The sequence below is a fragment of the Oncorhynchus kisutch genome, linkage group LG29, assembly GCF_002021735.2.
Source record: "Oncorhynchus kisutch isolate 150728-3 linkage group LG29, Okis_V2, whole genome shotgun sequence".
NCBI lineage: Eukaryota > Metazoa > Chordata > Actinopteri > Salmoniformes > Salmonidae > Oncorhynchus > Oncorhynchus kisutch.
Genome location: NC_034202.2, coordinates 19,014,488 through 19,158,666, shown reverse-complemented (window position 1 = coordinate 19,158,666; position 144,179 = coordinate 19,014,488). Strand labels below are relative to the sequence as shown.

The window sequence follows — 144,179 nt, the reverse complement described above, 5'->3', positions numbered from 1 at the left end:
ATGGAGGGCAGCTCTCAGCATGTCTCCCACATAGTCTGTAATATGGAGGGCAGCTCTCAGCATGTCTCCCACATAGTCTGTAATATGGAGGGCAGCTCTCAGCATGTCTCCCACATAGTCTGTAATATGGAGGGCAGCTCTCAGCATGTCTCCCACATAGTCTGTAATATGGAGGGCAGCTCTCAGCATGTCTCCCACATAGTCTGTAATATGGAGGGCAGCTCTCAGCATGTCTCCCACATAGTCTGTAATATGGAGGGCAGCTCTCAGCATGTCTCCCACATAGTCTGTAATATGGAGGGCAGCTCTCAGCATGTCTCCCACATAGTCTGTAATATGGAGGGCAGCTCTCAGCATGTCTCCCACATAGTCTGTAATATGGAGGGCAGCTCTCAGCATGTCTCCCACATAGTCTGTAATATGGAGGGCAGCTCTCAGCATGTCTCCCACATAGTCTGTAATATGGAGGGCAGCTCTCAGCATGTCTCCCACATAGTCTGTAATATGGAGGGCAGCTCTCAGCATGTCTCCCACATAGTCTGTAATATGGAGGGCAGCTCTCAGCATGTCTCCCACATAGTCTGTAATATGGAGGGCAGCTCTCAGCATGTCTCCCACATAGTCTGTAATATGGAGGGCAGCTCTCAGCATGTCTCCCACATAGTCTGTAATATGGAGGGCAGCTCTCAGCATGTCTCCCACATAGTCTGTAATATGGAGGGCAGCTCTCAGCATGTCTCCCACATAGTCTGTAATATGGAGGGCAGCTCTCAGCATGTCTCCCACATAGTCTGTAATATGGAGGGCAGCTCTCAGCATGTCTCCCACATAGTCTGTAATATGGAGGGCAGCTCTCAGCATGTCTCCCACATAGTCTGTAATATGGAGGGCAGCTCTCAGCATGTCTCCCACATAGTCTCCAATATGGAGGGCAGCTCTCAGCATGTCTCCCACATAGTCTGTAATATGGAGGGCAGCTCTCAGCATGTCTCCCACATAGTCTGTAATATGGAGGGCAGCTCTCAGCATGTCTCCCACATAGTCTGTAATATGGAGGGCAGCTCTCAGCATGTCTCCCACATAGTCTGTAATATGGAGGGCAGCTCTCAGCATGTCTCCCACATAGTCTGTAATATGGAGGGCAGCTCTCAGCATGTCTCCCACATAGTCTGTAATATGGAGGGCAGCTCTCAGCATGTCTCCCACATAGTCTGTAATATGGAGGGCAGCTCTCAGCATGTCTCCCACATAGTCTGTAATATGGAGGGCAGCTCTCAGCATGTCTCCCACATAGTCTGTAATATGGAGGGCAGCTCTCAGCATGTCTCCCACATAGTCTGTAATATGGAGGGCAGCTCTCAGCATGTCTCCCACATAGTCTGTAATATGGAGGGCAGCTCTCAGCATGTCTCCCACATAGTCTGTAATATGGAGGGCAGCTCTCAGCATGTCTCCCACATAGTCTGTAATATGGAGGGCAGCTCTCAGCATGTCTCCCACATAGTCTGTAATATGGAGGGCAGCTCTCAGCATGTCTCCCACATAGTCTGTAATATGGAGGGCAGCTCTCAGCATGTCTCCCACATAGTCTGTAATATGGAGGGCAGCTCTCAGCATGTCTCCCACATAGTCTGTAATATGGAGGGCAGCTCTCAGCATGTCTCCCACATAGTCTGTAATATGGAGGGCAGCTCTCAGCATGTCTCCCACATAGTCTGTAATATGGAGGGCAGCTCTCAGCATGTCTCCCACATAGTCTGTAATATGGAGGGCAGCTCTCAGCATGTCTCCCACATAGTCTGTAATATGGAGGGCAGCTCTCAGCATGTCTCCCACATAGTCTGTAATATGGAGGGCAGCTCTCAGCATGTCTCCCACATAGTCTGTAATATGGAGGGCAGCTCTCAGCATGTCTCCCACATAGTCTGTAATATGGAGGGCAGCTCTCAGCATGTCTCCCACATAGTCTGTAATATGGAGGGCAGCTCTCAGCATGTCTCCCACATAGTCTGTAATATGGAGGGCAGCTCTCAGCATGTCTCCCACATAGTCTGTAATATGGAGGGCAGCTCTCAGCATGTCTCCCACATAGTCTGTAATATGGAGGGCAGCTCTCAGCATGTCTCCCACATAGTCTGTAATATGGAGGGCAGCTCTCAGCATGTCTCCCACATAGTCTGTAATATGGAGGGCAGCTCTCAGCATGTCTCCCACATAGTCTGTAATATGGAGGGCAGCTCTCAGCATGTCTCCCACATAGTCTGTAATATGGAGGGCAGCTCTCAGCATGTCTCCCACATAGTCTGTAATATGGAGGGCAGCTCTCAGCATGTCTCCCACATAGTCTGTAATATGGAGGGCAGCTCTCAGCATGTCTCCCACAGTCTGTAATATGGAGGGCAGCTCTCAGCATGTCTCCCACATAGTCTGTAATATGGAGGGCAGCTCTCAGCATGTCTCCCACATAGTCTGTAATATGGAGGGCAGCTCTCAGCATGTCTCCCACATAGTCTGTAATATGGAGGGCAGCTCTCAGCATGTCTCCCACATAGTCTGTAATATGGAGGGCAGCTCTCAGCATGTCTCCCACATAGTCTGTAATATGGAGGGCAGCTCTCAGCATGTCTCCCACATAGTCTGTAATATGGAGGGCAGCTCTCAGCATGTCTCCCACATAGTCTGTAATATGGAGGGCAGCTCTCAGCATGTCTCCCACATAGTCTGTAATATGGAGGGCAGCTCTCAGCATGTCTCCCACATAGTCTGTAATATGGAGGGCAGCTCTCAGCATGTCTCCCACATAGTCTGTAATATGGAGGGCAGCTCTCAGCATGTCTCCCACATAGTCTGTAATATGGAGGGCAGCTCTCAGCATGTCTCCCACATAGTCTGTAATATGGAGGGCAGCTCTCAGCATGTCTCCCACATAGTCTGTAATATGGAGGGCAGCTCTCAGCATGTCTCCCACATAGTCTGTAATATGGAGGGCAGCTCTCAGCATGTCTCCCACATAGTCTGTAATATGGAGGGCAGCTCTCAGCATGTCTCCCACATAGTCTGTAATATGGAGGGCAGCTCTCAGCATGTCTCCCACATAGTCTGTAATATGGAGGGCAGCTCTCAGCATGTCTCCCACATAGTCTGTAATATGGAGGGCAGCTCTCAGCATGTCTCCCACATAGTCTGTAATATGGAGGGCAGCTCTCAGCATGTCTCCCACATAGTCTGTAATATGGAGGGCAGCTCTCAGCATGTCTCCCACATAGTCTGTAATATGGAGGGCAGCTCTCAGCATGTCTCCCACATAGTCTGTAATATGGAGGGCAGCTCTCAGCATGTCTCCCACATAGTCTGTAATATGGAGGGCAGCTCTCAGCATGTCTCCCACATAGTCTGTAATATGGAGGGCAGCTCTCAGCATGTCTCCCACATAGTCTGTAATATGGAGGGCAGCTCTCAGCATGTCTCCCACATAGTCTGTAATATGGAGGGCAGCTCTCAGCATGTCTCCCACATAGTCTGTAATATGGAGGGCAGCTCTCAGCATGTCTCCCACATAGTCTGTAATATGGAGGGCAGCTCTCAGCATGTCTCCCACATAGTCTGTAATATGGAGGGCAGCTCTCAGCATGTCTCCCACATAGTCTGTAATATGGAGGGCAGCTCTCAGCATGTCTCCCACATAGTCTGTAATATGGAGGGCAGCTCTCAGCATGTCTCCCACATAGTCTGTAATATGGAGGGCAGCTCTCAGCATGTCTCCCACATAGTCTGTAATATGGAGGGCAGCTCTCAGCATGTCTCCCACATAGTCTGTAATATGGAGGGCAGCTCTCAGCATGTCTCCCACATAGTCTGTAATATGGAGGGCAGCTCTCAGCATGTCTCCCACATAGTCTGTAATATGGAGGGCAGCTCTCAGCATGTCTCCCACATAGTCTGTAATATGGAGGGCAGCTCTCAGCATGTCTCCCACATAGTCTGTAATATGGAGGGCAGCTCTCAGCATGTCTCCCACATAGTCTGTAATATGGAGGGCAGCTCTCAGCATGTCTCCCACATAGTCTGTAATATGGAGGGCAGCTCTCAGCATGTCTCCCACATAGTCTGTAATATGGAGGGCAGCTCTCAGCATGTCTCCCACATAGTCTGTAATATGGAGGGCAGCTCTCAGCATGTCTCCCACATAGTCTGTAATATGGAGGGCAGCTCTCAGCATGTCTCCCACATAGTCTGTAATATGGAGGGCAGCTCTCAGCATGTCTCCCACATAGTCTGTAATATGGAGGGCAGCTCTCAGCATGTCTCCCACATAGTCTGTAATATGGAGGGCAGCTCTCAGCATGTCTCCCACATAGTCTGTAATATGGAGGGCAGCTCTCAGCATGTCTCCCACATAGTCTGTAATATGGAGGGCAGCTCTCAGCATGTCTCCCACATAGTCTGTAATATGGAGGGCAGCTCTCAGCATGTCTCCCACATAGTCTGTAATATGGAGGGCAGCTCTCAGCATGTCTCCCACATAGTCTGTAATATGGAGGGCAGCTCTCAGCATGTCTCCCACATAGTCTGTAATATGGAGGGCAGCTCTCAGCATGTCTCCCACATAGTCTGTAATATGGAGGGCAGCTCTCAGCATGTCTCCCACATAGTCTGTAATATGGAGGGCAGCTCTCAGCATGTCTCCCACATAGTCTGTAATATGGAGGGCAGCTCTCAGCATGTCTCCCACATAGTCTGTAATATGGAGGGCAGCTCTCAGCATGTCTCCCACATAGTCTGTAATATGGAGGGCAGCTCTCAGCATGTCTCCCACATAGTCTGTAATATGGAGGGCAGCTCTCAGCATGTCTCCCACATAGTCTGTAATATGGAGGGCAGCTCTCAGCATGTCTCCCACATAGTCTGTAATATGGAGGGCAGCTCTCAGCATGTCTCCCACATAGTCTGTAATATGGAGGGCAGCTCTCAGCATGTCTCCCACATAGTCTGTAATATGGAGGGCAGCTCTCAGCATGTCTCCCACATAGTCTGTAATATGGAGGGCAGCTCTCAGCATGTCTCCCACATAGTCTGTAATATGGAGGGCAGCTCTCAGCATGTCTCCCACATAGTCTGTAATATGGAGGGCAGCTCTCAGCATGTCTCCCACATAGTCTGTAATATGGAGGGCAGCTCTCAGCATGTCTCCCACATAGTCTGTAATATGGAGGGCAGCTCTCAGCATGTCTCCCACATAGTCTGTAATATGGAGGGCAGCTCTCAGCATGTCTCCCACATAGTCTGTAATATGGAGGGCAGCTCTCAGCATGTCTCCCACATAGTCTGTAATATGGAGGGCAGCTCTCAGCATGTCTCCCACATAGTCTGTAATATGGAGGGCAGCTCTCAGCATGTCTCCCACATAGTCTGTAATATGGAGGGCAGCTCTCAGCATGTCTCCCACATAGTCTGTAATATGGAGGGCAGCTCTCAGCATGTCTCCCACATAGTCTGTAATATGGAGGGCAGCTCTCAGCATGTCTCCCACATAGTCTGTAATATGGAGGGCAGCTCTCAGCATGTCTCCCACATAGTCTGTAATATGGAGGGCAGCTCTCAGCATGTCTCCCACATAGTCTGTAATATGGAGGGCAGCTCTCAGCATGTCTCCCACATAGTCTGTAATATGGAGGGCAGCTCTCAGCATGTCTCCCACATAGTCTGTAATATGGAGGGCAGCTCTCAGCATGTCTCCCACATAGTCTGTAATATGGAGGGCAGCTCTCAGCATGTCTCCCACATAGTCTGTAATATGGAGGGCAGCTCTCAGCATGTCTCCCACATAGTCTGTAATATGGAGGGCAGCTCTCAGCATGTCTCCCACATAGTCTGTAATATGGAGGGCAGCTCTCAGCATGTCTCCCACATAGTCTGTAATATGGAGGGCAGCTCTCAGCATGTCTCCCACATAGTCTGTAATATGGAGGGCAGCTCTCAGCATGTCTCCCACATAGTCTGTAATATGGAGGGCAGCTCTCAGCATGTCTCCCACATAGTCTGTAATATGGAGGGCAGCTCTCAGCATGTCTCCCACATAGTCTGTAATATGGAGGGCAGCTCTCAGCATGTCTCCCACATAGTCTGTAATATGGAGGGCAGCTCTCAGCATGTCTCCCACATAGTCTGTAATATGGAGGGCAGCTCTCAGCATGTCTCCCACATAGTCTGTAATATGGAGGGCAGCTCTCAGCATGTCTCCCACATAGTCTGTAATATGGAGGGCAGCTCTCAGCATGTCTCCCACATAGTCTGTAATATGGAGGGCAGCTCTCAGCATGTCTCCCACATAGTCTGTAATATGGAGGGCAGCTCTCAGCATGTCTCCCACATAGTCTGTAATATGGAGGGCAGCTCTCAGCATGTCTCCCACATAGTCTGTAATATGGAGGGCAGCTCTCAGCATGTCTCCCACATAGTCTGTAATATGGAGGGCAGCTCTCAGCATGTCTCCCACATAGTCTGTAATATGGAGGGCAGCTCTCAGCATGTCTCCCACATAGTCTGTAATATGGAGGGCAGCTCTCAGCATGTCTCCCACATAGTCTGTAATATGGAGGGCAGCTCTCAGCATGTCTCCCACATAGTCTGTAATATGGAGGGCAGCTCTCAGCATGTCTCCCACATAGTCTGTAATATGGAGGGCAGCTCTCAGCATGTCTCCCACATAGTCTGTAATATGGAGGGCAGCTCTCAGCATGTCTCCCACATAGTCTGTAATATGGAGGGCAGCTCTCAGCATGTCTCCCACATAGTCTGTAATATGGAGGGCAGCTCTCAGCATGTCTCCCACATAGTCTGTAATATGGAGGGCAGCTCTCAGCATGTCTCCCACATAGTCTGTAATATGGAGGGCAGCTCTCAGCATGTCTCCCACATAGTCTGTAATATGGAGGGCAGCTCTCAGCATGTCTCCCACATAGTCTGTAATATGGAGGGCAGCTCTCAGCATGTCTCCCACATAGTCTGTAATATGGAGGGCAGCTCTCAGCATGTCTCCCACATAGTCTGTAATATGGAGGGCAGCTCTCAGCATGTCTCCCACATAGTCTGTAATATGGAGGGCAGCTCTCAGCATGTCTCCCACATAGTCTGTAATATGGAGGGCAGCTCTCAGCATGTCTCCCACATAGTCTGTAATATGGAGGGCAGCTCTCAGCATGTCTCCCACATAGTCTGTAATATGGAGGGCAGCTCTCAGCATGTCTCCCACATAGTCTGTAATATGGAGGGCAGCTCTCAGCATGTCTCCCACATAGTCTGTAATATGGAGGGCAGCTCTCAGCATGTCTCCCACATAGTCTGTAATATGGAGGGCAGCTCTCAGCATGTCTCCCACATAGTCTGTAATATGGAGGGCAGCTCTCAGCATGTCTCCCACATAGTCTGTAATATGGAGGGCAGCTCTCAGCATGTCTCCCACATAGTCTGTAATATGGAGGGCAGCTCTCAGCATGTCTCCCACATAGTCTGTAATATGGAGGGCAGCTCTCAGCATGTCTCCCACATAGTCTGTAATATGGAGGGCAGCTCTCAGCATGTCTCCCACATAGTCTGTAATATGGAGGGCAGCTCTCAGCATGTCTCCCACATAGTCTGTAATATGGAGGGCAGCTCTCAGCATGTCTCCCACATAGTCTGTAATATGGAGGGCAGCTCTCAGCATGTCTCCCACATAGTCTGTAATATGGAGGGCAGCTCTCAGCATGTCTCCCACATAGTCTGTAATATGGAGGGCAGCTCTCAGCATGTCTCCCACATAGTCTGTAATATGGAGGGCAGCTCTCAGCATGTCTCCCACATAGTCTGTAATATGGAGGGCAGCTCTCAGCATGTCTCCCACATAGTCTGTAATATGGAGGGCAGCTCTCAGCATGTCTCCCACATAGTCTGTAATATGGAGGGCAGCTCTCAGCATGTCTCCCACATAGTCTGTAATATGGAGGGCAGCTCTCAGCATGTCTCCCACATAGTCTGTAATATGGAGGGCAGCTCTCAGCATGTCTCCCACATAGTCTGTAATATGGAGGGCAGCTCTCAGCATGTCTCCCACATAGTCTGTAATATGGAGGGCAGCTCTCAGCATGTCTCCCACATAGTCTGTAATATGGAGGGCAGCTCTCAGCATGTCTCCCACATAGTCTGTAATATGGAGGGCAGCTCTCAGCATGTCTCCCACATAGTCTGTAATATGGAGGGCAGCTCTCAGCATGTCTCCCACATAGTCTGTAATATGGAGGGCAGCTCTCAGCATGTCTCCCACATAGTCTGTAATATGGAGGGCAGCTCTCAGCATGTCTCCCACATAGTCTGTAATATGGAGGGCAGCTCTCAGCATGTCTCCCACATAGTCTGTAATATGGAGGGCAGCTCTCAGCATGTCTCCCACATAGTCTGTAATATGGAGGGCAGCTCTCAGCATGTCTCCCACATAGTCTGTAATATGGAGGGCAGCTCTCAGCATGTCTCCCACATAGTCTGTAATATGGAGGGCAGCTCTCAGCATGTCTCCCACATAGTCTGTAATATGGAGGGCAGCTCTCAGCATGTCTCCCACATAGTCTCCAATATGGAGGGCAGCTCTCAGCATGTCTCCCACATAGTCTGTAATATGGAGGGCAGCTCTCAGCATGTCTCCCACATAGTCTGTAATATGGAGGGCAGCTCTCAGCATGTCTCCCACATAGTCTGTAATATGGAGGGCAGCTCTCAGCATGTCTCCCACATAGTCTGTAATATGGAGGGCAGCTCTCAGCATGTCTCCCACATAGTCTGTAATATGGAGGGCAGCTCTCAGCATGTCTCCCACATAGTCTGTAATATGGAGGGCAGCTCTCAGCATGTCTCCCACATAGTCTGTAATATGGAGGGCAGCTCTCAGCATGTCTCCCACATAGTCTGTAATATGGAGGGCAGCTCTCAGCATGTCTCCCACATAGTCTGTAATATGGAGGGCAGCTCTCAGCATGTCTCCCACATAGTCTGTAATATGGAGGGCAGCTCTCAGCATGTCTCCCACATAGTCTGTAATATGGAGGGCAGCTCTCAGCATGTCTCCCACATAGTCTGTAATATGGAGGGCAGCTCTCAGCATGTCTCCCACATAGTCTGTAATATGGAGGGCAGCTCTCAGCATGTCTCCCACATAGTCTGTAATATGGAGGGCAGCTCTCAGCATGTCTCCCACATAGTCTGTAATATGGAGGGCAGCTCTCAGCATGTCTCCCACATAGTCTGTAATATGGAGGGCAGCTCTCAGCATGTCTCCCACATAGTCTGTAATATGGAGGGCAGCTCTCAGCATGTCTCCCACATAGTCTGTAATATGGAGGGCAGCTCTCAGCATGTCTCCCACATAGTCTGTAATATGGAGGGCAGCTCTCAGCATGTCTCCCACATAGTCTGTAATATGGAGGGCAGCTCTCAGCATGTCTCCCACATAGTCTGTAATATGGAGGGCAGCTCTCAGCATGTCTCCCACATAGTCTGTAATATGGAGGGCAGCTCTCAGCATGTCTCCCACATAGTCTGTAATATGGAGGGCAGCTCTCAGCATGTCTCCCACATAGTCTGTAATATGGAGGGCAGCTCTCAGCATGTCTCCCACATAGTCTGTAATATGGAGGGCAGCTCTCAGCATGTCTCCCACATAGTCTGTAATATGGAGGGCAGCTCTCAGCATGTCTCCCACATAGTCTGTAATATGGAGGGCAGCTCTCAGCATGTCTCCCACATAGTCTGTAATATGGAGGGCAGCTCTCAGCATGTCTCCCACATAGTCTGTAATATGGAGGGCAGCTCTCAGCATGTCTCCCACATAGTCTGTAATATGGAGGGCAGCTCTCAGCATGTCTCCCACATAGTCTGTAATATGGAGGGCAGCTCTCAGCATGTCTCCCACATAGTCTGTAATATGGAGGGCAGCTCTCAGCATGTCTCCCACATAGTCTGTAATATGGAGGGCAGCTCTCAGCATGTCTCCCACATAGTCTGTAATATGGAGGGCAGCTCTCAGCATGTCTCCCACATAGTCTGTAATATGGAGGGCAGCTCTCAGCATGTCTCCCACATAGTCTGTAATATGGAGGGCAGCTCTCAGCATGTCTCCCACATAGTCTGTAATATGGAGGGCAGCTCTCAGCATGTCTCCCACATAGTCTGTAATATGGAGGGCAGCTCTCAGCATGTCTCCCACATAGTCTGTAATATGGAGGGCAGCTCTCAGCATGTCTCCCACATAGTCTGTAATATGGAGGGCAGCTCTCAGCATGTCTCCCACATAGTCTGTAATATGGAGGGCAGCTCTCAGCATGTCTCCCACATAGTCTCCAATATGGAGGGCAGCTCTCAGCATGTCTCCCACATAGTCTGTAATATGGAGGGCAGCTCTCAGCATGTCTCCCACATAGTCTGTAATATGGAGGGCAGCTCTCAGCATGTCTCCCACATAGTCTGTAATATGGAGGGCAGCTCTCAGCATGTCTCCCACATAGTCTGTAATATGGAGGGCAGCTCTCAGCATGTCTCCCACATAGTCTGTAATATGGAGGGCAGCTCTCAGCATGTCTCCCACATAGTCTGTAATATGGAGGGCAGCTCTCAGCATGTCTCCCACATAGTCTCCAATATGGAGGGCAGCTCTCAGCATGTCTCCCACATAGTCTGTAATATGGAGGGCAGCTCTCAGCATGTCTCCCACATAGTCTGTAATATGGAGGGCAGCTCTCAGCATGTCTCCCACATAGTCTGTAATATGGAGGGCAGCTCTCAGCATGTCTCCCACATAGTCTGTAATATGGAGGGCAGCTCTCAGCATGTCTCCCACATAGTCTGTAATATGGAGGGCAGCTCTCAGCATGTCTCCCACATAGTCTGTAATATGGAGGGCAGCTCTCAGCATGTCTCCCACATAGTCTGTAATATGGAGGGCAGCTCTCAGCATGTCTCCCACATAGTCTGTAATATGGAGGGCAGCTCTCAGCATGTCTCCCACATAGTCTGTAATATGGAGGGCAGCTCTCAGCATGTCTCCCACATAGTCTGTAATATGGAGGGCAGCTCTCAGCATGTCTCCCACATAGTCTGTAATATGGAGGGCAGCTCTCAGCATGTCTCCCACATAGTCTGTAATATGGAGGGCAGCTCTCAGCATGTCTCCCACATAGTCTGTAATATGGAGGGCAGCTCTCAGCATGTCTCCCACATAGTCTGTAATATGGAGGGCAGCTCTCAGCATGTCTCCCACATAGTCTGTAATATGGAGGGCAGCTCTCAGCATGTCTCCCACATAGTCTGTAATATGGAGGGCAGCTCTCAGCATGTCTCCCACATAGTCTGTAATATGGAGGGCAGCTCTCAGCATGTCTCCCACATAGTCTGTAATATGGAGGGCAGCTCTCAGCATGTCTCCCACATAGTCTGTAATATGGAGGGCAGCTCTCAGCATGTCTCCCACATAGTCTGTAATATGGAGGGCAGCTCTCAGCATGTCTCCCACATAGTCTGTAATATGGAGGGCAGCTCTCAGCATGTCTCCCACATAGTCTGTAATATGGAGGGCAGCTCTCAGCATGTCTCCCACATAGTCTGTAATATGGAGGGCAGCTCTCAGCATGTCTCCCACATAGTCTGTAATATGGAGGGCAGCTCTCAGCATGTCTCCCACATAGTCTGTAATATGGAGGGCAGCTCTCAGCATGTCTCCCACATAGTCTGTAATATGGAGGGCAGCTCTCAGCATGTCTCCCACATAGTCTGTAATATGGAGGGCAGCTCTCAGCATGTCTCCCACATAGTCTGTAATATGGAGGGCAGCTCTCAGCATGTCTCCCACATAGTCTGTAATATGGAGGGCAGCTCTCAGCATGTCTCCCACATAGTCTGTAATATGGAGGGCAGCTCTCAGCATGTCTCCCACATAGTCTGTAATATGGAGGGCAGCTCTCAGCATGTCTCCCACATAGTCTGTAATATGGAGGGCAGCTCTCAGCATGTCTCCCACATAGTCTGTAATATGGAGGGCAGCTCTCAGCATGTCTCCCACATAGTCTGTAATATGGAGGGCAGCTCTCAGCATGTCTCCCACATAGTCTGTAATATGGAGGGCAGCTCTCAGCATGTCTCCCACATAGTCTGTAATATGGAGGGCAGCTCTCAGCATGTCTCCCACATAGTCTGTAATATGGAGGGCAGCTCTCAGCATGTCTCCCACATAGTCTGTAATATGGAGGGCAGCTCTCAGCATGTCTCCCACATAGTCTGTAATATGGAGGGCAGCTCTCAGCATGTCTCCCACATAGTCTCCAATATGGAGGGCAGCTCTCAGCATGTCTCCCACATAGTCTGTAATATGGAGGGCAGCTCTCAGCATGTCTCCCACATAGTCTGTAATATGGAGGGCAGCTCTCAGCATGTCTCCCACATAGTCTGTAATATGGAGGGCAGCTCTCAGCATGTCTCCCACATAGTCTGTAATATGGAGGGCAGCTCTCAGCATGTCTCCCACATAGTCTGTAATATGGAGGGCAGCTCTCAGCATGTCTCCCACATAGTCTGTAATATGGAGGGCAGCTCTCAGCATGTCTCCCACATAGTCTGTAATATGGAGGGCAGCTCTCAGCATGTCTCCCACATAGTCTGTAATATGGAGGGCAGCTCTCAGCATGTCTCCCACATAGTCTGTAATATGGAGGGCAGCTCTCAGCATGTCTCCCACATAGTCTGTAATATGGAGGGCAGCTCTCAGCATGTCTCCCACATAGTCTCCAATATGGAGGGCAGCTCTCAGCATGTCTCCCACATAGTCTGTAATATGGAGGGCAGCTCTCAGCATGTCTCCCACATAGTCTGTAATATGGAGGGCAGCTCTCAGCATGTCTCCCACATAGTCTGTAATATGGAGGGCAGCTCTCAGCATGTCTCCCACATAGTCTGTAATATGGAGGGCAGCTCTCAGCATGTCTCCCACATAGTCTGTAATATGGAGGGCAGCTCTCAGCATGTCTCCCACATAGTCTGTAATATGGAGGGCAGCTCTCAGCATGTCTCCCACATAGTCTGTAATATGGAGGGCAGCTCTCAGCATGTCTCCCACATAGTCTGTAATATGGAGGGCAGCTCTCAGCATGTCTCCCACATAGTCTGTAATATGGAGGGCAGCTCTCAGCATGTCTCCCACATAGTCTGTAATATGGAGGGCAGCTCTCAGCATGTCTCCCACATAGTCTGTAATATGGAGGGCAGCTCTCAGCATGTCTCCCACATAGTCTGTAATATGGAGGGCAGCTCTCAGCATGTCTCCCACATAGTCTGTAATATGGAGGGCAGCTCTCAGCATGTCTCCCACATAGTCTGTAATATGGAGGGCAGCTCTCAGCATGTCTCCCACATAGTCTCCAATATGGAGGGCAGCTCTCAGCATGTCTCCCACATAGTCTGTAATATGGAGGGCAGCTCTCAGCATGTCTCCCACATAGTCTGTAATATGGAGGGCAGCTCTCAGCATGTCTCCCACATAGTCTGTAATATGGAGGGCAGCTCTCAGCATGTCTCCCACATAGTCTGTAATATGGAGGGCAGCTCTCAGCATGTCTCCCACATAGTCTGTAATATGGAGGGCAGCTCTCAGCATGTCTCCCACATAGTCTGTAATATGGAGGGCAGCTCTCAGCATGTCTCCCACATAGTCTGTAATATGGAGGGCAGCTCTCAGCATGTCTCCCACATAGTCTGTAATATGGAGGGCAGCTCTCAGCATGTCTCCCACATAGTCTCCATATGGAGGGCAGCTCTCAGCATGTCTCCCACATAGTCTCCAATATGGAGGGCAGCTCTCAGCATGTCTCCCACATAGTCTGTAATATGGAGGGCAGCTCTCAGCATGTCTCCCACATAGTCTGTAATATGGAGGGCAGCTCTCAGCATGTCTCCCACATAGTCTGTAATATGGAGGGCAGCTCTCAGCATGTCTCCCACATAGTCTGTAATATGGAGGGCAGCTCTCAGCATGTCTCCCACATAGTCTGTAATATGGAGGGCAGCTCTCAGCATGTCTCCCACATAGTCTCCAATATGGAGGGCAGCTCTCAGCATGTCTCCCACATAGTCTGTAATATGGAGGGCAGCTCTCAGCATGTCTCCCACATAGTCTGTAATATGGAGGGCAGCTCTCAGCATGTCTCCCACATAGTCTGTAATATGGAGGGCAGCTCTCAGCATGTCTCCCACATAGTCTGTAATATGGAGGGCAGCTCTCAGCATGTCTCCCACATAGTCTCCAATATGGAGGGCAGCTCTCAGCATGTCTCCCACATCTCTCCAATATGGAGGGCAGCTCTCAGCATGTCTCCCACATAGTCTGTAATATGGAGGGCAGCTCTCAGCATGTCTCCCACATAGTCTGTAATATGGAGGGCAGCTCTCAGCATGTCTCCCACATAGTCTGTAATATGGAGGGCAGCTCTCAGCATGTCTCCCACATAGTCTGTAATATGGAGGGCAGCTCTCAGCATGTCTCCCACATAGTCTGTAATATGGAGGGCAGCTCTCAGCATGTCTCCCACATAGTCTCCAATATGGAGGGCAGCTCTCAGCATGTCTCCCACATAGTCTGTAATATGGAGGGCAGCTCTCAGCATGTCTCCCACATAGTCTGTAATATGGAGGGCAGCTCTCAGCATGTCTCCCACATAGTCTGTAATATGGAGGGCAGCTCTCAGCATGTCTCCCACATAGTCTGTAATATGGAGGGCAGCTCTCAGCATGTCTCCCACATAGTCTGTAATATGGAGGGCAGCTCTCAGCATGTCTCCCACATAGTCTGTAATATGGAGGGCAGCTCTCAGCATGTCTCCCACATAGTCTGTAATATGGAGGGCAGCTCTCAGCATGTCTCCCACATAGTCTGTAATATGGAGGGCAGCTCTCAGCATGTCTCCCACATAGTCTGTAATATGGAGGGCAGCTCTCAGCATGTCTCCCACATAGTCTGTAATATGGAGGGCAGCTCTCAGCATGTCTCCCACATAGTCTGTAATATGGAGGGCAGCTCTCAGCATGTCTCCCACATAGTCTGTAATATGGAGGGCAGCTCTCAGCATGTCTCCCACATAGTCTGTAATATGGAGGGCAGCTCTCAGCATGTCTCCCACATAGTCTGTAATATGGAGGGCAGCTCTCAGCATGTCTCCCACATAGTCTGTAATATGGAGGGCAGCTCTCAGCATGTCTCCCACATAGTCTGTAATATGGAGGGCAGCTCTCAGCATGTCTCCCACATAGTCTGTAATATGGAGGGCAGCTCTCAGCATGTCTCCCACATAGTCTGTAATATGGAGGGCAGCTCTCAGCATGTCTCCCACATAGTCTGTAATATGGAGGGCAGCTCTCAGCATGTCTCCCACATAGTCTCCAATATGGAGGGCAGCTCTCAGCATGTCTCCCACATAGTCTCCAATATGGAGGGCAGCTCTCAGCATGTCTCCCACATAGTCTGTAATATGGAGGGCAGCTCTCAGCATGTCTCCCACATAGTCTGTAATATGGAGGGCAGCTCTCAGCATGTCTCCCACATAGTCTGTAATATGGAGGGCAGCTCTCAGCATGTCTCCCACATAGTCTGTAATATGGAGGGCAGCTCTCAGCATGTCTCCCACATAGTCTGTAATATGGAGGGCAGCTCTCAGCATGTCTCCCACATAGTCTCCAATATGGAGGGCAGCTCTCAGCATGTCTCCCACATAGTCTGTAATATGGAGGGCAGCTCTCAGCATGTCTCCCACATAGTCTGTAATATGGAGGGCAGCTCTCAGCATGTCTCCCACATAGTCTGTAATATGGAGGGCAGCTCTCAGCATGTCTCCCACATAGTCTGTAATATGGAGGGCAGCTCTCAGCATGTCTCCCACATAGTCTGTAATATGGAGGGCAGCTCTCAGCATGTCTCCCACATAGTCTGTAATATGGAGGGCAGCTTGCAGCATATCTCCCACACAGTCTCCCATGTGGACGGCAGCTCTCAGCATGTTTCCCACATAGTCTCCAATATGGAGGGCAGCTCTCAGCATGTCTCCCACATAGTCTGTAATATGGAGGGCAGCTCTCAGCATGTCTCCCACATAGTCTGTAATATGGAGGGCAGCTCTCAGCATGTCTCCCACATAGTCTGTAATATGGAGGGCAGCTCTCAGCATGTCTCCCACATAGTCTGTAATATGGAGGGCAGCTCTCAGCATGTCTCCCACATAGTCTGTAATATGGAGGGCAGCTCTCAGCATGTCTCCCACATAGTCTGTAATATGGAGGGCAGCTCTCAGCATGTCTCCCACATAGTCTCCAATATGGAGGGCAGCTCTCAGCATGTCTCCCACATAGTCTGTAATATGGAGGGCAGCTCTCAGCATGTCTCCCACATAGTCTGTAATATGGAGGGCAGCTCTCAGCATGTCTCCCACATAGTCTGTAATATGGAGGGCAGCTCTCAGCATGTCTCCCACATAGTCTGTAATATGGAGGGCAGCTCTCAGCATGTCTCCCACATAGTCTCCAATATGGAGGGCAGCTCTCAGCATGTCTCCCACATAGTCTCCAATATGGAGGGCAGCTCTCAGCATGTCTCCCACATAGTCTGTAATATGGAGGGCAGCTCTCAGCATGTCTCCCACATAGTCTGTAATGTGGAGGGCAGCTCTCAGCAGTCTCCCACATAGTCTTGTAAATGGAGGGCAGCTCTCAGCATGTCTCCCACATAGTCTTTAATATGGAGGGCAGACTCTCGCATGTCTCCCACATCGTCCAATATGGAGGGCAGCTCTCAGCATGTCTCCCACATAGTCTTTAATATGGAGGGCAGCTCTCAGCATGTCTCCCACATAGTCTGTAATATGGAGGGCAGCTCTCAGCATGTCTCCCACATAGTCTGTAATATGGAGGGCAGCTCTCAGATGTCTCCCACATAGTCTGTATATGGAGGGGCAGCTCTCAGCATGTCTCCCACATAGTCTGTAATATGGAGGGCAGCTCTCAGCATGTCTCCACATAGTCTGTAAATGGAGGGCAGCTCTCAGCATGTCTCCCAATTAGTCGTCCAATATGGAGGGCAGCTCTAGCATGTCTCCCCAATTAGTCTCAATATGGAGGGCAGCTCTTAGCATGTCTCCCCACATAGTCTGTAATATGGAGTGGCAGCTCTCAGCATGTCTCCCACATAGTCTGTAATATGGAGTGGCAGCTCTCAGCATGCTCCCACATTAGTCTATAAATGGAGGGCAGCTCTCAGCATGTCTCCCACATAGTCTGTAATATGGAGGGCAGCTCTCAGCATGTCTCCCACATAGTCTGTAATATGGAGGGCAGCTCTCAGCATGTCTCCCACATAGTCTCCAATATGGAGGGCAGCTCTCAGCATGTCTCCCACATAGTCTGTAATATGGAGGGCAGCTCTCAGCATGTCTCCCACATAGTCTGTAATATGGAGGGCAGCTCTCAGCATGTCTCCCACATAGTCTGTAATATGGAGGGCAGCTCTCAGCATGTCTCCCACATAGTCTCCAATATGGAGGGCAGCTCTCAGCATGTCTCCCACATAGTCTGTAATATGGAGGGCAGCTCTCAGCATATCTCCCACATAGTCTGTAATATGGAGGGGAGTTCTCAGCATGTCTCCCAAATAGTCTCCAATATGGAGGGCAGCTCTTAGCATGTCTCCCACATTGTCTGTAAAATGGAGGGCAGCTCTCAGCATGTCTCCCCACATAGTCTGTAATATGGAGGGAGTTCTCAGCATGTCTCCCAAATAGTCTCCAATATGGAGGGCAGCTCTTAGCATGTCTCCCACATCCTGTCTGTAAAATGGAGGGCAGCTCTCAGCATGTCTCCCCCATAGTCTGTAATATGGAGGGCAGCTCTCAGCATATCTCCCACACAGTCTCCCATGGTGGACGGCCAACTCTCAGACATGTTTCCCACTATAGTCTCCAATATGGATGGAGGCTCTCAGCATGTCTCCCACATAGTCTATAATATGGAGGGCAGCTCTCAACATGTCTCCCACATTGTCTGTAATATGGAGGGCAGCTCTTAGCATGTCTCCCACATAGTCTGTAATATGGAGGGCAGCTCTCAGCATGTCTCCCACATTGTCTGTAATATAGGGGCAGCTCTCAGCATGTCTCCCCATTGTCTGTAATATGGAGGGCAGCTCTTAGGCATGTCTCCCACATAGTCTGTAATATGGAGGGCAGCCTTCAGGATGTCTCCCACATTGTCTGTAAAATGGTGGCAGCTCTCAGCATGTCTCCCCCATAGTCTGTAATATGGAGGGCAGCTCTCAGCATATCTCCCACACAGTCTCCATGTGGACGGCAGCTCTCAGCATGTTTCCCACTCATAGTCTCCAATATGGATGGAAGCTCTTAGCATGTCTCCCACGTAGTCTGTAATATGGAGGGCAGCTCACAGCATGTCTCCCACATAGTCTCCAATATGGAGCGCAGCTCTCAGCATGTCTCCCACATAGTCTGTAATATGGAGGGCAGCTCTCAGCATATCTCCCACATAGTCTGTAATATGGAGGGGTGTTCTCAGCATGTCTCCCAAATAGTCTCCAATATAGAGGGCAGCTCTTAGCATGTCTCCCACATAGTCTGTAATATGGAGGGCAGCTCTCAGCATGTCTCCCACATAGTCTGTAATATGGAGGGCAGCTCTCAGCATATCTCCCACATAGTCTGTAATATGGAGGGGAGTTCTCAGCATGTCTCCCAAATAGTCTCCAATATGGAGGGCAGCTCTTAGCATGTCTCCCACATTGTCTGTAAAATGGAGGGCAGCTCTCAGCATGTCTCCCACATAGTCTGTAATATGGAGGGGAGTTCTCAGCATGTCTCCCAAATAGTCTCCAATATGGAGGGCAGCTCTTAGCATGTCTCCCACATTGTCTGTAAAATGGAGGGCAGCTCTCAGCATGTCTCCCCCATAGTCTGTAATATGGAGGGCAGCTCTCAGCATATCTCCCACACAGTCTCCCATGTGGACGGCAACTCTCAGCATGTTTCCCACTCATAGTCTCCAATATGGATGGAGGCTCTCAGCATGTCTCCCACATAGTCTATAATATGGAGGGCAGCTCTCAACATGTCTCCCACATTGTCTGTAATATGGAGGGCAGCTCTTAGCATGTCTCCCACATAGTCTGTAATATGGAGGGCAGCTCTCAGCATGTCTCCCACATTGTCTGTAATATAGAGGGCAGCTCTCAGCATGTCTCCCACATTGTCTGTAATATGGAGGGCAGCTCTTAGCATGTCTCCCACATAGTCTGTAATATGGAGGGCAGCCTTCAGGATGTCTCCCACATTGTCTGTAAAATGGTGGGCAGCTCTCAGCATGTCTCCCCCATAGTCTGTAATATGGAGGGCAGCTCTCAGCATATCTCCCACACAGTCTCCCATGTGGACGGCAGCTCTCAGCATGTTTCCCACTCATAGTCTCCAATATGGATGGAAGCTCTTAGCATGTCTCCCACGTAGTCTGTAATATGGAGGGCAGCTCTCAACATGTCTCCCACATTGTCTGTAATATGGAGGGCAGCTCTCAGCATGTCTTCCACATAGTCTGTAATATGGAGGGCAGCTCTCAGCATTTCTCCCACATAGTCTATAATATGGAGGGCAGCTCTCAACATGTCTCCCACATAGTCTGTAATATGGAGGGGAGTTCTCAGCATGTCTCCCAAATAGTCTCCAATATGGAGGGCAGCTCTTAGCATGTCTCCCACATAGTCTGTAATATGGAGGGCAGCTCTCATTGTGTCTCCCACGTAGTCTGTAATATGGAGGGCAGCTCTCAGCATGTCTCCCACATAGTCTGTAATATGGAGGGCAGCTCTCAGCATGTCTCCCACATAGTCTTTAACATGGAGGGCAGCTCTCATCATGTCTCCCACATAGTGTCCAATATGGAGGGCAGCTCTCAGCATGTCTCCCACATAGTCTCCAATATGGAGCGCAGCTCTCAGCATGTCTCCCACACAGTCTGTAATATGGAGGGCAGCTCTCAGCATGTCTCCCACATTGTCTGTAATATGGATGGCAGCTCTCAGCATGTCTCCCACATAGTCTATAGAATGGAGGGCAGCTCTCAGCATGTCTCCCACATAGTCTGTAATATGGAGGGCAACCTTCAGGATGTCTCCCCCATAATCTGTAATATGGAGGGCAGCTCTTAGCGTGTCTCCCAAATCATCTCCAATATGGAGGGCAGCTCTTAGCATGTCTCCCACATAGTCTGTAATATGGAGGGCAGCTCTCAGCATGTCTCCCACATTGTCTGTAATATAGAGGGCAGCTCTCAGCATGTCTCCCACATTGTCTGTAATATGGAGGGCAGCTCTCAGCATGTCTCCCACATAGTCTGTAATATGGAGGGCAGCCTTCAGGATGTCTCCCACATTGTCTGTAAAATGGTGGGCAGCTCTCAGCATGTCTCCCCCATAGTCTGTAATATGGAGGGCAGCTCTCAGCATATCTCCCACACAGTCTCCCATGTGGACGGCAGCTCTCAGCATGTTTCCCACTCATAGTCTCCAATATGGATGGAAGCTCTTAGCATGTCTCCCACGTAGTCTGTAATATGGAGGGCAGCTCTCAGCATGTCCCCCACATAGTCTATAATATGGAGGGCAGCTCTCAACATGTCTCCCACATTGTCTGTAATATGGAGGGCAGCTCTCAGCATGTCTTCCACATAGTCTGTAATATGGAGGGCAGCTCTCAGCATTTCTCCCACATAGTCTATAATATGGAGGGCAGCTCTCAACATGTCTCCCACATAGTCTGTAATATGGAGGGGAGTTCTCAGCATGTCTCCCAAATAGTCTCCAATATGGAGGGCAGCTCTTAGCATGTCTCCCACATAGTCTGTAATATGGAGGGCAGCTCTCATTGTGTCTCCCACGTAGTCTGTAATATGGAGGGCAGCTCTCAGCATGTCTCCCACATAGTCTGTAATATGGAGGGCAGCTCTCAGCATGTCTCCCACATAGTCTTTAACATGGAGGGCAGCACTCATCATGTCTCCCACATAGTGTCCAATATGGAGGGCAGCTCTCAGCATGTCTCCCACATAGTCTCCAATATGGAGCGCAGCTCTCAGCATGTCTCCCACATTGTCTGTAATATGGATGGCAGCTCTCAGCATGTCTCCCACATAGTCTATAGAATGGAGGGCAGCTCTCAGCATGTCTCCCACATAGTCTGTAATATGGAGGGCAGCTCTCAGCATATCTCCCACATAGTCTGTAATATGGAGGGGAGTTCTCAGCATGTCTCCCAATTAGTCTCCAATATGGAGGGCAGCTCTTAGCATGTCTCCCACATTGTCTGTAATGTGGATGGCAGCTCTTAGCATGTCTCCCACGTAGTCTGTAATATGGAGTGCAGCTCTCAGCATGTCTCCCACATAGTCTGTAACATGGAGGGCAGCTCTCATCATGTCTCCCACATAGTGTCCAATATGGAGGGCAGCTCTCAGCATGTGTCCCGCACAGTCTGTAATATGGAGGACAGCTCTCAGCATGTCTCCCACATAGTCTGTAATATGGAGGGCAGCTCACAGCATGTCTCCCACATAGTCTCCAATATGGAGCGCAGCTCTCAGCATGTCTCCCACATAGTCTGTAATATGGAGGGCAGCTCTCAGCATGTCTCCCACATAGTCTGTAATATGGAGGGCAGCTCTCAGCATATCTCCCACATAGTCTGTAATATGGAGGGGTGTTCTCAGCATGTCTCCCAAATAGTCTCCAATATAGAGGGCAGCTCTTAGCATGTCTCCCACATAGTCTGTAATATGGAGGGCAGCTCTCAGCATGTCTCCCACATAGTCTGTAATATGGAGGGCAGCTCTCAGCATATCTCCCACATAGTCTGTAATATGGAGGGGAGTTCTCAGCATGTCTCCCAAATAGTCTCCAATATGGAGGGCAGCTCTTAGCATGTCTCCCACATTGTCTGTAAAATGGAGGGCAGCTCTCAGCATGTCTCCCCCATAGTCTGTAATATGGAGGGCAGCTCTCAGCATATCTCCCACACAGTCTCCCATGTGGACGGCAACTCTCAGCATGTTTCCCACTCATAGTCTCCAATATGGATGGAGGCTCTCAGCATGTCTCCCACATAGTCTATAATATGGAGGGCAGCTCTCAACATGTCTCCCACATTGTCTGTAATATGGAGGGCAGCTCTTAGCATGTCTCCCACATAGTCTGTAATATGGAGGGCAGCTCTCAGCATGTCTCCCACATTGTCTGTAATATAGAGGGCAGCTCTCAGCATGTCTCCCACATTGTCTGTAATATGGAGGGCAGCTCTTAGCATGTCTCCCACATAGTCTGTAATATGGAGGGCAGCCTTCAGGATGTCTCCCACATTGTCTGTAAAATGGTGGGCAGCACTCAGCATGTCTCCCCCATAGTCTGTAATATGGAGGGCAGCTCTCAGCATATCTCCCACACAGTCTCCCATGTGGACGGCAGCTCTCAGCATGTTTCCCACTCATAGTCTCCAATATGGATGGAAGCTCTTAGCATGTCTCCCACGTAGTCTGTAATATGGAGGGCAGCTCTCAACATGTCTCCCACATTGTCTGTAATATGGAGGGCAGCTCTCAGCATGTCTTCCACATAGTCTGTAATATGGAGGGCAGCTCTCAGCATTTCTCCCACATAGTCTATAATATGGAGGGCAGCTCTCAACATGTCTCCCACATAGTCTGTAATATGGAGGGGAGTTCTCAGCATGTCTCCCAAATAGTCTCCAATATGGAGGGCAGCTCTTAGCATGTCTCCCACATAGTCTGTAATATGGAGGGCAGCTCTCATTGTGTCTCCCACGTAGTCTGTAATATGGAGGGCAGCTCTCAGCATGTCTCCCACATAGTCTGTAATATGGAGGGCAGCTCTCAGCATGTCTCCCACATAGTCTTTAACATGGAGGGCAGCTCTCATCATGTCTCCCACATAGTGTCCAATATGGAGGGCAGCTCTCAGCATGTCTCCCACATAGTCTCCAATATGGAGCGCAGCTCTCAGCATGTCTCCCACACAGTCTGTAATATGGAGGGCAGCTCTCAGCATGTCTCCCACATTGTCTGTAATATGGATGGCAGCTCTCAGCATGTCTCCCACATAGTCTATAGAATGGAGGGCAGCTCTCAGCATGTCCCCCACATAGTCTGTAATATGGAGGGCAACCTTCAGGATGTCTCCCCCATAATCTGTAATATGGAGGGCAGCTCTTAGCGTGTCTCCCAAATCATCTCCAATATGGAGGGCAGCTCTTAGCATGTCTCCCACATAGTCTGTAATATGGAGGGCAGCTCTCAGCATGTCTCCCACATTGTCTGTAATATAGAGGGCAGCTCTCAGCATGTCTCCCACATTGTCTGTAATATGGAGGGCAGCTCTCAGCATGTCTCCCACATAGTCTGTAATATGGAGGGCAGCCTTCAGGATGTCTCCCACATTGTCTGTAAAATGGTGGGCAGCTCTCAGCATGTCTCCCCCATAGTCTGTAATATGGAGGGCAGCTCTCAGCATATCTCCCACACAGTCTCCCATGTGGACGGCAGCTCTCAGCATGTTTCCCACTCATAGTCTCCAATATGGATGGAAGCTCTTAGCATGTCTCCCACGTAGTCTGTAATATGGAGGGCAGCTCTCAGCATGTCCCCCACATAGTCTATAATATGGAGGGCAGCTCTCAACATGTCTCCCACATTGTCTGTAATATGGAGGGCAGCTCTCAGCATGTCTTCCACATAGTCTGTAATATGGAGGGCAGCTCTCAGCATTTCTCCCACATAGTCTATAATATGGAGGGCAGCTCTCAACATGTCTCCCACATAGTCTGTAATATGGAGGGGAGTTCTCAGCATGTCTCCCAAATAGTCTCCAATATGGAGGGCAGCTCTTAGCATGTCTCCCACATAGTCTGTAATATGGAGGGCAGCTCTCATTGTGTCTCCCACGTAGTCTGTAATATGGAGGGCAGCTCTCAGCATGTCTCCCACATAGTCTGTAATATGGAGGGCAGCTCTCAGCATGTCTCCCACATAGTCTTTAACATGGAGGGCAGCTCTCATCATGTCTCCCACATAGTGTCCAATATGGAGGGCAGCTCTCAGCATGTCTCCCGCACAGTCTGTAATATGGAGGGCAGCTCTCAGCATGTCTCCCACAGTCTGTAATATGGAGGGCAGCTCTCAGCATGTCTCCCACATAGTCTCCAATATGGAGCGCAGCTCTCAGCATGTCTCCCACACAGTCTGTAATATGGAGGGCAGCTCTCAGCATGTCTCCCACATAGTCTGTAGAATGGAGGGCAGTTCTCAGCATGTCTCCCACATAGTCTCCAATATGGAGGGCAGCTCTCAGGATGTCTCCCACATAGTCTGTAATATAGAGGGCAGCTCTCAGCATGTCTCCCACATTGTCTGGAATATGGAGGGCAGCTCTCAGCATGTCTCCCACACAGTCTCCCATGTGGACGGCAGCTCTCAGCATGTTTCCCACACAGTCTGTAATATGGAGGGCAGCTCTCAGCATGTCTCCCACATCGTCTGTAATATGGAGGGCAGCTCTCAGCATGTCTCCCCCATAGTCTGTAGAATGGAGGGCAGCTCTCAGCATGTCTCCCACATAGTCTGTAATATGGAGGGCAGCTCTCAGCATGTCTCCCACATAGTCTGTAATATGGAGGGCAGCTCTCAGCATGTTTCCCACATAGTCTCCAATATGGATGGCAGCTCTTAGCATGTCTCCCACTTAGTCTGTAATATGGAGGGCAGCTCTCAGCATGTTTCCCACATAGTCTGGAATATGGAGGGCAGCTCTCAGCATGTCTCCCACACAGTCTGTAATATGGAGGGCAGCTCTCAGCATGTCTCCCACATAGTCTGTAATATGGAGGGCAGCTCTCAGCATGTCTCCCACATAGTCTGTAATATGGAGGGCAGCTCTCAGCATGTCTCCCACATAGTCTGTAATATGGAGGGCAGCTCTCAGCATGTCTCCCACATAGTCTGTAATATGGAGGGCAGCTCTCAGCATGTCTCCCACATAGTCTGTAATATGGAGGGCAGCTCTCAGCATATCTCCCACATAGTCTGTAATATGGAGGGCAGCTCTCAGCATGTCTCCCAAATAGTCTGTAATATGGAGGGCAGCTCTCAGCATGTCTCCCAAATAGTCTCCAATATGGAGGGCAGCTCTTAGCATGTCTCCCACATAGTCTGTAATATGGAGGGCAGCTCTCAGCATGTCTCCCACATAGTCTCCAATATGGAGGGCAGCTCTCAGGATGTCTCCCACATAGTCTGTAATATGGAGGGCAGCTCTCAGCATGTCTCCCACATAGTCTGTAATATGGAGGGCAGCTCTCAGCATGTCTCCCCCATAGTCTGTAATATGGAGGGCAGCTCTCAGCATGTCTCCACCATAGTCTGTAATATGGAGGGCAGCGCTCAGCATGTCTCCCACATAGTCTCCAGTATGGAGGGCAGCTCTCAGCATGTCTCCCACACAGTCTGTAATATGGAGGGCAGCTCTCAGCATGTCTCCCACATAGTCTGTAGAATGGAGGGCAGTTCTCAGCATGTCTCCCACATAGTCTCCAATATGGAGGGCAGCTCTCAGGATGTCTCCCACATAGTCTGTAATATAGAGGGCAGCTCTCAGCATGTCTCCCACATAGTCTGTAATATGGAGGGCAACCTTCAGGATGTCTCCCCCATAATCTGTAATATGGAGGGCAGCTCTTAGCGTGTCTCCCAAATCATCTCCAATATGGAGGGCAGCTCTTAGCATGTCTCCCACATAGTCTGTAATATGGAGGGCAGCTCTCAGCATGTCTCTCACATAGTCTGTAATATGGAGGGCAGCTCTCAGCATGTCTCCCACATAGTCTGTAACATGGTGGGCAGCTCTCAGCATGTCTCCCACATAGTCTGGAATATGGAGGGCAGCTCTCAGCATGTCTCCCACATAGTCTGTAACATGGTGGGCAGCTCTCATCATGTCTCCCACTGTCACGCCCTTGTCTTAGTATTTTGTGTTTTCTTTATTTATTTTGTCAGGCCAGGGTGTGACATGGGTTTATTTTGTGGTGTGTGTATTGGGGTTTTTCGTAGGTTTTGGGATTGTGGCTTAGTGGGGTGTTCTAGCAAAGTCTATGGTTGCCTGAGGCGGTTCTCAATCAGAGGCAGGTGATTCTCGTTGTCTCTGATTGGGAACCATATTTAGGCAGCCATATTCTTTGAGTGTTTCGTGGGTGATTGTTCCTGTCTCTGTGTTAGTTTGCACCAGTTTAGGCTGTTTCGGTTTTCACGTTAAGTTTATTGTTTTTGTATTGTTCGTGTTTTCGTCTTCATTAAAGATGTATCGATTTAACCACGCTGCATTTTGGTCCGACTCTCCTTCGACGGAAGAAAGCCGTAACACCCACATAGTGTCCAATATGGAGGGCAGCTCTCAGCATGTCTCCCGCACAGTCTGTAATATGGAGGGCAGCTCTCAGCATGTCTCCCACATAGTCTGTAATATGGAGGGCAGCTCTCAGCATGTCTCTCACATAGTCTGTAATATGGAGGGCAGCTCTCATCGTGTCTCCCACATAGTCTCCAATATGGAGGGCAGCTCTCAGCATGTCTCCCACACTGTCTCCCATGTGGACGGCAGCTCTCAGCACGTTTCCCACATAGTCTCCAATATGGATGGCAGCTCTTAGCATGTCTCCCACGTAGTCTGTAATATGGAGTGCAGCGCTCAGCATGTCTCCCACATAGTCTGTAATATGGAGGGCAGCCTTCAGGATGTCTCCCCCATAGTCTGCAATATGGAGGGCAGCTCTTAGCGTGTCTCCCACATAGTCTGTAAAATGGAGGGCAGCTCTCAGCATGTCTCCCACATTGTCTGTAATATAGAGGGCAGCTCTCAGCATGTCTCCCACATAGTCTGTAATATGGAGGGCAGCTCTCAGCATCTCTCCCACATAGTCTGTAATATGGAGGGCAGTTCTCAGCATGTATCCCACATAGTCTGTAACATGGAGGGCAGCTCTCATCATGTCTCCCACATAGTGTCCAATATGGAGGGCAGCTCTCAGCATGTCTCCCACATAGTCTGGAATATGGAGGGCAGCTCTCAGCATGTCTCCCACATAGTCTGTAACATGGTGGGCAGCTCTCAGCATGTCTCCCACATAGTCTGTAATATGGAGGGCAGCTCTCAGCATGTCTCCCACATAGTTTCCAATATGGAGGGCAGCTCTCAGGATGTCTCCCACATAGTCTGTAATATGGAGGGCAGCTCTCAGCATGTCTCCCACATAGTCTGTAATATGGAGGGCAGCTCTCAGCATGTCTCCCCCATAGTCTGTAATATGGAGGGCAGCTCTCAGCATGTCTCCACCATAGTCTGTAATATGGAGGGCAGCGCTCAGCATGTCTCCCACATAGTCTCCAGTATGGAGGGCAGCTCTCAGCATTTCTCCCACATAGTCTCCAATATGGAGGGCAGATGTGATCGGGGGTCTGAGGTGTTGATCCAATTCACAGGCCCCTGTGTTGACAGAACAGAGGGAAAGCATTGAAACATGCTAAAAGGCCCTCTCCTCCCCTTTCCTCTTTTCTACTTAAAGGCAGATAGCAGAACATTGGTACACCACACCATTCCAACCACTTGACATATAATCAGTGAGACAACATGCCAATGGAATCAATGTCTGGGACTAATCATGCAGGCTGTCTCAAATTTAATGAGAGTACTCTGAGTGGCACTGTCCCAAATCATATAAAGATATCAAAAGATGAATGAATCCAGTGTCAAATAGAAGAACACACACACTCAAAGGGAATTTATTTGTCAAGAGTTTTAATAATTTACTAAAAAAAGAGTGTAAAAGTCACAGATCTCTTCTCCGAGATTGATCTGTCTCATATTCAAAGTGATGGCAGATGTAACAAATTTGCAAACTTGTCCTCTTTTGTACTTTAGTGTACAAGTATTGGCATTACACCCTTGGCTGTGTTTGAATGAGACTTCATATGCATATATTTATATTTGAAAATACTTAATAGGAATCACTTAATATAAAGTAAATCAAACCGGCGTGAAATGTACAGCCTTGAGAAATTCCCAAAACACAGCTGAAAATTGTATACAAACATGCTAGGAATTGTACAAATAGCAGGGCTATTTGAGTGGAGGGGCTCAAGGAATAGGCTTTTCTGATGGTTTGCTTGACATCATTTGGGACCACCACTGAAGTAAAGCATATTAGTTAAATATACAACACCCAAGTAACTCTCAAATACATAACATTGAAGTCTATTGCCTATTTCAAGTTTATTTAGCAGGAGAAGAGAGACACTTTATAAATATATCTTTGCAGTATTGAGAACCTTAACTGAAACGGATTCAATAAAAAGGCTAAAAGTCAACATTTCAATAATTGAAAAAGTTTAAAAGTATAGAACTAAAATGCATTGTCTTTAATAAAAGATGTATATGTTGCCTCTTCAAAAAGAAAGTTATGTATAAACCCCCACCACCATCACCATCATGTGGTTGTTTTAGAGAGGTAATATATATATATATATTTATATACATATATATATTTGAATTTATATGCATTATATACTATATATAAATATGGCATTTTAACAATTTTTGTTACAATTTCCTTTAAAAGGACAATTTCCATTTCCGACCCAAAGGCAATTGATATTAAATTTGGAAAGGGCCTTGATCATTTTTCTGTGTTCAAAATTATGTTTTAAATATTAAAAATAAGTCTCAATTCTTTGCAAATTATTTTTTTTACACTATAAAGATTTGTCAACTAGTATTCAGTGTGTTCATATCTACAGCAATACAACTGTCACTTCCAAAAGTAAGGAAAAAGTGTCATTATCAAATGCTTTTCCCCTCATAGGAAATTGTTGTGTTCTTCACCCTCTTATGAATGTTGGTATGAATTTCATTACTAAACTTTTGAGTCATTACAACCACAGTTCTATACAAATGTGTCAAATCGAAGGTAAGAAGCTGCTGTGTTGCTGTGGTCATTTGGTTCCCTGGTTGTGCAGTGTGGGGCAGATACAGGACTTTTATGCATGTGACTCCCAGGCTCCCATCCTACATGATTTTGGCTTTTATAGCTCCCAAGGTATCACTGTCATGGCTGGTAAGGGACAAGGTCCAATTCTTCATGCAGGACCATACTGTAATTCACATAGTCCACCCTTTAACATGTCTTCTCCATGGCTTCAAAACATCTTCAGTCTCACAGGAACAGGGTGGAAAGTCCTCCTGTACAACAATGCTGATCTGATAATGACAAGTGTAACACTGAAATGTCCTATTATGACAATAAAAAGGGCATAGTTGGATATCTCCATCTTCTCTCTCAGGCTGTATGTGCCTTTTCAACGTACAATGGTTGTTGGCACATCACCACATCTTACAAGAGATGTTTTCTAAAGGTAAGAATTGCACTAGGCTGGTCTCACGGCTGACCAAACTGTTCATGTTCAAAAGTCTCTGTACTGTACATAGGCGTTTGTTTGTTTTCCCAACCAAGGACCATCTGTTGTTCTCCTGCCACCATTTTGGCCATCAATCCACTGAAATATGGCCGCGATTCGATCACAGATCGCATGATAACACCAGGTGTAAAAGGGGTCCATAAATCTCGTCCCATGCGTTCATTCATTAAAAGAAAACAGACCTCCAGCGCTCTCTGGTGTCCAGGCAGAGGCATTGCAGGCAGGCAGGCAGGCACACATGACCTCAGAGGCCATGGATTGTCCAGTACTCAGTTTCCTCAGCTGTCTGTCAGTAAGTCCCATCGCTAGAGCATGTTGAGGATGGCATTGTACATCTGTGTGAGCACGGCCAGGTGGACGGGCAGGCAGGAGCGGCGGTCCTGGGTGGCAGGGTTACACGTCAGCCACGAGAGGGCGTTGTACTGCTCCAACACAAACCTACAGCAGGACGCAAGACATGAGCACCAGGGTTTGGGGTTAGAGAACACATAACATGAACATACATCATAGTAGATGAAGTGTTGTCCTCAACAGCCTACACATGATGCAGGCATATAGCTACTACTTCACCATAGAGGACAAGTCATTGACAATGACAACCTATGTGTCGGAGTGAGAGAAGAGGAGAGGTTGGGGTGTTACACAGTAGGAGAAGGTAGGATGGGATGGGCAGTGGGTACAGGGCATACAGCAGAGACTTACTAACCTGAGCACGTCAGAGGTGGTCTTGGAGTCCAGAGGGTGAGGCGTCCTCTTAGCGGTCTTGTCTGAGCTCGTCTGAGTGGGCTCGTCTGATTGGGCTGTGGCGATGGAGATGTGATGGTGTAGCGATGCCTGGAGGGAGAAAACACACAGTAAGTGGCTAAACACACACAAAATAATGAATGCACACGCCCCCCACAGGCACAAACAAAATCAACGACTTCATGGATCCCTTACCTTGAGGAAGAGTGGACACTGGTTCTGAGCCTGAGGGCAGGAGGCCCAGAACCAGTGAGGCAGGCTGTCGGCCTGGGCAGTGGAGACGTAGTATCCAAGGGCTAAAGGCTGCTGCTTCAGCTCCTCCGGAGGGTTCTCCCTGGACAGAAGCCTCTCTCCCTGACTCTGGAGGAGCACATGGGACAGACGGAACATTAATACTGGGGGCAACATGGCTGCCAAAGACAAGACCACACAGCTGCTCTATTTTCGACTATAACAAATGTCTGTGTACTGAACATTACAAGTACACCATAGGATTTTAGTTATAGACCATAGCGCCACACCATAACACAGGCAAAACTCACCCCGTTGAAGAGTAACAGACTGACCACGTGGTTCTCAGTAAATGTAGAAATCTATGTTATTAAATGATTGTACCCACATTGCTCGAGTGCCAAAGAGCATCTGATTTGCAAAGGGCTAAAATAGAATGACTGAAAGACGAACGAGGTCAGTGGCGGTAATGCACCTAATTTATGAAAGTTGTCAATTGTAATATAAAGTCAAGAGAAGAAAAGGCCTGGAAGGAATAGAGATGACTAGAAACAATTTGGTTGACCATTTTATGTGTGGATTAATTGGCGGAGTGGAGGACCTGCATTTCAGGTAAATTAACAACTCAATGTTTATATCCCAGGACAAATTAGCTAGCAACAGCAAGCTAGCTAAATAGGACAAATTAGCTAGCAAGTGCAAGCTAACTAGCTAAATTGCCATACAATTTGAATGCTTTTCGACCTGTCCCCAAATGAATATAATTGGTTCAGAGTTTGTTTTGATATTTTAACCTGCGTGTCGTGATCACGTTTGGTGTGGGGGGACAAAATACATTTATGCACGATGGTACTGCCTGCGTACGCAGTGTTTCCCGTGAATGCAATCTGTGCTAAAGCAGGAACATTGCCTTCAAATTTCAATCACACTCTAAAGCTGATTTTCCACGATACAGATTAAATAGGGCTCTCTTATTTTAAAGCAGGATTCTAGAACATTCCAATGTTCTAGAATCCACCAACAGTATCAGGAAAAGTTCTGCATAATTCACATGAATCGAGTCCCAGCCTGGTTCCTGAACTCACCCTGTTATGCTGGAAATGTGAGCTTCCCCCCATGCCAGAGGGGGAGCCAGGGGAGGGTACTGGGGAGGTGTTGGGGGAAGGGTGAAGGTTGAGAATGTCATGTCCTATGTCATTCTCCAGCTCATCAGGGAAAGGCAGGTCGAACATGTCATCTGGAGACAAACACAGTCAGCTAGTCAGCTATAGACGTACACATGTAACTTGTCATTACACAAGAGGTGTAGACTACACCGTGTAGTCCAGTGTATCTTCTTCTGAAAGAAGGCAGTGACAGTTCCAAAGGGAGTATATGCAAACAATCCTTAGACAATTGTGCACCCTGGTGGGTTGTCATTTTTTTTTAAATCAGGTTTTACTTTGGCGGACGTTATTTTTACATTGACATTTGTTCATAAAACTCACGAATGCAGTTGTTTATGTCAAATGATTTTGTTTCGTACTTGTAGCACTGTTTTTCCTGAAAATAAAAATGGCAAAACACTTCATTGTGTGGCTGGTCATGCGGATAAATGAAGGTTTGATAAATGAAAAGCCTTTTTTTGCTGGGGCCTCGGGACTGACAGGGATAAAAATAGATGTCAGATGTGTAGATAACAAGGGTAGGCACTTATGTGTGAACTGCATATAATAATAAATCCAACAACAGCTACTGTAAGATACTGAGTACACAATACCTAGTTACTGATATTAAACCTTGTGATTTCCAGCTCAAGTATATAGTTTTAGATATTTTTATTGTCTCTAACATCTAGGTTGTATTGATTAACCTTGCATCTAAATGCACTCTGCACTATGCTCCAGTATGACACTCCCAGTGCCAACATGGAGGTCTAATGTGGAGCCCTTACCGGCGTTGTCCTCTGTGGGGTAGGAGCTGGCGGCCAGCTGGGTGGTGGCGGAGGTGGGGAATACCAGGATGTGGGTACAGGAAGCATCCTGAGGGGTGTTCAGCTGGGACGTCTGCAGGTTGAGGGCCGTGCTGCGACCAAACACCGAGCCCATTGTAACCGCATCTGCACACACAAACAATTTATTGTCAATATGTTATGTAAGGTTGCATTGTGATTTACCTCAATAGAGCTTGCGATGTGTCGGCAAAGAAATCAGTTGAGTGTGCTAAAGTTTCTATTGCTGTGCACAATGTCTTGCAGTGCAGAATGTCTGTACTGTAAAATCCACTTGGCAGAACCTTGCAATCTCTATTATGTCTGCATTACCGTGTGCTGTGAAGTGAGTGTGGCAGCACAAAGTGCTCCTTCAATGTGTGGAAGTGTAATGTGTTCCCTGAGCGCAGTGTCTGCTCGTTGGTGTTGTGCAGAGCTAACCCTCCACGCATTACTACTGCCATCTCTATTAAGATCGTACAACCTCTGTACTGTACTGTGCATTGGGGCTAAACACACTATTACACTGTTCACCTCTGGGTCATAACATGGTGTATCTGCAACCCCAGGGCTCTTAGAGTGAGCTTCTAAAACATCTATTAATTATGTCTATTCCATTTTTAGATCTGAAAGGTACATTAAACACATCATCAATGGGCCGGCCCAGCGTGCTGATGCTGCTGTTGCTAACCTGGCATCACCACGATGGAACCCTGGGGCTCCATGGCAACCAGGCAGGCGCTGAGGATGGAGGGGGAGTCCGCGGAGGAGATGCCGCACATACGACACGCCTCCTTCAGCTGGCGACTGATGGAGTGGAGGGAGTGCTCCCCCAGGAGAACGCTCCAGTCTGGAGGGAGGGAGGCATGGGAGAGGGGGGGGGGAGAGGGGAGGAGAGAGGCAGAGAGTTAGGTCAATACAGGGAATGGTTCTACAGTCTACTGTCATCTCCTCTGGATCAACTGAAATCATGTTGCTGAAAATATAGAGATTTGAAAAATCTGCCCTAAACAACATCAGTAACAATACCACCAGCTTCAGCTTAACTTAAAACGTTGTCATGATCCACCTTGGAGATTTCTACAGCAAACAGCAAGGGCAATGAGACAGAGTTAGGCATTCTATACTGTTCTATACTGAACTCACCTTTCAGTTCCCCGTGTCCTAGTCTGCCCAGCCGACCAATCACGATCCTCCAGGGCAGTGAGGTCATCTGGATGATGCCGACACACCAGTCCCATAACTTCTGCAGCCCCATCTTCCTGGCCGAGACCTTGGGCCGCCGCACTCTGAAGAGGAGCAGGGAGAGAGGAGAAGAACATTTGGTAATGTCCTCATAGCATTACCATGGCATAACCTGTATTAATTCAACAACCAAATAGGTGCATGCTATTCTCCTGCAGATTGTGAAATGCTACAATAGTGTCTGACTTTACTCAATTTAATATAGCCTAGCATACTATGAAGACACAATGAAGGACAAAAAAGCCCAGGGTATGTTTCACATTATCACAACTAGCACATTATCACAATTAGCACACACCTCTCCATAGATATCCTCCACTCTCCCAGGCCCTGAGTAACTGAGTGACTGACTGATTGACTGACTGTACCTGTTGGGCACGTCAATGTTGATGATGCAGGTCTCCAGTAGCTCTCCCTGTTGGTCGGTACAGGAGACCAGGATCCAGCGCTGGTCGTGGGACAGGCAGTAGCCCACAAACAGCACGTTGTACCTAGGAGGGATCTCTGCCCACACCTCCCCTGGCTCCGGCATCTTGGCACGGGTAGGACCCAGAATGTACGGGGGAGAGTAGCCCTGTAGAGGGCTGGGGTGCTGGGGAGGGGACAGGGAGAGAGAAAGAGAGAGAGAGAGAAAGAGAGAAAGAGAGAAAGAGAAAGAGAGTAGGATTGTGAGAGAGTTGAAGTGTTTATGTACAAGTTAACACAATGAGTCCCACCGGATTTCTATCCACTTCTAAACATTGTGTGTGATTGTCACGTTCGCTGGAATAATTATCAGACCAAGATGCAGCGCCATATGGTTTCCACATATTATTTTTTAGAAACGCACAAAACAACAAAGCAAGAATGAAACAAACAACGAACCATAACAAAGAGGTGTAACATACACTAACTCAAAAACTATATCCCATAAAACACAGGTGGAAAAAAATTCTGCTTAAATATGATCCCCAATTAGAGACAATGATTACCAGCTGCCTGTAATTGGGAATCATACCAAACACCAACATAGAAAAACTAAACTAGATCCCCACATAGAAAATAATAACTAGAAAAACCCCCAGTCACGCCCTGACCTACTCTACCATAGAAAAAAATAAGGGCTCTCTATGGTCAGAACGTGACAGTGATACCAACCATAAGTCTGTGTGAAGTACCGGAGGCTGAGCTAGAGTTGTGAGACAAGGGCTGATCATGAAGGGGCCTGGGGCCGAGTCTTTTATACTAAACCTGTAGAGTCCAAATGGTTTGAGCTACAAACTACTAAAAGCTGAGAGTCATGTTCAACATGTTCTACTCTATGATGCTCACAAGCTACACAAGAGTGGTTAAAAGGTAAGGAAGGGGTTATTCTACATAGATCATAGGAAATCCCAGGACATAGTGTCTATAGCACTGTGATTAGCTCACATAGTTGCTGTCAAACTCCAAACACTTGTCACTGACTAGTTGGACATTCATTTCCCAGTGAGCAAACAATTGTTCTACTTACAGCATTCATATACATTCATTTTTATCATGTTTTTGCTTTGGCGAACATTCATTTTATATTGACATTTGCCATTGAAACTCATGAATGCAACTGTTTATGTCAAGTTGTTTGGAGCCCTGTTTTTCCTGAAAATAAAATTGTAAAAAACACTTAATTGGGAGGCTAAATATAAGGGCTGGTAATGTAGATAAATGAAGGTCAGGTAAAAACGAAAAGCCTATTTTTGCTGGAGTCTCGGGTTAAAAATAGATGAGAGATGTATAGATAAATGGTTAGGCACTTATGTGTCTAAAGCCTGTGTCTGATTAAATGGGTGTCCATGTCTCAGCCCCCGGTAATCAGCCCCCGGTAATCACACAGACTTATGGTTGGTCTCACACACAATGCTTAGAAGGGGTAATGGGTAGCAACACATCTACCACGCTGATCCTCAACACTGGAGCCCCTCAGGGGTGCATGCTCAGTCCCCTCCTGTACTCCCTGTTCACCCATGCCTGCATGGCCAGGCACAACTCCCACACCAGAAATTAAGTTTGCAGACGACACAACAGTGGTAGGCCGACAACGACGAGACAGCCTATAGGGAGGAGGTCAGAGACCTGGCCGGGTGGTGGCAGAATAACAACTTCTCCCTAAACGTAATCAAGACAAAGGAGATGATTGGGGACTACAGGAAAAGGAGGACCGAGCACGCCCCCATTCTCATCGACAGGGCTGTACTGTAGCAGGTTGAGAGCTTCAAGTTCCTTAGTGTCCACATCACCAACAAACTATCATGGTCCAAACACATCAAGACAGTCGTGAAGAGGGCACCACAAAACCTATCCCCCCTCAGGAGACTGAAAAGATTTGCATGGGTCCTCAGATCTTCAAAAGGTTCTACAGCTGCAACATCGAGAGCATGGTTGCATCACAGCCTGGTACGGCAACTGCTCAGTCTCCGACTGCAAGGCACTACAGAGGGTAGTGCGTACGGCCCAGTACATCACTAGGGCTAAGCTGCCTGCCATCCAGGACCTCTACACCAGGCGGTGTCAGAGGAAAGCCCTAAAAATTGTTACAGATCCCAGCCACCCAAGTCATAGACTGTTCTCTCTGCTACCGCATGACAAGCGGTACCGGAGCGCCAAGTCTAGAACCAAAAGGCTTCTCAACAGCTTTTACCCCCAACCCCTCTTCTACGCTGCTGCTACTCTCTGTTTATTATCTATGCATAGTCACTTTAGTCCCCGCACATTGGCTACCATGACTATTTGCATTGTGTCCCGCCACCCGCCAACCCCCTCTGTGACATTGCTGCTACTCTCTATTTATCATCTATGCATATTCACTTTAACTCTACCTACACGTACATATATCCTCTATTAGCTCGACTAACCGGTGCCCACGCACATTGGCTACCATGACTATTTGCATTGTGTCCCGCCACCCGCCAACCCCCTCTGTGACATTGCTGCTACTCTCTATTTATCATCTATGCATATTCACTTTAACTCTACCTACACGTACATATATCCTCTATTAGCCCGACTAACCGGTGCCCACGCACATTGACACTGTACCGGTACCACCTGTATATAGCCTCGCTACTGTCATTTTCACTGTCATTTTACTGTCTTTTTTGTATTTCTTTACTTATCTATTGTTTACCTAATACCTATTTTTTTACTTAAAAATTGCACTGTTGGCTAAGGGCTTGTAAGTAAGCATTTCACTGTAAGGTCTACACCTGTTGTATTTGGCACACGTGACAAACAAACTTTGATTTGATTTGATTTGAAGCCTTACCTCTGGGCTCTTAAGCACAGATTCTAGGGTGGAGGCGGGGCCGAAACCGGTCAGAGACTTGATGTGTGTCTTTGTGGGTAGGAGGCGTCTGCACTGAGAGTAGGCTGAGAAGGCCAGGGAGCGCAGGTGCTGCAGGTACAGAGGGCTCTCACCACTGGCTGGCTGGAGCAGGTACTGACAAGGCACCACCTGGACAACACATAGGGAATGAATGAACACTGGTATGAGAGCAGCTTGACCTAGGGAGATATTCATTACTGTTGGTAGAACATGCCAGAATACGAACATGCCAGAATACGTCTGAAATGGAACCCTATTCCGTATATAGTACACTCCATTTGACCAGAGGGCTCTGGTCAAGAGGAGTGCACTATACAGGAATTAGGGTGCTACCCACAGTCTCCGTCTCTTTACAATCTATACAATCATATTATTCAACGATACAGAAGCTATAGAGAGAACAGTAGGGTATATGAACCTACCTGTAACACCAGAGCTGGTCTCATGCTCTCCGGCAATGTCTTTAGCATCTCTGTGTAGCAACGCATCAGCCCTAGTAACCACACACTGCCCGCCTCCACCTCCTCTCCCTCCTCCTCCTCTCCACCTCCTCCACTATCCCTCGATCCGCCTGAGCAGAGGAAGGGGTCCACCACATAGATCACGATGGCCGGGGGGTGGGCGTGGCTATCGGCTGAGTCCGCCAGCGTGGGAATGCCGATTCGCTCCCGCTCTGCCAAACTGGTAAATTAGGAGGAGACATAATTAATATCCCACTATCATAATAACATAGAATACTGAATAATAGCATAGAATACTGAATAATAACATAGTAATACAATAGCAATATAGAAGCATATATGCCCTAGCATAGATTTTCACCTCTCAGGGGTCTCTGCTGGCTGGCTGGGTGGGGGTGGTGTGGCATTGGGGGTAGTCTTGGCCTCAGCGGCCCCTCCTTGGGTAATCTCTGCTGGGCCTGGTTGGTCCGAGGCTGCTGCCGTGGGGGTGGGGGTGCTTCCTGAGCTAGGGGCTGCCGCTGGTTCTCCCTCAGCAGGGGCCCCGGGGCCAGAGGGGGGCTGGCTGGAGGAGGGGGCAGGCTGGGCTGAGGAGGGCGTAGGGGCTAAGGGAGGCTGATGCTTGGGGGGTATAAACAGACTACTGTCCAAAGACAGGGCAGACAACTGTGGACCTGGGTGGAGGAAAACATAGAGGGGAAGTTAGAGATGAAATGCACAGAGTAGTTTGTGTAATACCAATTTAGTAAGACCTGAAATACACTACATGACAAAAAGTATGTGGACACCTGCTTGTCGAACATCTCATAACAAAATTATGGGCATTAAAATGGAGTTGGTCCCCCCTTTGCTGCTTTAACAGCCTACACTCTTCTAGGAAGGCTTTGCATTCAGCCACAAGAGCATTAGGTGTTTGATGGAGTGAGGTCAGGGCTCTGTGCAGGCCAGTCAAGTTCTTCCACACTGATCTCGACAAACCATTTCTGTATGAACCTTGCTTTGCACACATAGGCATTGTCATGCTGAAACAGGAAAGGGCCTTCCCCAAAGTGTTGCCACACAGTTGGAAGCACATAATTGTCTGGAATGTCACTGTATGCTGTAGAGTTAAGATTTCCCTTCACTGGAGCTAAGGGGCCTAGCCCAAACCATGAAAAACAGCTCCAGACCATTATTCCTCCTCTATCAAACTTTACAGTTGGCACTATGCATTGGGGCAGGTAGCGTTCTCCTGCCATCCACCAAACCCGGATTTGTCCGTCAGACTGCCAGATGGTGAAGATTGATTCATCACCCCAGAGAACACGTTTCCACTGCTCCAGAGTCCAATGGTGGTGATCTTTACACCACTCCAGCCGACGCTTGGCATTGCGCATGGTGATATTAGGCTTGGCCATGGAAACCCATTTCATGAATCTCCTAACAAACAGTTCTTCTGATGACATTGCTTCCACCGGCAGTTTGGAAATCGGTAGTGAGTGTTGCAACCGAGGACAGATGTTTTTTTACGCGTTACGCGCTTCAACACGTGGCGATCCCATTCAGTGAGCTTGTGTCGCCTACCACTTCGCAGCACTTACAGTTGACTGGGGCAGCTCTAGCAGGGCAGACATTTTATGAACTGACTTGATGGAAAGGTAGCATCCTATGACGGTGCCATGTTGAAAGCCACTGAGCTCTTCAGTAAGGCCATTCTACTGCCAATGTTTGTCTATGGCGATTGCATGGCTGTGTGCTCAATTGTATACATCTGTCAGCAAAGATTGTGGCTGAAATAGCCAAATCCACTAATTTGGAGGGGTGTCCACATACATATGTAAATATAGTGTCTCCACAGAGAGTTAGGTCTATATCACATAAACATCACAAGGGGAGGGTTAATAGGTACAGTAGCATAAACGATAGAATAGAATGCAATCATAAAGCTCAGTTTCTTACCTAGCTGCCTTCTGCAGGCTCGGGCATAGAGTTTAAGTTTTCTGAGGTTGTCGATGTGTTGCTGTCCAGCCCAGGGCCCTGTGAACCACTGGTCTATCTGCTCCTCCTCCTGCCTCTCCTTCTCTTTCTCCTTCTCTGTTTCTGTCTCTGTGTCCACTGCCCCCACACGCACCAGGCCATCTCTGGACACCTTGGCCAGGGGTCTGTGTTTCCCCAACCGGCATGTCTGAAAATGGACATAGGCAGGGGTTAAGGGCTATAGATCATATACGCAGTATCTCACCTTGATTGCATACATCTTCACACATTTAAACGTCTATTGGTAATTACTGTATATTCTGAAAGAAAAAAGTAAGAATTTCCTGGACAAGAGGGTTGTGATACAGTAGATGTAGATGACAGGACCTACCTCGTAGACAGCGCTGAGCTCCTGGAAGAAGACCCGTGCCCCAGCCAGCAGGGTGTCAGAGTTGGGGCAGAGCACCAGGAAGGCCACGTCTCTCTGTCCCCCGTACGGTTCCAACAGCAGCTTCTCCCAGAAGGGCAGCGCCAGGGGCGACAGCGCCAGGAAGTTACGATCATAGTAGTCGTAGTAGCCCAACAACAGGGTGGGAATAGGCAGAGGCTCTGGCGACTCCTCGGACCCTGGTCAGAAGCAAGATGATGCATGTGAGACATTGTACTGCATTATGGGATGCTTGACTGGACTAGCTAAAGGTCTAATTTTCTCAAATTCTTATTCGATTACATTTCTCATGTCATCCTTTGTACTGGCAATATCAATATAATACAGGGCCTACTCCTACATTGACATAAGAGCATGATCCAGTAAGGGCTGCTAAGAAACATTGCAAACCAAATCAAATATCTTTGCACTGACAATATTGTTAATATAACGTAGGGCCTACTCTGTCAGGTCGACTCCAAAACTCCTAATCTTAAATTCACATCTCACATCACATGCTGAAATCCAGACGAAAATCAGGCCCAAAGTCATCCACAGTTAATGTGACTGCTAAAATACACCACAAAGCAAATCACTAGAGACTGAACAGTGTCCCTGGTGGCTTACCGTAGGAGCCCCGTCCAGCCATCTTGTGGAACTGTTGCCATGTGAGCGGTCCTTGTACGTGCTGGATGTTCTCCCAGGTCCGGCCCATCCGTTTCTTCTGGATGGCGTCCTGGAGGTAGGGCTGCAGCGACAGCAGCATACGCACCACGTCCTGGGATGACAGCATACTGATGTCCAGCACTGGGGAGAGACAAGGAGACACACACACACACACACACACGAGAACACAAACAAATACATACATTACATAAATACACATCATACACATTGAACGTCACATCACACAACAGTCCGAAACTAACAAAGAGAAACATGGATTTAAACTTTGAGTGAATGGATTGATCTTGCTTGTTTTTCCATTATAAGAAAAAAAAGGCATTTGTCTCTATAACTCTAATCAGTTCACCACACATAGACATCACTACTGGCACCCTCCTACTACTACACTCTTAAAAAAAGGGTTCCAAAAGGGTTCAGCTGTCCCCATAGGATAACCCTTTTTGGTTCCAGGTAGAACCCTATGGGGACAGCTGAATGAACTATTTAACGTTCTAGGTGGCAACGTTTTTTCTAAGAGTGTATCATCCATTGGCATCCTTTTATCATCCCAGCCAGATCACTCCTCCTTACTATTGGTGTGAGGCCAGGAATGTAGAGCGCTGCTCCTCACAACAGCCGGATCTACTTTCCCTCCGGCGGGGTTATCCACATACTGCTGTCCCTGTACCAGCGCGTTGTAACACTCCACACACGCATCACTGCCATCCGCCCACTGCTTGTCAGCCATCCAGCTATGGAGCAGGGCCCCCTGGCGGCCGTGGCAGGAGCAGGAAGGAGGGAGGTGCATGGAGGCCAGGGAGGAGATGGGCTGGGAGCACTGCTGCTGGAGGAGCACCATAACAGAGGAAGGGGCAGGGGAGGAGTCCTGGGGGCGCTTAGCCCGGGGGTCTCCCATGGGTGGGTCTCTGCGGCAGAGCGCCAGTCTCCTCTCAGCCGCCTGGCCCACCTCTGAGCCCCTCCCGAAGATGTCCAGCTCGTCCTCCAGGAAGAGGCCCGTGCCGTGGGCCAGCCGGCGGTTGACGATGGCGCTGAAGCCGCACATGCAGCGGTACTGGTCCTCAAGCGTGGAGTCGGGGATGTACACACCCACGTCGGCGCCCTTCACATTCATGTTGCAGGCGCAGATGCAGCAGCTGTCAAAGTTGCGGTCTTTGAAGACATTGAGGACTGAGTCAGAGAGAAGCAGGGCGGCGTACAGGCTGTGGGCCTCGGGTATTGGGGGGCTGGACATATGGGGCTCAGCTACGGAGCTCATAGGCAGGCTGGTGGAAGGCGTGGAGGTAGGGGAGCTCAGCTCTGTCCCGGTGCCCTCCTGCTTCACCGAGCCCTGCCCGCTGGCCGTGCCAACGCCTCTGGGGGTGCGGGGGGTACGAGGGGTGGGGACAGAAAAGCGGGGGGTGGCAGGGGAGGGTGAGGGGAGGATGCCACCGGTGGTGCCCACGGAGAGAGCGCTGGCACTCAACTGGGCATACTCCTGGTCCCCAACACTGGGGATGTTGCTGGAGGACAAACACACAAAGAGGAATTGGTGATCAGACAGAGAAAAATACTTATCCCCAAACCTTCAAATTATACTGTCCATAAAAACTCTGCCTTAACATTTTATTGATAGCTGTAAATTTAGTATGGTAACGCTTAATAAATGTTTTATGAACATCCATCCACCTTTAATAGAACTGGTACAGTACTTACACATATCCATCTCTGATGAATGGGGTGTGATGAGAGGGCGGCAGGGAGGAGTAGTGCTCCATCTTGGGCAACAGGGCCCAGGAAGGCCGGTAGTAACACTGGTCAGGCAACTTGAGGGGGGGCAGACACTGGCTGGGGAGGGTCCGCAGCGGAGCAAACATGGAGCAGCCCATCTGTGGCTGGACGGAGGGGACACGGTACACAAATGAGAAGTCCTGAAGAGGAGGATGGGGAAGGAGAGCTCATTGCAAATGGGTCCCCACAGTAACAGGTCACAATGATAGACAATTAGCACTTAATTAACACTGTCATGAGTTCAAACAGGCTGTGTGAGATTTGAGGTGTATTGAGAGGTTCAGGTATTTGGTTCCACATACCAGTAAGTCCCCTAGCAGGCCAGGTCAGCAGGTACAGTATAAACATGCTACAGCAACATCAGACAAGATCAAACCAGGCAGTAAGGTTTACATTAAGACTGGTAGGCTGCATAGTGCCCTGTAGTTACTTTATTTTAAAGGCCCAATGCAGATGTTTTTATATCAATTTAAAATAATTTATGGGTAACCTGTAAGTACCTTTTTTGCCAATTTTTCCATAAAAATGGGAAGAAAATGTTTTTTAGCAAATAACTTTTTCTCAAACAATAATTTTGATAAGACTGTCTGGGAGTGGTCTAAGGGGTGAGGCAAAACTGAAAATTAGATGTTATTTGGGGGGAGGTTTGGAACTCTCTTTGTTATTGGTTTATTAACTAATTTACCACATGGTGATGTCACCATGGAAAGCCGAAATTCCCGCCCATGCAAACCTGCTGATTAGAAGGTCCTGTGTAAATTATATTTTCAACCAGCAACTATAAGGAAATAACACTGGTAAAAAAAAATCACACTTTAAGCGTTAATATAATCACAGGAAAACTGAATTTGGACTGCACTGGGCCTTTAAGCCTTTTCACCATTCTATCATTAACCACTAACCATATCTACCAATTTGACAACATCAATAGATTACATGGTGTCACTTTTCATGGGACTCATCTCACTATACAAAGTCAAACATATTATTTTTTAACATGGTAAAGTAAAACATAATTGTCTGTAATCTACAGTAGTCTTTCTGCACATACTACAGACTTAATCCTGTCCATTCCCATTGCTTCTGTGATGCCTCACCTTGATGTCCTCAGGTTTGGGACTGGCCATGCCCTCTTCCACCTCCATCCGGTACTCCTGGAGCTGGGTGGAGGACAGGGGGCCCAGGGGGTGGTCGGAGCCCACCGAGGGGGCTGGGGGCTCCTGGCTGGGGGTGTCGCGGTATGTCATGATGGGGGAGAAGGCCGGGTGCTGCTCCAGGGAAGGGGGTGTGGGAAACATCCGCTGGAGGTCTGCTGCTGCTGAATGGAGAGAGAGAGAGGGATGGGGGGAGGAGATGAGGGGTGGAGAGAGAGAGAGAGAGAGAGGGATGGGGGGAGGAGATGAGGGGTGGAGTGAGAGAGAGAGAGAGAGAGAGAGAGAGAGGGATGGGGGGAGGAGATGAGGGGTGGAGCGAGAGAGAGAGAGAGAGAGAGAGAGAGAGAGAGAGAGAGAGAGATGGGGGGAGGAGATGAGGGGTGGAGAGAGAGAGAGAGAGAGAGAGAGAGAGAGAGAGAGAGAGAGAGAGAGAGAGATGGACAGTGAGAGACGGACAGCGAGAGATACGAGAGACATAGAGTGATGATGTGAGAGAAGGAGTAGAAAAAACAGATGATTTTTCCCAGGTCACGCTAAACTCAGCTAAGATAACATGCATAAGATAACAAACAAACTGCGGATCACGTATACATGTAAAGCTGGACTCACTTGAAGGATAGGGCACAGCCACCCTCCCTTCCCTCCGATCTTCACTTCCTGATACCAGGACCCTGGCTGTGTGCTGGTTGGGGCAAGCAGTCTATATATTATTATAAAACACAGATGTAAGTAGCCTTGGATAAAAGTGTTTGCTAAATAATATATATTATGTATTATTGTGATGTTGAGTGTATTACATTTTGTGTAAAGCGGGAATGAAAATGGAACAGATTTTAGACATGCAGTAATTCTTAGAATGTTTCTCACCCTAAGTTCCTCCTCATCCTCGTCGAAGATGTTCTCCAGGTCTGAGATGAGGACCACCAGATCAGTCTCCCTGGTTAGAGAAGGGTTTTGGGCTTTGGCCGCCGCATCATCATCCTGCGGTGAGTCATCATCTAGAAACGCACAAACAAGACCATCAAAGACAACGCTCAGAACACACACTATGATCAATGTGTCGGGGGAACATTTTTCATTTAGAATATAATTTGTATATGGTGTCAGCATTCAATTCCTCACCAGCTTTGGGAGCAGAGCTAAAGATGGACATGGCGTCTTTCCCATCAGGCAGTGCACCGTTGCTGATCTCCTCTCCCTGGAAGACAGACACACTTTATTTAATTTCTTCGCCCTTTCTAGCTTGGGTGTCAATCAACAAATTTAACTTTCACTGGTAACAAGAGCCTTACTTTGGGGCCTCTTTTGCTGGGGTCTCTGCCCTGGCCCTTCAGTCTCTTGGAGGTGGGGAAGCTGTACTCGATGTCTCCCTCCTTGAAGTCGTAGGGGTCATCCCCGGGGTCCCCAGGCTGATGCAGGAGACCCAGGGTCTGGATGTGGGCCCTAACACACTCCTCCGAGATCTTGAAGCGCTTCTGTGTCTGCATGAATAGTCTGGAAGGAAATAAGAAAGGAAACTTAGAGTGATCAAGTCTGTGCGTGTGTGTGTGTCTTTGAATGAGTAATTAATGCACTGATCTCGCTCTCTCTCACCTCTTCAGTGCAACTCCCTCAGTGGCCTGCGTCTCTGTCTTTACTTCCACTCTGTCACTGGGGAGCTCTGGAGGCCTGAACTCAGCCTTATCAGCCCTGGGAGTCCTGAAGCCCCTCCACCAGCCTGCCCCAGCCTCCCTCTCCCTGGGCCCCAGAGGGGCTGCATACAGAGCCGTCTCACTGGGTTCCATCCCCCCCATCCCTGATGCCCCATCCGGACAGGGGGCCATGCCCACAGAGGTGTCCAGTACCTCAGGGTCTTGTCCCCCCCGTGGATGGGGGCTGAGCGTGGGGGGTAATGGGGAGACAGGGGAGTGGAGCAGGGACTCTGGAGCTTTTCTGCCGGCGGAGAGGGGCTTGGGGTACTTGCAGCTGGGCATGGGATCCAGGGGAGGGTCCAGGCTGACTAGGCCGAGCTGGGACCCTCCAGATGAGTCTTGTTCCAGGCAGGCCTCCTGGCCCACAGAGAGGCGGTGGTGGAAGGGGGTCATGGCGGCGGCTCTCTTCGGCTGTTTGTCGGCTTTCTCGGGTTTGTCCGTGGCCTTGTGCTTGGGCAGGGAGGGAGGGGGGAGGGCCGGGCCAGAGGAGGGGGTTGGGTTGGCACCAGACGGAGGGTTGGCAGAGGAGGTGTTGGTCTGCTGCTGCTGTTTCTGCTGCTTTAACCTTCAGGAAGAGAAACAAGATCAGATGGCAGACAGAACTAGAGTGGCAGGTGAGGATGCTGTTTTTAAAACTTTCCGTATATTGTACACGTTCAACCCGTATTGTACACGTTCAACATACAGTGCCTTGCGAAAGTATTCGGCCCCCTTGAACTTTGTGACCTTTTGCCACATTTCAGGCTTCAAACATAAAGATATAAAACTGTATTTTTTTGTGAAGAATCAACAACAAGTGGGACACAATCATGAAGTGGAACGACATTTATTGGATATTTCAAACTTTTTTAACAAATCAAAAACTGAAAAATTGGGCGTGCAAAGTTATTCAGCCCCTTTACTTTCAGTGCAGCAAACTCTCTCCAGAAGTTCAGTGAGGATCTCTGAATGATCCAATGTTGACCTAAATGACTAATGATGATAAATACAATCCACCTGTGTGTAATCATGTCTCCGTATAAATGCACCTGCACTGTGATAGTCTCAGAGGTCCGTTAAAAGCGCAGAGAGCATCATGAAGAACAAGGAACACACCAGGCAGGTCCGAGATACTGTTGTGAAGAAGTTTAAAGATTTAAAGATTTCCCAAGCTTTAAACATCCCAAGGAGCACTGTGCAAGCGATAATATTGAAATGGAAGGAGTATCAGACCACTGCAAATCTACCAAGACCTGGCCGTCCCTCTGAATTGTCAGCTCATACAAGGAGAAGACTGATCAGAGATGCAGCCAAGAGGCCCATGATCACTCTGGATGAACTGCAGAGATCTACAGCTGAGGTGGGAGACTCTGTCCATAGGACAACAATCAGTCGTATATTGCACAAATCTGGCCTTTATGGAAGAGTGGCAAGAAGAAAGCCATTTCTTAAAGATATCCATAAAAAGTGTTGTTTAAAGTTTGCCACAAGCCACCTGGGAGACACACCAAACATGTGGAAGAAGGTGCTCTGGTCAGATGAAACCAAAATTGAACTTTTTGGCAACAATGCAAAACGTTAAGTTTGGTGTAAAAGCAACACAGCTCATCACCCTGAACACCCTATCCCCACTGTCAAACATGGTGGTGGCAGCATCATGGTTCGGGCCTGCTTTTCTTCAGCAGGGACAGGGAAGATGGTTAAAATTGATGGGAAGATGGATGGAGCCAAATACAGCACCATTCTGGAAGAAAACCTGATGGAGTCTGCAAAAGACCTGAGACTGGGACGGAGATTTGTCTTCCAACAAGACAATGATCCAAAACATAAAGCAAAATCTACAATGGAATGGTTCAAAAATAAACATATCCAGGTGTTAGAATGGCCAAGTCAAAGTCCAGACCTGAATCCAATCGAGAATCTGTGGAAAGAACTGAAAACTGCTGTTCACCTCACTGAGCTCGAGCTGTTTTGCAAGGAGGAATGGGAAAAAATGTCAGTCTCTCGATGTGCAAAACTGATAGAGACATACTCCAAGCGACTTACAGCTGTAATCGCAGCAAAAGGTGGCGCTACAAAGTATTAACTTAAGGGGGCTGAATAATTTTGCACGCCCAATTTTTCAGTTTTTGATTTGTTAAAAAAGTTTGAAATATCCAATAAATGTCGTTCCACTTCATGATTGTGTCCCACTTGTTGTTGATTCTTCACAAAAAAATACAGTTTTATATCTTTATGTTTGAAGCCTGAAATGTGGCAAAAGGTCGCAAAGTTCAAGGGGGCCAAATACTTTATAATACTTCATATCATATAAAAGAATACCAACATTCAGAAGACAAATATTTATATTTTCACCACGTTCACATTATTTCTACACAATCTATTTCAATATGCTTCACATACGTAGCACTAGACTTTCGGTTAAAAGCAGTGAAATGCCTAAAAATGAAGCCCAGATGTCTAGCTGGCTGGTGCCATGCTGCCGTGCTAAATGACTGGGGCACTACCCCCAGATGCCAACCCCCATGCCAACCTGGAGCAGCTGCATGGTGCCCTCTCCTCTGGGTCGGTGAAGTCCCAGGTGGGCACCCCATTTGGCGCCTCCTTCTTTGGCGTCACGCTACTGGGCCCACTGCATCTATGGGCACACAGAGAGGTGTGAGGGCGCCAGTCGTGTCACCGCACATCAACAATAACAATCCCACAGCAGATGCCAGAAGATAAATAGTGCTTTGCCTGGATCTGGGCCTCGGTTAGCCAGCAGCCAATATGGACACTCACTTGTGTTGCAGTTGGTTAAGATAACACTCCTTCCACGCCTGATGCACCACCTGATTGGTCAGTTTCTTCCCAGAATGCTTTGGGCTGTTGGTGACCCCCATGGCACTCTCCTGGGCAGGGAGGACGCTGGACACCGTTGTCACAAAGCCACTGTCCGCTGAAATAATCAACAGATGACATTATTCAGTGGAGTTTGCTCCCTTGGGCAAGGCTGTGGGGTGGATGTTTTAATAGTGCATAGCAGGAGACAGCCATTGAAAAATTGTAATAAGACACTCAAGATTTACTCTGCAGCTATAGCGGTGTTTGTTTGTTTGTATCAGCTGTTTTATCTCCTAATTTGTAAGACTTTCATTAAGCAGACTTAATTGAATGTGGATTAGGATGCTGAGGATTCAGTTTCAATGAGTTACAAACCAATCTCATTTGTCTGAGGTCTTACATCTTCAGCAAAATATCTGTATGCCCAATTCTCAAAGACTTTGTCCTAGATGAGGACTCCATAATATACACAGTAATCAATATAGTAACTTCTTCTGTGCATTATTTCATATGAAGCGTATGGATTGAGTAATGAGGACAATTATATGGATTGTATTGCATTTAGAGTTGAGTCATGGATTGCAGTATTGAGTTGTTTTGTTGAGTAAATAGCGCTGATTCAGAGATTATGTTATTCGTTCTGGGAATGCAATTATTTAGGGTGAATTTCTGGAGTTTTTGGTAGTGACATGGTGTGTGTGTGTGTGTGTGTGTGTGTGTGTGTGTGTGTGTGTGTGTGTGTGTGTGTGTGTGTGTGTGTGTGTGTGTGTGTGTGTGTGTGTGTGTGTGTGTGTGTGTGTGTGTGTGTGTGCGTGTGTCTGTGTGTGTGTTTCAGTACCTGAGCAGGGCTGTTCAGGTGAAGTGGGGGGTGTGAGGGGAATGCTGCAGTGAGATGGGTCTCTGCTGCCCCCCTGGGCTCCCGGTGCAGGTGGGGGCTCCTCCACAGGCAGGTCGCCTTGGGCAACCAGCACAAACGCTGCTGGGTAGATCATCCTCACACCACCTACAAGAAGACGAAAGAGTTGAGTTTAAATCCCTCCAAACACCTATACACGTCACATACTTTTCCTGTAGCCTATACACCCAGGGCTGCAGTGCATTAGCTTATCCTTGCATGGCCTACAGTTGCTGGCTGGTGCTGGGCTTAGGGAGGTCTGATTCCAAGCAGTCCTAGTCAATGATGAGGGGTCAGGCAGCCAGTCAATGGGTTGATTAGATGCTGTGTGTCTGTCACTCCCTGGAGCTTCCTTGAAGTCCTCTCTCCTTTACTCCCCTGGCTTCTCTTCTCCTTTCATATGATCTCCTCTCCCCTTTCCTCCTCTCCTCTCCTCCCTAGTCTTGCCTCCATTCCTCTCCTCTAGTCTTTCCTCCTCTCCCCTAGTCTTTCCTCCCCTCCTATCCCCTAGTCTTCCTCCCCTCCTATCCCCTAGTCTTCCCCCCCTCCTCTCCTCTAGTCTTTCCTCCCCTCCTGTCCCCTAGTCTTTCCTCCCCTCCTCTCCTCTCCCCTAGTCTTTCCTCCCCTCCTCTCCACTAGTCTTGCCTCCCCTCCTCTCCACTAGTCTTTCCTCCCCTCCTATCCCCTAGTCTTCCCCCTCCTATCCCCTAGTCTTTCCTCCCCTCCTCTCCTCTAGTCTTTCCTCCCCTCCTATCCCCTAGTCTTTCCCCCCCTCCTCTCCTCTAGTCTTTCCTCCCCTCCTCTCCTCTAGTCTTTCCTCCCCTCCTATCCCCTAGTCTTTCCCCCCCTCCTCTCCTCTAGTCTTTCCTCCCCTCCTCTCCTCTAGTCTTTCCTCCCCTCCTATCCCCCCCTCCTCTCCTCTAGTCTTTCCTCCACTCCTATCCCCAAGTCTTTCCTCCCCTCCTTCCCCTAGTCTTTCCCCCTCCTATCCCTTAGTCTTTCCTCCCCTCCTTCCCCTAGTCTTTCCCCCTCCTATCCCCTAGTCTTTCCTCCCCTCCTCTCCTCTAGTCTTTCCTCCCCTCCTCTCCTCTAGTCTTTCCTCCCCTCCTCTCCTCTCCCCTAGTCTTTCCTCCCCTCCACTAGTCTTTCCTCCCCTCCTATCCCTTAGTCTTTCCTCCCCTCCTTCCCCTAGTCTTTCCCCCTCCTATCCCCTAGTCTTTTCCTCCCCTCCTCTCTTCTCCCCTAGTCTTTCCTCCCCTCCTCTCCACTAGTCTTTCCTCCCCTCCTCTCCACTAGTCTTTCCTCCCCTCCTATCCCCTAGTCTTCCCCCTCCTATCCCCTAGTCTTTACCCCCCTCCTCTCCTCTAGTCTTTCCTCCCCTCCTTCCCCTAGTCTTTCCCCCTCCTATCCCCTAGTCTTTTCCTCCCCTCCTCTCCTCTCCCCTAGTCTTTCCTCCCCTCCTCTCCACTAGTCTTTTCTCCCCTCCTCTCCACTAGTCTTTCCTCCCCTCGTATCCCCTAGTCTTCCCCCTCCTATCCCCTAGTCTTTCCTCCCCTCCTCTCCCCTAGTCTTTCCTCCCCCCTCTCCTCTAGTCTTTACTCCCCTCCTCTCCCCTAGTCCTTCCTCCCCTCCTCTCCTCTAGTCTTTCCTCCCCTCCTCTCCCCTAGTCCTTCCTCCCCTCCTCTCCCCTAGTCTTTCCTCCCCTCCTCTCCTCTAGTCTTTCCTCCCCTCCTCTCCCCTAGTCCTTCCTCCCCTCCTCTCCCCTAGTCCTTCCTCCCCTCCTCTCCTCTAGTCTTTACTCCCCTCCTCTCCCCTAGTCCTTCCTCCCCTCCTCTCCTCTAGTCTTTCCTCCCCTCCTCTCCTCTAGTCTTTCCTCCCCTCCTCTCCCCTAGTCCTTCCTCCCCTCCTCTCCTCTAGTCTTTACTCCTTACCTCAATGCACCCTGAGAGACAACACTTGTCCCTTAAGAACTGGATCCACCACTTATTAACCACCTCCAGTACTATTTATCCTCATACAGACAATGGCTAATCGAAGCTGAGACTAAAATCGCTGTTGTTTCCTGTTGTTCCCTCTTTTGGTCTGATAACGATAGTACATTCAGTAACACAATAAAAATACTCTTGACCAATAGCCTATTCTCACCTATAGCATATTGTTCATATACAGTGTCTATATAAACACCAAAGTGTGTCCATTCAGTTACAAGCAAAGGTGGCAAGAGTTTTTTGAGTGTCACCGTACTTACCTACGATGACCTCAACGGCCACATGGCTGTGTGGGTCATATGGTCGGTCAGTGCCCTCCCTCTCGGCGCCCATGCCCCCCGTGCCTGCGCCCCCTTCTCTGTGGCGCTGAAGCACCATGGGGTAGAAGTAGCTCCACTCCTCCATCAGTTTTCTTACAGCTGGGTCACTCATCTTATAGGCTTGGCCAGTCAGGGAGCCTGCCAGACCGTACGGACTCAGGATCACTGCACAGGTAACAGGTGGAAGAATGGCCAGACAGACAGAGAGTCAGATAGATGGACTACAGAGGTGCAGTATATCAGAAAGGACCATTGTCATGTTGGATTTCAGAGATTTGACTACACATAGTTATAACAGCGATGCTCAGGCTAAAACAGAGGCAGATAAAGACATCCAGTGGTCGGTGGGCTCCTATGTCTCTCTGTCCTCCCTGAGTATCTCACCTTGTACAGGGGCTGAGGAGATCTGGGCCAGGCGGGTGTGGTCGTCAGTGATGTGGTAGGTAGGCTGGTGCTGGGCGACTTCTACACTGGTGCACACGTTACTCTCCCCATGCAGGAAGAAGGTGAAGGAGCACGACAGGTGCTCACTGTAGGGACAGAGAACACACAAAGACAACATCAGTCATAGTCCTACAGCAGAGTACCCTGTTTGGAGGTGTCAAGTACAATCAAGTAACATGGCAAAGTTGTTGGCCAGAGATCTTGGCCAGAGATTTCTGGAAATACTTTCCAATATGTTGCTGTTATAGCATGTAGTTACTTGATAACTAGGGTAACTGAAATACACGGAAACTACAAATGAGTCAAATGTGACTTACAGATTTCTACATACAGTAGGTAAGGGAAAAAACGTATAATTTGTCTTTTAAAAACCTTGGCTTTTCATAAAAGCATATAGGCTTATTGTTCATCTTCCAACCTATAGGTCCTTATTGTGGGGATAAATCCTCATTTCCCTATGATTGATTGTAGAAATGTTTATGTATGGCCTCTACTCTTTGCAACACTTCCTGGATTTATCACGGTGGTCTTTCCTTTATCACACATGTGTAATAGCTAACACATTACTGCAATCTACTGTTTATCTGAGGATGGGCTGGACATCATTAACCACGAGATTGCTCCATTAATGTACTTAAAAAATAAAATTGTATCTATAAACCCCATCGCCTGGCTAGCCATATTTATACATCAGCAGTAAATAAACCCAGCATGTAACCTCCATGTGATTACCCTGCTGCCTAGTGCCTATGCAATATCTCTGTAACCCGAGGAAACTGGCCTATGTTAGAGCCGTGATGGATCATCAATTTAAAACACACAGTCCAATACCAAAGCCACACATCTGGAATATAATGTTTTGGAATAGAATTAAGGACAATATCTCAGGGAGCCAGAAGGTACTGTATCTTGTTACAGTAATGTTATTCACTGTTGATGTGACCTGAAGATGGCGCTGAGCGATTGGGGAGAGAGGCCAGTTTCTCTCCTACATAAACATACCTCACGCTCACCAAGAAAAACATAGCGTCATAACAGCAGGCGGTTCCAGCACTGCTATCGAGACTCACACACACTGAAGCACACACACACACCACACATACACACTTCCTGATTTTCCCGTTGCTGCATCAGGCCAATAAACTCCCACTGGCCTGTTCTATAGAACTACACCTCCAATCTCAATCGTTTCAGTCTCTACAGTCCTCCTCCACCCGATCACTGAACGCCATATGAAGAGCTATTTATAGCTGTGAGGGGCGCCTTTGGGGGACAGTCTGTAGTCAAGAGTTCAGCCAGCCCACCACCAACACACACACACACACACACACACAAACACACACACACACACACACACACACACACACACACACACACACACACACACACACACACACACACACAGTCGGTTTGGGCCTAGCCTTGGCCCTACTGTATGAAAAGCATGCTTTGTTGTCTGATGCTGCCTCCCTATGGTGACCGTGCATCACTGACCAGTGTGAACTCATCCATAAGAGTGGGCAACAGCTCACAGGCGTTTGGGATGTAGTCATGTACAGAAGAATGCAGTGTGAGCACAATACTTCCCCTACTGTAGGGAACAGTATAATGTAGTATGGGCACAATACTTCCCCTACTGTGGGGAACAGTATAATGTAGTATGGGCACAATACTTCCCCTAATGTAGGGAACAGTATAATGTAGTATAGGCACAATACTTCCCCTACTGTAGGGAACAGTTTAATGTAGTATGGGCACAATACTTCCCCTACTGTAGGGAACAGTATAATGTAGTATGGGCACAATATTTCCCCTACTGTAGGGAACAATATAATGTAGTATGGGAACAATACTTCCCCTACTGTAGGGAACAGTATAATGTAGTATGGGAACAATACCTCCCCTACTGTAGGGAACAGTATAATGTAGTATGGGCACATACTTCCCCTACTGTAGGGAACAGTATAATGTAGTATGGGCACAATACTTCCCCTACTGTAGGGAACAGTATAATGTAGTATGGGCACAATACTTCCCCTACTGTAGGGAACAGTATAATGTAGTATGGGAACAATACTTCCCCTACTGTAGGGAACAGTATAATGTAGTATGGGAACAATACTACCCCTACTGTAGGGAACAGTATAATGTAGTATGGGCACAATACTTCCCCTACTGTAGGGAACAGTATAATGTAGTATGGGAACAATACTTCCTCTACTGCAGGGAACAGTATAATGTAGTATGGGAACAATACTTCCCCTACTGTAGGGAACAGTATAATGTAGTATGGGCACAATACTTCTCCTACTGTAGGGAACAGTATAATGTAGTATGGGAACAATACTTCTCCTACTGTAGGGAACAGTATAATGTAGTATGGGAACAATACTTCTCCTACTGTAGGGAACAGTATAATGTAGTATGGGCACAATACTTCCCCTACTGTAGGATACTTCTCCTACTGTAGGGAACAGTATAATGCAGTATGGGCAGGGAATGTAGGAATGAATGAATGACAGTAAGAAAGTTTGGTGGATTTGCTAAACTTCTTCTAAATTGTCACCTCTAGTTTTCATATATTTCACATATTCTATTTTCTTAGTGGCCAAATGAAAAATACTTAAGACAAAATAGACACTTTTTAAAAATTGTTTAAACACTTTATCAACCAATCATAAATACAATATACATCTTAGTCATTTAGCACACACTGAGTGCATATATTTTTGACTTTTTCGTACTGGTTCCCGCGCCATGCTTTACCAACTGAGACACATGGGACTCTAAACTATAAACTCTATAACTTTGACAATTGTCCTCTCATCACCTCTGGAGTGTCTCCAATTCCACTGCCTCTACACACCGTTAATACGTCTGTGTCAGCAGCTCCCACAACTTCCTCTTCACGTTGGTCATTTTATTTACTCAACAGTCAACCCCCCGGTTTATACTCAAAAGGACATTAGTCCTTTCCATGACCCTTTCTCCTGACCACAGCCAGAGCAGGAGATCAAGGGAAATCTCCATGAAAAATGTTCAGAACAAAATATCACCGCCCAGCTAACTAGCTGGCTTCTCCCCTCCCTCCTCGTCTGTATTGAGGAAGTGAAACATCCAGCAGTCAGAACACTGGCTGAGTCTTTTCATATTTCAACAGTGTGGCAGCGGGACGTGAGCTGAAAGTCTACAACCCAGACAGACTGGCTAACAGCGCTTGGTAAATCTACTGCTGCACATACAGCTGTTACACTGTACCAAATACTTCCACAACATGGGGCATGATAACAATAATGACAATACATGTAATCACAACAATTATGAGATAATGCTTTGCTCCATTTCAAGCAACAATCCGGACCGACAAGATCAAAATGGCACTTGACTGACCACGAGAGCAGCTACAGAACTAGAGGATCTTATAACCGTGAGATTGATGCAGCCTGTCCTTTCCAATGGAATTTTCCTGCAGAGTAAGCATGTGTGTGTCAGTGTGTGTGGACACTGGGTTCCCTGCCTGTTTCCTAGGGGGTGCTTGTGCAGTACCGTGTGCCATACGATGCTCTAGTGGCAGGGAGGCAGGAAGGCAGGCTTGGCGGAGACGTGCTTTGTACTGTATAAGCCGGGTATTAATAAATGATGGTGAAGCCTAGCCCCGGGGCTGACAGGACTGGAGGTAGAGAGAGGGGAGAGGGAGTGAAAGCAGCAAGGAGAGAAAGAGAGCGCTAGAGAGAGGAGAGAACAGGTGAGCGATTGAGAAAAAGAGGAGAGAGCGAGAGAAGGAGAGAAAGAGGAGAGGGGGAGGTGAATAATTCAACGCCACACACTCTCAGATTCCGCCGCACTTAAAGCTGAGATCACAGCCAGGTTTAATGGCTTGGTAGTGAGCACAATTAATGCTTTTATGCTCAAAGCAATCAGACACTGCAGAGCAGGATAGGACCCATACACAGCCACTTCATCAGGGTTGTTCCACGAAATGAGTTCCTTTTGAGTACCTTTGATATTTTAAGTAGAAATTGTGCACCAATATTGATTTTTAAAAGCCTCTTAAATGAAATGAAGTGCCTTTTAATATAGAACACATGTAGAATGAAATCAATCTGATGTTCTATAGGAATAAAGCTAAACTGCCAAAATACTGCACCATCTGTGACTTCTAGGAAGATTTGAACCCACTTGACCCCAAGATTTCTCCTCATTTTCACCATCATTGTAAAGCTCTTGCTATTTTGTTGCTTTGAGAAAGTCATCTGTGAAGATGATCTATTTCATGTGATTCACATACGTCTGTCACTCTTTTTAAGGTCAACCCTGTTGCGTGAACTGAACTCTCGTTTTAATATGGGGAACCTATTTCTTTTTTTTTTTTATGTAAAAAGAAACATTGAACATCTAATAGTAATGTCTAGTGTAAAAGCAGCTGAGCTGGTTCTACTCTTTTTGTCCATTTCTAGTGTTTTGTGGTGGAAAATTGAGTGGGCTGAGCATAACACTGTTACCCATGGATTACATTCAATTACCACACCCTGTTGCACAAAACAAGCTTCCATTCCCCCTTGTTGCAAGGGGATTCATTGCTATTGTGTATTTGACTCCTGTTGTGTAACTTAAATATTTACAGTGAAATGTTTTGCTTACGAGACCTTCCTAACAACGCAGAGTTAATGTCTAAACCCGTTGTATTTGGCGCAGATGGCAAATTTAATTTGATTTGATTTAAGATGAACTCGTCATCCCTGTTACTTGATTTGGCACTTACTAGGCACGTATTATTATATTTTTACCTCTTGAGATGGGAAAACGTGTTTTTATGAAGTTGAACATGTGCTCTTTATGATAGAATGTTGAAATTAGGTTACACTTCTCAAAAGGCACCGAATTGGTGGAATGACCCATATACTGTACTGTGTGTGTGTGCATGTGTGTGTATGTGCATGTGTGTGCGCCAACATATATTTGTCTTAGCTGAAAGCCCTACATATCAACGGTTGTTTGAACACATGTACGTTAGATTCGATGCACACACAGAGCATGACTTTGTTCCGTACAAGAGCCACTGATGATGTCTACGAGGTGACAACATGTGTTCCTGTGACATTGGCACCACACTGAGCAGCCTGCCACACAACACGGACCAGCACCACTGGGGGGGTCTGAACAATGGCAAGTAAATGCATCAGAGAGCACTGTGTTCATCTCAATAGCAATCCATTCTCTTGCTGATGTTTAATGTAAAGTACTGGCTTTGAGAGTAGGAACCTCTGAGAGAGAGAGAGTAAGAGAGAGAGCAAGAGAGAGAGAGAGTAAGAGCGAGAGAGCAAGAGAGAGAGAGAGAGTAAGAGAGAGAGAGAGAGAGAGAGAGCGAGAGAGAGAGAGAGAGAGAGAGAGAGAGAGAGAGAGAGAGAGAGAGAGAGAGAGAGAGAAAGAGAGAGAGAGAGAGAGAATCATATAGGGGAGAGTAATGAGATTGTGTTCTGGCTAGATTTCATTATCCACACTAGTGTGCATATTAAGCACACCTTGGGCATTTATACTGACTAGCGAAATGTGAATCTCCAGCCGATGAGCCCCACTAATCGGTTCCACCACTTCACTGACCTGACTTTGGCTCTCTGCGCCACCACGAAATCTCAATTGTGAATTATGTTAATCTGTCTGGGTGATGATGACTGTTACTAGACGACCGGGCCGCTCCAATCTGCTCTGACCTCTTTACAGATTAACAGAACGACGCTGGTGCTCGTAACCTGACAATGACCAATAGGAAGGCCCTCTGTCTCCTCTCCCATCCCTTCCCAACGCCTCTCATATTAACCAGGAAATCAGGAGAATGCAGCCACCCAGCCTTCTGCATTATTCATTAGCTGTCTGGTGGGTGGCCTTAGCCTGTGTTGCTGCTAGCTAGCACAATGTTAGTGCTTAAACACACAGAGAGCCATTTATATGGTTGCTGCTGTCCAATGAGGTGACTCCTACATGTCATGTAGATACACAGTACACACACCGGTGTCCTTTTGAATTATTTAAAAAAAGCACCACACATTTAGCCTGGTTGCCATCTCTGTTCAGCTAGCTATTACATTACATCTCTGTTCAGCTAGCTATTACATTACATCTCTGTTCAGCTAGCTATTACATTACAGCTCTGTTCAGCTAGCTATTACATTACAGCTCTGTTCAGCAAGCTATTACATTACAGCTCTGTTCAGCAAGCTATTACATTACAGCTCTGTTCAGCTAGCTATTACATTACAGCTCTGTTCAGCAAGCTATTACATTTACATCTCTGTTCAGCTAGCTATTACATTACATCTCTGTTCAGCTAGCTATTACATTACATCTCTGTTCAGTTAGCTATTACATTACATCTCTGTTCAGCAAGCTATTACATTACATCTCTGTTCAGCTAGCTATTACATTACATCTCTGTTCAGCTAGCTATTACATTACATCTCTGTTCAGTTAGCTATTGCATTACAGCTCTGTTCAGCAAGCTATTACATTACAGCTCTGTTCAGCTAGCTATTACATTACAGCTCTGTTCAGCAAGCTATTACATTACAGCTCTGTTCAGCAAGCTATTACATTACATCTCTGTTCAGCAAGCTATTACATTACATCTCTGTTCAGCAAGCTATTACATTACATCTCTGTTCAGCAAGCTATTACATTACATCTCTGTTCAGCAAGCTATTACATTACAGCTCTGTTCAGCAAGCTATTACATTACATCTCTGTTCAGCAAGCTATTACATTACATCTCTGTTCAGCAAGCTATTACATTACATCTCTGTTCAGCAAGCTATTACATTACATCTCTGTTCAGCAAGCTATTACATTACATCTCTGTTCAGCAAGCTATTACATTACAGCTCTGTTCAGCAAGCTATTACATTACAGCTCTGTTCAGCAAGCTATTACATTACATCTCTGTTCAGCAAGCTATTACATTACATCTCTGTTCAGCAAGCTATTACATTCCACTCCTTGCCACTCTTGTCAGCTGACAAATGACAGACCATCACACATTGATCAATGGAAATAACGCTCATTACTATTTTATTTGAGTGTTTTTAGTGGTCAGGGCTTTAGATAGACAGTGTGCGACCTGGAATAACAGATATTATCATATGCTGCATTTAATATATTACAGGAACCCGGGGCTTAAGGAACGTCTTTGTCGATGGTAAATAGCCTACAGTCAAGCTAGACAGAATTTGGAGAGCTATGAAACAAGGATGCGGTGGCTGCTGTGCTGGTGTGATATATAATCAGTATTTCTATTGATCCTCTCTCTCTGCTCAGTGACTGAGGTGTTTACTGACGCTATAAGAATCACTGAGGATAAAGGAAATGTTCCCCTCTGCTTTTTGTCACTCAATAAACGGGCCTATTAAATGATTGATAGTGTGGTGGTGAAGGAGATGGGGGAGGTGGGTAGCTAGGGGCCATATCATGGGACAACGATACGGGAAAAGAATACTGACAATTATTGTCCACATTTTGCATGTAAGAATTTCCACCAGAATTTCTGCTAGAAATGAAACAATTCTGACCCCAACCCTGACGGTGTCAAAAACAAGTCTAGCATTATCACAGGTCACATCGTCTGGTATTGTTCCATTCCCCAGCAGAGTTGTTGTTCAGCTGAACAGTAGTATGTCTGTGAGTCATCATGATGCATTAAGTCACTAAGTGGTAAATTGACGAGGCATTACTCTGACATGATCCTCTTTGAGAAATAAATCAGTGTGTGTTTTCTATGCTGCACTCATCCCATCCTTTACTATGCTTATGTAAACCACAAGGAATGAACCTGATCACATACAAATGAAGAGAAATAAAGAGAAAATTCTGATGCCATTAATAGAATTCCTAAGCAGTGGTATGCAACATGCTGGTTGGTGAATCACTGGCAGAAAAAGGCATAGTGTGTCCTCTGCTTCTTTCTCTCCATGCTCTTCAGTCATCTTCCACTTGAAAGGGGGCTAAGCTGAGCAGTATCCCACGAAGAGAGCCCGGCACTTAAAAAGGAGGGAAACTTCTTGTGACGCGACTGATCCACACAACTCTACCCTATACGTAGAAAAAAAGGTTCCAAATGGGTTCTACTGCTGGTCCCATAGGATAACCATTTTTGGTTCTAGGTAAACCCTTTTTGGTTCCAGGTAGAACCCTTTTGGGTCCCATGTAGAGCACTCTGTGGAAATGGTTCTACATAGAACTCAAAAGTCTTCTACTTGGAATCAAAAAGGGTTCTTCAAAGGGTTGTCATATGGCAGTGGTCACCAACCAGTTGATTGCGATCGACTGTTCGATCTCCGAGGCATTCGTAGTCGTTCACCAAACATTTCTGTAAAAAACAACAACGATAAAGCCTAGCATTCCTATTTGTTTCAGCAGCCCTAGCACCACAAAGCAGCCCTAGCATTCCTACTTGATTCAGCAGTCCTAGCACCACAAAGCAGCCCTAGCATTCCTACTTGATTCAGCAGCCCTAGCACCACAAAGCAGCCCTAGCTTTCCTACTTGATTCAGCAGCCCCAGCACCACAAAGCAGCCCTAGCATTCCTACTTGATTCAGCAGCCACAGCACCACAAAGCAGCCCTAGCATTCCTACTTGATTCAGCAGCCCTAGCACCACAAAGCAGCCCTAGTATTCCTACTTGATTCAGCAGCCCTAGCACCACAAAGCAGCTCTAGCATTCATACTTGATTCAGCAGCCCTAGCACCACAAAGCAGCCCTAGCATTCCTACTTGATTCAGCAGCCCTAGCACCACTAAGCAGCCCTAACATTCCTACTTGATTCAGCAGCCATAGCACCACAAAGCAGCCCTAACAGTCCTACTTGATTCAGCAGCCCTAGCACCACAAAGCAGCCCTAGCAACCCTACTTGATTCAGCAGCCCTAGCACCACAAAGCAGCCCTAGCATTCCTACTTGATTCAGCAGCCCTAGCACCACAAAGTCAGTGTAACCGTTTCGAACCATTTCATGTGTCTGAAGGTAGAACTCTGGATACTCGGCAGGCCCAGAGAACAAATATATCTCAAATCACCATGCCTGTGCAAATTTCCTTGCGCCATAGGCTGTAAAAAGAAGCCTCGAGCGCACAGCAAAGTTGACAATGTGAGATTTCAAAACTTTTTAAACCCTGACTAAAGAGACTAAATGAATACAGCAAAGAGCTGCTGTTTTTAGAAGTAAATTCATGTTTAAGTTGTTATTCAGGACTGTCAACACTACTATAAGCCATATAATGCATTTTCTCCCTACTTCCACTCACACTACAACCAGCACTGCAGTTACAATGAACGAGTAGCCTATTGCAAAGTGTTCCAATAAGCTTGAGTTGTTATTATTAGCAGCTGTGTCTTTTTTAATATTGAGGAATATTTTACTTTCTCTGGTCTTAGGAGTAAAAACATGAATTGGTGCAAGAGGCAGAAATAATGCACTGCGAATTGAGTTTCGCCATAAACTTGAAGACTGTGTCCCCTTTTCTCAGCAGAGGGAGGAAGTGAGAGGCAGTTTCATCGCTGCTCCCTCCCTCCCTCCGGCTGACCATCAGATCCAGGCCAACAGTCCAGTAAAATTTTAAAAGCTAATTAGTATGCTCATTCATTCAGCTGTGCCTCACAAGTAATACAACAAATTATTTATTACCAGTTTACCAGTTTACCAGTTTATCATTTACCTAAAATTATTTTGAAATATAATTTCTAAATATTCTGAAAATATCAACGTTGACAGGGCAATTCAAGCAGAGCCAATATGCAGTGATAATCTATGTTAATGTTGCATAAGCTTGTGTTTTTTAAGTCATGATTTAAAAAAACTCTTGAGCGGTAGAGCTTGGCTTGCTTTTGGGCACAGAAAGTGATCTGAACTCGGAAAAGTTTGGTGACCCCTGTCCTATGGGGACAGCTTAAGAAGCCTTTTAGTCTCAAGATTTTTGTTCTAAGAGTGTACGAGTGTATCACCACGAAAACTGTTGGATGCACATGCCTGCGCTGCTCCAGGAGCCCTACACACACACCTGCACATGCACACACACTCAAGATCACACACACACTCAAGATCACACACACAAACACACACCAGGCTTATCTCAGAGCAAGCCCTCCTCATCCCTTAGCAGTGTGCCACAATCACTGAGGCAGTCAAGCCAGCAGAATGAACTGCCAGTGATCTGTTCCATCCTCTCAGTCACACGCAATGGGAAACAATTAACATGCCACTCTGAGATGCATCTCTATTGTTGTAAAGCGGAGGGGGAGGAAGGATGCGGGAGAGAGAGGGGAGGGAGGGAGAAAGGGACGAGAGACAGATGGGCGAGAGACAAGGGACGGGAGGGAGAGAGCTGGGAGACAGATTTGGGAAGGAGAAGGACGGAGGGGAGAGGGAGAGGAGAAAGAGAAGGGGAGGGAGAGAGTTCTTATTTTTTTTACTTTCCTGAGGTAGCGGCGTGACCTTGTGGTGTAGCCTGACAGCAAATGTCCGTTGCCAGGGAGATGGCTAATGTCTCAATGTCATTGGCTCCCTCCTGGCCGAGGGGAGCGAGGGAAGCCATCCAGACAGCCTTACACCAGGAGCATCACGCACACACACACACACACTGTAAAGACACATGCACACACACACACTGTAAAGACACATGCCCACACACACACTGTAAAGACACATGCACACACACACAATGTAAAGACACATGCACACACACACTGTAAAGACACATGCACACACACACTGTAAAGACACATGCACACACACACACTGTAAAGACACATGCACACAAACACAATGTAAAGACACATGAACACACACACACACACATTGTACAGACACATGCACACACACGCTGTAAAGACACATGCACACACACACACACACACACACACACACACACTGTAAAGACACATGCACACACACACACTGTAAAGACACATGCACACACACACACACACACACTGTACAGACACACGCACACACTGTAAAGACACACGCATGCACACACACCAATATTCATACACACATTTGCAGTGTTGGTATGCAAAGAAAAATGTATTCTCACACACTACAAAACCCACATTGTACAGTACCTAAAAAGGGGAATTCTTTGTCTGGCAAACAGAAACAGACAGTGAGTTGAGAGGACCAGAGAATAACTATGCCCCTCACCACTGAATTGTGAACATACTGTACAGTGTCAGTATCACCATATGCACAGAAAGAAATACATATGAATGAAGGTAGTGCAGCCGAACAAACGTCTATGTTTAGCATGTATAGAGTACAGGAGAGGAGGAGAAGCCCTGCTGCCTGAGTCTTCAATACACTCCAATCATTCAGCTGTCTCTGGTAATGCTTCGTTCTTATCTATGTTTTAACTCTCCACAGATATCTCTCTCTCCCATTCACTCACTCCCTTCTTCTCTCTCACTCCCTCTCTCTGTTTCTCTTTCTCTCCCTCTCTTTCTTCCTCTCTCTCTCACTCCCTCGCTCTCTCGTTCTCCCTCAGCATCTGATGCAATCCGTAACCAACACACAATCTCTTCCTGACTCTCAGACACAAAGAGAGAGAAGAGAGGGAGTGTGTGCCGTGCAAGGGGAGGGGGGCATATCTCCATAGATGTGCCAATCCTTCCCATGCCCTACAGGCACACAGGAATAAACACCAGAGACACTGCCAAAGCCCGGAACACGGGCAGACAGGCGGACACAGCCCATTAGCGCCCCCTATGAGACAGAGAGGGGATAGCTTCTCAGTGGACATGTATACAGGACAAGGCAGAGTAGGTACAAAGGAGACAGCAGCAGTAGCACACGCTCAACTGAGCAATGCTCCAATGTGCATGATGTCACTGATAGATGGGCCCTGTGAAGGCTGAACCCTGTGAATTGTTTTGTGTGTGTGTGTGTGTGTGTGAGTGAGTGAGTGAGTGAGTGAGTGAGTGAGTGAGTGAGTGAGTGAGTGAGTAGATGGGAAAGTAGTGTGTGTATGTGTGTGAGTAGGGGGGAGAGTAGTGTGTTTATGTGTGTGAGTAGGGGGAGAGTAGTGTGTGTATTTGTGTGAGTATGGGGGAGAGTAGTGTGTGTATGTGTGTGAGTAGGGGGAAGTAGTGTGTGTATGTGTGTGAGTAGGGGGGAGAGTAGTGTGTGTATGTGTGTGAGTAGGGGGAGTAGTGTGTGTATGTGTGTGAGTAGGGGGGAGAGTAGTGTGTGTATGTGTGTGAGTAGGGGGGAGTAGTGTGTGTATGTGTGTGAGTAGGGGGGAGAGTAGTGTGTGTATGTGTGTGAGTAGGGGGGAGTAGTGTGTGTATGTGTGTGAGTAGTGTGTGTATGTGTGTGTATGTGTGTGAGTAGGGGGGAGAATAGTGTGTGTATGTGTGTGAGTAGGGGGGGAGTAGTGTGTGTATGTGTGTGAGTAGGGGGGAGAGTAGTGTATGTGTGTGTGAGTAGGGGGGAGAGTAGTGTGTGTATGTGTGTGAGTAGGGGGAGTAGTGGGTGTATGTGTGTGAGTAGGGGGGAGTAGTGTGTGTATGTGTGTGAGTAGGGGGGAGTAGTGTGTGTATGTGTGTGAGTAGGGGGGAGTAGGGGGGAGTAGTGTGTGTATGTGTGTGAGTAGGGGGGAATAGTGTGTGTATGTGTAAGAGTAGGGGGGAGAGTAGTGTGTGAGTAGGGGGGAGTAGGTTGTGTATGTGTGTGAGTTGGGGGGAGTAGTGTGTGTTTGTGTGTGAGTAGGGGGGAGAGTAGTGTGTGTATGTGTGTGAGTAGGGGGAGTAGTGTGTGTATGTGTGTGAGTAGGTGGGAGAGTAGTGTGTGTATGTGTGTGAGTAGGGGGGAGTAGTGTGTGTATGTGTGTGAGTAGGGGGGGAGTAGTGTGTGTATGTGTGTGAGTAGGGGGGAGAGTAGTGTGTGTATGTGTGTGAGTAGGGGGGAGTAGTGTGTGTATGTGTGTGAGTAGGGGGGAGTAGTGTGTGTATGTGTGTGAGTAGGGGGGAGTAGTGTGTGTATGTGTGTGAGTAGGGGGGAGTAGTGTGTGTATGTGTGTGAGTAGGGGGGAGTAGTGTGTGTATGTGTGTGAGTAGGGGGGAGTAGTGTGTGTATGTGTGTGAGTAGGGGGGGAGTAGTGTGTGTATGTGTGTGAGTAGGGGGGGAGTAGTGTGTGTATGTGTGTGAGTAGGGGGGAGTAGTGTGTGTATGTGTGTGAGTAGGGGGGGAGTAGTGTGTGTATGTGTGTGAGTAGGGGGGAGTAGTGTGTGTATGTGTGTGAGTAGGGGGAGAGTAGTGTGTGTATGTGTGTGAGTAGGGGGGGAGTAGTGTGTGTGTGTGTGTGAGTAGGGGGGGGAGTAGTGTGTGTATGTGTGTGAGTAGGGGGGAGTTGTGTGTGTATGTGTGTGAGTAGGGGGGAGTAGTGTGTGTATGTGTGTGAGTAGGGGGGGAGTCGTGTGTGTATGTGTGTGAGTAGTGTGTAGTGTGTGGGGGGGAGTCGTGTGTGTATGTGTGTGAGTAGTGTGTAGTGTGTGGGGGGGAGTCGTGTGTGTATGTGTGTGAGTAGTGTGTAGTGTGTGGGGGGGAGTCATGTGTGTATGTGTGTGAGTAGTGTATAGTGTGTGGGGGGGAGTAGTGTGTGTATGTGTGTGAGTAGGGGGGGAGTAGTGTGTGTATGTGTGTGAGTAGGGGGGGAGTAGTGTGTGTGTGTGTGTGAGTAGGGGGGGGAGTAGTGTGTGTATGTGTGTGAGTAGGGGGGAGTTGTGTGTGTATGTGTGTGAGTAGGGGGGGAGTCGTGTGTGTATGTGTGTGAGTAGGGGGGAGTAGTGTGTGTATGTGTGTGAGTAGGGGGGGAGTCGTGTGTGTATGTGTGTGAGTAGTGTGTAGTGTGTGGGGGGGAGTAGTGTGTGTGTGTGTGTGAGTAGGGGGGAGTAGTGTGTGTGTGTGTGTGTGAGTAGGGGGGGGAGTAGTGTGTGTATGTGTGTGAGTAGGGGGGAGTTGTGTGTGTATGTGTGTGAGTAGGGGGGGAGTCGTGTGTGTATGTGTGTGAGTAGGGGGGAGTAGTGTGTGTATGTGTGTGAGTAGGGGGGGAGTCGTGTGTGTATGTGTGTGAGTAGTGTGTAGTGTGTGGGGGGGAGTAGTGTGTGTGTGTGTGTGAGTAGGGGGGAGTAGTGTGTGTGTGTGTGTGTGTGAGTAGGGGGGAGTAGTGTGTGTGTGTGTGTGAGTAGGGGGGAGTAGTGTGTGTGTGTGTGTGAGTAGGGGGGAGTAGTGTGTGTATGTGTGTGAGTAGGGGGGGAGTCGTGTGTGTATGTGTGTGAGTAGGGGGGAGTAGTGTGTGTGTGTGTGTGAGTAGGGGGGAGTAGTGTGTGTGTGTGTGTGAGTAGGGGGGAGTAGTGTGTGTATGTGTGTGAGTAGGGGGGGAGTCGTGTGTGTATGTGTGTGAGTAGTGTGTAGTGTGTGGGGGGGAGTAGTGTGTAGTGTGTGGGGGGGAGTAGTGTGTAGTGTGTGGGGGGGAGTAGTGTGTAGTGTGTGGGGGGGAGTCATGTGTGTATGTGTGTGAGTAGTGTGTAGTGTGTGGGGGGAGTAGTGTGTAGTGTGTGGGGGGGAGTAGTGTGTAGTGTGTGGGGGGGAGTAGTGTGTAGTGTGTGGGGGGGAGTAGTGTGTAGTGTGTGGGGGGGAGTAGTGTGTAGTGTGTGGGGGGGAGTAGTGTGTAGTGTGTGGGGGGGAGTAGTGTGTAGTGTGTGGGGGGGAGTAGTGTGTAGTGTGTGGGGGGGAGTCATGTGTGTATGTGTGTGAGTAGTGTGTAGTGTGTGGGGGGGAGTAGTGTGTAGTGTGTGGGGGGGAGTAGTGTGTAGTGTGTGGGGGGGAGTAGTGTGTAGTGTGTGGGGGGGAGTAGTGTGTGTGCATGTTTTTTTATTGGAATTGTCATGTCTGTTCAGACATGCCATTGTTCAATTGAGTGTGATCACCATTAAGAGTGAATGTGTGAGTACATCTAGATGTGTGCGTTTGTGTTTGTGTCTGTCTGTCTTTCAGACTGGATGTTGAGGAATGGTGCAGTGTCCCCCCTCCCTCTTTTTTTATCTCTCTCTCCGTCTCACTCCCCCCCTCTCTTTCTTTCAGTCTGTTCAATAATTCACAGGAAGGCAGTGGGGCAGGCTTGGCAGGGGGTGCGCCAGCTGACAGTGTATTCAGACAAAGCTGTCAAACTGGAGAAGAATCACGTGGGTGCAACAGTGGCTAATCTCCCCCTATCCTCCCTTATCTGTCCCTTCTTCACTAGCCATTCCTATGGCAGATTTCTGCCCCCCTTAGGACCCTCCCTCATACATGCACATGCAGCTCGTACGCAAACACGCACACACACACACACACACAGAGAGAGAGTGAGAGAGAGAGAGAGAGAGAGAGAGAGAGAGAGAGAGAGAGAGACGCACACACAAACACACGCACACCCTGGCCTCTCAGAGCCTAGCATGCAGGCTAACCAAATTTGGTCTCTCTGGGAAAGGCCTGCACTCTCGAAGCCCCAGCCCAGCCCCACCCTCTCAACCCCCTCCCCTTCTCAGGGGAAAGACAGCTCCTTATTGTTCTAAGGAGTGTCAAGCGGTGTCACATTTGTCCAACCCCCTCCAGCCCCCTTTTCAAAGCTTCAAAGAGCTGTATCCACCCTCCACTCTAGACACACATCCTCATCATCACACAGCAGCAGCAACACACAGATCCCATCACTGTAACTCAACACATCTACCATTCCCCTTGTTCAGGACAGTTTCCGTTCCTCCTCCTTCTTCTCACTTCTTCACTCACTCACTTACTTGCTCTCGCTCCCGCACTCCTTCAGAGTGACAGAGTTCCTCCTCCTCTCTGTCGTCCAGCTCTTCCCCGGAGCGGAGGCATGCAAGTGTTTTTCTTTTCTCTTTTCTGCTCTCCTCTCTCTTTCTCTCCCTCTCTTCTCTCTCATCATTTTCTCGTTGCACAGTCAAAGCAAAGACAATGCCGTCTTAATAGGCAAATTAATTAGCAAGCAGCAATTTCACTCATTAAAAACGGAAACTAACTGCGGCACAATGAAGACAATGTTGGCACTAAACGCAGCGCAGAGGAAGACATGATTTAGAGAAGACATCCAGGACAGTTTAGGACTCCCACACACTTGAATTGTGATTGATTGGTGGAGCTGCCATAGCTCAAATGACTATGAGGCAATGCCAGTGTTCTTTTGTGAGGCTCCTTTTCTCAATTGGTTAGTTAGAGGATGTGTCTAAAACCATGACAACAAACAGAGGCTAAATGCATAGCCGCGGGAAGTACGGGTGCTGCAGCATATATGTTTTTTGACAAATTTGCAATTCATACATTTTTTAAACAGAAAGACCTTATTTACATGAGTATTCAGACCCTTTGCTATCAGACTTGAAATGGAGTCCTGTTTCCACTGAAGATCCTTGAGCTTCTACAACTTAATTGAACTTCACCTGTGGTAAATTCAATTGATTGAACATGTTTTGAAAAGGCACACACCTCTCTACATAAGGTCCCACAGTTGACAGTGCATGTCAGAGCAAAAACCAAGCCATGAGGTCGAAGGAATTGTCTGTAGATCTGGAGAAGGGTACCAAAACATTTCTGCAGCATTGAAGCTCCCGAAGAACACAGTCGCCTCAATCATTCTTAAATGGAAGAAGTTTGGAACCACCAAATCTCTTCCTAGAATTGGCCACCCTGACAAACTGAGCAATCGGGGGAGAAGGGCCTTAGTCAGGGAGGTGACCCGATGGTCACTCTGACAGAGCTCTAGAGTTCCTCTGTGGAGATAGGAGAACCTTCAAGAAGGACAACCATCTCTGCAGCACTCCAGCAACCAGGCCTATATGGTAGAGTGGTCAGACCGAAGCCACTCCTCAGTAAAAGGCACATGACAGCCCGCTTGGAGTTTGCCAAAAGGCACCTTTTTCAGCGGCGGGGACTGGGGGACTAGTCAATATCGAGAAAGATGATCAGAGCAAAGTACAGAGATCCATGATGAAAACCTGCTCCAGAGCGCTCAGGACTTCAGACTGGGGTGAAGGTTCACCTTCAAACAGGACAACAACCCTAAGCACACAGCCAAGACAATGCAGGAGTGGCTTCGGGACAAGTCTCTGAATGTCCTTGAGTGGCCCAGACAGATCCCGGACTTGAACCCGATCAAACATCTCTGGAGAGACCTGAAAGTAGCTGTGCAGCAACGCTTCCCATCCAACCTGACAGAGCTTGAGAGGATCTGCAAAGAAGAATGGGAGAAACTCCCCAAATACAGGTGTTCCAATCTTGTAGGGTCATACCCAAGAAGACTCGAGGATGTAATCGCAGCCAAAGGTGCTTCAACAAAGTACTGAGTAAAGGATCTGAATACTTAAGTACATGGAAACAGGACCTGCACCTGAGCTCAGTTTCAGTTTTATTTTTTCATATACATTGTATATTATATATATATATATGTAATGGGCACCCAGATGCTGCGTAGGCAACACAATAATATCAGATATTAGGTGGCCCGGGTTTTTTTTTGCGGCTGCCTTCCGCGTCGGCTACTAATTTGCAATATTAACATTCTCGATCTCTTGCAATATTGTCAGAGCCACCTTGTTGATGCCTTGCTTCAATATTCACAGAATGTTTCCCAACTTTGGTGGGAAGCGCATGAGACAATGGCATTGTCATAGTACACTGTATATGCCAGTCCTTCATATAGCCTATAGCAGGGGGATGGCAACATATTTCAATTGATCCTACTATTTCTAAAGAGCTGCATGCCAGTTATGATTTTCATCTAAGCATTATAGGCTGCTCAACTGTGACCCAAAAAATGTCTAACTGCCCACAAATATAATAATTCTAGCTGGCTACCTGTAGCAAGGCGCTGATAATTCCGCGGTGTGGCCTTAATGCGTAGATTTTCCTTTAGAATTTCATGATTTTCTTCATTCCTTGGTTGAGTTTGTTTGTCATTATGTGTCTTCGTCGATTATAGGCCTAAGTAAGTCCTTCGATGTAGGCCTTTATTTCAATGCATGTCCAGGATTTATCTGGCATAGTTTGCATTCACAGCCAGCTGTTTTTATGCTCCCGTTACTATCACATTGATGTCGGTATTTGAAGTCGGCCTTGATAGCGTGTTTAATGCATCTATTTCATGTTGCACTGCATGCCTGTTCCACAAGTAAATGAGTCAATGTAGCCTACTTCTCGCGGCTATGGCTGAGTGGTCTCTCTCTCTCTCTCTGCATGCTGTGTCCTAGCCCTTGAAGGAGTCACACTCAATTCTTTCAACACCTTTGGAATTGTGCCACAGCTTGCATCTTAATCACTGGGAACCTCTCCACAGCTACTTACCGTAGGAGAGGATCTCACTCCTAAAAACATGGATATGGAGAGTTCTCAAACTGCAACTCAATGTATTTGCATAATTGTAAGTAATTATCATGTGTCATGATCATCTGAATCCCTCTTGCAAGATGTCTTTCAGTTAAATGTTTCCTGTAACCAAGCAGATAGGAATATGTGTCTAATTTATGAACAGCTGCAATTAAATCCATCTTACATAATGTTTTTTTTTTTTACTGTCAATAACTGTCACCAAACTTCAAGCTAAGCAAAAAGCGGAGTTAAAACAACAATTCCCCTCTCCTGTGCTCCTCTGTTCTGTATGTCTCTGGCAGGCACACACACACACACACAGACACAAATCCCTCCTCTGCTCAGCTCTCACACCTCACCAACGCTCGCTACCCCTCTCTCAATAGTCTGACACTCAGGCAGTCTGGCGGACCAGTTCTCGCACTCTCACACACAGGAGCCGAGCCGTCGTCTGTCTCACAGCACGAGCCTTTCCCACCTGCGAGCGCAGTGACATGATCCTATGGGCTCACAGCCAGGTGCCGCGAGGCAGTCAGAGGTGTCACCACATCCCAGGCAGGGTGGGAGCAGCCGGCGCATGGCAACCATTCACACCGCCTGTCTGTCACACCCCCGGACCCAGCATGGGGGCAACGTCCCCCCAACGTCAATCTAGTTATCACCGTGTCAGAGCAACGTGGCGCTGATGCCGTGAGGAGGTTGTGTGCGGGATTGAGAAGGATGGTTAAACTCACCTGGTGCCCATATGCTTCTCCTCCAGCTCGTATGGCTTGACAAACCACTTCCCAATCCGCACAAAGTCCTTGTCCATCAGACACCTGGGGGAGGGGAGACATTAAACATCTGTATCACAGTATATATATAATATACACACAAATATAGATGCACATAGACACATACTGTACATAGAGATTGGCACACACATACCCAATCAGGGAAGAACAGAGAATGGAATAGAATAGATTTGTTTTCATACCTAAACACTCACATCAATGGAGTTACACAGAACCATTAGATGAAGACTCTATTTAAGGCTTTATGACAATGCAATATAGAGCAGAGGTATAGAGTTGGAAGAGAGGAGGTAGACTCAAGGTAATAAGAAGGTTCATTCAGACTGCCCCCCTATGATGATCATTGATGTTTAACTTAATTCAAACCAAATATGTGCTGGTTCATTTAGCAGATGGGGAAGCTTTACTGGAGTTATTGATTCAGTCCAGGTTTTAATTTGATTATTACTTCAAGTCTTTTAATCGTTGGTGGTCTCTATTTTTGTCAGCATTATTTCCTTAGCAGTTGGTGGGAGTAGAAATGGTTATTAAGCAGAAATGACTAGACTGGGAATATTCAGCTTACTTTAAGTGATACTTTACATATATGACATGGGATGAGCTGACAAGTCATTTTCCAAGTGGCTCATGGGAAATGTAGTTGTACTGTACCTCTCCAGCAGGTTGTGAATGGCCTTGAACAGGAGGGTCCGGCATTCATATGACAGCCCACACTCCCATAGTCCCTCCTCAGCCACTGGAAGACAGGAAGAGAAGATGGATGGGTCAGCAACTGGTGGATACAGTGAAGTCAACACATTTCATACCATAGAAATGGATTGAATAGAATAGGCCTGGAACCTCTAACCCTGGCAATTTGACTAGAAAACAGATGGGCACACTCGTAATGGCTGCCTGGTATGGTGACGCAATAATGTCCATGGTAATATAGAATGTTCATTCAAATGAAGCTAACTGATTTGCTCATGCAATGGAAGGTATTTTTGTCATGACAGTTGAGTTGATTCAACAAATCTCAGCACAGACTGATAGGTACACTTCCTAATTTACTTCCTGCTTTGCTCCTACGTAAAAAGAAAAATACAGGTTAAGAAAATGTAATGATCCATGCGGCAGGGTTTGAAAATAAACAAATTCATGGGACGAGCGCCATTGATAATTACTACTAGCGCTGTTACTAACTAGCAATGTTGGTTCCATGTTTGCAAAGAGTTATGGTATATTAGAATCCCCTCGTCTTAACATGTGTCATCCTGAACTACATTTCTTCCACAGAGAAAGATAGAGGACTCATCTTTATATCTGTGCCATTAATGGGTCTGTGACAGCATAGGCATTGCCATTGAGGCTACAACCCCTGGGAATCCCCACCCAGTTGACTATGTTAACTACTTTAAAGCATGGAAGCATGGTGGAAGCTCTCAATGGCAATGTCCATGTTAAAATGGGTTATATCCATAAAGAGTCCTCTATCTATCTCTATGCTTTGCTCCTATGGGAACACTCGCAATGGCCACCAGTCCACCCATTACCATTACGACTTGAATGGGGATGCCCGTTCTATTCATTCTATTTCTGTTCATACACTCAAACACATTGCACAGACACACAGGAGACATTCTCTATTGATTGTAATGCATGCCAAAAGCAGAGGAGGCTTCTAGGAATACAGATTAATTTTACCCACAGACACAAGTATCTACATGTACTGTACACCCATCAACAGACTGACTCATCAGATGCCCTGAACCACAGTTACAGTATCTACCATACAAGTTAAACCACTGTGGAGCACTGTGGAAGAACCTAGAAGTACACTAGTGTGCGCTGCATCTGTGTTTGTGTTTGTGTATCTGTGTTTGTGTATCTGTGTTTGTGTATCTGTGTTTGTGTATCTGTGTTTGTGAGGCTGTGTTTGTGTATCTCTGTGTGTGTGTGTGTGTGTGTGTGTGTGTGTGTGTGTGTGTGTGTGTGTGTGTGTGTGTGTGTGTGTGTGTGTGTGTGTGATCACTGTGCCTCTGTAAAGCTGTCAGGTCCACTGCACCAGCACCACTGTCAACCCGTGTGCAGCTGTCAGCTCCAGTTAACCAGTGCTGGGAGAGCCAGTGTGCTGCAAAGTGTGTGTATGTGTCTGTGTGTGTTTGTTTGTATGTGTGTGTCTGTAGGCCAGAGGCCACGCAGGGAGGCAGGAGAGGAGAGACAAGGCGAGGAGAGGCGGGCAGCACCACGCGCAGATGCCAGCCCTGACAGCCCAGCAGCGCTCAGGAGAGTCGTCAGGGTGACAGCGCTTAGTTCTAGTTCTTGCCATGTCAGCAGCCAGCTTAAATGTGACTTGTGTGGAGTAGTGGATGGATCCTACCACTACTGGTTCCCCCGTTCTTCCTTCTTCCCAGAAGAGGAATGGCTACTGATAGCTATAGTGTTTTTTGTTCTCTGCCTTACCTGGAGGGCGATTGGCAGGGATGGGAGGCTTGTGAGTGGGTGTTGTGTTTACTTACAGGGTAGTGGCAAACAAAAAGCACCGGGTGGGTACACGGGGGAAGGGAGCGATGGATGGGGGGAGGAAAAAAGCGACAGAGCAGAGAGGAGGGGTGGAGGGCACATGGAGGATGATATTTATTTTTTCTTTGGGGGTTGTGTTTACTTGCTTTTTTGATATTTCCCTCCCTTTTTCACACTGGAGTGAATGAAATTTCCTTACTCGCCAGAATTCCAGGGTAACCATGGCAACACTGGCTGTGAGAACACAGCTCCCCGGTATTCAATTCCACCGCCACCCCCCCATCTCTCTTCCTCCCTCCTTCTATCCTCTCCTTCTTCATCTGTTCTATTGCTTCCAACACCCCCACCCCCTTTCCTCCCTGTCTCTCCCTCCCCTCCTCCCTCCCTCGTTCATTCCCGATCTAGGGCTCAAACAGGAAGCTTAGCTCCAGCCAGCTATTCTACAGGGAAGAGTGGTCCATGAGCGGAATGCCAACTCTCCAGAAAATCCAGCTCATTAGCTCGCCCCTTTCTCTCTCCAATCCCTTTTTCAGAATGCCAATTCGCCGCCAGTCGCCACTACCCTACCACTTCCCCTTCTCCCTCCAGTACTTTCCCCCTTCTCCCCCCCTCTCTCACATTCACTCAACCCACCACCTCCACGGAGCACGCCCAGGTTCTCAACCCCTCTTCACCCAGGTTTGAGTCACCCTGCCTGGGGAAATTCTCTCTTCTGCCCAGCCACATCCAGCCACAGCTACACAATGAGCTCCCTACCTCTGGGAGCCACCCGTAAGGAAACTGAACTGATGTGATCAACTCGTTGGTTATGTATTTCTGACTGGTTTAGATTAAAACACTGCCAACAGCAATACATCGCTCCTCAGAGTGCAGGTATCAACTGATGCTATTCCCGAGATTAGAACTTAAAAGAAAAGTCTGGAATTCCTTTCGCCACTCCCCGAGCCTCGTGAATGGCTTTACAGCTATTGTTTACATTGCAGTCACCGAGGAGCACGAGCTGCACCTTATCGAGCCTTCAACACAAGGTGTGACTATTTCTGTCTTGTGCACACACACACTCACAAACGCACACACACACACACACACACGCATGCACATTCGCAAACACACACAGACACACACACATACACACATACACACACACACTCCAGTAGAAACTGGAGTGTGAAATCTGATCTGAGATATTTAACTATTCAAATCCTTCCTGGTAACAGTGGGCTTATGTTTGACAAACATCTGCAGAGTAGCAACAAGTCCCCGCCATGGTATGTGATTGCTGTGCTTAAAGAGGTGAAATGTGTGTAACAGTGAGGTGAGATGTATAGATCCTTATCTAGATGAGTTTTACAGTATATCTGGTCCTCTCCTCTCAGCAGGGCCTCGGCAGGCTCCTGGGAAGTGGAGGGAGCACCACCTCACAATGTAAGCTGTGGATGATAACCGTCAACGTTGTCAGGGTGGCCGCATAGTTTAGTTTCACTTCTCCATTTCAGTTGTGCGTGCAGCTCTCCGATGTGTGACTCTCAGACGACACAGATAAAGGAGAATGAGAGAGAAAAGGGAGGAAGCATGTTTGGTGTTTCTGTGTGCTCAAGAACTGAGTGAAAGTGTGAGTACCTGTTTGGCTTGTGTGTGATCACTGTCACTTTGTTTGTTGTGTAACGGCATTTGTGTCATGTTGTGCGGACTTGTCTGTGTGCCTGGGCTCATTTGTGTTGTGTGGATTTGTGTGGGCTGCATGTGTTTGTGTGCATCTATCCGTGCATGCAGGTGTGTGTACTCGTATCAGTGTGTGCTGTGTAGGGAATGAGCGCTGCTTTAGTGCGTGATGGCTTCATTCCCAGTGCATAGGCGTGTTAATTTCACACGTCCTGCCCCCCTCGCCACAATGCTGCTCTTCTGCCCCCCCCCCCCCCTCAATCTCTCAATCAATCGCTCTTTTCTCCCTTCCCCTCTACCATTACATCTATATAAACTAAACCTTCCCCTTACTCAGATTGACAGATACTACAACAGACCTATCTATGCCTTACTTCCTGAGACTGCTTAATGCTACTTAACTGTTATATTGTATACTACATCTCATAATATTTTGCACGACTATGTATGCTGCAATTCAGCTTTAAGCTGAAAATGTGTACAATTCAAAATAAACCTTAATTCCACCCCCTGTCTCTTCCTATTCCTCTACCTCTTCTTCACTCTCTGTCCCTCTGTCCTCAATCTCCCCCAATATCGTCCTCTCCCCCCTCCTTGCCTGGTCCAGCCTGTCTGCATTAGCTGACCACCACCACTATAGGGAGTGTCCACTGTCCACACACAAAGATGCTATTGATCCAGGCTACAGAGAGAGGAGATGAGAGGAGAGGAGAGGAGAGGAGAGGAGAGGGAGAGGGAGAGGGAGAGGGAGAGGGAGAGGGAGAGGGAGAGGGAGAGGGAGAGGGAGAGGGAGAGGGAGAGGGAGAGGGAGAGGGAGATAGAGAGAGAGAGAGAGAGAGAGAGAGAGAGAGAGAGAGAGGCATTCTATGCCATAAAAAGGACCGCAAAATTCAACATACCAATTAGGATCTGGCTAAAAATACTTGAATCACTTATAGAACCCATTGCCCTTTATGGTTGTGAGGTCTGGGGTTCGCTCACCAACCAAGATTTCACAAAATGGGACAAACACCAAGAATTCTGCAAAAAATATCCTCTGTGTACAACGTAGAACACCAAATAATGCATACAGAGCAGAATTAGGCCGATACCTGCTAATTATCAAAATCCAGAAAAGAGCCGTTAAATTCTACAACCACCTAAAAGGAAGTGATTTCCAAACCTTCCATAACAAATCCAACAGCTACAGAGAGATTCACCTGGAGAAGAGTCCCCTAATCAAGCTGGTCCTGGGGCTCTATTCACAAACACATGATTTGGTTGGGTCAAATTGTGTTGCTGTCCTGGGGCTCTGTGGGGTGTGTTTGTGTTTGGGAACAGAGCCCCAGGACAGTAACACAATTTGACCCAACCAAATCATGAGAAAACAAAAAGATAATTACTTGACACATTGGAAAGAATTAGAATGATATTTGGCCCTAAACAGAGAGTACACAGCAGAATACCTGTCACGCTGTGACTGACCCAAACTTAAGGAAAGCTTTGACTATGTACAGACTTAGTGAGCATAGCCTTGCTATTGAGAAAGGCTGCCGTAGGAAGACCTGGCTCTCCAGAGAAGACAGGCTATGTGCACACTGCCCACAAAATCAGGTGGAAACTGAGCTGCACTTCCTAACCTCCTGTATGACCATATTAGAGACACATATTTCCCACAGATCCACAAAGAATCAAAAACAAACCCGATTTTGATAAACTCCCATATCTACTGGGTGAAATACTGGGGTATGCCATCACAGCAGCAAGATTTGTGAACTGTTGCCACAAGAAAATGTTTACATTTCATTTTTATTGTTTATATCACTTTGTATATTATCTACTTCACTTGCTTTGGCAATGTTAACATATGTTTCCCATGCCAATAAAGCCCCTTGAATTGAATTTAGAAAGAGAGAGAGAGAGTGTGTGAGAGAGCGAGAGAGAGAGAGACTACAGTCCACTATTAGGTGGACTCTCTCGCTCACAAATTTTTCTTGGATCAATAGAGCCAGCGGCCCTAGTGTCTGGCGGTGTGTCTGTCTATCTCTCTGGCTGTGTGTGTGTGTGCGCATGTGACACACAGCAGCTTTATTAATGACCTGTCGGACACTACTGTATGTCTAAACAGATGCAGAAGAGAGGGGAGGAGAGAGAGAGAGAGAGAGAGAGAGAGAGAGAGAGAGAGAGAGAGAGAGAGAGAGAGAGAGAGAGAGAGAGAGAGAGAGAGGCTCATCTCATGGGCATGGCGTGTCAGTGTGGGACCCCTCATTTACTAATGGGCCTACAATGCCATTAGAGCAGATCACCAGTGAGGGTAATGGGGCAGGACACACGGTGTGTGTGTTAGGGCTGGCATAATTACCATATAACCATGTAACTGACGGTTATGGATGAAGCCGGTCATGAAATAAAATAACCATTTTTTGAAAGAACATTTGACTGAAGACGGGACGGCTAGCCATTCAGGCATTTGAGTCCATTCGTGCGGTAATGTGGAACAACGTGATAAAACTTTGTTGCTCCTTGCTGAAACAAGCAAGATGTTGTAGCAAATGAGTCTCCCCTGCAGCAGCAGCACACATACAGATAGAATGAATAGAACGGGCTTGGAACCTCTAACCCTGCTATTTGACTGGTAAACTAATGATTGGTGCTCTTAGTGATGGGTAGTCCGCGGACAATTCATTCTCTTTTAACAACTCTTTTAACTGACTCGACAGTCATGATACATTTTTGTCATTCGTGTGACTTGCAATTAATTCTACATCAGTATTAACACGCGCTCCTTCGGTGACTCTGGAGACGTCCCCAGACCAACAACTGACCTGACATGCAGTATACAGTGCCTTCGGAAAGTACTCAGATCCCTTGATTTTGTCCACATTTTGTTACGTTACAGCCTTATTCTAAAATGTATTACATAATTTTTGCTCCATATCAATCTACACATAATAACACATAATGATACAACGCGACCAGATTTTTGTTTAAACTTTTGCAAATGTATTAAAAATAATAACAGAAATACCTTAATGACATACAGTGGCAAGAAAAAGTATGTGAACCCTTTGGAATGACCTGGATTTCTGCATATATTTGTCATAAAATTTGATCTGATCTTCATCTTAGTCACAACACTAGACAAACACAGTGTCCTTAAACTAATTACACACAAATTATTGTATTTTTCTTGTCTATATTGAATACATCATTTAAACATTCACAGTGTAGGTTGGAAAGAGTATGTGAACCCCTAGGCTAATGACTTTTCCAATGCGATTGGAGATGAGATTGGAGATGTTGGCTATTCACAAGAAGCGTTGCCTGATGTGAACCATGCCTCGAACAAAAGAGATCTCAGAAGACCTAAGACTAAGAATTGTTGACTTTCATAAAGCTGGAAAGTGTTACAAAAGTATCTCTAAAAGCCTTGATGTTCATCAGTCCACTGTAAGACAAGTTGTCTATAAATGGAGAAAGTTTAGCATTGTTGCTACTCTCCCTAGGAGTGGCCGTCCTGCAAAGATGACTGCAAGAGCACAGTGCAGAATGCACAATTTATTTAACCTTTATTTAACCACATAGGCCAGTTGTGAACAAGTTCTCACTTACAACGGCGACCTGGTCAAGATTAAGCAAAGCAGTAAAACAACAACACAGAGTTACACATATACAAATGTACAGTCAATAACACAATAGAAAAATCTATGTACAGTGTGTGCAAATATAGAACAGTAGGGAGGGTGGCAGAAATAGGCCATAGAGGCGAAAAAAAATACAATTTAGCATTAACACTGGAGTGATAGATGTGCAGATGATGATGTGCAAGTATAGATACTGGGGTGCAAAAGAACAAGAGGATAAGTAACAATATGGGGATGAGATAGTTGGGTATTCTATTTACAAATTGGCTGTGTACAGGTACAGTGATCGGTAAGCTGCTCTGACAGCTGATGCTTAAAGTTAGAGAGGGAGATATAAGACTCCAGCTTCAGTGATTTTTGCAATTTGTTCCAGTCATTGGCAGCAGAGAACTGGAAGGAAAGGCGGCCAAAGGAAGTGTTGGCTATGGGGATGACCAGTGAAATATACCTGCTGAAGTGCGTGCTACGGGTGGGTGTTGCTATGGTGACCAGTGAGCTGAGATAAGGCAGGGCTTTACCTAGCAAAAACTTTTAGATGACCTGGAGCCAGTGGGTTTGGCGACAAATATATAGTGAGGGTCAGCCAACGAGAGCATACAGGTCGCAGTGGTGGGTAGTATATGGGGCTTTGGTGATAAAACGGATGGCACTGTGATAGACTACATCCAGAGTAGAATGTTGGAGGCTATTTCGAAAATGACATCGCCAAAGTCAAGGATCGGTAGGATAGTCAGTTTTACAAGGGTATGTTTGGCAACATAAGTGAAGGAGGCTTTGTTGCGAAATAGGAAGCCGATTCTAGATTTCATTTTGGATTGAAGATGCTTAATGTGAGTCTGGAAAGAGAGTTTACAGTCTAACCAAACACCTAGGTATTTGTATTTGTCCACATATTCTAAGTCAGAACCGTCCAGAGTAGTGATGCTAGTCAGGCGGGCGGGTGCGTACAGCGATCGGTTGAAGAGCATGCACTTAGTTTTACTAGCATTTAAAAGCAGTTGGAGGCCATGGAAGGAGTGTTGTATTGAAGCTTGTTTGGAAGTTTGTAGGCACAGTGTCCATAGCAGGGCCAGATGTATACAGAATGGTGTCGTCTGCGTAGAGATGGATCAGAGAATCACCAGCAGCAAGAGCGAAATCATTGATATATACAGAGAAAAGAGACGGCCCGAGAATTGAACCCTGTGGCACCCCCAAAGAGACTGCCAGAGGTCCGGACAACAGGCCCTCCGATTTAACACACTGAACTCTATCTGAGAAATAGTTGGTGAACCAGGCGAAGCAGTCATTTGAGAAACCAAGGCTATTGAATCTGGCGATAAGAATGCGGTGATTGACAGAGTCGAAAGTTGGGAAAGTTGCTGCAGGGGGTGCTGAGATGTTGGCCAGGGTAGGGGTAGCCAGGTGGAAACCCCAGCCGTAGAAAAATGCTTATTGAAATGATCGATTATCATAGATTTATCGGTGGTAACAGTGTTTCCTATCCTCAGTGCAGGGCAGCTGAGAGGAGGTGCTCTTATTCTCCATGAACTTTACAGTGTCCTAAAAAAAATTGAATTTGTGCTACAGGATGCAAATTTCTGTTTGAAAAAGCTAGCCTTAGCTTTCCTAACTGACTGAGTATATTGGTTTGTGACTTCTCTGAAAAGTTGCATATCGTGGGGGCTATTCGATGCTAATGCAGAAGCCACAGGATGTTTTTGTGCTGATCAATGGCAGTCAAGTCTGGGGTGAACCAAGAGCTATATCTGTTCTTAGTTCTACATTTTTTGAATGGGGCATTCTTATTTAAGATGGTGAGGAAAGCACTTTGAATGAGCAACCAGGCATCCTCTACTGACTGAATGAGGTCAGTATCCTTCCAGGATACCTGGGTCAGGTCAATTAAAAAGGCCTGCTCGCTGAAGTGTTTTAGGGAGCGTTTGACAGTGATGAGGGGTGGTCGTTTGACAGCGGACCAATTACGCATGCAGGCAATGAGCCAGTGATTGTTGAGATCCCTTTTTGAAGACAGCAGAGGTGTATTTAGAGAGCAAGTTCATCAGGATAATATCTAAGAGGGTGCCCATGGTTACGGATTTAGGGTTGTACCTGATAGGTTCCTTGATCATCTGTGTGAGAGGAATAGATTCAAGGCATAATGTACAGACAAGGGTATGGTAGGATGTGAGAACAGTGGAGGTAAACCTAGGCATTGAGTGATGATGATAGAGGTTTTGTCTCCAGAGGCACCAGTTAAGCCAGGTGAGGTCACCGCATGTGTGGGGGTGGAACAAAAGGTCTAGGTAAGGCATATTGAGCAGTGCTGGAGGCTCTACAGTGAAATAAGACAATAATCACTAACCAGAACAGCAATAGACAAGGCATATTGACATTAGGGAGAGGCATGTGTAGCCGAGTGATCATAGGGTCCAGTGAGTAGCTAGGCGAGCAGGAGACACGGCGATTCAGACAGCTAGCGGGCCGGGGATAGCAGGCTAGCAGATGGGTCTCCGGGGTACGTCGCAACGGAAGAGCCTGTTGAAACTCCCTCGGACAGTTACGTCGGCAGACCAGTCGTGATGGATTGACGGGGCTCCGTGTCGGCAGTAAAGGGTCCGGACCAATTGGCAAAAGAGGTATTGTAGCCCAAGAATTGGCTAAGGGACCTCTTCGGCTAGCCAGGAGATGGGCCCAGCTCGGGGAAAGCTCCAGGCTAACTGGTGCTTGTTTCGGGACACAGACGTTAGCCAGAAGTAGCGACTCGGGTAGCAGCTAGCTAGCTGCGATGATGCGGTGTAAAGGTTCAGAGCTTGCGGTAGGAATCCGGTGATGTGGTAGAGAAAAAGCAGGCCGATAAGCTCTGGGTTGATATCACGCTATGCAGACTGGCAGGAATTGACCGGGCTGAGGCTGGCTGATGTCCGAGTTAACGGTGACCGCTAGCAGTGGCTAACTGACTACTAGCTAGTAGCTAGTCAGCTGGCTAGCTTATGATTGGGGTTTCTGGTTCTAAAGTATAAAAAATAGCAGATCCGTACCACATTAAGTGAGGCGGGTTGCAGGAGAGTATTTTCAGTCCGTATATGGAAATTGAGATAAAAAATATATACAAAGAAAATGATATATACACGGGACGGGACAAGACAAAACAGACGTCCAACTGCTACGCCATCTTGGTTGGAGAATGAGGTTAATGAGGTTAAGAAGAATCTTAGAGTGTCAGCTAAAGACTTACAGAAATCCCTGGAACATGATAACATCTCTGTTGATGGGTCTACGATACGTAAAACACGAAACAAGAATGATTTTCATGGAAGGAAACCACGGAAGAAGCCACTGCTGTCCAAAAAAACTACATTGCTGCACGTCTGAAGTTCGCTAAAGATCACCTGGACATTCTGTCGACAGATTAAACTAAAGTTGAGTTGTTTGGAAGGAACTCGCAACACTATGTGTGGAGAAAAAAAGCACAGCACACGAACATCAAAACCTCGTCCCAACTGTAAAGTATGGTGGAGGGAGCATCATGGTTTGGGGCTGCTATGCTGCCTCAGGGCCTGGGCAGCTTGCTATCGTTGACGAAAAAATGTATTCCCAAGTTTATCAAGACATTTTGCAGGAGAATGTAAGGCTATCTGTTCGCCAATTGAAGCTCAACCGAAGTTGGGTGATGACTCAAAACACAGAAGTAAATGAACAACAGAATCGAGTAGCCAAGCCAGAGCCCGGACTTAAAACCAACGAACATCTCTGGAGAGACCTGAAAATAGACTTCCAACTTCATTGGCTGATCCCTCCTGGTGACCTTGTTGGAGTCATGTCCAACCTGGTCATCAGGAGGGATAAGCCAATCGTGAAGAAGAAAATAGACTACTTCAAACTGGAGATGGTCTCAATGGTGTTGCCCATGCTGTCACAGATGCTATAATGTCACAGATACAAAGATGACTCCTCTATCTAGCTCTATGGGCATTACTGACTCAAATTCATGAAAAGTGAGTCGTAAGATTTGTTCTTTTGACTTAACGAGTCGAAAATATCAGTCAGTAAAAAGATCCAAACTTCCCATGACTAGGTGCTATGTGGAATCCTTTGGATGTCCATACATAAATCCCTTACCCTAACCCTAAGCCTAACCCTAACCTTAACCCTTACAATTTCAACTTCAATGGGGTAGGGACATCCCAAGGATATCGGATAGCAAGTTGTAACGTCTGTAACGTCTGTAACGTCACACCCTCAAACACCTAGATCCCCTGAACGCAGCTCCCTTTCCAGGCCACTTTCCAGCTCACAGTCTCAAACAGTTAGATCCCCTGAACGCAGCTCCCTTTCCAGGCCACTTTCCAGCTCACAGTCTCAAACAGTTAGATCCCCTGAACGCAGCTCCCTTTCCAGGCCATTTTCCAGCTCACAGTCTCAAACAGTTAGATCCCCTGAACGCAGCTCACTTTCCAGGCCACTTTCCAGCTCACAGTCTCAAACAGTTAGATCCCCTGAACGCAGCTCCCTTTCCAGGCCACTTTCCAGCTCACAGTCTCAAACAGTTAGATCCCCTGAACGCAGCTCCCTTTCCAGGCCACTTTCCAGCTCACAGTCTCAAACAGTTAGATCCCCTGAACGCAGCTCCCTTTCCAGGCCACTTTCCAGCTCACAGTCTCAAACAGTTAGATCCCCTGAACGCAGCTCCCTTTCCAGGCCACTTTCCAGCTCACAGTCTCAAACAGTTAGATCCCCTGAACGCAGCTCCCTTTCCAGGCCACTTTCCAGCTCACAGTCTCAAACAGTTAGATCCCCTGAACGCAGCTCACTCTCCAGATCCCAATCACCTGAATTCTAATCACCTGATCATTATCACTATTTAGTTCAGTTCTTTGAACCCCATCACTGTGAAGTATTGTTTGTTTTGTGACACAAGTCTTTCAGAGCGCTGTTTTTCCCATGACTTACACCCCCCGCGTATAATAGTTTTTGCCTGCCTCACTAATGATGCCTTTTTGCCTATTTCTGGCCTGTACTTTAACCTATCGGATTTCCTGTTATCTACCTATTGTCGGATCTCCCGGGCTACGTTACTAGTGTTTTCCCTGCCTGTACTGTTGCCTTTGGACCCCCTGTGTATGACCTTCTGCCTGCCCCTGGACCCAGTTACCTACTGGTCCTGTGGTCCTTTTCAATAAACACCTGCTGGGCCCTGCGCTTGAAACCAGCTCTCTGTCTCCCCTTGTGTTTATTACACAAGGACAGTAAACTCATGGGTACACTTGCAATAGCTGCCTGGTATTGTGATGCAATATTTTCTATGGTAATGTAGAATGTTCCTTCAAATGATAACAGCTGTGGCTCATGTAATGCAATATATAGTATATTTTGTAATGTCAGATGAGTTGAATCAACAAATCACAGGCTATATTGATGGGTACACTTCTTGCTATTACTTTGTGCTTTTACTTCCAGCTATTAGTCGAGGTCGATAATATACAGGTTAAGACAACGTCATCACAAATCTGGGACCAGCGCTGTTGCTGACTACCAGCGGCGTTGCTAACTAGCATAGCTGGTCCCCTTGTTGCAAAGAGTTACGGGATATTAGAATCTTGTTAACTTAGACTTTGTCAGCTTCAACCTAGCTTTTAGTCTAAGATAACAAAGGTTAAGACAAGAGGATTCTTGTATCCCATAACTCTCTGCAAAAAAAATTGAATAATTCTAAACTAAGGGACCAGAGATGCTTGTTAGCACTGGTCCCATAAATCTGTAAATTTTCAAAAGCATCCACATAGAATCATATGTAGCAACCTGGGTATCTTCAACCTAGCTTTTAGTTCCTGCTTTGCTAATATGGGCACGCTCGCAATGTCCGCCAGTCCAACCATTATGCCATCATTGACTTTAATGGAGATGCCCGTTCTATTCGTTATATTTCTATGGCAGAACATGCAGTCAGGAGCGGAGGTGAAAATGTGCGTCTTTTGTAATACATACACATATACAGTACCAGTCAGTACCGGACACACCTACTCATTCAAGGGTTTTTCTTTATTTTTACTGTTTTCTACATTGTAGAATAATAGTGAAAACATCACAACTATGAAATAACACACATGGAATCATGTAGTAACCAAAGAAGTGTTAAACAAATCAAAATATTTTTATTTGAGATTCTTCAAAGTAGCCACCCTTTGCCTTGACAGCTTTGCACACTCTTGGCATTCTCTCAACCAGCTTCACCTGGAATGCTTTTCCAACAGTCTTGAAGGAGTTCCCACATATGCTGAACACTCCGGCCAAACCCTCCCCTAAGCCTGCCTACGCTGGGCCAATTGTGCGCCACCCTATGGGACTCCCGATCATGGCTGGTTGTGATACAGCCAGCGATCGAACCAGGGTCTGTACTTACACCTTTAGCACTGAGATGCAGTTCCTTAGACCTCTGCACCACTTGGGAGTTCAAAAGTTTTGATGTCTTCACTATTATTTTACAATGTAGAAAATAGTAAAAATAAAGAAAAACCCTTTGAATGAGTAGGTCTGTCCAAACTTTTGACTGGTACTGTATATATATATATTGTGCTATTCTAACCGTATATATTGTGCTATTCGAATGGTTATTAAGGTGATTTGGCTGGCCGCCATGCAAAATTCCATGACCATCACAGCTCGTGTGTGTGTAGGGAGGGGAATCCGCCATCACACATTTAAGCAGACAATGCACACTGGCAGGTGTGTAAATGTTCTCTCTTCCCATCGCTGGGATAAAGACCCATGCTGGGGTTTTGACTTCACAGAGAAGTTGTAGCACGGAATGTTCTCTTATAATCTCATTGGATGCTCAAAATCTGGTTGGGTTGTTGCACGATCTTCTGAACTTTAAAGGATGTTAGGCTCTGACCATGTGTGACCACTGAGACTCCGTTCAAAATGAATGAATCAAGCAGATAACATTAACCTGAGTAGGATCTCTCGTCTATGGATGGATATGACATTTCATCCACCCGTCATGTCTATTTGAGACTGTCCTGACTAACTTGTCAGTGTTAAATGAGGATCCGTGGTTTTAAATTCCAAAGTGGTAAACAGTCTGTTGTAATATGAGTCCATACATAACAGCTTTGCAGGATAACACAGGTACTGTTGGAGCGAACACAAAAAATGTATGCGGTGACCGTATATCCCTGTGTCACTGGCTACACTACAGCCCAGTGATGTAACAAGTACCAGACAACCACTTATAAAGGAGACAGAGCACAAAGCAAAGCTGGCCAAAGGACTGAGACTGAGGGAGAGGAGAGGAGGTGAAGAGAAGAGAAGAAGAGAGGAACTCCCACTCCTCCTCTCCTTTCCTCTCTTCTCCACTCTGGTGTGTGATCCACCAGCTCTTCAACACTGAGCTGAACAGCAGCGGGGCTTAAACCAGCAAACAATTGAGTGCAGAGCAAACAGAGCGCTGCTCCCCTGACAGAGAGAGGGAGAAAAAGCCGTGGCTGCTGGCACATGCCCAGGAGCGCTGATGATGACAACGTCACTTAGATCTGTCTGGCCTCCAAAATACACCACTTTTTAATTTCCAACAGGAATTAACTGGGGATTTAAGTTCTCGCCGGCTTACCCCCAGTGCCTTGGCGAATGAAGAGACTCTATCTCTCTTTAGCTCTCTCTTTAGCTTGGACGCAGCCCCCTTTAAACACCAATGCATTTGTTTCAGGTGGGAGTTTGGCATATTACTGCTGCATATTGGGGCGGCAGGTAGCCTAGTGGTTAGAGCGTTGGACTAGTAACCAAAATGTTGAAAGATTGAATCCCGAGCTGATAAGGTAAAGATCTGTCACTCTGCCCCTGAACAAGGCAGTTAACCCACTGTTCCTAGATCATCATTGAAAATAAGAATTTGTTCTTAACTGTCTTGCCTAGTGAAATAAAGAAAAATAATAAATTGGACTCAATCTGTGAAGAGATGAAGGGCAGTCTGATGGTGGTCCAGATGACTGGGGTGGCCGACACTTTGCCTACAGCCCCTCACCTGTCACAGGGTTCAAGACAGGGGGTCAGGGTGTCACAGGGTTCAAGACAGGGGGTCAGGGTGTCACAGGGTCCTCCCCCCACTAGCAACCCCTCAACTCCCCACTACACACACACACACACACACTCCCCCCCCCCTCTGTCTCTGACATCACTACAAACACAAATGTCCAGCTGCAAAAGCACAGCCTTCCCAGCACAAGCTGTCCTCTCGTACCATCTCTCCCTCTCTCGCTCTTTTTTTCTGTCTTTCTTTCTTTCTCTCCCCCTCTCCCTCTTTTCTCTCTCCACAGAAACAGGCAAGAAGCAGCTCCTCCGAGCATCTGTTCTTTCTGGCTCGTCCCCCAGTTGTTGCTGCGGCTGCAGCTTTTCTCAAAAGCATTGTGCAACCGCCTCTCTCTGCCCATCTTTCCTTCTCTCTCTCTCTCTTACTCTCCCTCTTTCTATCTTCCTCCTCCTCGGGCCCCAGGACCGCAACCACCCACTGCTGCCTGGCTAGCATGAAAGGTTGTCATAACGTTTCGGACACTCCTCAATGCTACCCGACGGCAGTGTAAAAAACAAAAACATAATTCTCCCATGTTTGAAGTTTGGTGTCGCAGTTCTAAAAGAGATCCTGATTCCTAATGGGAGTTTTCCTGGAATGGGATAACACACAGCTATGCTGTCATTTCCCAAACAGTTATTACACTGTTGAGGCTAGCTAAATAGTTTTTATTATAAACAACATAGTTTTGATAGGAATCATTCAGATCGTTTTATGGTTCCGACTTAGGAGGAAACAGTGTAGCCGTAGGGAGACTTAAGGGGGTGCCAGAGGGGCGACTGCCTGACTTGGAGCTGCAGGGAAGGGATCGCTCCGTTCTGTTCTGCCAATACAAGGGCTGTCTCATCTGTCAGGCCTGACCCACAGTCAAGACCATTCACAGGGAAATACCTCTCTCTCTCGCCTCTCGCTCTCTCCCTCAATTTCAATTCAATTTAAGGGCTTTATTGGCATCGGAAACATATGTTAACATTCCCAAAGCAAGTGAATAGATAATAAACAAAAGTGAAATAAACAATAGAAATTTACGGTAAACATTACACAAAAGTTCTAAATTAATAAAGACATTTCAAATGTCATATTATGTGCAAATAGTTCAAGTACAAAACCGAAAATAAAAAAAACATAAATATGGGTTGAATTTAAAATGGTGTTTGTTCTTCACTGGTTGCCCTTTTCTTGTGGCAACAGGCCACAAATCTTAATGCTGTGATGGCACACTGTGGAATTTCACCCAGTAGATATGCGAGTTTATCAAAATCGGGTTTGTTTTCAAATTCTTTGTGGATCTGTGTAATCTGAGGGAAATATGTGTCTCTAATATGGTCATACATTTGGCAGGAGGTTAGGAAGTGCAGCACAGTTTCCACCTGATTTTGTGGGCAGTGTGCGCATAGCCTGTCTTCTCTGGAGAGCCAGGTCTTCCTACGGCGGCCTTTCTCAATAGCAAGGCTATGCTAACTGAGTATGTTCCTTAAATTTGGGTCCGTCAGAGTGGTCAGGTATTCTGAAACTGTGTACTCTCTGTTTAATGCCAAATATCATTCCAGTTTGCTCTGTATTTTTGTTAATTCTTTCAAATGTGTCAAGTAATTATCTTTTTGATTTCTCGCGATTTGGTTGGGTCAAATTGTGTTGCTGTCCTAGGGCTCTGTGGGGTATGTTTGTGTTTGTGAATAGAGCCCCAGGACCAGCTTGATTAGGGGACTCTTCTCCAAGTTCATCTCTGTAGGTGATGCCTTTGTTATGGAAGGTTTGGGAATCGCTTCCTTTTAGGTGGTTGTAGAATTTAACGGCTCTTTTCTGGATTTTGATCATTAGCGGGTATCGGCCTAATTCTGCTCTGCATGTATTATTTGGTGTTTTACGTTGTACACAGGATATTTTTGCAGAATTCTGCATGCTGAGTCTCAATTTGGTGTTTGTCCCATTTTGTGAATTCTTGGTTGGTGAGCGGACCCCAGACCTCACAACCATAAAGGGCAATGGATTCTATAACTGAGTCAAGTATTTTAAGCCAGATCCTAAATGGTAAGTCAAATTTCACATTCCTTTTGATGGCATAGAAGGCCCTTCTTACCTTGTCTCTCAGATCGTTCACAGCTTTGTGGTAGTTACCTGTAGTGCTGATGTTTAGGACGAATTATGTATCGTTTTTTGTGTGCTCTAGGGGCAATGGTGTCTCAATGGAAATTTGTATTTGTTGGCCTGGCAACTGGACCTTTCTTGGAACACCATTATTTTGGTCTTACTGAGATTTACTGTCAGGATCCAGGTCTGACAGAATCTGTGCTGAATATCTAGATGCTGCTGTAGGCCCTCCTTGGTTGGGACAGAAGCACCAGATCATCAGCAAACAGTAGACATTTGACTTCAGATTCTAGTAGGGCGAGGAAGGGTGCTGCAGACTGTTCTAAAGCCCTTGCCAATTCGTAGATATATCAACTCAGCAAAAAAAGAAACAGCCCTTTTTCGGGACCCTGTCTTTCAATGATAATTTGTAAAAATCCAAATAACTTCACAAATCATCATTGTAAAGGGTTTAAACACTGTTTCCCATGCTTGTTCAATAAACCATAAACAATTAATGAACATGCACCTGTGGAACGGTCGTTAAGACACTAACAGCTTACAGACGGTAGGCAATTAAGGTAATAGTTATGAAAACTGAGGACACTAAAGAGGCCTTTCTATTGACTCTGAAAAACACCAAAAGAAAGATGCCCAGGGTCCCTGCTCATCTGTGTGAACGTGCCTTATGCATGCTGCAAGGAGGCATGAGTACTGCAGATGTGGCCAGGGCAATAAATTGCGATGTCCGTACTGCGAGACACCTAAGACAGCGCTACAGGGAGACAGGACGGACAGCTGATCATCCTCGCAGAGGCAGACCATGTTGTTACGCTCGTCGAAATGATCGGACCAAGGTGCAGTGTAGTAGGCGTACATTTTGCCTTTATTAAAAAAGAACACCTAAAAACAACAAAAGCAAAAGGAACGTAAAGTTCGGATGGCTACACAGAGCTGTACAAAAACAAGATCCCACAACATAGGTGGGAAAAAAGGCAACCAGAGACAACGATAGACAGCTGCCTCTGATTGGGAACCACACTCGGCCAAAAACAAAGAAATACAAAACATAGAATGCCCAGCCCACATCACAACCTGACCTCACCAAATAGAGAAATAAAACGGCTCTCTAAGGTCAGGGTGTGACACATGTGTAACAACACCTGCACTGGATCAGTACATCCAAACATCACACCTGCGGGAAAGGTACAGGACTGCAGGACAACAGTACAGGACAACAACTGCCCGAGTCACACCAGGAATGCACAATCCCTCTATCAGTGCTCAGACTTTCTGAAATAGGCTGAGAGAGGATGGACCCAGGGCTTGTAGGCCTGTTGTAAGCCAGGTCCTCACCAGACATCACCGGCAACAACGTCGCCTATGGGCACAAACCCACCGTCGCTGGACCAGACAGGACTGGCAAAAGTGCTCTTCACAGACGAGTCACGGTTTTGTCTCACCAGGGGTGATTCGAGTTTATCATCGAAGGAATGAGCGTTACACTGAGGCCTGTACTCTGGAGCGGGATTGATTTGAAGGTAGAGGGTCCGTCATGGTCTGGGGCGGTGTGTCACAGCATCATCAGTCTAAGCTTGTTGTCATTGCAGGCAATCTCAACGCTGTGCATTACAGGGAAGACATCCTCCTCCCTCACGTGGCACCCTTTCGGCAGGCTCATCCTGACATGAACCCCCAGCATGACAATGCCACCAGCCATACTGCTCGTTCTGTGAGTGATTTCCTGCAAGACAGGAATGTCAGTGTTCTGTCATGGCCAGCGAAGAGCCCGGATCTCAATCCCATTGAGCACGTCTGGGACCTGTTGGATCGGAGGGTGAGGGCTAGGGCCATTCCCCCCCAGAAATGTCCGGGAACTAGCAAGTGCCTTGGTGGAAAAGTGGGGTAACATCTCACAGCAAGAACTGGCAAATTTGGTCATGAAGAGGAGATGCACTGCAGTACTTAATGCAGCTGGGGGCCACACCAGATACTGACTGTTACTTTTGATTTTGACCCCCCTTTGTTCAGGGACACATTATTCAATTTCTGATAGTCACATGTCTGTGGAACTTGTTCAGTTTATGTCTCAGTTGTTGAATCTTGTTATGTTCCTACAAATATTTACACATGTTAAGTTTGCTGAAAATAAACGCAGTTGACAGTGAAAGGACGTTTCTTTTTTTTGCTGAGTTTATGTTGAACAGGGTGGGGCTTAAGCTGCATCCCTGTTTCACCCCATGGCCCTGTGGGAAGAAATGTGTGTGTTTTTTGCCTGCACACTTGTTGTGTGTGTACATGGATTTTATAATGTCACTTTCAATCAATTTGTATAGCAGACCCTCATGCCAAATTGAGTCCAACATGTTTAAATCAACAAAGCATGAGAAGACTTTGCCTTTGTTTTGGTTTGCTTGTTTGTTAAATAGGGTGTGCAGGTGATTACATGACCTGTCCTACGGTAATTTGGTAAAAAGCCAATTTGACATTTACTCAGTACATTTTTTTCCCTGAGGAAATGTATGCGTCTGCTGTTAATGATAATGCAGAGGATTTTCCCAAGGTTGCTGTTGACGCATATCCCACAGTAGTTATTGGGGTCAAATTTGTCTCCACTTTTGTGGATTGGGGTGATCAGTCCTTGGTTCCAAATATTGGGGATGATGAGCTAAGAGCTAAGGAGCTAAGGATGATGTTAAAGAGTTTAAGTATAGCAAATTGGAATTTGTCTGTATATTTTATCATTTCATTGAGGATACCATCAACACCACAGGTCTTTTTGGGGTGGAGGGTTTGTATTTTGTCCTGTAGTTCATTCAATGTGATTGGAGAATCCAGTGGGTTCTGGTAGTCTTTAATTGTTGATTCTAAGATTTCTTTTTGATCATGTATATGTTTTTGTTCTTTGTTCTTTGTTATATTCTGTCTTTCTCTGCCTCTCTCTCTCCCTACTCACCCTGTCTTTGAAGCCTACAGACAGATAGTGTGGGTGCCCCAGCCAAACATCCCGAACACACACACACAGGCACAAAGACCCAATATAATGGAGGAGAAGGACGGGGAGGAGAGGGAGGTAGAGGAAAAGGAGGGAAAAGACTGAGAAATCTGGAGTCAATTAGGGGAGCGAGCCAGAGCTCTCACATAGTTGTGTGTCAGTGAGGCGGTGTAGAGAGGAGAGGAGAAGTGGAGGGGGTCTGTTCTCTCCTAACTCTCCACCCACTACTCAGAGCCACACGGCACCACTCTGGATCAGGGGTAGTCACATTACACACAACCCCTGGCTCTGCCCTCCTGAACAGGGGTCAATGCTGGGGTTGAAGGGGGAGTCTGGCTCCCATCCAGGCCATGTCAACACAACAGGCCTGAGTCTGCTTTTAAATCACAGTCTTTTAACTCAAATATGGTACCTAGCCTTGCCTCATAGAATCAGCCTGTGTTCTACCGTGTTTCGTTTAGTGTTAATCTGTTTTATCTCCTACTGAGAAATGTGTCTCGGATCAGATTCCTTACCAAACAAGACGCGTGAAGGAAGTGCTAGGCTACAAAGCGGCCATGTAAAGCCTACCAGGCAAGAGGAAAAATACAACACATACAAAGCAATAGGTCTTCCACATCACCTCTCTCTCAGACACACACACACACACACACACATTTTACCAGGCTGCTGTGTGGTAAGGCTAGCTGAGAGGTCCCCAGGGGCCCGGTCTCTTCACCTCTGACTGGGAGATCTATGGAGTCCCCCTAACAAGAGCTAATGTTGTTTTATTCATATCACCATCCACGCTGCCATGATCATTCTCCTACAGCAGAAAAAGAAAGCACTCCCTCGCTCCCTCAGACAAGCTGAACACTCCATGTGAAAGTAGGGATCCATTACGCACACACACACACACACACACACACACACACACACACACACACACACACACACACACACACACACACACGCGCACACACGCACACACGATGAGAGAATCATTACACAATAACTACAGAAAAGACACAGATCATGTATGAAACCAGGAGCGTAAGTGTATAATTGAGAACAACATAGAAGATTTATACAGTACAGGGCGGGACTACACTCACTGGGATTCTACATGACTACAGTGTATGTTTGATAGTCTTTCAGTTTCATTTGACCAAGAAGCTTTAATGGTTTGTTCTGCTTATTATTTGAAAGCAACATAAACCTACCGCAGGTCAAACCCAGCACATATTTGAAGAAACATATTTGGTGTACCATAATTGATATCATAAAAATACATAATAATTCCTTCATTCCAATAATTATGCAATTTTTCAAGCTTGTCATTGATTCTGAACATTAACAACCCTACACTGAACTCATTCAACATTGGTCAAATTTGATCCTCTCCGATACAATCTGATTTACGCCATGTTGGGGCTCTCGAGTGGCGCAGCGGTCTAAGGCACTGCATCTCAGTGCAAGAGGCGTCACTACAGTCCCTGGTTTGATTCCAGGCTGTATCACATCCGGCCGTGATTGGACGTCCCATAGGGTGGCGCACAATTGGCCAGGCGTCATCTGGGTTTGGCCGGGGTAGGCCGTCATTGCAAATAAGAATTTGTTCTTAAATGCAAATATATAGAATTTATATTTAATATGCAGTACTATATTACAGCCACATTGAGGCCAGTCTTAGAGCTGTGTAATCTTACCAACTAGCTGATCTAGTTAGGTCTGACTGCATTAAACAAACAGCAGAGGGATGGAAGGATTAAACACTAATGTAAACAGTTAATACAGCAGGCCAGCCTGACTCCTGTGTGTCTGTCAGAGAGAAAGAGAGGAGGGGGAACTCAGAGGGAGGGAGCGAGCGAGGGATGGAGGAAAAGAGAGTGGGAATACTAGGGCAGAACAGAGACAGTAAAAGAGAGCAACTGTGGATGAGAGGGGGGGAGTGTGAGAGAGATTGTGATTCTCTCTCTCTCTCTCTCTCTCTCTCTCTCTCTCTCTCTCTCTCTCTCTCTCTCTCTCTCTCTCTCTCTCTCTCTCTCTCTCTCTCTCTCTCTCTCTCTCTCTCTCTCTCTCTCTCTCTCTCTCTCTCTCTCTCTCTCTCTCTCTCTCTCTCTCTCTCTCTCTCTCTCTCTCTCTCTCTCTCTCTCTCTCTCTCTCTCTCTCTCTCTCTCTCTCTCTCTCTCTCTCTCTCTCTCCTCTCTCTCTCTCTCTCTCTCTCTCTCTCTCTCTCTCTCTCTCTCTCTCTCTCTCTCTCTCTCTCTCTCTCTCTCTCTCTCTCTCAGAGCCACTATGGACCTAGGACCCCAGCCAATCCAGAAAAGAGGAAAGCCAACAGAGTTATCCAACACGGTTACATCATTTGACAGTCACTTATCTTCTCTGTCCCAGCTCAGCGCAGATGACAAAACAGACACACACACACCCCCCAGAGTGACCCATTTTCCTTTAGACCTGGGTGTTGAGTGTAAATCTCGCCATTTACAGTAAATAAATCAATGCAACATAAATGCCTGTTTGGACTGACGAGGGACATTAAACTGTGATAGATCTAGACCAGGGTTTCCTAAACTCAGGACCCCAAGGGGGGCACGTTTTTTATTTTTTGGGGGAATCCCTGATCCAGATATATATATTTCTAGATTCTTCTTATGTAATTATTGTCACGACTCCTACCGAAGGTGGCTCCTCTCCGTGTTCGGGTGGCGCTCGGCGGTCGTCGTCACCGGCCTACTAGCTTGCCACCGATCCCTTTACCCTTTTCTGTTTGTTTTGTCTGTTTAGTTTCACCTGTTCCTTGTTGATTGGTTGATTGGTTGGGCTATTTAAGCCGTTAGACCCGCCGGCTCTTTGTTATTTGTCCGCCCGGTATTCTTGGCGAGCACTATTTTTTCCCTGTGCGTAATAAACGCTATCCTGAACTTTCTGCCTCCTGCGCCTGACTCCGCGCCCCCACTACGCCCAGATCGTTACAATTAGAATAAAAGGAGAGAAGAACCATTTTAAAACGTGTATTTTTCCATATGTGGACACACCCTATGTTTGAATAAAGTCAATTATATGTAGGCTACTAAGGTTGTCGGATGCTTTATGCACTGCGATTCAAAATGAAGACACACAAATTACTAAAGAGGCTTTTATAGATTCTGCCGTTACGCTCCTGAAGTTGCTGGTAACAGGCAACCTTTTACATTTGGAGAGCCAAGTTATCTTACCATTTCTACTGATCTATGTGCTGAGTCGTCATCTACTGCCGATTTTCATATGCAAATTTTTGTGGAACAATTTCATTTCATTTATAATAAAGTTTTCATATCTCAAAATCAATGTCACATGGTTAATGAAAATGATACAAATCAAAAAGTAACTTCTATTGCCATTGCCAATATGTAAAAATAGCCTACAAAAAGCCAAACAAATAAAAATGTTGGAGCTTGCAGGTAGAAAATATCCTGATAAAAATAAATATCCTATACATCACATTGGCTACGCATGGGCTGTCTGCAAGGAACTTCAAACATTGTATTAACTATTAACTTGGTCCGGCCCCAAGCTTGCAACAACATATAAAATATTCTGGGCCCTCCAGAGTTTCCCGCACCAGTGAGCTCCGGACAGACAGACACAGCTATAGGCTATTTGCGCAAGGGATAAGAAGTAATCAGGTAGGCCTTTTTATGACGTTTCCACAGGATCAGAGCATGATATTTTTTTCTCCTTTCACACAGTGGTTATCGAAAGGGAGAGAGCGGGAAAGATTATTCAAATAGGCTACGTTGAAGAACTATTGTCATTCTCAATGGATGTAAAAACAGACTTTGTTTACTTGCCGTTTGAGGCGAAGAAAAAAATGACTTTGAAAAGCTCCACAGTGATGGTGAGTTAAGACAATCAGAAAGAGTATCAGATCTCCAAATGGGCACATTTATAAGCCTACATTTGCATGCAGGCCAGGTAGCCTAGTCCTACTTTTATGCGTAAGCAGGTGCGTGTCCTTACTCAAGATTGACAGGAGCGCTCCAAACAAAAGACAATGAATACATTGACAACTGGTAAATGGAATGAAATAAACCCAAACTCTTTTCTCACAAGTGTAGCCTAGGTTCTGCCTAGGTTCTGCACTCTGCAAACAACGTGTCCACTACTACAATAACAACGGTAAGACTGTAATAATAATATATTGAACGCATTAACAGAAATGACCAGAACCAAACAAACAATGTAGATTCGAAATTATGGTAATTAACGGTAAATGTACTACGGATGATACTGGTGTGGCATCCGGCGGCCTCCACAATGGATTAGTCCACTCAGACAGGTGTGAATCAGACAGGTGTGAATCAGACAGGTGTGAATCAGACAGGTGTGAATCAGACAGGTGTGAAACAGGGAATCAGACAGGTGTGAATCAGACAGGTGTGAATCAGACAGGTGTCTCGTGTGCCATAAACATTTTTTTATATATTTGCCACTGCTCGACTAAAAAAATATTACAGCATTTCGACCAAACAATTGACCAGTCGACTAAATGGGGTCAGCCCTAAATCATATACAGCCTTCTGTGACAAGCCATATGTGTGGCCAAACACACACAAGCAACGTAAAGAGGATGTGGAAAGTCAATGGCACTCAATCAAAGTCCCATTATGCCATTGACATGAAATAACAAGTCAAGGAGTTTTTAGATTAGCACACCTTACAACCTGCCTTGGATCTAATACGCTGTGTTCTAACTCATTTAAGCCATGACATTAATTCACACACACACACACACACACACACACACACACACACACACACACACACACACACACACACACACACACACACACACACACACACACACACACACACACACACACACACACACACACACACACACACATACACACACATACACACATACACACACACACACACACACACACACACACACATACACACGCATACACATACACACACACACACACCTGATGATGCCTGCTCAGGCCAGGATACAATCCAATGTTTTTGAAAGGTGTGACTTTGGCCTCGTAGGCTGTTCGCTCTGAGAAGATGCTCCTTCCCAACAGGCCTGAGTCCAACAGGGAAGAAAAAAACTGCAGGAATTGTAGTATTTATACCTTCAAATATTATGTTTAACATTTGGCTCATGTACTTTGGAGGGACTACATGTGAAGTGGGAAAGTACAGTGGGCTACTTTTGTGTTGAATACCATCTTGACCATGTCACAGCTTCAGCCTTAGTCAGACTCTTCATATCCATCGTTGTTTTGCAGAGTGAAGTGATGCTTTCTTCAACATCCACTCATCTTGACGTTCCAGACACACAGGTTAGGAACTAATGGACATGCACAGACCTGATTCTCCACGAGGACCGCAGTAATACCGCAGTCATTATCAAAGGCCACACGGTAAACTCATTCTACCTCCGATTATAAAAATTGGCTATGTTCATAATGCAATGGCTTCATGTCTACATCCCAAGTGTGGTGGGCAAAGCCACAGGTTTTGTGTCCACATGCAACATTAACGCTATGTAAATATTACATCTGTGTAACTATGTAAATCCAAAAAAGGATGAATATTCATAAGTATGGTGTTAGATTCTAGCTTGTAGTGTACTTATTCATGTTACCATACTAGAACTCATGAATTACTTTACATGTTTAAGGAAAGTATATGTTTGGGGTCAATGAAGGGTAGATTGGAACTAGGAATATGGAAAGTTATTGAGAGTAGAAAGTTCCTATTCTGTTTCTAAGGCGGGAGGTGAAGGGCAGTTGTTCGTGTCTGATAAGGCAGACCGGCTACGGAACTAGGGAGGAGCGAGGAATGTGTCTCGATGTCAAATCAACAGAGGAAGTGAGAAGAAATCTCTAGGAGGGGGGGTCAGAGAGGCCCACCACAATGACTCTCATACTACAGTCCTATCTAACACATACACTTCCATGCCCACAAAGCTTTTAGTAACAGGCAGGTCTGTAACTACACCAGTGAGAGGAACCAATTCAATTCCTGCCTAGCAACAGAGATGTATTGGTTGTCTAGATGTGTAAGGAGCCATGAACACCCTGAAGAAGGACTTCCTGTAGCACTAATTCCAAAACGTTTTGGGACACTGTAAAATCCATGGAGAATAAGAGCACCTCCCAGCTGCCCACTGCACTGAGGATAGGAAACACTGTCACCACCGATGAATCTACAATAATCTATAATTTCAATAAGCATTTTTCCACGGCTGGCCATGCTTTCCACCTGGCCACCCCTACCCCGGCCAACATCTCAGCACCCCCTGCAGCAACTTGTCCAACCCCCCACCCACCCTCACCCAAATCCAGACAGCTGTTGTTCTGAAAGAACTACAAAATCTGGATCCCTACAAATCAGCTGGGCTAGCCAATCTGGACCCGCTCTTTCTAAAATTATCTGCCGAAATTGTTGCAACCCCTATTACTAGCCCATTCAACCTCTCTTTCGTATCGTCTGAGATCCCCAAAGACTGGAAAGGTGCCGCGGTCATCCCCTCTTCAAAGGGGGAGACACTCTAGACCCAAACTGTTATAGACCTATATGCATCCTGCCCTGCCTTTCTAAAATCTTTGAATGCCAAGTTAATAAACAGATCACCGACCATTTCAAATCCCACCGTACCTTCTCCACTATGCAATCTGGTTTCTGAGCTGGTCATGGATTCTCCTCAGCCACGCTCAAGGTCCTAAACAATATCATAACCGCCATTGATGAAAGACAGTACTGTGCAGCCGTCTTCATCGACCTGGCCAAGGCTTTCGACTCTGTCAATCACCGCATTCTTATCGGCAGACTCAATAGCCTTGGCTTCTCAAATCACTGCTTCGCCTGGTTCACCAACTACTTCTCAGATAGAGTTCAGTGTATCAAATCGGAGGGCCTGTTGTCCGGACCTTGGCAGTCTCTATGGGGTGCCACAGGGTTCAATTCCCGGACCGACTCTTTTCTCTGTATATATCAATGATGTCACTCTTGCTGCTGGTGATTCTCTGATACACCTCTACGCAGACGACACCATTCTGTATACATCTGGCCCTTCTTTGGACACTTTGCTAACAAACCTCCAAATGAGCTTCAAAGCCATACAACACTCCTTCCGTAGCCTCCAACTGCTTTTAAATTGTAGTAAAACTATGCTCTTCAACCGACTGCTTCCTGCACCCTCCCGCCCGACTAGCATCACTACTTTGGACGGTTCTGACTTAGAATATGTGGACAACTACAAATAGCTAGATGTCTGGTTAGACTGTAAACTCTCCTTCCAGACTCACATTAAGCATCTCCAATCCAAAATTAAATCTAGAATCGGCTTCCTATTTTGCAACAAAACCTCCTTCACTCATGCCGCCAAACATACCCTTGTAAAACTGACGATCATACCGATCCCTGACTTCGGCGATGTCATTTACAAAATAGCCCCCAACACTCTACTCAGCAAACTGGATGTAGTCTATCACAGTGCCATCCATTTTATCACCAAAGCCCCATATACTACCCACCACTGCGACCTATATGCTCTATATCTATCACTCCAGTATTAATGCTAAATTGTAATTATTCTCAACTCTAGGGCCTATTTATTGCCTACCTCCCTACTCTTCTACATTTGCACACACTGTACATAGATTTTTCTATTTTTCTTTTTTTTTGTGTTGTTGACTGTACGTTTGTTTATGTGTAACTCTTGTTTTTGTCGCACTGCTTCGCTTTATCTTGGCCAGGTTGCAGTTGCAAATGAGAACTTGTTCTCAACTGGCCTACCTGGTTAAATAAATCCCAAAATGGTAAGTCCTGAACAGGGTGGTTCTGCGGAGGGTAAATCCCAGAAGGTTAAGTCCCGAACAGGGTGGTCTTTCGGAGTGTAAATCCCAGAAGGGTAACTCCCAAACAGGGTGTTCTCTGCGGAGTGTAAATCCCGAGTGGGTGAAAGCCTCAGTGGCCTTGAGGCCATAGAGTGTGTGTGTGTGTGTGTGTGTGTGTGTGTGTGTGTGTGTGTGTGTGTGTGTGTGTGTGTGTGTGTGTGTGTGTGTGTGTGTGTGTGTGTGTGTGTGTGTGTGTGTGTGTGTGTGTGTATGGATCAATTGTGATGCTTGTGTACTAGTATGATAGGTTATAGAGAAGTACTATATTTTTTAAATGTTGTTAATGAGTAGATCTGTTTCGATGAGTGTGAAGCAAATAGTGAATATCCAACAGAGATTGGTAACAGTATATACAGGAAACGTTGGGATGGATTAAAACACAAACGATTAAAGAGTGGAGGGAGGACTGTGGCCTCCCTGTGAACAGAATTCATCATGTTTTGTTTTATCTGTAACCAAAACCTTTTTGTTGGTGATTAAGATTTGGCAAAGTGAAAACTAACTAAATGTTTATTTTCTCTTTTAGGAGAGGATAGGGTGTCCCTATCTCTCCCTTTGAAATGTTTCCCGTGGCTGTTGCCTGGGGAGAGCAGTTAGTGAAATTCTGTAGCTATTTTAAGTATAAAGGTACCCAGATCTAGCCGTAAAGGGAGCTCCCAATTAAGTAAGGCCTGGCCATTTGTTTGTTTTTACCCTACATTTTACCACACAAGCCAGCACACATACACAACCCACCTATTATGAATATTTGTTAGTGCTGTTAATACATTGTCTGATTTATTGTGTGGGTTCTTCAGAAGTTAGAAAGGATGCACCGTAAAGGGCACACAAATGACATTTTCTGAAGTATCTATTGTCCAAATTGTGGTTGCACAGGTGAGTTCTCCTGATAATGAATACATTGAGAAACCCAATGTAAACCTGGTACACAGAATGTTTGAAATATTTTAAATGTCTTCAAATAATGAGTCTGGAGTACAGGGAAAGAAAAATGGAAAGAACACTAACTTGGTGTAAAATGGGAGCACAGGGCATTAAGGGTGCTCCAAGTGCTTTACATAGATGAAAATAAACATTGCAAATGTTAAATGGCGAAACAAAAGTCATAAAAAAAGTGAAAATAACATCATTAGAGTTTTATTTTATGAAAAAAATAATAAAGAAACGCCATTAAGCTACACAGTCCAGCTTCATGTGCTGCAGTACAATGTAATGGAAAGCCCTTTCTCCCTCCACATTAACCTTCCTGTTAAACTAGAGCCACTTCACTCCTTCATTACCTCACAATGGGCCTCGAGGTGTGATCCAGGGCACAAGGGCACCAGGGCAGCCATTGAGAAGCTTAGTGATTCCACAGGTATTCCCTGCTCCCCCTGTCTCTCTCTCTCCACTATTGCTGGGAGGAGCTTGACAAGAGAATTCAGCCAAGAGGAGAGGAAAGAGATAGAGAGGGGGGGGGGTCCAGATAGAGAGAGGGGAGGGGGACACAGAGAGAGACAAACACAGAGAAAGAGAGGGAGAGAAAGAGGGAGAGACAGAGAAGGGGGGAGGTGCTGTACTGTCCTCTTGCCAAGACTCCCACTCATTCCCAGCAGAGCGGAGCACCAGGGGATGAGAGGAGAGCTGGCCCCTCGACAGGATCCACTCAGACACACAGCATGTTCACAGCCCAGACCGGGACCCAGACCCAGGGCTTGCCTACTTAGACAACACCAGTCAACAGATAGACCTCTCTGGACAGCACCGGTCCCTCTGGGTCTCCCTGCTGCACTCACATTAACCTTGTACTGTAAAACACCTACAGTACTAGCGCACTGCAGCAACAGGCAAGGAATGGTGGTGCCTGTCTACCACTGTTTTCTCGGGGAAATGGGTTTACCCACAATGGCTGCTCATTGTGGTTGAGGTGTAAAAATGAACAGCTGAGTGATTTAGCTGGTATAATAATAGCATGACATGCAGGCACTTTCATAAACAGATCATCTTTAGATGTTCACTGTTTGTGTAATGCACAAAGGTTACGGATGAAGTACCCTTATTCGATCGTTTGAATGCATTAAAGAGCACCACTGATTACTCACTTACAGCATAAAACCTCAGCCATGAGTGTGTCGGCTTTCAGTATCCATTGGTGTAAATTATATACTTTATCGTAATTACTGTATTCATTAACAAATTACTGCAGTATATTTGAGGGACTAGTCTGATATGGTAGAATAGTTTCTGGTGATATTATTGCCTTAGAATAACTGTTTTTATTATGTGATAAACCATTACTATTGACTTGTAGGGGAAATCAGTGGAGCTGTTACGGCACATTCTGGCTGAGGAGCTTATACAATACGTCCACTCCACCTGGCAGCCGACCACTGCACTGTGATCAAAGGCGGGAGGAGTCCAGGAAATGCAGTGAAGCTGAATTCCTGATTTTGGACATCGTTAGAATAACTATACACAAATGCATTGATTGTGTAGCTCTGGCACTGTGTAATGTATGACGAGGAATGTGATGATATACACAAATCTGAACATGATAGTATCAGAACATAATGATAAAATAATTATTTTGTGGGTGATAATATTTGTCCACATGTACAAATGTGTATTATACGCATGTGTGAACTGTAAATGTGTTTTTTGCATATCCCCCTGAGACACCCTCGGAGAGTGGGGTCATGGCCAGGGTCAGCCATTATCAATGCCGACCCTGGAGCAATTAGGGTTAAGTGCCTTGCTCAAGGGCACGTTGACAGGTTTGTCACCTTGTCAGCTCAGGGATTCAAACTATTGGCCTTTCAGTTAATGGCCCAACGCTCTAACACCTGATATATACTTGTAATGAATACTCAGGGAGAAAAAGGTGTAGATTCACGCGCAGATCGCAGCAGATGTTTTCAGGAATCGTGGTCACAGGCAGGCAATGGTCATGCACAGGTAGGCAAACAGGCAGGTGAAACAAAACTAGGACTCACAAACTAGCTAGGAAAAGGCTTAGTAGAGTCAAAATGAACAATACCTCACAAAGGCACAAGCAGAATGAACTGAACCAAATAAGGAGCTGATGAGACCAGGTGAGTAACTAACACAGGTGAAATCAACAGCAAAAATGAAAGACAGGGCTACGTTCAAGAACACAAAGAAACGAGGCTATGTTCAAGAACACAAAGAAACAGAACACAAGGTTGACTAAGAAAATAGATACAGAGCCTTACAATACTCTGGACTTGTAAAATGGTATACCGTATCACGCAACTGTCCAATAATAATTCTGTAACAAATTATACATTGATGTCAATGGGAGATTTCTGCGAAAGTTGGAAGTTAGGACTCTATTAAGATTTTTGTGGGCTACAATTTGAATTCCTAATTAAGGCTTTACATTACAACATTTAAAACCTATGGCATTTTGAAACAGTGAGAACCACAGTCGATTGATTCATTGAAATTACACATCAAATGGAGGATAGATAGATCACTCAGAAGTCTGTTTTATTTGATTGTGAAATGTTCTGTCAGAATAAATGGGTAATACTTCTGAAAGGGAACACAATGACAAAAACATTCACAATGTGTTCCTTTGCTGTCAGATTAAGCATATTTTGGATAGATGTAGAAAGTACAGCAAGTACTTTAAACATGGGCCCGACCACAAATACAGATGCAGGATCTTAATTTGAGCCAGTTTGCTACAGCAGGAAAATAATCCTGCCGCAACAGGAAATGTGAATTATTATGTGGATTCAATTTTTTTGTAAGGGTTGATGTTTAGCTACGGAAAATCAAGTCTGACATTTTAAAGTGGAAATGACAAACTTTAGAAGCCTTTCAAAACCTTGAATACACTACAAGTTTGCATTTCCTAAGATGCAGGGAAATTCTCAGCAACAAAAGAGTGATCAAATTGAGATCCTACATCAGTACTTCCACCCAGACACTGGTAGACAAGCAGCTACACCACCATGTGGGCTCTCTCCCACTCCCTCCCTCCATCAGTCTGTATGTCCATCTCTCCTCACTCCTCCCTGTCTTTCTCCCCTCTTTTCCTCTTGCCTTTCCCCTCTCCTAACTTGCACTCCCTTTGCCTCGTTCTCTCACTCTCACTCTCTCACACTCACACACACACACACACACACACACACACACACACACACACACACACACACACACACACACACACACACACACACACACACACACAAAGCCCTCATTCTTTCAGTTGGTGGCTTTTCTTTCAAAACCGAAGGCTTGTGGAGGGAAAATGTACACTCCCCCCTCTGTGCAGCTGGGAACAGTCTCCCCCTCTACTTTGTCATCACACACACACACACATTCTCTCTCTGTCTATCTCCCTCTTTCTCTCTTGCTCTCTGTCTCTCACACAGACACACACTGCTCGGGGTCAAGGGGGTCACAGACCACGCCCGTGAAGCCTGCGAGAGGAGGAGAGGATGGGGGAGGAAATCAGAGACACAGTCCCTACTCGCAAATTTACGTACAAATAAACAGCACTGAGGCTGTTTTTCCTCAACTTGCCCTGCTCTTTTCACTCCCTGCTTTTCTTTTCTCTCTCGGTCGCTCTACCTCCCTCTCGCCCTACTCTCGCTCACTTAATACCCATCTCTCACTCCCTACCTCCCTCCCCCTTCTCTCGCTCCTCCTTCTCCACCTTCCCCCTCTCACTCTGTCTTTTTTTGCTATCATGGAATTGGTATTTTCCAAATGTGACTCATTGTTTCACTAGCCAGGGCCAAACTGTAAAAAGTCAGAGGCTGCAGGCAGCAGATTCACTCCTCTCGGCAGCGTGCATTCCTTCAGGGGGCTCTCAATTATCTCGGGCAGGTTCTGTTTGTTGGGGACAATTACCCGTAGTTCATTTTTTCTACATGACTGCTCGCTCAAAGTCCCATTGTGACATGTGTCAGAGCGACCTAGTTCACAATTCAGGCACAAACTCAAGGTATTATTCATCCCTGTTCTTTAGCTCCCCTCACAGTCACCGCCGTTTGAGTCAACTTCCAGGAACAAACATGGCCATGTTGTTAAATGTTATGAGGGTGCCCTGTTCCGAGTATACCCTGTCACTTAAAGCCCCAACATCACAGAGAACCAAAGAACAAGGGAGGAGGAAAAAGAAAGCATGAAAGAACGCCAGCCTAAAAGAGGAGGGAACGATCAGCAGGCAGAGAAGCCCACGTGGATGGATGCCAAGTAAAACTCATTGACACAGAAAAGTCTGAGGAGCAATACTTAATCAGAGGAGGCCTTTATTAAAATCAGATTAAAGGGGCTAGTCTCTCGCTGGGTTCCCCTCAGCTCAAGAGGAGGAACAAAATGGAGTAGTATATCTACAGATGTAGGATCTTCTTTTGAGCCAGTTTGCTACAGCAGGAAAATAATCCTGAATCATTATGTGGATTATCATTTTTTGTATGAGGTTGATACAGTGCATTTTTTGTTAGAGCAAATCAAGTCTGACATTTCAAAGTGGAAATTACAAACTTTAAAAGAAAATACACTACAAGTTTCATTTTCTGCCGTGCAGGAAAATTCTCAGCAACAAAAGAGGGATCAAATTAAAATACTACATCTGTACTGGTGACTCAAAGGGTCCATAGGTACTGAGGGGGTTGAGGCGTTGTTTAAACAAGGCAGAATATGCCAGCCTTAAAGCTATCACCATAGTTGTATTGCTTTTATTGTATACTCTGACATCATTTTGGAGATTTCCAAAGTCTAGGGGTTTTAAACTGTAAAGACTGTAACAATTGCAGGAACTCTGGTGACACGGAATGTCAGTCATTCATGTGTATAATGACTATTTAAATGATCTATCATGAATAGATACAGAACTAAAAACAGATGTTCACAATGAAAAAACATAGGCATTTCTCTCTCTCTCAAACATACATTTTGTTTCAGTTTCATTTATTTGCATAAGCAAAGCACAAAGCTAACCATACTGTGCATGTCATTGTTATTAAAAGAAAGTTCTTGAAACAGGACTTGAGATCGAATTACAAGAGTTCTTCCACTGATGGACATTTGCCAAACAGTGGTCATTTTCAATAAGACATTGTACATCCTGAACATGTTTCTTTCCTGTCCATTCTGCAGCAGTAGCTCCATCCTTTTCAGCCCCTTCCTGGGGTCGACCCTCTTTACCCCTATTGGACAGTTGCCTTGTTGACCTAATCTCTTTACATCCAACCTCCAATCCCCTCTTCACATCTCCAGTCATACCTAGACTTGAAAAGCTACCGGTAATTTACCAAAGTTACGGGAATCTTCAGTAATTTAGGTAATTAACAGAAAATAAATGGCAATCTATCGTAACTTTGGTCAATTATACTTTAATAACAATTTTTTTTAAAATGCATATTTAGTATACAATTTTAAATCTGTGTTCGTATTGTCCATGAGTTTGTAGTATATAAACAATATGGTTCAAGAGAAAAGAGCTTAATTCATTGCCCAAAATAGCATCTAATCAACAATGGCATTATTTTCAACTAACTCTGACAGTTTTTCACAACTGTCACTAGTTTGATGCCAAAACAAGTGTGTAAAAAAAATATATATATATTTCCTGCTTAAACACCAATGGTATTCACAAAGTCGATGGTTTATATTTAGGATAAAGCTTTAAATCTTTGTCATTCTATTTTTATTTTAGAATCATCTTATTTAATTATGTTATATGTTTGACATGTGATAAATCCACACAGAGGGACAGAGATAATTACAGACACCTGGCATAAACTGAAGTACCCAAAAGGAACACAAAATGTAATGTGATAGATTAAATACAATTCTGGTAGCTTACTGGTAAACTTAGAAAATGTCCAGTAATACACCCTCCCTTTGCAACTCTAGTCATACCTTCACTAAATGCTTTCCTAACAACACAACAACACTTTTCTGAAATCACTCTCCCACACACACCTTATCAGGCCCCAGTCAGAAACATGAACAGGATATTCTGCCAAAGCACACACACCATTCCCTGTTAAACATTCAATGTGCATTCAAGATCTGTTAATAGTGTTTAGACTGAATGTAATTTGTTTAGGGGTATCAAATCCCACCTTGGCTATGTGTGTAGGATCATATTTACCACACAGCCGGTAAAGTGAGGCACGCTATGACTCAGAGATTAGGAGGGGGAAAGCAACACTGTCTGGCGTTTCACCTCTATAATGCCTAGGTCACATCTCCCAGCACCTGTCTATAACATTCAACTAGCTGGCAACTTGTGGATGGAAAGACAAAAGAACACATTGAGGGGAAGAAAGAGAGAAAAACTGTCAAAAGGGAAGAGCCCAGTGTTTTACTTCCTCCCTCCATTCATTGGCTCTCTCGTTCTTTCGCTCAGGGAGCTATATTTAGCACATGATGTATGGCAGTGAGATCACTGAAACAATGGCAATGTCTCAGACAGCAGGACAGAGGGAGAGAAAGGAGGACAGAACAGTAAGGTATGGAGAGAGAATAATAAGGGACGCTCTGGGGGATGTACCTTCTGTCCATACAGATGTAGGATCTTAATTTGAGACAGTTAGCTAACGTGGAAACTTAATCCAGCAGCAACAGGAAATGTGAATTATTATGTGAATTATAATTAATGGGTATTTTTTTGTAGGGGTTGATACATTTTTCCTTAGGGCGTTCTGACATTTTAAAGTGGACATTACAAGCTTTAGAAGCCTGCTGTGCAGGAAAATTCTCAGCAACAAATGAGTAATCTAATTAAGATCCTATATCTGTACACTCTTAGAAAAAGAGGTGCTATCTTGAACCTAAAAGGGTTCTTGGGTGTCCCCATAGGATTACCCTTTGAATAACCCTTTTTGGTTCCAGGTAAGACACTATTGGGTTCCATGTAGAACCCTTTCCCTAAAAGGTTCTACATGGAAGCCAAAAGAGTTCTACCTGAAACCAAAAAGGGCTCTCCTATGGAGACAGCCGAAGAACCCCTTTGGAACCCTTTTTCTAAGAGTGTAGACACCAATGCAACACCTATCTGTACATTCCAAAATGCAACAATGTTGTGACCCCTCCATACTGTATATTACATGAATCTAAAATAATTATAAGAACTTAACATTTTTATCAGAGACAGTAGCTGGGTAGATTTAAGTGAATATTTAAACAATGAAAAGTAACAGAAACCTTATCTTTTATTTATTTGTCCCTTATAAATACAGGTGATCCCAATTGAGATAAAATAACCATTTTTCTAAGGATTTTCAAGGGAGACATAACCCAGGATGGCAGCAACATTTTTTTAAACTACTAATATAATCCTAGCCAGTACAAACAAATATAGCGAAATAAATACAGCCATAATAATCATATGCACTGATGCCATTCTGGCTAGTGGAGCAGGTGGTGGGAAGGACCTTGGTACAGTACAGACTACACACAAGAGATGATGTGATCACAGTGAGACAGTACAGGTGGAGGCAGAGGTGAGACTTCCTCCAGGGCTCAAGTACACACACAAATCTGGCATTGTTTATTTCAGTGAACAATTACCTGGGAACCTTACAACCTCTGGCAGCACAGAAACTCCTGGCAATTACAGACACACACACACACATCCCTTATGGCTTCACAAATCATGGCAGGCAGCTTTCCACCGAGGTCTATAACCCCTAAGCTCTCTGCTCTGACAGAGGTAACGTTTCTGTCTGCTATCTTGCACAGGTTTCCATGCTGTTGTTGTGAATGACAAGCCTCCAGTCATATCAGTTCTGTTCATTCCCTCTCTCGCTTTATAAGAGATTTAATTATCACAGATTATTTTCTCAGGATTGTCAGTCTGATCCACTTGTTGGGTTTAGATCTTTATTACCCCATCTCATCCTACTGATAACAATCTCTCTTTATTAACTCCTTTCATGACCTACTTTCCATGTGCCGCTTCATCAATTTGCTCTCATTTCCAGTGAAAATTGGTGGTGGAATAAAAATACACCGGATTAGCCTGGAATGAGTGTTTCAGTCAGATAATGAAAAGTGTAGTGTCTACTACAGTGTATTTACAATTCACTTTAATTTGAGCATAAGAATGTGGTTAAAGTAACACTGGCCTAATCAATAACCACATCAAATTAAATGATGTGATGAGATTTTCTTTCCATATTCATAACACTTGAGTGAATACGCTGATGTGGCTCCTGATCCTGACATGATGAGGTGATTCATTGCGTTCCCTCTCCCCCTCTCCATTCACCTTGGCCACATGCTGTTCAGGTGCAGGAGCAGAAGCAGCACTGACTGGTGCTCAAAGTCAACCATCAAGTCATAGTGCCCTTCAGCAGTCTGCCAGAGCCTCCAACACAGTGCAACCCATCATGATTGGAATGGGTTCTCCTCTCCTTGGCAATCAGCAATTAGTACTGGGAGGTGTGCTCTTCACCTCTGCTAGGCAATTAGCAATTAGTGTTAGTACTTCAGTCCCGTTCTTTCAGAGGCAGCTGTCAGCGGCGGTCGTATCAGCGGCAGTCTCGTCGCCGAAACAAAGACGGTTCTGCCAAGTTGTTCTGCTGAGTTATTAGCGTAAGGAAAGAGAGGAAGGCTCCACACTACTCTATCACTTGAGTATCTTACCTAGTTGTTTGCAGATGATCTCATTTTGCTATTTTGTAGCTTTGTAAACGATGTGTGTGTCACGCCCTGGTCTGTTTCACCTGTCCTTATGATTGTCTCCACCCCCTCCAGGTGTTGCTTATTTTCCCCAGTGTATTTATCCCTGTGTTTCCTGTCTCTCTGTGCCAGTTCGTCTTGTATGTTTCCAAGTCAACCAGCGGTTTTCCTGTTCTCCTGCTTTTTGCATTTTCCTTTTTCTAGTCCTCCCGGTTTTGACCCTTGCCTGTTTCTGGACTTTGTACCTGCCTGCCTTGTCCACGAGCCTGTCTGCCACTCTGTACCTCCTGGACTCTGATCCGGTTTTTACCTTTTTGTCTGTCCACGACCATTCTCTTGCCTACCCCTTTGGATTAATATACATTGTAAGACTCCAACCATCTGCCTCCTGTGTCTGCATTTGGGTCTCGCCTTGTGCCTTGGTAGTGTGTGTGTTTTCTATACCTGTTCACTCCTCTCCCTGTAGGCTTTACAGACGCTCTCCACCCCTTGGCAACAACCCATTGTGATGGGAAATGTTATGTTTGTGCTTTTCTAATAACCAAATCGACTGGGTTTATGCAAGTGACTGATAGATTGTGCCTGGGAGGAATCCTCACTATTAGTATCTGCAATTTGGCAGTACACCCAGAACCTTGTTTTGAGAACAAAAGGGATATCTCAGTTTCAAGGTCTCAGCTTGGCGAGAAGAAGCCTTGTGAGGTATTGGTTGGTCACATGCAAATGTTAATGATGAAATAATTAAGAATAATGAATAAGCTAAATCATGCAAATATAAATTGTCTGTGTAAGCAGTATATAAGATAACTAACGGGACTGCCCCGGTGGAGCTCCTGACCGACATGTGTACTATGGTGCATTGAGTTGGTAGGAACCTCTCCAGCAAGCTGATAATAAAGATGATTAATTTAACCTTTTCACACCTGAGTTCCAGATATCTCTAACGGTCTCACCCCAGCGATAGTTGTTTAATGCACGTGATGTCAGAATGGACTCACTCTTACAAAGTGTGATAGTTACGCAACAGGACAGTTAACCAGCGCTGCCTGCTAATTATCTATAGGCTATGTTTCAACTTGTCAATTTCAAATGATATTCTAATAAGTTTAATTTTCAAACAAAAGTTTGAATTGAGGTGTGTTCTGCCTCCTCATTGATTCACAAAGAAGTAGCCCATTTCAACAGTTTCTCCTCTTTGAGGAGAGTCCACGCACTCCACCAACATTTCTACAGATCAAGTACGCAGACATTTGCACTGTCTGGTGCGAATTGGCACATTTTCTGGGTGGCGCTCGCATTGCCATCCTTGTTGATTTCCTTACAAATAATAACTTTGAACATGTGTGCGTTCCTATAAAATGTTTCTGTGAAAGAAAAGCGTGGCTAACTTAAATTCTGACTGTTGCGTCACCTGAAACTGGACGTTCTAAATAAGCATTCTAATCACACCGATTTGAGTGTACGATGCAGGAACCACTGTAGAATGATCACACCCGTTTGTTGTCACCTGTGAAAAGGTTCATATTGACTTCTCGTGTCCCTGGAGGTCCTTTCCAAGTCATGGTGTTGAATCTCCACAAAAATTAATTGTTGGGGAAATTACCACCAGGGACATATGAAGTCAATCTTAAATTAATAATTCTTTAACGGCAAGCTGGAGAGGTCACAGTCAAACCTAGATGCATAAAATACAGGTCTGAAGTGTGCTCCACCGGGGCATTCCTGTTCTCTTATACACTACCGGTCTGAAGTTTTAGAACACTTACTCATTCAAGGATTTTTCTTTATTTTTACTAATTGTAGAATAATAGTGAAGACATCGAAACTATGAAATAACACAAATGCAATCATGTAGTAACCAAAAAAGTGTTAAACAAATTTGAAATTCTTCAAATAGCCCCCCTTTGCCTTGATGATAGCTTTGCACGCTCTTGCATTCTCTCAATCAGCTTCAAAAGGTAGTCACCTGGAATGCATTTCAATTAACAGGTGTGCCTTCTTAAAAGTTCATTTTTCCATCTTAATGCATTTGAGCCAATCAGTTGTGTTTTTATTTAACTAGGAAAATCATTTAAGATCAAATTCTTATTTACAATGTCAGCCTACACCGGCCAAACCCGGACGACACTGTGCCAATTGTGCGCCGCCCTCTGGGACTCCCAATTACAGCCGGTTGTGATACAGCCTGGATTCAATCCAGGGTGTCTGTAGTAATGCCTCTAGCACTGAAATGCAGTACCTTAGACCGCTGCACTTCTCGCTGACAAGATAGGTCTATCTTCTGTATACCCCCCTATTTGGTAAATGTCCATATTATGGCAAGAACAGCTCAAATATGCAAAGAGAAACGACAGTCCATCATTACTTTAAGACATTAAGGTCAATCAATACATAACATTTCAAGAACTTTGAAAGTTTCTTCAAGTGCAATCGCAAAAACCATCAAGTGCTACGATGAAACTGGCACTCATGAGGACCGCCAAAGGAATGGAAGACCCTGAGTTACCTCTGCTGCAAAGGATAAGTTCATTAGAGGTACCAGCCTCAGAAATTGTAGCCCAAATAAATGCTTCACGGAGTTCAAGTAACAGACACATCTCAACATCAACTGTTCAAAGGAGATTGTGTGAATCAGGCCTTCATGGTCGAATTGAAACCACTACTAAAGGACACCAATAAGAAGAAGAGACTTGCTTGGGCCAAGAAACACGAGCAATGGACATTAGACCGGTGGAAATCTGTCCTTTGGTCTGGAGTCCAAATTTGAGATTTTCGTTTCCAACTGCCGTGTCTTTGTGAGACGTGGTGTGGGTGAACCTATCATCCTGTCACTTCCTCCTCTCCACCTTATCTTCCTCTGTATAAGCCACTTTCTTTCACTAAATTTCAAGCTTCTGCTAGAAAACTCTTTTCCACCTTCGCCTCCCACCTTAATCGTCTCAACTTTGTCAACCACTTTGAAAAGAAGGTTGAAGGCATCAGCTCCTCAATCACTCATCCTATTGAGTCCACTGGTCCCACTCCCACAGAACTACCCTATGCTTTGACCCCTTTCTCCCATCTCCCTTGATGAAATCCTGCAACTAGTGAGGTCCGGCTGCCCAACAGCCTGCCCATTCAACCCCATCCCCTCGCTCCTTCTCCAGACTATCTCTGGAGTCCTTCTCCCATTTCTCACTTCCCTCATCAACTCATTCCTGACCACTGGCTGCGTCCCCTCTGACTTCAAAATGTCTAGAGTCGCTTCCCTCCTCAAGAAACCAACACGCAACAGCTCTCACATAAAAAACAACAGATATCGTGTATTTATTTTCTTTCCAAAACACTTGAGATTGCGGTCTCTGACCAACTCTCTCACTATCTCTCTCAGAATGATCTTCTTGACCCTAACTAGTCAGGCTTCAAGACGAGTCACTCAACCGAGACTGCTTTCCTCTCTGTCACGGAGGCTCTCCACACTGCCAGAGCGTACTTTCTCTCCTCTCTTCTCATCATCCTAGATCTATCCGCTGCCTTCGACACCATGAACCATCAGATCCTCCTCTCAGGGCTCAGCATCTCAGGCTTTGCACACTCTTGGATTGCATCCTACCTGGCAGGCCTACCAGGTGACGTGGAGAGGATCTGTGTCTGCACCATGGACTCTTACTACTGCTGTCCCACAGGGCTTGGTTCTAGGCCCTCTCCTCTTCTCTCTATACACCTAATCACTCCGCTCCATCATATCCTGACATGGTCTCTCCTATCGTTGCTATGCAGATGACACTCAACTACTCCTCTGGCACCCAGGGGGCGGCAAGCATCTCTGCATGCCTGGCAGATATCTCAACTTGGATCTCGGCCCACCACCTCAAGCTCAACCTCGACAAGACAGTGCTGCTCTTCCTCCCGGGGAAGGCCTGCCCGCTACAAGACCTCTCCATCACAGTTGACAACTCCACGGTGTCCCCCTCACAGAGTGAAAAGAACCTTGGCACGACCCTGGACAAAACCCTGTCATTCTCTGCAAACAGTGACTCCCTCCTGCAGATTCATGTTCTACAATATCTGTAGAGTACGACCCTACCTCACTCACAAAGCGTTGCAGCTCACACAGAAACATATCTGGTAAAAACACAACTGATTGGCTCAGCCCGCCTGATGTTCAATCTTCCCAAGTTCTCCTATGCTTACCCGCTCCTCCGCACACTCAACTGGCTTTCAGTCGAAGCTCGCATGCATTACAAGATCATGGTACTTGTCTATGGAGAAGCAAGAGGAACTGCCCCGCCCTACCTTCAGGCTATGCTCAAAACCTACACCCCACCCGAGTACCCCGTTCTGCCACCTCTGGTCTCTTGGTTCTCCCACCCCTATGGGAGGGCAGCTCCCGCTTAGCCCAGTCAAAGCTCTTCTCTGTCCTGGCACCCCAATGGTGGAACCAGCTTGCTACTGAAGATAAGACATTAAAGTCCCTGCCCATCTTCCGAAAACAGCCAGCTTATTGTAACAGATCTCTTCGTCGTCTGACGACGAGTATGAAATATCGGACCAATGCGCAGCGTGGTAAGTGTCCATGTTAATTTATTAACTGAACACACAAAACAAAATAACAAAGTGAATGGAAGAAACAAAACAGTTCTGCGAGGTGACATACACTAAACAGAAAACAAACACCCACAACCAAAATGGGGAAAACAGGCTACCTAAGTATGATTCTCAATCAGAGACAACGACCGACATCTCTGATTGAGAACCATACTAGGCCAAACACATAGAAATATAACAACATAGAAAAAAGAACATAGACTACCCACCCGAACTCACGCCCTAACCAAAAAGACATAAAAAAAGGAACTAAGGTCAGAACGTGACACTCCAACAGAAATAACTTCAAATGTATAACTCATTTGCACTCACTACTACTGGTTTTAATAACATCAGCCGACTTACAAGTAAATACTTTAGGAATTTAATGTTACAAATCAGCTTGCAAGGTTGTTAGCCTGCTAAACTAAAGTTTTGGAAATAAATAAGGCCATCTGCACCTATGACTCGCAATGTCCCCTTTCCTCCCGGAACAATTTCCATGACAGCTTACACTTGCGATCAGTGGAGCCTACTCAGAGGAGGAAGGGGAGGACCATCCTCAGTGAATATTTTTATTTTTTATGTAAAACATTTAAAATTATCTTTTTAGATAAAATATAATCACGTCAATAAAAATGTTTTTAAAATACACTATTTTGCAATGAAGGTCTACAGTAGCCTCAACAGCACTATGTAGGGTAGCACCATGGTCTAGCCATGGTGCAAAATATTTTTGATTTTGGAAGCTATATAAATGACTAGTATATTTATTATATATCAAAGAAATACATAAATACATGGCATTTTGTCCTGTAAACATTTTATTGAAATACTGTAGAAATCCATTCATTCCTATGGAGGACTGCTCCTTCTGAGGAGTAGCAATATTACGGCCGGTGGCTTCATTAGCCATTAAATAGCATCAGCCATCGCGGATTAATACACATCATTGGATGCAACAATAAGAGATCACCTCTGACAATTCCCTTTGAAATGACCCGCTGTAAACAAGCAAATGAGGATGTGACTTGAACAAATGTTTTTATTTCATATCATTACGAATAATGTGTTTCCAAGTCGGTACTGTGTTGTGGTGTCAGCACATTGCATATCTGCTTTCACTGGACATCTTCATAGGCTTTGAAAACTATCAGAAATAAACAGCACAAGGTGGAAGTGTCAATTATTGCTTAGCAACGGCTATGGAGGAAAAAGTGGCACTCTCAGAACGTTCAGTCAGAATCCGCATTGGCCCAACTCTCTATATACTGTACATGACTCTGGGGCAAACTGGGTTATGGTAGTCATGACAACACTAATATCAATAGTCCCATCTAATAACCACACAGTCAAATGTAATCATTACAGTAGGTTAAAATATTCCGATTGCCATGAGGTGTTGACCAGATATCCGTGAACACAGATTGACTCATCTTACAGCACGTCACAGCCTCTCCGGCTGCTTACTGCACATGCATGACACGGCCCACACCGTAGGGCACAGGCACATACTGATAAATAACTTCTCCTCCTCAGCAAACGGCCAGAACTAGATCAGATTACCCCCTCACCACCCTTACAAAAAAGAGTCATCTCAGAAATAAAGAAATAAGAGATTTTCATAAAGCAGTACTAGTGAGATAGTGAAAATATAGGGCAATTCCACCAGGTCTTAGGACCCTGGGGAAGCTAATCGCAGAGCCACATGCATTGGGCATGATGTTTAAACACTCCACTGGTTCGACATTGAGCCAATGACAATGGCATACAGAGCCGGGCTGAGAGAGCGCCTGAGACACTGATACCTGAACACAGATGGAGCATGTGTGGACTGTTGTCTGAGGTACCAGATTCATTGAGATGTTCTGCCACTGCAAAGATTACACAGCTCAATTGAATATCAGAGCTAAAGCATGAAAGTGTATTTTTTTCAGGTACCTTTGCAGTGATGTAAAAGCTTAGTACATCTGGCTCACAATGAGTATGTATCCGTTTTTAGTGCTCAGGGGGAAAGGGCAGCTCACAGCACACCACACAGTGACCATGGGCTAGGTCAGAGGACAATCGTTCTGGCAAATTGCATAATCCGGATTAAACAGAGAAATTATATTACTGGAGCTCTTTTTTCACTTAGATATTTACTGAAAACCATATACTCCAAACTGTAAATACAAGCTATGAAATAATGACATTATCATTAAATGTATCAACCTGATTACCACGTTTAAAATGAAAACTCAAACATATGCAATGGTATCACTGTAATTAATATTGCATACAATTATTTCATAATATTGAACTGTAAAAAGTATTCCGTTTAACAGGCAGCCTAGGAATTAGGCTATAACATCATCCTTAGCTACACCGTATCGCCTCATATTTAGCTAAACCACATCAAAACACGAGTCAGTTAGTCAGGTTTTTTCCCCCTCTAAAGCATTATCTCTGGTCTCTGTGTTCCTGTTCTGAGGTGCTCTCCCTCCCAGAGACAGAGGTCTCCCAGCCAGCCCATTACAATGTAACCAGGTCTTTGTCCTGTGCTCTATTCAGCTCCCTCGACCTTTGGCTCCCTGTGCCTCCCGGCCAGCTGCACAGAGGTCCCTGTGTGGAGACATGCCAGGGGAAAATGCAGGAATAATTTGAGGGGGAAAAGAGGAGGTTAGAGGAGGGGACGGGGTATGGTGGGGCACCCAGGGTCTGGAAACCCTCGTGCTCTTGGGGAGTTCAGAGCGGATTCTAAGGAATGGAGGGGTGAGGGGGGGTTAAGCATGTTTGGTTTGTGAGTGACCGAGTGAGGGAGGGGACTGGATGTCTTGGTAATGGAGGCCACAGTATAGCAGTCCTACGCTCTGGGAAGAAGAAAAAAAAACACTGCATATTTTTCTCCCACGCTTTATCTGATAAGCAGGAAGCCCTGCCTTCCCTCCCTGTTCTCTGCCATAAAACACACACACATACACACCAGCCTGCTAAAGCCTTCTCAGACCAACAACCAATCAAAAATCATTTAAAGAAGGTGTGACGTTGGCCTCTTAGGCTGTTCACTTTGAGAGCATGTTCTGTGCCAACTGTACAACAGGTTTGAAGAAACTACAGGAAACCTGAAATATTGTGCTTAATATTTGGCTCATGTGCTCTGGAGGGACAACGTGAGAAAGTGGGAAAGTTAAGTGGGCTTCTTTTGTGTAGAATACCCTCTCGACCATATGACAGCTTCAGCCTTAGTCAGACTCTTCATGTCGATATTGTTTTGCAGAGTGAACACAGAGGATCCAAGCCTCCCCTGCTGAGTGCTGACGGACTGCCTCTGCAGCGGTAGAGGAACATCAGCAGCAGTGAAATCTTGCAGAGGTTATGCAATCAGCAGCAGCACCACAGTGTTTTCTCCTGCATACACTTTTTTTGGACAATGAGGAGAATCGATAAGTTGTGGCCCAGTGATGAGGAATGACAAGCCTGGGGAGATTAGATTAGTGGACTAGCCCCATGCTGCTCCCCCCCCCCCCCCTCCTCCTCTCCACTGTTTTATGTAACTCCGGGTCAGGAGAGAGAGAGAGATACAGTGTGAATGTTTCTCCCTCTGTTGCTTTTGATTTTCATCAATAATCCTCCTACAACAACAAACCCTTTGTTTAATTTGGCATGTCAAGAGGGTCACAATTGCTACTAATAATCCAGATGCTCATAAATATCAATAGTTTTGCACATATTAATAATGCATTTCACTACATTTCAAAGACGGACACATTTCTGAAGTTTGGATCTACTGAAGCATTCAATATCTCTGGGACTCAAATAGACTCACACTTCCTACAGCCAACAACAACCATTGAAACAGTAGTGGTTACACATCTCTGCATTCAATATGAACAGTAGGTCTCCGACCACAGACGGGAAGACACACGCACAAGATCCAGCCACGCTGACCCATGCAGAAGCATTCCCACTCATTAGTGTCACCTTCCATTAACAAATGAAGATGAGAAAGCGGGAAGATTGCTCTCGCTGCTCCTGCCTTCTCATCTATATCTCTCCACTAGACCACCCCTTCTCCTTACTACTAGTTATTTTCCTCCTCTATCATCCCTTCTCCTTACTACTAGTTATTTTCCTCCACCAGACCATCCCTTCTCCTTACTACTAGTTCTTTTCCTCCTCTATCATCCCTTCTCCCTCGCTCTGCTTTACTCATTCCTCCTCTCTCATCCCTTCTCCCTCTCTCTGCTTTACTCATTCCTCCTCTCTCATCCCTTCTCCCTCTCTCAGCTTTACTCATTCCTCTTCTCTCATCCCCTTCTCCCTCTCTCTGCTTTACTCATTCCTCCTCTCTCATCCCTTCTCCCTCGCTCTGCTTTACTCATTCCTCCTCTCTCATCCCTTCTCCCTCTCTGCTTTACTCATTCCTCCTCTCTCATCCCTTCTCCCTCTCTCTGCTTTACTCATTCCTCCTCTCTCATCCCTTCTCCCTCGCTCTGCTTTACTCATTCCTCCTCTCTCATCCCCTTCTCCCTCTCTCTGCTTTACTCATTCCCCCTCTCTCATCCCTTCTCCCTCTCTCTGCTTTACTCATTCCTCCTCTCTCATCCCTTCTCCCTCTCTCTGCTTTACTCATTCCTCCTCTCTCATCCCTTCTCCCTCTCTCTGCTTTAATCATTCCTCCTCTCTCATCCCTTCTCCCTCTCTCTGCTTTACTCATTCCTCCTCTCTCATCCCTTCTCCCTCTCTCTGCTTTACTCATTCCCCCTCTCTCATCCCTTCTCCCTCTCTCTGCTTTACTCATTCCTCCTCTCTCATCCCTTCTCCCTCTCTCTGCTTTACTCATTCCCCCTCTCTCATCCCTTCTCCCTCGCTCTGCTTTACTCATTCCTCCTCTCTCATCCCCTTCTCCCTCTCTCTGCTTTACTCATTCCCCCTCTCTCATCCCTTCTCCCGCTCTCTGCTTTACTCATTCCTCCTCTCTCATCCCCTTCTCCCGCTCTCTGCATTACTACCAAAACCTTTCCATAAACCAATCCTTCACTTCCTCCTCTTGTCCCCCCTCTTATCTTTCTCTTCCCCTGGCTTAGTCAATAAGCTAGTTCCCTGCTGCAAGCGTGCAGCCAGATATTGCAAATGTTTCTATAAATAGAGGGGATAGTGCTGACAGTGGCACTCTTTCAGGTGAGATATCTCTCCGTAATGCACACACACACACACACACACACACACACACACACACACACACACACACACACACACACACACACACACACACACACACACACACACACACACACACACACACACACACATACATATAGGATCTAAACAACAGCAAAAAAAATTGCACGTAGGGAGTCTTACTGTGTGCTTCATTACAGAGACTTTCCTGAGCCAGCACAATGCCACACAACACAAGACAGTAAAACACGGACCACACAACGCTACACATCACTAAACATAAAGCCCCTTTTCCCCCATGTCACTGACCCCACAGCACAGCATGAGCACTTTTAATAAAATGCCTATTCAACTGTCACTCTCAAGGTCCACATGCAACAAACCCAGAGGGTGGTGGTAGCCTACTGGAGGGATGGGGGGGGATAGAAAGTGGAGAGCAAGGGAGGTCAGAAGAAGGGGGGAGAAGATGAGCATATATGACTGCGCAACAGCGATCAGCAGCGGCGGGCTCACCTTCCAGCTCGTGATGGATGACGTCGGAGAGGTTGGGCTCATCGCCCCACCAGAAGATCCACAGCTCCTTGGCGTCAGGCTTGACTTTGCGGCGCCACACACACAGCAGGTTGGCCTGCACACAGCGTATGAAGCTGCGCAGCACCGGGTCATCCTGTGCCGGCGCTGAGATCACCGGTCCGTACTCGCCACCGCCGCGGAAGCTGTAGCACCGCCATTTGATGCCCGTCAGCTCCGCCTGGAGAAGAAAAAGAGAAAGAGTGTGTTATTATTATTTCTGCATCCGGTCATTATTTTGTGTCATCATAATTAGTATCAATAAAGTTAATTTAATTGAACTGCAATACATAGAGTCAGAGAGCTTTGAATTATTGTATCTGAATACTGTAATTATTTTTGTATTATCGTAAAAACGAATTAATATCAATGAAGTTGGTTGAAATGTAATTGGATTACTGTAATGAAGGAGATGAGTGGCCTCAATATGACATAACCAGGATATAAAACACAAGGATTGGTCCCGCTATAATTGAACATGTTCACCTCAATGACTATGCTCTCTAAACAGTATTGTACTATGGCCTTCCTGCTAACAAGGGTTCTGATTACTGCTAAAATGTGAATAAATCCCCTGCTACTACTATTATTCTATTCACATTATTCATATTTGAATTTCACCAGAGCTGTTGTAAAAATGTATATACTGTATAGTATGACACTGAATAAGCAGGTGTGAGAGAGAGAGAGAATGAGAGAGTGATTAATAGAGAGCAACAAGGAAAGAAAGAAAGAAAGAAAGAAAGAAAGAAAGAAAGAAAGAAAGAAAGAAAGAAAGACAAAGAGCGAGAGAAGAAGGGGGGAGAAATTGTGTTAGGGTCAATCACCGCAGCATAGCCAGTATCTGACATCTTCTCAATTTCATTTGATGGAATAAAACGCATTTATGTTTATCAGAGGCAGCAGACAGCCTTGTCAAATAGGACGTTTGTTCAATCTATCGATGAGCAGTAAAAAGGCACCCCCACTGCACCAGGGAGAGGGATCTTTAATCAGATGTGAAAACACCAATGACACCGAGGATAGATTTTCTCAGAAAGGTAAAACAGTCTGGCTTGGGTGGAATATTGTTGTCATGTGCACAGTCTGTCTTTTCCCTTCTGTGGTTTGGGTTTTATTTAAATACAATAAACAATGGGGCCATTGATCCATATTAGTTATGGCTGAAAACCCTGAAGTCCCCCACAAGAGACATTGATTTTGCATTTTGAATGCAACTCAATAACAGAGTCGTCAAATTATGATCCAGTGTTGGTGTCTATGAAGAGCAAGGCTGAAAATGAACATCTCACAAAGGCTGTGTTCAATACCCACAGAAGCAGATTTGGCAGGATAAGGGAGATCGCTCTGTGAGCCACACTGCCAGGGCTAGGCTTCTCTCCTGTGTTCAGCAAGCTGTGAGGGCCTAGCTTGGCACGCCGTCCTGGCTGGCACCACGCCACCCCTCACCAACTTGGAGAAAATAATACTATCTGTCCCATTGGAGCTTGATGGAAGAACCGGACAAATGGACAGACACATGCAGGAAAATGGGGCACCTGGCTGGAATAATTTATCTCAATGTGCTTATGTGGTCGGAGAGATAGCGAGAGGGGTACTGTGTGTACTGTGTGTGTACTCTTTGTTTGTGTGAGTGTTTGTTTGTTTGTGTGTGTGAGTGCGTGCGTGCGTGCATGCGTACATGCAAGTGTGGTTGTCTGTCTGTACAGTATAGCATACGAGTGTGTCACAGACAGCCCCTGTGACAAAATGTAGCTCGTAATTACAAACCCACTCGTCCATAATGACAGAGTGTTTGTAATCTGAGATATAAACATTGACACGTCGATAATCTGGCCTAAAAATAGTCCCGCCGGAGGTCAAGGATGTGCTTCTACCAAAGCAGAGGAGAAGAAATCCGACATCGGCCCGAGGACGAGTCACTCTCTGTGAATGTCAAAACCTTAGAGAGAGTCTGACAGGGGTCACTTCTAAACCTGAAACAGGATCACTGGGAGGCCATGTAGTGTCTTACTATGGCTGAGACTGCACTAGACTCCCCCTACGCATCACATATCAATAACCCCCATGATGACCCCATTGAACCATGAAGGAACTCCTGCTATAAGCTAATCTAATGGCACAGTACCTCACACACACACATGCAAATAAATACACACACACACACATGCACACAGTCCAGAGCTGGGATGCAGACTAAGGGCGCTCAATTTTAGAGGCACATTTTCTGGTTGACAGTCAGCGAGAATCATTTTGTCCAATGATAACAGGCGTGATGTGATAATGAGGTGTGTGTGTGCAGGCCCTGGGCAGGTTTCTGTGCAGCCTGGGAGCCAAGGAGCGGAAGTGAGAGGGCTAGTGACACTTTATCCCTCATACATTGAGGGAGCATAAATCACTCACAACATGCGCAAACAACCAGTTTCCTCCAAATCAATTTCCACAAGTAATAAAAACAGAACTGTTTCATGCACCTTGTTTACTGACCCTCTGCTCTCTCATCTCTTAATGAACACAGTCACGGAGAGGACCTTCCTCTAACCTCCATTACCTCGCTTTTCTCTTCTCTCGTCTCTCTCGCTTTTCTCTCCCTCTCTGTGACAGTGCTGCCTATGGTACTATACATCCTGTGATTGATAACAGCAACAAGTGAGAAGTGCAATCTCTCCCTAGTCGGTGGAGAAGAAGAGAGAGTCTAACTGTGAGCTTTCAGTGCATATCTGTGAGAGTATACAGACAGCTGAATGACACAGTACAGTATCTGTGTTTCAGGTATCAACCAATAGAAGATCCTTCCCCAGAGGTCATACAGAAAACACTAAGCATCTGGTTGTAATCAAACACATGTGGGAGTCAAAGCTTCTCCTCTGGTGAACCTTTGGCACACACACACATAGCTGGAACTGCAAGTAGTGTCCAGTCAGGCACATACAGTACAGGCACACTTATATAATGTAGTAATGTAGATGTTACATCTACTGGTTTGGGTTTACTGTATTACGCCCCAGTAAACCAGCACATCTGAGTATGTTGATAGTGAGTATGCTGTATACAGTAAACATAGTGTACACAACCTAATAGAAACCTATAGACTCTGAACAGGAGACATATAATAACAGGTAAAGCCCCATAACACAGGTTAAAAGGTTTCCACACAGACAGGAAAGCACACTTGACTCAAGCTTCACCTTTGAGGTCAGCGACCGACAGAAAGGTGAAGCCACAAGAGTGCTCGTGGCGCGAGAAAACATTCAGCTTATTGTCCTGCCTTAACCTTTTACTGCAGTGGGCTAAATCAGGGTCACACAGAGTGTTTCTTGGTAGTCTTAAACAAATCTACTTTGAAACCAAAGTATACACCTCACACACATGGTTATGGGCTTAAAAAAAAGAAGACGCCTGTACCATGTCAGATATAAAGTTGAAATGTATTACGTTTTGAGATTGCATCCCAATATTACACTTTATATACATCACAGAAGACTGATATATAACAAAACCGTTTGACATAGAAAAACCGTAATTTGGCAGTTTAAAAGAAAGTATGTTTATTAATTATGAAATTATGAAAAATATGAATAACATTCCACCCATGAGGTCACTAGGTCATTTGACTGCAGGAAAGGGCTAGCAACTTGGAGTGTTGCGGAAAACATCTACGAGACGTAGGGAATGGATTTGACCTCCATGCCGCAAAGGCCATTTTACCTCCACGCTGAAAGACGCATGTGCTAGTGCACACAAGGCACTGCAACAGTCTGGAACAGAAAGGTGTGCATTGAACACAAGGTCATGCAAGACAACACACGCAGAGGCACGACTGTATAGTTGGTGGGGAACACTTCCTTCCTTCCCCTTCCATGTCAAACAACACTGTTAGGGTACTCTATTGTTTCGTTACACAAACCACAGGTAGCCAATCATAAAAAGCAGCCTTCTGTAAGCAGCGACAACCCAAAAATATAGCACAGAGTTGTCTGGAGTTCTACAGGAACCCAGAGGACTTCACCATACGCTCTTGACATATTATCAACACACAATGCTATCTTTTCCGTCTGAATGTTAAGTTCAGTTTAGCAAACAGCTTGAGTTTCTAAAAAAGTAGCTTCCTCACTATTTAAGGCCATTTAGTATTTTAAGAATGGGTGTCTTGAACAGGAGCGTCTCCTCACCAGATGAGGACCTGGTATCAAAGCCGCACCATCTGAATGATGAGAGAGTGTAACACAGATGCCACTCTAGGATCCTTGTAGCAACGTAAGAGCGATAGAGTTGGACAGAGGAGAGCACTTTAGGCAGTAGAGAGACAGCTTATATATCAGCAGCTTTACCTATCAAAGCTTCTGTGAAACACTTTCTGTCAGGGTGGCATTTTCCGCCTGTCAAATATCTGAAGACACTTGCCACGCTGCCAATATGTGGGGTTTGTTTAACTGACAAGCTGTTTTGGTAGGTCTACAATACTGTAGACACGACACTCACATATCATCCAAAAGGACTCAACAGAGTCAAATCCATTTAGCTCAAATTTAGAAAATAATCTGAATTTCAAGTCATAAATAGATTTCACATGAATTGGAAAATATTTTTATTATTTTCAGAAATGTTTTGCTCAACTCCTGAAATTATTTGATTTGGAAACTGAAATTACCTTTACCCTGTAGTCTGTGTTGAAAAATGTAACTATTTTGAAAACCAGAAAGAATCTATTTTCCACATGGGCAGGGAGGGTGGCAGACACTGGAAGTCCTGAGAGCCTATAAGGACCAGTCTGATTGACTATGAGAAATCAGAACAGGCTAGATCCCCCTTCTTCAATTAGCCCATTGAATTCAAATTAACCCATATTACCGCCTGCTTTTTTCCCTTTGGCATTTTACGGTGCACAAGGAGCTCTGCAGATATGAGCATAGCAGAGGAGACAAGACAGGAACACAAAAGCACGAAACAGGTGCAGAAAATGGCCTCTGAGGCTCTCAGCACTAAACAGGTGCTTTTATTCTGCCCTCTACCGGCACCTCTACAAGGCCCTACAAAGGAAGGGGCGTCATTTGATCGTGTTTCTGTTGTAGGATCTGGCCCTAGGAGGCAAGCAAGCCAAGCGACCTAATTAGAGCTACACCCGTCCCCGGGGGCAGAGTGACGGATGGACCTGCCAATCAGCTGTGGCTCACACTGCGGAGAGCTGCAATCAACCTCTGACTTCTCACCTGATGCAAGGGGAGGGGGGCGGGACATGAGAAGGAGGAAGACCAATGAAGAAGGGGGAGAGAGGCCACACATAGCCAGTGTTTGGTGTGGCAAACAAATGCTGACAAACAAAGACATGGGGCCATACTGTTGGGTTCAATCTTAAACGGAGGACCTACCTAAAACAGTGGCCCTGCTTAACGTGAATTATTAATGAGCAAATACATTTACCAGAAGTGTGTCTCCAGCGCAACTTAATTAACTGTGACAGGCCAGAAGAAATACACCAGGAAGAAAAAGGGAAGTAAAAACAGTTGCTAGGCAACATACACCATCTGTAAGACTTCGGCAACTTATTTCATTTTCAAGATTCTGTCTCCAGGGTTACTGCAGAAAGATAACATTTCAAACAGTTTAGGGGTCTGTTCTGTTGACTGTAAATTACAAAGGGATGTAATTCTCCATCTCTTGCCCTCCCCTCCTTCTCTCTCTCCGGTAACACCTCCATTAGCTACCATGCACCTGGAATTCACTGTCTCTGATTGGAATAATAATAATAATGACTATATCCAGCACAATATAAATGTCAGGAAAGCCCCTGACTTAACAGAAGCAACACATTAATATCCAACTATACTGAAGAAAAATATACATTTTCAGTAAAACGCAACATACAACAATTTCAACGATTTTACTGAGTTACAATTCATATAAGGAAATCACTCAACTGTAATAAATTCATTAGGCCCTAATCTATTTATTTCACATCATAGGGCAGGGGCACAGCCATGGGTGGGCTTCGGAGGGCACATGTCCACCCAATTGGGAGCCAGGCCAACCCACTGGGGAGCCAGGCCCAGCCAATCAGAATTATTTTTTTTTAGCACAAAAGGGCTTTATTACAGACAGAAATACTCCTCAGTTTCATCAGCTGTCCGGGTGGCTGATCTCAGACAATCCCGTAGGTGAAGAAGCCGGATGTGGAGGTCCTGGGCTGGCGTAGTTACACGTGGTCTGCGGATGTGAGGCCGGTTGGACATATTGGACATACATTCCTGCAGTTGCACGCTCACTCAAAACTCAAGACATCTGTGGCATTGTGTTGGGTGACAAAACTGCACATTTTAGAGTGGCCTTTTATTGTCCCCAGCACAAGGTGCACCTGTGTAATGATCATGCAGTTTAATCAGCTTCTTGATATGCCACACCTGTCAGGAGAAATGTTCACTAACTGGTATGTAAACAAATTTGTGCACACATTCTGAGAGAAATGCGTTTTTTGTGTGTAGGGAAAAATTCAGGGATATTTTATTTCAGTTCATGAAACATTGGACCAACACTTTACATGTTGCGTTTATATTTTTTCAGTATATAAGGTAACTCTGAAGGTTATGACTGCGCTTTTGTTATGAACAACTTGACATTATCCAGATGTACTGACTTCATTGAGCACTGCAAGGAGGCAGCAGAGATGTGTTCAACATTTAAATTGGACAGATGTAAATGAAAGTCTGAAATATATAAATAATTGGATGTCGCCTATGTAATTAAAAGTGAATGCAAATTGAATGCCTACAGAAAAAATAACAAGTCCTATGTTCATGAACCTAACATGACTTGCTTCATTACACTAAGTAAACAACAGAAACAGACGCTGCAGCGCTGGCATTACAGAACCATGCACTGACACCTGAACAGGTTTAGACCTGCAGCTCACTTCTCTTCTGCCTGTAATCTGCTGTTTGTTGACCAAGTGGGAGTGGAAGCATGGAATCAGAGCCCTTCAAGAGCCCTTCAAGAGAAGAATCAGAGCCCTTCAAGAGAAGAATCAGAGCCCTTCAAGAGAAGAATCAGAGAAGTGACTGCACTGACTGAGTGCCTTGACTTCCTGTCTCTCGCAACATCTTAACACAGCCTAGCGTGACCTTCAAGTACTCCAGTACAATTCACTCGGGGCTGCTTCCCTTACATATACATAGTTTCTCTTGTTCATAAGGGAACATCTAACACATCTAGCACATTTTTTTGTATCATCGCTGAGGCTCAATACGCACTGCATGACAAGGCATCGACTATATTGACTATATTGACTCCAACGTGTCTCCACATTATATTGGAAATCCCATTCACCGTGTGTGCCAGGGCTGAGATTGAGTGTGCAAATGTTCATTACCATGTGAAAAGGCCGGATGTCTGCTAATTTAAGATGAGAGCACACTTGTGGCAGCAGCGCGGCACAAATCAATGCGCTGCGATGGTTTTCAAATCAACGATCTGGACCTAGCATGTTCGTTTCCTCGAGAGTGCACCGCTGATTCATTGGGGACCATTTCTCAATAGGACATGACCACATCGTTATTAGACTTCACAACCGCACAACAAAAAGTATTTCACCTAGCTACTCTTATCCCGGACACTCTTCTGTAGCTTTAAACAGCCTTTAACTGGAGTTTAACTGTTATTGAATCGCAGCCAAGTACCATATATTGGCTAAACTGTCAGAAGCACAAATAATATTAGCCAAGTTACAAGCCGAGAGAGATAGCTTCTTTAAATGGAAATGCTCTCTCTATCAAGATTGCTGGGTCAATTATGGTAATTACAAAAGGCTTCTCAGTGCTGCAGTAACAAAGACCACAACATGTGTAAAACATCCTTATAGCATCTCTGGATGACACCTAATCCTCTCCCAGTCACAGCGTGTTGATATCCAAACAATCAAGCTTTTAAAACACAGTATCAAGTTCACATATGAGAAATCACATCATTTTATTTTACTAGGCAAGTCAGTTAAGAACAAATTCTTATTTTCAATGATGGCCTAGGAACAGTGGGTTAACTGCCTGTTCAGGGGCAGAATGACAGATTTGTACCTTGTCAGCTCGGGGATTCGAACTTGCAACCTTTCGGTTACTAGTCCAACGCTCTAACCACTAGGCTACCCTGCCACCTCATGGAAATCATGATAACAGATTTCCAAAAGCCAGCATTATGGTGGGAAAACAGTGTGGTGAAACTCTATCGAGCCATATGAAATAGTGTGAGGGGAAAAACTAAGTGTCACTCAAACAGTTTGTGTCCCTTTGATGGAGATAAAGAGGGCAGTCCTGGCTGAGGAGCATCACAATGTTAGACATCCCCTCAGTAGCAGCCACAGCATCAGCCTCACTACTTCTCATTCCTGCCAAGTCCCCTTTCCCACTCTCCCTTCTGTCGCCCTGTATGCAGGAACACCAGAGGGCTAAGAATAGCACACAGCTGGCACTGCAGGGCTGACATATTTCAAAATCAAGCCACTGTTCTCCAAAAGATCTCCCGCCTACCCCATTCATGCCATTACCATCCCTGTCCCCATCCCCATCCCTGTCCCACACCCTGTCCCACACAGGACCAAGTTGGCTACCTCTCCCCTCTTTTTCAGTCGTACTTCAACTCTCTGGCAGGGCTGAGACAGGTCCCGCTCAGACAAGATCTATGGCCCACCACCCAGGATTTATTTCAAGGGATTGGTAGCAAAGAGAGGCCTCTTTCTCTGCCTTCCCCTCCCTCAATCATCATGCCCACCCCTGTGAAATGTGAGAAGGCTCGTTAATAGATTGATTTGTAGTGGAGTAATCTATTGGGCCGGTTGTGTGTGTGTGTGTGTGTGTGTGTGTGTGTGTGTGTGTGTGTGTGTGTGTGTGTGTGTGTGTGTGTGTGTGTGTGTGTGTGTGTGTGTGTGTGTGTGTGTGTGTGTGTGTGTGTGTGTGTGTGTGTGTGTGTGTGTGTGTGGGACAGAGGAGTGGGGGTAAAGTGGGTCTGTGTTGAGCTAAGGATGTTATCCTGGAAGGATGATATGGGGGGACAAGCCCCCACTGAGTAGAGCCCTGTTGTGATGACAGGGATCCCCATGCAGTGACAGAGAGAGATTAGCTAACTCTACACACAGCCTTTCCAAGTGAGGCCAGGGCAAACTGTCACTACACTATAGCAAGAAGACCAGCCAAGGAAGGCTGGAGTTGGTCTTGGTTTGGCTACTAGAGCACTGATAGACGGAGAGCTATAGCTGGCCAGATGGAGAAAGACCACAGGGTATTGGACTAGAGATCTACACTCTTAGAAAAAAAGGTGCTATCTAGAACCTAAAATGGTTCTTCGGCTTTCCCAATAGGAGAACCCTTTGAAAAAACATTTTTGGTTCCAGGTAGAACCCTTTTAGTTCCAGGTAGAGCCCTTTTGGGTTCCATGTGTGAACCCTTTTCACAGAGAGTTCTACATGAAACCCAAAAGGGTTCTCCTATGGGGACAGCCGAATAACTCTTTTGGAACCCTTTTTTCTAAGAGTTAGCATCCCAGAATTCCTGGCTTGATGCTCTTTTAGTACTTAAAGAACAAAGTCCCGGTTGAGCACATAGTAGTAATCCTCTAACATTTGAATACTGGCCATTATTATAGCTCCTTATGAGCAGGGCCACTAAGTAACCTAAATACAGTGGGTCATCCTGTTCAATTGTATTAACCAGCTCATCTGTTATCTTATTCCCCTCGCTCTCCATCTTACACAGTTGGTTATCATTATACATGCATGGACCTCTATTGGAATACAGTTTGTCTAATAAGCACCTCTTAGCTGATCACATTATACCTCCACTTGACGACACTTAATTACCAGTGTTTCACTCCGAGCAGCCCTGTCTGGGGGACAGGAGGACGCCATTAATTAAAGCAAGAAAATCCAACCTATGTTTGTACAAGGGTACATGTCCCTGTGTGTGTGTGTGTAAATATGTTTATGAGCATATTCGGATACGTTAGTGTGTTTTTGCAAGCATGTGTGTGTGTTTGCTTTCCCCGGTGTGTGTGTGTGTGTGTTAGCTAGTGTGTTTGTGCACATGCTGATGCTCCCTGCGTCATGGGCTGTGCGCTCCTTGTGTTTCATATTTTAGCAGTGACTCAAGCATGAGTCAGTATAAAGAACCTGCCCAAGCTATAGAGGGACAGCCATGATCTCTCTCCCTCTTTCTCTCTCTCTCTCTCTCTCACTTTCTCTTTCTCTCAAATGGGCCGAGGCTAGCGCTCAGGAAATACACATCACACATAATACTTCCCTCAAACGAAAACAGATTCCCCTGCTCCGCTCGTTCACTCTCTAACTGCTTTTATGCAGCACTAGAAAGAAAGACAGATTCTTCTGCCTCAAACAAGACTGCTTAAGTTCTTTCTTCATACCCCTCTTTCTTAGGCTCCTGTTCATTCTTTTTCTAGGATTTTTTTGGTCCTACCAGTCATGATGATACTGAGATGAAAGTATTTGACATTTTTAACAGCCTTTCTCTCACAATGCAGTTGACATAGGCTGACAGTAATCTGTTTCTAATGAATATATGCTGCTTAATGCTAAACCCTTTAGGTGGTCTATTGACATGGTCAATAATAATAATAATAATAATAACATGTAGTAAATCATTCAGACAAGGTTACTGCACAGTGGTGTTCAACAGGCTGTCAGAAAATTACTTTCACTGGTAAAGCACCAACTTTACATAAACTATGCTGCACATACATGACCCTGAGACTGAGGTGTGAACATATTTAAATATAATATACGTACAGAAACTGTCACCATGTAAACACAATGACAAATATGGTACACAATAGTCATTATAGAAGTATTAGCAGTAATACAAAAGCAATAGCGCATGAAACATGACTCTAAATTCCGGCTTTTCTGTTTGACCTCAGCACACTGCAGTGAGCGATCTCCCCATCTCTCTCCCTCCTTGACAAGACACTGGTTTGTCATTAGTGCTCATCTGACTTTGACTTCCTGACAGCCACCACAGTAACTAACTGCTGTGCCTCTAACCACTTATAAATATTCAGAACAACAAGCAGACTTTCCTCTTCCCTCTCACCTTTCTGTTCACACAGACAGAGAGAGCGTGGAGCCTTGCCAGCCCTCTGCACAGCATAGCATAATAATGCAGGGGGAGTCTTTTGGAGGGAAAACACTGGGTATAGAAAGTTGACCAAAAAAAACAATCACTGTTTTACTCTGTTTCCACAGGCCCGCTGAAAGAGAGAACCTGACAGGGGAGCTCTGGTGACTGCACGAAACGCACTTAAATTTGATCTGATTAAATGAATGTATACCAACAGAGAGCAATAAATCAATCAAGAGGGCGTCCCTGAATTTGCACGGTATTGGATAAATCTCCTGCAAAGGTTTTCCTCCTCTCCTCCCACACTCGCTGGCCACATTGGTGGAAAGGTTCGCCTGCTACCGCGAACCCTCACAAACCACACTGAGAGCGTGACTGTAACTAGTGTAGTGTCGGAGGCACAATGCTACTAGAGATGAACATGACTACCAGCATCATAACCTAAAATGCCCTCAGGACCCCTATTGTTGTTGTGGCTCCTGACCCCATGCCCAAACTCAATCCACATGCCTTTCCACTTCAGTGCATGTAGTAGTAGTACAATGCAGTTAACTCTGTGAGTGCAGGGTCAAACTCAGTGAAGTTGAGAAACGTTTGGGACATGGAGAGTTGGGATTGAATCAAGGCCATAACAGAAACTGGTGAATTCCGCTAAAGGTCTGTTTGATAATCTGAGCAAAGGTTGCATATAATCTTCCAATAAGGACTTTGAAAGTGGAAATCCTGTTGTTAACTTGAGACATGCTACTGGCAGACAGCTCGTGTTTCCTTTCTAGGACAGAACACATTACTTCACCTGCACTTTGAGCAGAGGGGTAAAGGGTTGAATAAATAGCTTTTGGATACCTCTTATTTCATATCAATCCAGGTATAATAATTGCTATGACCCTTCAGTGTCATAACCTGCTGCTCTTGAGTGCTCTGTTTGGGCAGTAGCCTTGGCCTATGGTAGCCTTTGCATTGCTACTATTACAAAATGATTTGCAGAAAATCAGGAAATGCCTCACATTTTTCCACCAACTCAAAAAATACTTGAGAGGCTACAGTGGAAATGCTTTTTCCACGTGAGTTGTTGAGAAGTGCAGTTCGGAGAAAGTGTTCCAGGTTTTAGTGTAAGTCTTAATATGCCTAGCTATTCTTCATTGTTTTGTCTGTCTTGATTTTTAAGTATGTCTGCTAGTTCAATCTGTCTACACAATGTCACATCACTAGGCTACCATGCTGTCGGCTAAGAAAAAGCAATAGTGACATAATTTGGTGAATTTAAAATAAATTATAGGCCTAGAAATTAAAGTGTGACATGAACAATAAACTGGCAATATTAGGCTACTATTTTTTATGAGGCTGTATATATTTGAACAAGCTACAAAACAATGTAGGCCTAGCGTTAAAGCCCGTGAAGTATAATATAGTATCATAATACGTTTAGTAATAAAAAATACAGTAGTTTTCCTAGACCAGTGGCTCGCGTTAATGATTGGTTAATAACGGCCCCGACAATTGGTTCACCTTTGTACTGCGAGTGCAGATCTAAAGCTTGCCTACTACGGTCTTATGACTTGTCGCTCACGCCTCGCTCATGTCTTTATGTGCACCCATGATTTGTTTTACTGTACCAGAGAGAAGAGGTTGGAGTGGCAGTCTTCAAGGCTTGCCCCGTTAGCCACCCAATTCGCTGCTGTAGTCATAATCGTCCGCCGATCGGGTCGTCAGTGCAGGGCATTTCGAAATCCTTGATCGGTATCAAAACCGAGCAGTGGTGACAAGTCGGTTCCCTCACAAGTCTGCCACGCCACCGCCAAAACACGGGAAATTGTCTAACAGATCAACAGCTAACCTCAAGTAGCCCAATTATTTTGTCAACAAAGAAAGAATTCCAAATGTATCAATAACCCGCGTTGACTGTATACCAAACTAATGGTTTCTTTTCGTACATCCAAGTGGGTTCGCAGATCAGAACATTGTTACAGTCCAGCTCAGGCGATCCAAACCTGATCATTGTCAAACGCAGAAAGCAGGTAGGCTAGGCTAAAATGTATCCGTGTCTTAATCCATGGAGAGAAATGTCAATCCGTTTCCATTCCAGTCTTTCTGATGGTAGCCCTACTTTAATAATTAATTTTAAAAAATGTACATATATGTATAATAGTGTAATCCATGTGAAGTCGATCTATTATTTTCTTCCAGCGCGTAAAACCCCATCAAAACGAGTGCTTAGTCCGAGAACTTCTAGAAAAACACTGTAGTTTATTACGCGTTTATTATCCCCTAATTGAACACGAAATCGACCGTTTAGGTGTTGGAGACCAGTCAGCTGCGAATCGCATGCAAGAAATCTAAATTCGATTCCCAGCCGCACAAGCTAATGCACCAGTTGTGATAGTTTTCTAGAATTGCATGAGCTATTAATAGCTTTCTTTCTTACCACCACCGTCCCCCTCACAATGTAGCCTGCCACACACACAACAGGCAACTGTGACTGGAATGTTTAATCCTTGTTTCACTTTCCAAATAACATCAGACTGCAAAATAAAATATTGCTCTTTGGTCGGGTAACCCAAGGTGGACAGCAGGAGTCGATGGTCTCGCAAACAAAAAGTCAATTCCATATGTCAATGTTAAACGTTTTCTTATTTCTTCAAACGAAAAGTATACTCAATCCACCAGAAGGAAAACGGCAGCAGTAGACCGAGGTTGTTGTTTTTTTGTTAATCCATCCTTCCTTTCTGTTTTATATCATTACGAAATGTCCTGCCAGTTTCCTAGTAATTAGACCTCGAAATATTTATTTAGCTTGAAATAACAATAGCTGCAGTAATGTATCCAAGAAAACGTTGACAATCCAGTAATGGTGACAATCCCTGTCTGACGTTATGATTGTCAAATAAATGCTGCACACTGGTCAGATGAGTCTAGTCTCCTTATCTCCCTCTGAAAAAACGTGAAAAATTACGTGTTCCATCTTAAAGCAACATTTATGATGTGAAAATCATACATTAAACCGTCGATGATATGCGGTGTTTCTCATCAAGTAATTCAGAAGCAGCGAGTCCCTTTCCAGGCATTGTTTATGTCTCAATCAGTGTATTTGCTGTAACATTCGTAAATGAGCGTGTGTGTGTGTGTGTGTATGTAGGAATATGTGTGGCTCTCACTCTGTGTGTATGTGAGTGTGTACTACTGAGTGCTTACGCGAACAGCAGCCCACCACGCATAGCAATGTAATGGCGGCCGGCAGGCTACGAGAGACTCGCTTTCCCATTTGGCCAAATAGAGTCCTCACGTGATCAAAGTAAGGGATTACAGCACTGTTTAGATTAAAATCTTTGATACAGGCCTTGATGCGACGCTAGAGGCGCCAGTGGCTCTCAGTGGCAATCAGCTGTCATCTAACCACATCACACATTATCTCCCCTATTGTTACAGTGTATTGTTGCGTTGTTACATTGTTACGCTTAACAATAGAACGGTTGCAGTGCATGTATCAATGGAATCATTACCAGGCCTACACATGTTATTGTTACATCACTGTTGCAATTCCTTCCTTGGTAAATAGACTGTGTTGCATTATGATTATTACATAATGTAACCATTCACAGCAGAGCCTTCTATTTACAGGGTTTCCAGTTTAAAATTTTTTATTTTACCTTTATTTTACTAGGCAAGTCAGTTAAGAACAAATTCTTATTTTCAATGACGGCCTACGAACAGTGGGTTAACTGCCTGTTCAGGGGCAGAACGACTGATTTGTACCTTGTCAGCTTGGGGATTAGAACTTGCAACCTTTCGGTTACTAGTCCAACGCTCTAACCACTAGGCTACCCTGCCGCCCCAGGTGATGTCATAAACAAGGAAAGTCAGAATCACCCAATGACTACATCCATGATAGTGTCACAATCAAAGGTTTTAATGTCACATCTACAAGTACAGTGAAATGCCTTTCTTGGAAGCTCTAAACCCAACAATGCAGTGATCAATAACAATGTAGTACTAAAAATAACAGGGTAGAACAAAAACACAGGAGATATACAAATAAGAAATAAGAAGAGCACAATAAAGTAAGTAAGCATACTACATACATGGTCAGTTCCAGCACCATATTTACAATGTGCAGGGATCCTGGATCAATAGAGGTAGATATGTATATATTTTTATATCGATATATTATATTGAACCTTTATTTAACTAGGCAAGTCAGTTAAGAACAAATTCTTATTTTACAATGACGACCTACCCCGGCCAAACCCTCCCCATAACCTGGGCGATGCTGGGCCAATTGTGCGCCGCCCAATGGGACTCCCGATGACGGCCAGTTGTGATACAGGCTGGAATCAAACCAGGTTCTGTAATGACGCCTTTAGCACTGAGATTCAGTACCTTAGACCACTGCACCACTCGGGAGCCTGATGCCTAGTCACCTTATAAGGGTAAGGTGACTAGGCATCGGGATATATGATAAACAGAGTATCAGCATGTGAGTGGGTGTGTGTGTGTGTAGAGTCATTATAAATGTATGTGCATATTGTGTGTGTGAGCAAATTATAGTGTGTGTTGGAGTGTGTTGGGCCCTGTGATTGCATAGAGACAGTGCAAAAATAAGAATCAAATACAAGGGTTAACACAGACAGTCCGTGTAGCCATTTTGTTAGCTCGTTAGCTATTTTGCAGTCTTATGGCACAATGATAGAAGCTGTTCAGGAGCCTGTTGGTGTCAGACATGATGCACCGGTAACGCTTGCCATGCGGAAGCAGAGACAACATTCTATGGCTTGTGTGGTTGGATTTTCCAGGGCTTTATTTCACACCTCCTGATATAGAGGTCCTGGATGGCAGGGAGGTTGGCCACGGTGATGTACTGGGCTGTCAGCACCACCCTCTGTAGCGCCATGCGATTGAAGGCGGTACTATTTCCATACCAAGCAGTGATGCAGCCAGTCAAGATGCTCTCAATGGTACAGCTGTAGAACTTTTGGAGGATTAGAGGACCCATGCCAAACCAAGAAAATGGTTTGGAATGCATTTCCTGCTTCTACAGGAAAATAAAAGTAAGGCATTTCATATATCTGACATTGTTTAATATAAATATTGTCAGCCCCAAATATTGTTATATAATTATAATACAGTTTATGCAGGTTTTATACACACTTTCCGTATAAAATAGCCTCTAACATATATGTAAACAGACCATAAGTGTCTAAATATTGGTTTTCTGTGAGTGTAATAACATGACACAATATCAGTAGTTGTTGCATGTACAACTTGTCTAAGTCCTATCATCAACTGATTCCAGCCACTGTATGGCTGTGAGTTGACTGGATTGTTTATATGGAATGTTGGCATATATATATATTTTTTTATATATATATTTTTAAGTATGTAATCATTACTCTAAAACTGACTGGCTAGCTAACTAACAAACATAATGTGTAGATAATCTTCAAATGTATTGTTTTACACAATATCGTAAGACATCACTGTCTGACCATGGTTGTGTAACGAACTTCTTCGTCTGATGAACAGGAAAGATCGGACCAAAACGCAGCGTGGTAAGTGTCCATGTTAATTTAATATCACTGAACACAAAATACAAAATAACCAAGTGAAACAACTAAATGAAAATCGAAACAGTTCTGTATGGTGAAAACACCGACACAGAAAACAACTACCCACAAAAGCTATGTGGGCAAGAGCTACCTAAGTATGGTTCTCAATCAGAGACAACGACAGACAGCTGTCCCTGATTGAGAACCATAACCGGCCAAAAACAAAGAAATAAAAAAACATAGAAAAAATAACATAGAACGCCCACCCTAGTCACACCCTGGCCTCACCAAAATAGATAATAAAAAGCCTCTCTATGGCCAGGGCGTGACAGGTTGACATACTCCCACACCAAATGGCTGACCTTTTATACTGTCATAATAGTGCATGAGCAAGGGGGGGTCTGTCAGGCTCGCCGGGGGTGAAGAGGATATTTTTTTGACGGTCTACATTCCTAGAGTTGGAAAATGTGTGATAACAGTGCAGCAATGGCAGCTTTTATCACTCTTTCTTTCATCCCTCCATCCCATTAAGTTTCCCATATGGTTTTCAACAAGTTATTGCTCATGTACTGTATACCCTTTCATCATATATCATTGGAAAGTTTAGATTCACAGCTATCCATCAGACACAGTTTTGGAATGTTCAGATCAACCAAACTTTGACCGTTGACCTTTAAGGTACATATCAGGATGACCTGTATAAATTGCTTATTAAAGGAAACTCTGATACATTTTAAACTTAGTTTGACCAGTGGTTCTGAAAAGGTCATGGAAAATGATACATAATATAACCAACTTTGAAAGCACCAGCGACAACTATTGTTTAAAAATCAACCATATTCTGTATAAAAGTGCTATATAAAATAAATATATTATTATTATTATTCATATTGCGCCATTGACATGAGAATGTTGGAAGCTTAGCCATAGATTTCCTTATAGTGGGGTGGCTATCTTTTTGGATTACCATATTTCACACACACAGCTATTACAGGGGTTTAAAAAGATGTGTAGATATACAGTGCCTTCAGAAAGTATTCACACCCCTTGACTTTTTCAAAATGGTGTTGTGTTACAGACAGTTTCAAATGGATAAAATTTAGATTGTGTCACCGGCCTACACAATAGAAGTAAGGGATAATGTGAAAGTGTAATTAGAAATGAAAAGCTGAAATGTCTTACGTCGATAAGTATTCAAACCCTTTTTTATGGAAAGCCTAAATAATTTCAGGAGTAAAAATTTGCTCAACAAGTCACACAATAAGTTGCATGGACTCACTTTGTGTGCAATCATAGTGTTTAACATTTTTCAATGACTACCTCATCTCTGTACCCCACACATACAATTATCTGTAAGGTTCCTCAGTCGAGCAGTGAATTTCAAACAGATTCAACCACAAAAACTAGGGATGTTTTCCAGTGCCTCGCAAGGAATTGGTAGATGGGTAAAAAAAAATTAAAAGACATTGAATATCCCTTTGAGCATGGGGAAGTTATTAAATACACTTTGGGTGGTGTATCAATACACCCAGTCACTACAAGATAAAGGCGTTCTTCCTAACTCGGTTGCTGGAGTAGAAGGAAACTTCATGAGGCCAATGGTGAAAGGAGTTTTTACAGAAAAAAAATATTCCAAAACATGCATCCTGTTAAAAATAAGGCACTAAAGTAATACTGCAAAAAAATGTGGCAAAGCAATTCACTTTTTTGTCCTGAATACAAAGTGATATGTTTGGGTCAAATCCAATACAACACATTACTGAGTACCACTATATATTTTCAAGCATAGTGGTGGTTTCATCATGTTATGGGTATGCTTGTAATCGTTAAAGACTAGGTAGTTTTTCAGGATAAAAAATAAACGTAATGGAGCTAAGCACAGGTAAAATCCTACAGGAAATCTGGTTCAGTCTGCTTTCCACCATACACTGGGAGATGAATTCACCTTTCAGCAGAACAATAAATTAAAACACAAGGCCAAATCTACACTGGAGTTGCTTACCAAGAATACAGTGATTGTTCCCTGAGTTGCCGAGTTACAGATTTGTCTTGAAACTACTTGAAAATCTATGGCAAGACCTGAAAATGGGTGTCTAGCAATGATCAACAGCCAATTTGACAGAGATTGAAGAATTTTGAAAAGAATAATGGGACAATGTTGCGCAATCCAGGTGTGGAAAGCTTAGAGATTTATGCAGAAAGAATCACAACTGTAATTGCTGCCAATGGTGCTTCTACAAAGTATTGACTCGGGGTTGTGAATATTTATGTAAATTAGCTATGTCTGTATTTCAGTTTTGATACATTTGCAAAAATGTCTCAAAACATGTTTTGACTGTGTCATTATGGGGTATTGTGTGTAGATGGGTGAGATTTTTTATTTATTTAATCCACTTTGAATTCAGGCTGTAACACAACATTCAGTCAAGGGGTATGAATACTTTCTGACTGCACTGTAGAGCATAACAGGATTGACACATTAACCGTTTGTGGGGCATTTAATCTCTGAACAGTGCCTGAAAGGCAGCACTGTCTCCCAGGCTGCGCTGTCCCCCAGGCTGTGTGCCACCCCCAAGACCAGAGCCAATCGCATGCAAGGAACAACGATCCATTGAGCCACATTCAAACAGATCCAGACTGGTTTGTTGTAGATGAGCAATCTTTTTATGTTTGTTAGCTAGCTAGCGGGGCTGAATTTCAAGCTCACTTGGCTAGCTAGTCTTGCGAGCTAGTTAGCTAGGTTGTCTTGTTAGCTAGCTAGAAAGATAGCTAGTTATCTATGCTGGTTGTTAGCTTGCCTAACTAATATGTGTATAATTATAAGGGACACTTCATGTTTTGAGGATAATATTTACAGAGCGCCATTCCTGACAGGCTGATCAGATTAGCTTTCAGCCTCAGAGCTTGATCAGATTCAATATCAGCTTCAGAGGCTTATAAATCCGGATGCTCTCTTGTAGGCTGTTTCATGATTAACGCTCCTAAATCAAAGTGCCTTATAGGCTGATGCATATGATCCAGTGGCTGAGCTGCATTAATGCCAGTCTGATCAGATTCAATATCAGTCTCGAATACTCAGGATGGATGCTGCCTTGTAGGCTGTTTCATGAGAAAAGCTTCTTGCAGGCATACAGTATTAGCTAGCAATGTGCCTTATAGGCTGATGCATATGATCCTGTGGGTGAGCTCTATAGCTTCCCAGGCTCATCAGATTCAATAGAAGCCTCAGAGGCTGATAAGTCAAGATGATGCCTCGTAGGCTGTTTGATGAGCAAAGCTCCTCGCAGGCATATTAACAGTCAGTGCCTTATAGGCTGATGCATATGATCCTGTGGGTGAGCTCTATAGCTTCCCAGGCTCATCAGATTCAATAGAAGCCTCAGAGGCTGATAAGTCAAGATGCTGCCTCGTAGGCTGTTTGATGAGCAAAGCTCCTCGCAGGCATATTAACAGTCAGTGCCTTATAGGCTGATGTATATGATCCAGTGTGTGATCTCTATTCTTGCCAGGCTGATCAGATTCAATAGCAGCCTCAGAGGCTCATAAGTTAGGATGATGCCTTGTAGGCTTTATCATGAGCCAATTTTGTGTCTATCCATATGAATTGGGTCAAGACTGCTACCTGACCTTCATTGTAGTCCTTCTTCAATCAATGATTGGATGGACTACTTTGTTTCACTAATGCTTTTGTCTTTGTCTAATTAGATGTGTGATGGTTGACCGTAACATTAAATAAATCAAGTAAATCAATTCAGTCCACAGTGTAACTGTTCTGGTTCCATGTACTACAAGTAAGTATCATGAAAACATCTGACAGCCTCCTTTCAAAATTCAGCATCACAATGATTAATTGAAATATTTACATACGAACATGCTTGCCAGGCTAATTGGCATGCTAATTGGTTTACATAGGACTACAGTGATTGCCATTTGGAATTGAAAGGGTAATTTAGTCCTAAAAAGGTAGGCGTAACAAGAAATAGTGACAGGCTACACACCATTGGCTGATAAGACAAGACAGGGGACATCTTAGGGATCCATCAGCAGGGAACGCTGTGATAAGAGGAATGGTGTCACTGAAGCAGTGCAGTACAGTAAGTTACGCATCTGATATTGTGTAACATAATATTGATTCATCTTAAATGGTGCACTCCTTAGTCCTGATGTAAACATATTGCACAACCTTCTACTAGTACATAATAGCCCTGACATATAATTCTGAAGAATGAGGTTGAACAAATGTTTACCTCTCTCAAATTCATAGTCATTGGAGAAATTCCCACCAATGACGAGACAAATCCAGCTGTGATTGTAACTAATTCAGCAGAAGATCATATGTCAAAGAAGTGCACAAAATACATGAAAAAAATACATAAGCAATTTGAGCAGTTGGTGTGATGGTGCTGATTACAAGCCCTCATTAATTCAACTGTTATACGTGCACCAACTTGTCTTTGGAAGTGTCGCGACAGGATGTAGAATTCACAGGAGGTTGGTGGCACCTTAATCGGGGAGAATGTGCTCATGGTAACGGCTGGAGCGGAATCAGTGGAATGCTATCAAATATATCAAACAACATGGTTTCCATGTGTTTGATGCCATTCCATTTGCTCTGTTCCAGCCATTATTAGAAGCCATCCTCCCCACAGCAGTCTCCACTGGTAGAAAGGGGAAAACTGAGAGGCTCCACAACTATAGTAAACGTATACAGTTGTCCAGCATTCAGTCCATTTAGGCTTTGTCAGTGCTGTGCTGATGCGGCAATGTCAATCAGAACAGAAAACATGGGTGCATGTTTCAGTAAACTGTCGATTTTCCCCAAAAATTATTCAATGAATGTTATTGTCCAACAATACAAGGTTTCAATCCAGAGAAGGTACATTTACCGTAGATGCATTTATCTGTAGATGCATGGACAACCAAGTTATTTGATGCTATTCTATCTCACTCGCCATGTTCTTTGGGTGATAAACGTTCTGCCTGAGGGGGAGCGGTCCAGAATGAGAGGGTAAAGCGGCAGAGCTTGACCTGTGGCAGAATGGATAACATGTATTTGTGTTAAAGTTGATGTGTCTCTATTCTTGTTCATATTTGCCATTTCATCCACTAGAAAGCGAAGGCAGAGCCTGCAGCGCCCCAGTCGAAGGGGAGGGGACAAGGCAGAGGGGAGAGAAGGGGAATGACTAGTTGCCCAGAAAGAGCAGAGAGGACTCAGAGAGTACGTAAACTCTGGACAAGCTGCTGGAAACCAACTTCATTAGAGGAGAGGGTTTTTATATTAGCAGAGCAAAGCAGTTTTATTTTTAAGTCAACGTGGCTGGCGAAGTACCGACAAGACAACCATAAAAAATCTGACAATTTTGTGAGGTGACGAAACCCCTCTTTCTAGAAGCATGAGAAAAATCTGTATTAGAACACGATCCGCTAACACCACTTACAGTATGTTCATATGTCCTGTCATGCTTCTCTTCAGGCGTATGTCCTAGCCCCAAACCCAGACCAGCCTGAGGACTTACCTGTCTTAGGTGTGGGGAAATTAGTTCTTATCAAGACTACAAAAGATTCCCCCTGTTTACATTTGCCTCCTGGTGAAATGGGTTGCACTTGAACTCTTATTTAAGCACTGCTGTTTCTTTTTTGTTGCTATTCCAACACACTGGCTATTGTGTACATGTTGGTGTTATTTCTCCTCCCGGCTTGTGTTCTGATAGAAGCACTGTGGAGGCAATGTTGAATTAGACCTGTGACAATAGATGCACTGTTGAAGATGATGGCTTGTCTCGTCTTATACTAGTGTCATTTATATCTGGTGCTAACATGGGTGTTTTGTCCTGACCTTGTCCATATCCTGATTGAGCCCATATTTCTAGTCCCTCTTTTAAGAAATGAAAACAAAATCTACATTTTCACAAACTGTAAGTAGACTGGGCTCCTGTTGAACTCCTGTAGAATTCCAGAACCTCTGGCTCAGCATAGTAGAGGAGCTCCAACTTTGGGTATGGAGTGACTGAAGGGACCAAATGCACACAGTTACACCCTGGCAGAGAGAAATGGGACACACAAATCATTCACAGCAAATCCTCAATAATACTGCATCTGCTTCTTTTCATTAAACACCCTAAAGAGAGATTAAACTCAACATGAAACAATTTCAAAGATTCTACTGAGTCACAGTTCATATAAGGAAATCAGTCAATTGAAATAAATTCATTAGGCCCTAATCTATAGATTTCACATGACTGGGAATGCAGATATGCATCCTAAAAAGGTAGGGGCGTGGACCAGAAAACCAGTCAGTATCTGTTGTGACCACCAACTTGCTCTTATGCAGCGTGACACATCTCCTTCACATAGAGTTGATCAGGCTGTTGATTGTGGCCTGTGGAATGTTGTCCCACTCCTCTTCAATGGCTCTGTGAAGTTGCTGGACATTGGTGGGAACTGGAAGTAGTACACGTCGATCCATGGCATCCCAAACATGCTCAACGGGTGACATGTCTGGTGACTATGCAGGCCATGGAAGAACGGGGACATTTTCAGCTTCCAGGAACTGTGTACAGATCCTTGTGTCATGGGGCCGTGCAATATCATGTTGAAACATGACGTAATGGCGGCAGATGAATGGCAAGACAATGGGCCTCAGGATCTTTTCATGGGAATCTCTGTGCATTCAAATTGCCATCAATAAAATGCTATTATATTCATTGTCCGTAGCTTATACCTGCCCATAGCATAACCTCACCGCCACCATGGAGCACTCTGTTCACAAGGTTGACATCAGCAAACCGCTCACCCACACGACGCCCGTCTGCCATCTGCCCGGTACAGTTGAAGAGCACACTTCTCCAGTGTGCCAGTGACCATCGAAGGTGAGCAGTTTCCCACTGAAGTCGGTTACAACACCGAACTGCAGTCAGGTCAAGACCCTGGTGAGGACGAAGAGCACACAGATGAGCTTCCCTGAGACGGTTTCTGACAGTTTGTGCTGAAATTCTTCAGTTGTGAAAACCCACAGCTTCATCAGCTGTCCAGGTGGCTGGTCTCAGACGATCCGGCAGGTGAAGAAGTCGGATGTGGATGTCATTGTTGGATGACTAACAAGACTATCTAGCCAAGTGAGCTTGCTAGCAGCCCTTCAAAAAGCTAACTAACAAACACAAAAAGATTATTAATCTACAACAACTCAATCTGAAATAATATCAGTGATACATCAGTATAAAGTAAAACATGTGAAAGATGCTAGCCTAGCTATATTACATTATTTCCTCTAGGCTTCAGCTTTCTTGCTCTGTTTGAATGAGACTATCTGGCTTGTTGTCCCTTACATGTGACTGCTCTGGTCCTGGGGGCGGAACGCAGCCTGGGAGACAGTGCTGCCTGGCAGGCACTGTTCAGGCTTAAGTGAGTGCATTAACCCCACAGCGCATTAACCCCTCAGAAGCCTTTTTCCAATATGGCCGCCAAACAACTCAATGGGTCTTATTCTATACATTTTGCATGACCATACCTGTGTGAAATATAATTGTAGCCCAATAATATCTTAAAATGTTTATAGTGATGTAGAATACACAACCAAATGAGCCAGGTGTGCCAGATTTATAAACTTTAAAATCCATCATTTTGATTTTGAAATCAAATGTTTTATATGAGGCAACACAGAATGTCACCTTTTATTTGAGGTTAATTCATACATATCTGTTTAACCATTTAGAAAGGAACGCACTTGATGTACACTACATGATCAAAAGTATTTGGACACCTGCTTGTCAAACTTCTCATTCCAATATCATCGGCGTTCCAATTCAAAGGTGTAGGGTTGTGGATCAGGAAAGGGCCTTCCCCAAA

General features: G+C 45.6%; 1 protein-coding gene across 5 annotated transcripts; it reads right to left on the bottom strand.

Annotated features, from left to right (window-relative positions):
• Positions 1–27,947: 27,947 nt before the first annotated feature.
• Positions 27,948–133,897, bottom strand: LOC109873597 (mediator of RNA polymerase II transcription subunit 13-like). 5 transcript variants are annotated; one of them, XM_031808953.1, is made up of 31 exons: positions 132,408–133,897; positions 119,624–119,861; positions 71,606–71,690; positions 70,895–70,978; positions 51,699–51,844; positions 51,255–51,479; positions 48,950–49,114; positions 48,070–48,226; positions 47,822–47,926; positions 45,212–45,874; positions 44,911–45,112; positions 44,741–44,816; positions 44,486–44,616; positions 44,228–44,318; positions 43,562–43,782; positions 42,390–42,604; positions 41,268–42,196; positions 40,638–40,817; positions 39,975–40,210; positions 39,566–39,791; positions 37,992–38,301; positions 37,592–37,850; positions 37,110–37,298; positions 34,198–34,421; positions 33,731–33,873; positions 33,276–33,434; positions 32,549–32,713; positions 31,701–31,852; positions 30,580–30,744; positions 30,347–30,474; positions 27,948–30,078 (listed from the first exon to the last, which is right to left on the bottom strand). In XM_031808953.1, exons 1-31 carry the CDS (start codon positions 132,477–132,479, stop codon positions 29,946–29,948), a joined length of 6,474 nt encoding a protein of 2,157 aa, XP_031664813.1. In that variant the 5' UTR covers positions 132,480–133,897; the 3' UTR covers positions 27,948–29,945. The 5 variants fall into 5 exon arrangements, with proteins under 5 accessions (XP_031664813.1, XP_031664817.1, XP_031664814.1 ...); XM_031808957.1 differs by having other exon boundaries at positions 42,390–42,568; XM_031808954.1 differs by having other exon boundaries at positions 43,562–43,779.
• Between the last annotated feature and the right edge of the window lie 10,282 nt (positions 133,898–144,179).

Excerpts from the sequence above, each read along its gene's own strand:
- LOC109873597 (XM_031808953.1), bottom strand. The coding sequence starts at position 132,479 with ATGACTACAGCAGCGAATTGGGTGGCTAACGGGGCAAGCCTTGAAGAC. Across the intron at positions 40,211-40,637 it reads GGCTGGACGGGGCTCCTACG|GGTCCGAGGAGTCGCCAGAG; the intron begins GTAAGCCACCAG and ends GCTTCTGACCAG. Across the intron at positions 30,745-31,700 it reads CACATTTCCAGCATAACAGG|AGTCAGGGAGAGAGGCTTCT; the intron begins GTGAGTTCAGGA and ends GTGCTCCTCCAG.